The sequence below is a fragment of the Dendrobates tinctorius genome, unplaced genomic scaffold, assembly GCF_039654945.1.
Source record: "Dendrobates tinctorius isolate UK_male_01 unplaced genomic scaffold, ASM3965494v1 ptg000011l, whole genome shotgun sequence".
NCBI classification, from domain to species: Eukaryota; Metazoa; Chordata; class Amphibia; order Anura; family Dendrobatidae; genus Dendrobates; species Dendrobates tinctorius.
The window spans coordinates 129,386,394-129,530,572 of NW_027361679.1; the positions used below are offsets into that span (position 1 = coordinate 129,386,394).

Consider the following 144,179-nt stretch of genomic DNA (forward strand, 5'->3'; position numbering starts at 1 on the left):
AGTCAGATTCGGAGACCGGGCATACCCGCTACAGAACCGCAACCCATTCAGCAGAGAATAGATTTACAAATATTCAACCTTTCGGACAGACACATTAGCGACGTTGAGATGTCGGTACTTAGCAAGGGATTGTCATTTATACCCACAATAGATTACACAGTCTTTGACATGATTAATGACATCAATCTATTAGGAAGCTGAGATGGCACATTTTTTTTAAACAGAAGGATAGGAGGATTTGTGCAGACCTTAATATACCACCAGACATGATTCAAGACGTCCAGTTACTAGCTGACCTTGACCAACCTCCAGATACATCGAGAGGCCAGGGTGCCTTTACTAACTTAAAAAATCTGAGTTCAAAAATGCCACCTTCAGGGAGTGACCTCACAGCTATAGATGTTTTTCTTAATTTAACTATGGAGGAAATTAAGCAGCAATGTCAGATCCAACAGAGACACAATATCACTAGGGATCAGGTAACCACTCTCCGCAACCTAGAAATGTACATGTCTATAATTGTGAAACCCTCCAACAAAAGAGGCAATGTGGTAATAATGGGGGTTGAAAAATACAGAGGTATGTGCCTATCCTTGCTGGATGATCGTACCACCTATGCCTGTGTAACCAACAATCCAAATTCAAAATGTAGGTCTGATCTGAAAATAATTCTTTATAGGGTCCAATGTTTCTCCTCCCTCAGCACCCAGTCATGGCTACATTCTATGCACAGCCAAAAGTGCATAAGGGGCTTACCTCGCTAAGAGGGAGGCCAATTGTGTCTGGTATTGGGAGCATTGGTCAAAATATAGGTGTTTACCTTGACAACATTCTGAGACCCTTTGTGGGCTCACTTCCATCTTACATGAGGGACACTATGGACCTCCTTCGCAGATTGGAAGGTACCTCCATTGAACCAGGGTGATCTACTGTTAGTGGACAAGGCAGGGAGACCCCATTAACACCATGTGAAAACACCCTAACTGTGGATAAACAGGCAAGACTTATATGTGCATTTGACAATGGGGCCCCCTTTGTGAGACAAATTCTCAAGAAACACTGGAGTATTGGAGTATTCTCCACATGGATGAGGATATCAAAGATATTATGGGTGATATGCCACACATCACCTGTAGGAGATGTAAAACATTGGGGGATTGGCTAGTTTCACTTTAGCCCTACTCAAACAAAAGAATGTTGGATGCCTAGGAAACCCATGGGGTGCTTTAGATGTGGCACATGTGTCTCTGTCCAGATGGGAAAGCAATTTCACAATGAAACCCCTGGTGAAACACAGGGCTGTAGAGTCGGTAAGCCAAACCTCCTATTCCAACTCCTCAATTTCCATGACTCCAACGCCACCAAAATGGTTTCCGACTCCGACTCCACATCCCTGGTGAAACGTTTAAGATAAATGACTTTATCAATTATAAGACCAAGGGGGTTATGGTATATATAAAGTGACCAGTAACTGTGGTAAAGCATAGTCTTACCAACATATCAGGGAATTTAGGAGGAGAGTGGGGGAACATCTGGGTTATATCTGCAACAAAAGGGATACGCCACTGGCCAGACATGTCAATGGATCCCATGGGGGTGATGTCAGGGCGATACAATTCATGGGCATTGACAAACTCACACCAATTGGGGGAGGTGATTTTGATAAGATGATTCTACAGTGGGAGGCAACGTGGATATTCCGGTTGGGTACTGTCAGAGTGTCTTACCGAATTTTCACTTTGAGAGGGGCAAGCCCCTTACTTACGTAGCGCTCACTAATATACTAATTAGGCAAAAAGACTACTAGGTCTTTATTTCGGTAAAACAATTTATATTTTATTAGTAATGAGAAAACATTTAAGTAATTAATGAACACTTTGATATGTGTGTTATAGGCACATGAATTATAGCAGCACTAGTCTAACATTACATTGATCATTATCATCATCTATAAAATAGAGAAAAGTAAGCATCAATTCGTTTTTTTTACCGGATATTGTAGCATCACTCCTCCCTCGGGGGACTCGACGGGTTAAAGAGGAAACATCCAGTTAACACAACATCACAAAAGTTATGTGTCCATAAAGCCTCCTGGAAACGTCCCTCCCCACCAGTGAAAGTCCCCTTTGTTTTATATCGTTTATAATCAGATATCAGTTCAACCATGCGCAGTACTTTCTGCAAGTAATGCTTATATAACACGTTCATGCTTGGCGCCTGCGTGGTTAATCTTTGAGCTCGTGGCCAGCTCGTGTTACGCAGGCGCATTGTGGTTGTTTTTCACTGAAACCACCGTGTTCCTAACAGGTCATGTATCGGTCAAGTTCAGCTCTTCTCTACTTGTGCTCAATTAAATGCAAAAAGTGAACAATAAGACTTGTGATCATCTAATCTGGAATCTGGATATCTATCTTCTTCATGCACACACCATACATATCACATAGGTATCACAATCGGTCCTTGATCACGGGAATTATTCTCCACTTCTATAGGTCACCATCAGCACTTTTGGTTTCCTACAGAAGACTTTGTATGCCATGTAGCAATTCCATATGGATAGAATTATTACTACAAGGACAAGCACCAACACTGGGTGAATGATCTAATTTAACATCCTTTGAGCCGAAGGAGAATGACCCATGAAAATATCATACCAATGATGAGAAGTGGCATCAGCAATTGCCGATCCCATTTTTCCCCGCCACTATGGTGGTATTAACAACATGATATTGTATTGTTTTATTTAACATTTGAATTATTCTATTCCATTCTTCAGATGTCTCCATAATATTCCTGAGCCGGGTCATATTCAATTCCCAGTTGTTTACCTGCAACTTGGTCGGTTGCCACCGCATTGTTTTCTGCACCTCCCGGTCATGAGTGAGAAGGAAGGTTTGGCCCTCCCACTGTAAAGCGGAAACATTCTGTAAACACCCCACATAAGGAACTTTCATCCCAGGAATAATAGGGACATCAGTTATTACACAAATTTCTTGTGAACCTATCTCCACCAACATCTTGTAGGATACTGGTAGAATGGTGAACTCACAAATATTCACAGTCTCTTGTTGCAAACATGGTTCATATACAGTAGAATGCAACCTACAAATTTTACCGTCTAATGTGTCTTCACATAAGCTTAAATCATGCGTGCGATTATTGTCATCAATGTATAAACCATTCATTTTAGGCATCCACAACCATTGATCCCCTGGGGGTCCCAATAATAGTGGTAAAACTACATATCTACACATTACTTGCTGGTTGGTTACATTATATATATTCAATATCCCTTGACATACTGTGTCATTGCAAACCATTTTGGGAGCTTCAATTTTAAACCATGAAACTCCAGGGATTGTGTTATTAAACATAGTCCTCCATACCCATTCATTTCCTGTCATAAGACGAGTCTGCATTGTTGCCTTCTGCTGCATCTGATAAGTAGCCTGCATTGTACACATAGTCCAATTAAGAATCGCACTAATATTTGATCCTTCCTTGAATATAAAAGAATTTGATATATTCTGCATATCTAGTAAAAATTTATCTGCTTGCCAAGCTTGTGTCAGTGGGTGCCATATTGTAGGCATCCATTTACCTTGTAAAGTTAAAACATCTTGTATTCCTGCACCTGCTTTACTCATGCGATTTGCTAGAGTTTCAATATCTAAAGAATTCAAAGTCCCAGTAACAGTTCCCACTCCCCCCAGCAACGTATCATACCATGCCCTTTTTTGTCTTATAGGGCAGAGAACATTAGATGGAAATATCACTATAGCTGTTACTACAGTCTTTTGTGATTGAGTTCCAGTCTTTACACAGGACGAGGGGATCCTCTTCATATGTCCCGGATCCGTTTTTGACGAATTCATATTAACAAACGTTATACTTTGTGCCCAAGTACTTCTATTTGTTATACTAGTAGCATTATGACAAAGTAAAGTCTGTAGGACACTAATATTGAATACTAATTCTGTTCCACTTCCAATGGTGGGGGTGCAGTTCTTATAAATCCGTGTTTGTTGAGTTGAAGACAAAGACTCAAAACCCCCACCGGCGTTACAACATGTTAAGTTCACCTTAGCGGTAATATTCACAGTTCTGTGCATATTGTGTAACATATATGCTACTTGATATGAGGTGGTCCCACGGGGGCCTATCCATACATATCCTTCCACTGTTACATTAGCTATGTTACAGTTCTCTCCTTCTGGGCAAATAAAATCCTCTTGTTTTCGTTCTTTTGTGCTTTTCTTCCACAACCACCTTATCCGACTGGTGTTTTGACTTTGGATTTGAGTACCCGGTGTTCATCCTTCAACTTTCACCAAACACTCGCTTCCAAGGATTCCAATAATTTCACATATTCCCAGAAATATCTGTTAGGGAAAAAAAAAACAAAGCATGATTTTATTCACGCAAATAACATTTTTTTTTTTCCTGTAGAACATATTCCCATTTCTCCACTCCTGGTCTCATGATTAGCAAAGTACGATCCTTGCCCACAGCAATGACTTCAGCCGCCGATGGCGGTCCTTGAGGACTCTGTACCCAAATTCTAGCTCCTACATTGGTCACATCTGATGACCCAAATGCTTTATCCCCCCCGTAAGGAGAGTTCTAGTGGAGCTTGTCCTTCGATGGCTTGATCTAAACTAATAGGTATTACCAACATTTGAGCCATCTTCTGTCCTTTAGAGATAACTAGCGGCTCTTGTCCTAAATTGGACATAATAACTTTGATTTCTCCTTGATAATCAGCATCAATTACTCCTCCCACCACTATGGCCCCTCTTAAAGCAAAACTAGACCGAGTTGCCAACTGACCATAATGTCCTTTAGGCATTTGACATCCCAATCCTGTTAGTATAGGAACCGTCTTTGGTCACTTCTATTGCACTGAGATCCAATCCCGCAGATAGGGGAGTTGCTCTTTCAGGAATTTTAGCCTCTTGATTCATCTTCCACCAAGTAATTGTATGTACAATATGAGTTTCGTGTATGGTAAGGTTGGGTGTCAGCATTCTCATCAATGGTGTCATGGAATCAGTATTGTCCTATTGTTGATAATTTGTAAAGCCTCACTTAGATTATATCTCCACTGGCCATATCCTCCTTCCATATTGTGTATCTTTTTCAGAGTAGACTTCAAGAGTCCATTCATCCTTTCCACTAACCCTGCAACTTGGGGATAAGTAAGGCATATGATATACCCATTGGACATTATGCTCATTAGCATAATCCTTTATCTGTTGACCAGTGAAGTGTGACCCATTGTCAGTCTGTATCTGCAGTGGAACACCATAGTATTGTGTGATAATCTCCAGTGTACGTAATGTGCTCCATTGTGTGGCTGCTTTGCAAGGGAATCCTATCATAAGTCCTGAGTAGTTATCTACTGCTGTGCAGACATATTTACATCCCCTACTCTCAGTGAGTGGACCAATGAAATCCATCTGCCAAATTTGAGCTGGTAATTGTCCTCGAGCTATGTGTCCCATTACTGTGTGTGGAACTTCCCTTTTTTGTGAATGCCGGCATACTGGACACTGTGCAATGACTTGTTTTATAATGTCCATGGTTAGTGGAACACCTCTTTCTTGGGCCCACCTGTAAGTGGCTTTTTCTCCAAGGTGTCCACTCTTGTTGTGCGCCCAAACAGCTGTACCTTGCAGCCATTTTTCTTTTTCTTGATCAACCTCAGAAGTCTGTCTAATAGCGGCGGCTTTATCTGCTTCAGAATTAAACAAACGATCAAGTGAGTCAGCAGGCATATGTGCATCAACATGAAAAACAGTAGTAAGTGTGATTTGAACCATTTCTTCTATAAATTCCCACACCTCTTTTCCCCACACTTCCTTACCATGTATTAACCAACCATATTTCTTCCATCCCATCATCCAAGTTGCAAGACCATTAGCCACAGACCACGAGTCTGTGAAAAGGTGACACTCCTTCCCTTGTTCAAAACTCAATGCCAGAAAGATAGCATATAATTAGAGTTGAGCGATACCGTCCGATACTTCAAAGTATCGTATCGGATGGTATCGGCCGATCTTTAAAAAAAGTATCGGTATCGCCGATTCCAATACCGGAAGTCCCATTCAAGTCTATGGGACTTCCGGTATCGGAATAAGAAAAACCCTTTCCTGCCCTTGTACAGCCTCTCTGGGGTCTGTACGGGCCTTTCGGGGGGCTGTGCCGGCCTGCCAGGGGGTCTGTGCAGGCTCCGGTGGTCTGTGCCGGCCTGCCGGTGGTCTGTGCAGGCTCCGGGGGGCTGTGCCGGCCTGCCGGGGGGCTGTGCCGGCCTGCCGGGGGGCTGTGCAGGCTCCGGGGGGCTGTGCCGGCCTGCCGGTGGTCTGTGCCGGCCTGCCGGTGGTCTGTGCAGGCTCCGGGGGTCTGTGCAGGCATCGTCCGATGGGACTACAAGTCCCATCGGGCGATGCCTGCTACCATGACAGTGATTGACACATTAGCCAATGATGGGACAGTAGTAGTCCCATCATCCGGCTAATGTGTTAAATGTAAAAAAAAAAAAAAAAATTACATGCTACATACATACAACATGCATACTACATACATGCTACATTCATACTACATACTACATACATGCTACATTCATACTACATAAATACTACATGCAACATACATACTACATATATACTACATGCATGCTACATACATACTGCATGCTACATACATACCACATATATACTACATACATACTACATGCATGCTACATGCATGCTACATGCTACATACATAACATATATACTACATGCATGCTACATACATACTACATGCTACATACTACATATATACTACATGCATGCTACATACATACTACATGCTACATACTACATATATACTACATGCATGCTACATACATACTACATGCTACATACATACTACATATATACTACATGCATGCTACATTATTAACAGAAGCATACAGTCTAGATCACGTGAAGTAATTATTTCCCTCTACTCCTCTTTGGTCAGACCTCATCTGGAATATTGTGTCCAATTTTGGGCACCACATTTTAAAAAAGACATCAACAAACTGGAGCAAGTTCAGAAAAGAGCGACCAGAATGGTGACCGGTCTGCAAACCCTGTCTTATGAGGAAAGGTTGCAGGATTTGGGAATGTTTAGTTTGCAAAAGAGAAGACTGAGAGGAGACTTAATAGCTGTCTACAAATATCTAAAGGGCTGTCACATTGTAGAAGGATCAACTTTATTCTCATTTGCACAAGGAAAGACTAGAAGCAATGGGATGAAGCTGAATGGGAGGAGACACAGATTAGATATTAGAAAAAACTTTTTGACAGTTAGAGTGATCAATGAGTGGAACAGGCTGCCACGAGAAGTGGTGAGTTCTCCTTCAATGGAAGTCTTCAAACAGAGGCTGGACAGACATCTAACTGGGATGATTTAGCGAATCCTGCTTTGAGCAGGGGGTTGGACCAGATGGCCCAGGAGGTCCCTTCCAACTCTACGATTCTATGATTCTATGATTCTATGATTCTACATACATACTACATGCTACATACATACTACATATATACTACATACATACTACATACATGCTACATACATACCACATACATAACACATATATACTACATGCATGCTACATACATACTACATGCTACATACATACCATATACATACTACATGCATGCTACATACATACTACATGCATGCTACATACATACTACATGCTACATACATACTACATATATACTACATGCATGCTACATACATACTACATGCTACATACATACTACATATATACTACATGCATGCTACATACTACATGCTACATACATACTACATATATACTACATGCATGCTACATACATACTGCATGCTACATGCATGCTACATACATACTACATACATACTACATGCTACATACATACCACATATATACTACATACATACAATACATTCATACAATACATACATAGACATACAGTACATATAACATAGAGTAACATACTTACCAATACTTGTCACATTGTTCCCCGAAGCCATTGTCTTTTCCGGAATAAATATTAACATAACAAACCACAAAAATACTCACCCACGATCCGAAGCAGTCCACGAGTGTGTCCCACGACAATCTTGGGTAGAGAACTGCAGCATCAGCTGTTGCTGCCGTTCTCTACGGGCTGCAGGAATCCAATGACGGAAGGTAGGTATCCTTCCGCACTGTATTCCTCCGCCACTTAAAAAAAAAAAAAAGTCCCTAGTCTCACTTTATGCCATTGCTGTGTGGGAATTTCCCACGCAGCAATGGCATAAAGTGAGACTAGGGACTTTTTTTTTTTTTTAAGTAGCATGCATGTAGTATGTATGTAGTATGTATGTAGTATGTATGTAGCATGCAGTATGTATGTAGTATGTATGTAGTATGTATGTAGTATATATGTAGTATGTATGTAGTATATATGTAGTATGTATGTAGCATGCATGTAGTATGTAGCATGCATGTAGTATGTATGTAGCATGCATGTAGTATGTATGTAGCATGTATGTAGTATGTATGTAGCATGTAGTATGTATGTAGCATGCATGTAGTATGTATGTAGTATTTTTTTTTTTTTTAACATTTAACACATTAGCCGGATGATGGGACTACTACTGTCCCATCATTGGCTAATGTGTCAATCACTGTCATGGTAGCAGGCATCGGACGATGCTTGCACAGACCCCCGGACATCAGCACAGCCCCCCGGCAGGCCAGCACAGCCCCCCGGCAGGCCGGTACAGACCCCCACAGGGTGCACAGACCACCGGCAGGCCGGCACAGCCCCCCGGCAGGCCGGTACAGACCCCCACAGGGTGCACAGACCACCGGCAGGCCGGCACAGCCCCCCGGCAGGCCGGTACAGACCCCCACAGGGTGCACAGACCACCGGCAGGCCGGCACAGCCCCCCGGCAGGCCGGTACAGACCCCGGGCAGTCCACACAGCCCCCCGGCAGGCCGGCACAGCCCCCCGGCAGGCCGGCAGAGACCCCCGGAAGGCCCGAAATGACGGCGCATCATGATGCGCACACACCGCGCATCATGATGACGTCAGTCTGTCAATCAACTTTGAACTTCCGATTCCGATGCCGAATTCCGATATTGAAAAAATATCGGAAGTCGGTATCGGAATTCCGATACAGCAAGTATCGGCCGATACCCGATACTTGCGGTATCGGAATGCTCAACACTACATATAATTCTGCATATTGGCTACTTTTACCGTGACCTTCCATAACCAAATGTTTTTCTAGTTTCGGGTTATAAGCCACACTCTTCCAGTGTCGCTTTCCATTAACATATCGAGCTGACCCATCAGTGAACCAAGCATGTTGCTGTTGTTGTTCTGTTAAATCTTCATAAGATTTTCCCCATTTTACAGGGGACTCTTCCCGGACAGTTGGTTTCACAGGGGATTTGATTTCTTCCCCTATTTCAGCTATTTTCTCATGGAGGGAGGCGATCCCGCCTTCTCCTTTCTTTGCTCTTTCAGAAATGTACCATTTCCATTTTATGATACTTTGTTCCTATGCATATCCTACCCTATTGGTTTTAGGGTTAGACAAGACCCATTGCATTATAGGTATTGCTGGGCTTAATAAGACTTCATGTCCTAAAGTTAGCTGTTCTGTTTCTACCAATGCCCAATAACAAGCTAGCAATTGTTGTTCTAATGGAGTATACTTTTCTCCAGCATCAGGGAGTTTTCGATTCCAAAATCCTAAGGGGACTCTTTTTCCCCCTTGTTTTTGCCATAATGACCAATTTGCATACATATTTTGTACTGATACATGCAATTCTACACTCCCCGCTGTCATTGGCCATAAATCTACAGCTTGCTGTATGGCCTCTTTTACCATTTCAAAGGCGGTTTGTGGTTCTTCCCCCCAAAGAAATTCATATTTCTTCCTCGTAACTTTATACAAAGGGGACAGCATCTGTCCTAAATGAGGTATATGCTGTCTCCAAAATCCAAATAGCCCAATATAAGATTGAGTCTCTTGCTTAGACTTGGGAGTAGGGAAATTAATAATCTTCTGTTTTACTTTTGGTAAAATTTCCCTATGTCCTTTATTCCATTGTATTCCAAGAAATTTTACAACTTAAGCCGGTCCTTGGACCTTTTGCTTCATTTATTTCCCATCCTTTGCTCCTCATATGCACCAAAAGTTTTTCCAATTGTGATTTCACTGCCTGCTCCTCATTTCCTTGTATCATTATATCATCAATATAGTGTGAAATTTGCATATCTGAGGGCAAGGAGAACTAATCTAGATGTTCTGCCACCGTCCGGTGACAAATAGTAGGGCTATGAAGCCATCCTTGAGGCAATCTGGTCATGGTATACTGTCGACCTAACCAGGTAAAAGCAAATTGATCCTGCGCCTTTTCCTCTATTGGAATTGTAAAGAAGGCATTAGCCAAATCAATCACTGCATACCAAGTTCCATTATGACTCTGTATATTTTCTATTATAGTGATAGTATCTGGCACTGCAGCTGTTAATGGAGGGGTACATTTGTTCAATTCCCTGTAATCCACTGTCATACGCCAGGAGCCATCACTCTTTTTAACGGCCAGACTGGATTATTCCATGCAGTAGTAGTGGTACGCATGACTCCTGCGTCCACCAGATTTTTAATTGTTTCAGTAATCTCTTTGTGTCCCCCTGGTATTCGATACTGTTTCATTGCCATCATTTTAGTAGCAGGAGGGATATGTACAGGGGGCATTTTTACTTTTCCTACCGTTACAGGTCTCATTTGTATTTCTACCCTTTTTACTCCAAAGGAGAATTTGCCAGCCGATAAATTTAAAGTCATTCCTTTTAAAACATCAATTCCCAATATATATTCCGGAATGGGTACTACTAAAACACGGTAATTTCTTATCGGTAAGTTTCCTATTTTCAAAGCAACTTGTGTTTGTACTCCGGTGATTACCTGTCCTCCTAGTCGGGCAATTTTAATTTTTGGACCTTTGAATTTTGTGGGAATACTTTTTCTTTATCAATTTTTCCTCTTCTCTTGCGATATTTATTTTGAGCAACTATGATAGCAGCTTTCTTTGCTACACTCTGGTAATGTTCCAACTTATCTTTGAGCAGACGGGTATTGCAATCCAGCACCACTTTCTGCCCTCCTAGCTCTGCAACTTTTTGTTCCAATTGAGAGCACTTCCTCTGCATTTGTTGATTCCGCTCATGCATCGCGCGATATGCACTGAGCAGAATCCAAGTTCGTCGCCCAAGCGACACAACATCACCCGCCTTGGCGGGGACACCCCTGAGTACATTAACAACATCCCGGGTTGACTGCATCACCTGCTTTTGCAGGGAAAACCTCGAGTAACTAAACAACATCGAGGGGTTATCTGCATCACCTGCCTTTGCAGGGATCCCCATGAGTAAACCAACAACATCATGGGTTAACTGCATCACCTGCCTTCGCAGGGAAAACAAATCCACATACGCCGTCCTAAAGACTCTACATCACCCCTGAGTACTTTAACAACATCAGTGGGTTCACTACCTTTAAGCTTACTAGACCACTGTTCCGCCAGTCCAGAACTGCTCAACTCATGTGCCAATATATTATACGGTGCCTCAGTCCAACCGGGCACATCCACTACATCCTCCTGCTTTTCCTTTCGTTTCTTAAACATATTGAAAAAGATCCTGCCGACTACGCCAATTTATGTCTTACCGAATTTTCACTTTGCGAGGGGCAAGCCCCTTACTTACGTAGCGCTCACTAATATACTAATTAGGCAAAAAGACTACTAGGTCTTTATTTCGGTAAAACAATTTATATTTTATTAGTAATGAGAAAACATTTAAGTAATTAATGAACACTTTGATATGTGTGTTATAGGCACATGAATTATAGCAGCACTAGTCTAACATTACATTGATCATTATCATCATCTATAAAATAGAGAAAATTAAGCATCAATTCATTTTTTTTACCGGATATTGTAGCATCACTCCTCCCTCGGGGGACTCGACGGGTTAAAGAGGAAACATCCAGTTAACACAACATCACAGAAGTTATGCGTCCATAAAACCTCCTGGAAACGTCCCTCCCCACCAGTGAAAGTCCCCTTTGTTTTATATCGTTTATAATCAGATATCAGTTCAACCATGCGCAGTACTTTCTGCAAGTAATGCTTATATAACACGTTCATGCTTGGCGCTTGGCGCCTGCGTGGTTAATCTTTGAGCTCGTGGCCAGCTCGTGTTACACAGGCGCATTGTGGTTGTTTTTCACTGAAACCACCGTGTTCCTAACAGGTCATGTATCGGTCAAGTTCAGCTCTTCTCTACTTGTGCTGAATTAAATGCAAAAAGTGAACAATAAGACTCGTGATCATCTAATCTGGAATCTGGATACCTATCTTCTTCATGCACACACCATACATATCACATAGGTATCACACAGAGACACCGCACTACACTTGCGCGTGTCCTGAGTACAGAAGCAGTGCTAAGAGTTACCTGGGGAGCAAGGCAGCAGAGGTGACCATGCGTGCTACAAGCTAATAGTGTCAGGGTCCAGTCAGCGCTGGAAAGTAAGGAGGCACGGGACCTGCGGACACTGAGAATGAACAAGCTTGCACGGGACACTGACAATGAACAAGCTTGCACGGGACCTATGGTCATGTGACTGCAAGGGGGCGTGGCTTAGCGTCCTGCTTTCAGATATGACAGTACAACTCAGAGTCAGGCAAAACGGAGGTCACAACAGTACGGGCAAACGGAGTACAGGAGGGACAAACAGACGGGAGGTCAGACAAAGCCAAAGGTCATACACAGGATCACAGTACAGTATCAGGGCCAAGCAGAGATCAAAACCAAACAGACATAGAAGGTACCAGGCAGAATCCAAAGCGATATCCAGGGAACAGACCGAGTCATACACAGAGGATCAAGTAACCAGAACACAGCACAAACACACTCAGGGGTCACCACACAATGCCAAGGGCAAGAGTATAACTGACAGGGATGGGAGCGTCCTGAAGCTATAAGAAGCCTCCCCAGAACCAGGGAGAGGCCACAATCATAGCCCTAGGTGTGCAGGTAAGCCTGCATCAGGATCACAACCTTTAACCCCAGAAATGCCAGTCATCAGCACTGGTTCCAAACATTAACCCCACGTGTGCGAGTCAAACCCGCACTGAGATCATGACAGGTACCTACCATTTCCTGGGGCTGAACGAGCAATTAAATTATGGGTGCATTTTGTAATAGGGGAAACTTATATCCTTGTTATGCCCCTAGTCTGTTCCCATAAGGCCCCTTTCCCCCCTTCTTTCTGCCCAGCTTGGTACACCTCCTCCCTCTGACAATTTATTATGCTTTATTTGCTATGATTGTTATCTACTATACATATATATCATGAGTTCATCAGCTGTCATGTGCCCCTAACGTCCGCGGGTGTATCGCCATTCCACCTGTGGCCGTTATGGGCACATGAGAGCTGATGATAACATGTTAAAGTTAATCTGTCAGCAGGATTGTGCACAGTAATTTACAGCCATTGCCAGGTTGGCAAAGTTGGCAACTGCACAGTAGCAGCTATCGGTGATCACCAATAGCTGCTATTGCGTAGGCGGTGCCATCTTGGAGGACAATTTTTCTTTCTCTACAAAGATGGCGCCACTGGCGCCTTCAAAGTAGCAGCTATGGGATCACCGGTGTGACTGGCGCTATTTTCAAATGGATTTTTTTTTTTAATGAATTTTAGGATAACCTCAAACAAATGAATTATATACACATTACATATGCGATCAGGCTGCTGCGAAGGCACCACTGCTGGCACCTGCCTGCAGAAGATAATTTTCCCAAGATATATATATATAATATTCATTATGTAACCTAGGGGGCAGGTCACTGAAGGATCAGTGACCTGTCTGCATTACGAATACCTAATCAGAGCACCACATGAAGACCCCCCCTCCAGGCCCGCCCCGGAGCACGAGCAGACCATTAAGGCTAGGTTCACATTGCGTTAATGCAGTCCGCACAACGCATAGCATTGGCGGACTGCGTTAACGCTACACCTGATTTGTGATCGCGTTATGCAATCCCGCTAGTGCAGATGCTTTATCTGCGCTAGCAGTGACGGACACTCGGATGCTGCAGACCGCGTCCGAGGGTCCGTCACAGAATGACGGCACATCGCTAACGCATGCAATGCGCTCGTCTATAGAAGTCTATGGGTGCGTTAAACGTACACCCTTAACGCATTCTGTAATGCTGTAGATAAGCCCCCGATGTAACCTGAAAGATAAGAAAAATTAGTTATATTATACTCACCCAGGGGCGGTCCGGTTCTGGTCCCATGGGTGTCGTGGTCCGGCGCCTCCCATCTTCTAACGGTGACGTCCTTCTATGCTTCCCGTTGTAGCTCCTGCGCAGGCGCACTCTGCTCTGCAGTGCGCAGGCGCCGGACCAGGTTGGAGAGGTGTGGCGCCTGCTTACTGCAGTACTTTACTCTGCCCTCAACTGGGCAGATGTGAGCCTGTGCCGGGAAGCAAAGAAGGACGTCACCTCTACAAGATGGGAGGCGCCGAACCACGACACCCATCGGACCAAGACCGGACCGCCCCCCGGTGGGTATAATATAACTCGTTTTTCTTATCTTTCAGGTTACATCGGGGGCTTATCTACAGCATTACAGAATGCCGTAGATAAGCCCCTGATGGCGATGCCGGCAGCTGATAGTCCAAAAATGGGGTGACAGATTCCCTTTAAGTGCCGCTGTCAATGTCTGACAGCAGCATTTAACATGATTACGCCGAAAGTGTGTCACTAACTCCACCCATTGGCCCGTTACATGTTTGGGGGGGCGCCGATGAGTTGGCATGACAACCTGGGGTCTGCAGGAGATCTCTGTACTTGTCATTGCTGATCTGCTACGAGAGCCGCCCCGTGGCTGGCATTCATAGAAGATGCTGAATACCAGATTGGTAAATGAAAGAATGCGAAAAAAATTAGAAATGCCAGAACTACGGTTTTTTGGTCACCTCCAAATAGCAATAAAATCCAATAACGATCAAAACATTGTAACTGCACCAAAATTGTATCATTAAAGTCATCAGCTTGGCACAAAACAAGCCCTCACCCAACCCCAGATGACAAAAAAATGGAGACGTTACGGGTCATTTTTTTTTTTTTTTTAAGCAAACTTTGGAGATTTTTTTTCACCACTTAAATAAGAACCTAGACCCTAGACATGTTTGGTGTCTATGAACTCGTAATGACCTGGTAAAAAAAAAATAAAAACAATTGTAGACTTCCACTGCTTTTTGCAATTTCACTGCACTTTAGCCCAGGTGCTGAGCTTTTCACTGCCACCATCTGCACTACAGATGAGGATAGTGTGACATCAATGCAGCTACAGTCGCTCTCTCGGATAATGTCGCATAACACAAAGCCCACCCTCCCACATTGCAACCAGATGCCCTGCTTCACCCAGTAGTGCGTGACGTGGCGTGAGACGTCTGTAGGGACGCAAGCCACGCGCGAAGAGGATGAAATCACGTGAGCATCCCCGGCAGCTCTGAACGCCGCCTCCTCCAACATGGCCGCTTCCTCAAGCCATGACGTGCCTTGTACTTCCGGTACAGCTCATAGCCATGGCGAGACGTGCTTTGTACTTCCGGTACAGCTCAGAGCCATGGCGAAGTCCAGGCTGGAGCTGAATTTTGTGCGGCTTCTATCTCGCTGCGAGAGTATGGCGTCTGAGAGGAGGGAGCAGGGGGAGTGGAGGCTGGAGAAGGTGAGAGGGCAGTGCGGGGGTAGCAGTGTCGCCTCGTCCCTTTCCCCTCCGTCCTGCCAGATAAGGGCTTGTCCACACTGGTGCCAAGAAAGCTGCTTCATTTTACTAAGAAAACTACTTCCTAATACACTGCTGTAAATCGCCTTATTGTAAGATTTCTACGCGCTTTTAGTAAACAGGATTTCTTATGGAGGATGCACCACACGGTCAGGACAGCGTTGTCACCCGTGGGCGTAAATCTGACTGACAGCAAACATGAATTGGGATAGGAATGTCACTTGTCACAAAGCGGTTGCCAGCCGTCCCTTGTGGCCGGCTGTCCCTTGTGGCCGGCTGTCCCGTGACCCCATCATGCTAGATGTAAAGGATGAGCTAAAAGACTTGCAGGATCCAGCGGGCGACCATGCCGCCTGCTCTGATGAGTTGGCCCAGTGTGTCTCGCCATAAGGTAGTGTCACACTTAGCGGTGTACCAGCGATATGATGTGGTCAGGATCGCTGGTGCATCGCTAAGTGGTCGCTAGTGAGCTGCCACACAGGCAGATCTCGCCAGCGACATCGCAGGGGTCGGGGGTCCCTACTTACCTGTCAGACGAGGCGATCCTGACATCCACACATCGCTCGTCGTCACAGCAGGAAGCTGACGACGAGAAACGGTCCAGGACGTTCTCGCGCGATCAGCGATAACCAGCGGGGGAGCGGTCGGAGGTAAGTATCAGACATAGCGATATCGTTAGCAATATCGCTGCTACGTCACAAAAACCAGTGACGTTACAGCGATATTGCTAGCGATATCGCTTAGTGTGACAGGCCCTATAGCGTTAGTGTGCCAGGCCTCCTAATCGGAAGAGATGGTAGCAGGCAGTCGAAGGTTCAGGCCCAGCGGCCACGGACTACCGACATAGATGGACCTGCTTCTTGCAAGTGTGCCTGCTGGACATGTTAGGGGTACGTGCCCACAATCCGGAATTGCTGTGGGTTTGCCGCTGGCTATTTATGCAGCGTCCAGATGTGACAGCATTGTGGATGGGATTTCTAGAAATCCCATGTCCACTATGCATACACAGACGCCGTGGATCACCCGCGGACACTGATATGCGATGCGTCACTCCAGACCGCAGCATGTCACTTTCTCTCTGGGAGGCCCTAGTCTCCACAACAGAAATTACACCAATAGAATGTATTGGATGCGGTGAATCCGCACGGCTCGGTGATCACATGTGGATTTACGCTGCTAGTTCCGGATCACGGGCAATTATCCTTATACCACCACTTGGTTGGCTTGCTGTACACCTATATTTTTTGACAAAGTAATAGCGTACACCGTTAAAGGGCTGTTCCGCAGCCATAGGTGATTGTCATACTAAATATCTATTTAATGTAGTAATCTCACTTTTCCCATAAACTTCAATTAAAGATTCCCTACTGCTCCCTCTCTGCCCCAGTACATTCTGGGTTACTTTTGTCAGATTGTCATCGGGGGCTGGCGTTGTGGTTCCCTGCATCAGCTGCTGTCACCACCCTGAAGTGACACATCATCAGTGACATCCGTTTCATGGTCTGGGCTAGTCAGCGACGGCGATATCATTGGGGCAACCTGTGCGGCCACACAGGGGCCCAACGGGTAAGGGGTCCCAATTCTACCCGCAAAGCAGGTGCAATTTTTAATTTTTAGGATCTCTTGGGCTGTAAAGGGCCCATATATTGTTCTTGAACATGGGCCCTTTTTGATCTGTGTTCGCCAATGGGGCTAGTCCTTGCTCTACTGAACATGTGCTGGTTGTCAGTCCCTGCTCTACATGCCTTTGAATCCTCGCAGGCTCTAAAGTGAAGTGATGAGCCAGCAAGAGAGCTGCCCTTACTTTTCAGGGTAGTGACATCTGTTTTGGGGGGTGCGTGTCAGTTCTCTCTTCTTGCCGCATTCGCTCTTTTTTCAGGGCGTATTGTCAGTGTGCTTTCTTGATGGCTTGTCATTAGACACAGCGATGCAGCGCAGTGTCTGCGCATTGTGGAATATAGCGCAAGGAGAGCATGCTGAGCTAGTCCCTACACATGTTCAGTAGAGCAGGGACTAGCCCAGACCTTGAAATGGACGGCACTGATGACACTTCATTTTCAGGGTGGGAACAGCAACTGCGGCATTGACCGTAGCCCCTTTCGGCAGATGACGTCCCATTTGAGTAATGGAGCATGTACGGGGGATTCTCGCAGGAAACGTCATCAGAAGTAAAAAGAAAACGAAACAACTGGAAGTTAAGAGAGAGCGGGAACTGGAGGAGATTTTTAATGTATGTACTGTATATTAGAAAAGTGGTTAGAATATTACATTAAATAGGCATTTAGTGTTAACATCATCTGTGGTTTCGGACCACTCTTTTTAACCCCTTTCAGCTCCGTGACGTAATGCAATAAACCCATATACGGCCTAGATTAATGATAATTCCAAAATCATATAAACCCAAAATAAGAAGGAGAAGCATATACCATAAAATGGCAGAAATTTATTATAACAATTTAAAATAATAACCTTAAAATGAATTAGGGACATGAATGCAAAAAAAACCATATAAGACAATGCTCAGTAAATAATAGCATGTGCTTAAGGAAAGTCACCATTAAAAAAATTAAAGGTAGATTCCATCCAAACAGAATTGGAAATAAATCAGTAGACCGCACTAAATGTTAATCTACAGTATGTATCAAACAATACTATGCAGATGAAAAAACAATTGTACAAAAAGGTATAAAAATATATCAGGTACTCAGGTACCTTTTGCTACTACTAGTTATTTGCTGATTTGCACACATTGTTTGCATACTTGCTGTTAGAGATAGCTGTACTCTACATAAGGTAATTTACCTTCTATTGATTGATATATATTTACATAAATCTGATTTGTTTGATATTTCCTGGTATACAGTGATATACTGATATACAGTGGGGGAAATAAGTACGGTATTTGATCCCTTGCTGATTCTGTAAGTTGAAACACAGAAAAACACAGTATAACAAACGTATAAAACCACTCTGTTGTGAAAAAGTAACAGTAAACCGCAAGTGCTAGTAAAAAGAAAAAACAAAACAGGGTATTTGGTTGGTACGTTTTTTGCAAAAAATGTATATCAAACCTCTCTACCAAACGTCAAGGTAACCCATATCTGAGCAGTCCCTAACCGATGTATTTAAAACCTGACCATGTGTACAGTACCTATATGAGCAGAATTCAGACAGGTAATGTCCGATGTGGACACGCTGTGTAAGACTGCTTTATATGTGCATGGCCCACAAGAGAGGGGTGGAGACCTCCCAAAACTTGCAAAAACAAGAAACCAATTGAATATAAACACATGGGCCATGCACACTGTGTACATGGCCCATGTGTTTTGATTCTGTAAATTTGCCCACTGACAAAGACATGAACAATCTATAATTTTAAAGGTAGGTTAATTTTAACATTCAGAGATAGAATATCAAAAATACAATCCAAAAAATCACATTGTATAAATTTATTTGCATTTTGCAGTGAGAAATACAGTATTTTTCGGATTATAAGATGCACTTTTTTCCCCAAAAATTTTTTGGGAAAATGGGGGGTGCGTCTTATAACGCGGACATACCGTTGCCGCAGGCTGGAATAAGGGCGGTGTCTGGCAGTGCTGCGGGAGATCTTGGTGCCAAGATCTCAATCTGCACATGTGCCGCTCCCGGCGACCATTTTTCTGGAGTCCACCACATAGGAAACCATGGAACTGCGGGGGCCCTGGCCTTTAAAAAAAAAAAAAAGCCGGCAGAGCCCCCGCAGCACTGCCGGACACCCACGCAGCAGCGCTCCGCACATCAGAACACCCCCTCATCCCAGCCTGTGGCCTGCATCATCATCCCACTCCTGCAGCCACCACCCCCAGTAAGCAATAAGACTCATGGATTATAAGAAGCACCACCATTTTATTAAAAAAAAACTTCTTTTTTTTTTTTCCTATTTTTCGCCTCAAAATTTGGGATGCGTTTTATAATCCGAAAAATATGGTAAGTATTTGATCCCCTACCAACCATTAAGAGTTCTGTCTAATACAGACCAGTTAGACACTCCTAATCAACTCGTTACCTGCATTAAAGGCAGCTGTCTTACATCTTTATAAAAGTCTCCTGTCCACAGACTCAATTAATCAGTCAGACTTTAACCTCAACATGGGCAAGACCAAAGAGCTTTCTAAGGGTACCGTTATACTTAGCGATGCACCAGCGATCCCAACAACGATATGGATCGCTGGTGCATCGCTAAGAGGTCGCTAGTGAGCTGCCACACAGGCAGATCTCACCAGCGACATCGCAGGGGTCGTTACCTGTCAGACGCTGCGATCCTGACGTCCTCCTGCCCGCATCCACGCGTTGCTCGTCGGCGCCACAGGAAGCGCCCGACGAGAAATGATCCAGGACCTTCTCGCGCGATCAATTGGCTACAAAGCCATAAGTAAGACGCCGGGTGAGAAAGAGACAAGTGTTGGTGCCATTGTATGAAAATGGAAGAAATACAAAATGACTGTCAATCGACATCGATCTGGGGCACCATGCAAAATCTCACCTCATGCGGTATCCTTGATCATAAGGAAGGTGAGAGATCAGCCTAAAACTACAGTCATGGCCAAAAGTTTTGAGAATGACACAAATATATTTTCACATGATCTGCTGCCCTCTGGTTTTTATGTGTGTTTGTCAGATGTTTTTATCACATACAGAAATATAATTGCAATCATATTATGAGTAACAAAAGGTTATATTGACAGTTAGAATGAGTTAATGCAGCAAGTCAATATTTGCAGTGTTGACCCTTCTTCTTCAGGACCTCAGCAATTCTCCCTGGCATGCTCTCAATCAACTTCTGGATCAAATCCTGACTGATAGCAGTCCATTCTTACAAAATCAATGCTTTTATTTTGTCTGAATTTGAAGGTTTTTGTTTGTCCACCCGTCTCTTGATGATTGACCACAAGTTCTCAATGGGATTAAGATCTGGGGAGTTTCCAGGCCATGGTCCCAAAATCTCTATGTTTTGTTCCCTGAGCCATTTAGTTATCACCTTTGCTTTATGGCAAGGTGCTCCATCATGTTGAAAAAGGCATTGTTGATCGCCAAACTGCTCTTGGACGGTTGGGAGAAGTTGCTCTTGGAGGACATTCTGGTACCATTCTTTATTCATGGCTGTGTTTTTAGGCAAGACTGAGAGAGAGCCCATTCCCTTGGCTGAGAAGCCACCCCACACATGAATGGTTTCAGGATGCTTGACAGTTGGCATGACACAAGACTGGTGGTAGCACTCACCTGGTCTTCTCCAAATAAGCCGTTTTCCAGATGTCCCAAACAATCGAAAAGGGGATTCATCAGAGAAAATGACTTTACCCCAGTCCTCAGCAGTCCACTCCCTGTACCTCCTGCAGAATATCAGTCTGTCCATGATGTTTTTTCTGGAGAGAAGTGGCTTCTTTGCTGCCCTCCTTGAGACCAGGCCTTGCTCCAAGAGTCTCCGCCTCACAGTGCGTGCAGATGCTCTCACACCTGCCTGCTGCCATTCCTGAGCAAGCTCTGTACTGCTGGTAGCCCGATCCCGCAGCTGAAACACTTTTAAGAGACGTTTCTGGCGCTTGCTGGTCTTTCTTGGGCGCCCTGGAGCCTTTTTGGCAACAAGGGAACCTCTCTCCTTGAAGTTCTTGATGATGCGATAGAATGTTGACTGAGGTGCAATCTTTCTAGCTGCGATACTCTTCCCTGTTAGGCCATTTTTGTGCAGTGCAATGATGACTGCACGTGTTTCTTTAGAGATAACCATGGTTAACAGAAGAGAAACAATGATGCCAAGCACCAGCCTCCTTTTAAAGTGTCCAGTGGTGTCATTCTTACTTAATCATGACAGATTGATCTCCAGCCCTGTCCTCATCAACACCCACACCTGTGTTAATGGAGCAATCACTGAAACGATGTTAGCTGGTCCTTTTAAGGCAGGGCTGCAATGATGTTGAAATGTGTTTTGGGGGATAAAGTTAATTTTCTAGGCAAATATTGACTTTGCAAGTAATTTCTGTTAGCTGATCACTCTTTATAAAATTCTGGAGTATATGCAAATTGCCATTAGAAAAAATGAAGCAGTAGACTTTGTAAAAATTAATATTTGTGTCATTCTCAAAACTTTTGGCCATGACTGTACACTGGGGGGAATTGGTTAATGATCTCAAGGCAGCTGGGACCACAGTCACCAAGAAAACCATTGGTAACACATTACGCCGTAAAGGTTTAAAATCCTGCACTGCCCATAAGGTCTCCCTGCTCAAGAAGGCACATGTGCAGGCCCTTCTGAAGTTTGCCAATGAACACCTGGATGATTCTGTGAGTGTTTGGGAGAAGGTGCTGTGGTCAGATGAGAGGAAAAATTGAGCTCTCTAACATTAACTCAACTCGCTGTGTTCAGAGGAAGAGAAATACTGCCTATGACCCAAAGAACACCATTCCCACTGTCAATCATGGAGGTGGAAACATGTTTTGAGGGTGTTTCTCTGCTAAGGGCACAGGACTACTTCACCGCATCAATGGTAGAATGGATGGAGCCATGTACCGTAAAATCCGGAGTGACAACCTCCTTCCCTCCGTCAGTATATTAAAAATGGGTCGTGGCTGGATCTTCCAGCAAGACAATGACCCAAAACATACAGCCATGGCGTCAAAGGAGTGGCTCAAAAAGAAGCACATGAAGATCATGGAGTGGCCTAGTCAGTCTCCAGACCTTAATCCCATAGAAAACTTATGGAGGGAGTTGAAGCTCCGAGTTGCCAAGCGACAGCCTCAAAATCTTAGAGAGGATCTGCAAAGAGGATTGGACCAAAATTCCTCCTAACATGTGCGCAAACCTCATCATCAACTACAAAAAACGTCTGACTGCTGTGCTTGTCAACGAGGGTTTTGCCCCCAAGTATTAAGTCTTGTTTGCCAAAGGGATCAAATACTTATTTCTCACTGCAAAATGCAAATAATTTATATCATTTATACAATGTGATTTTCTGGATTTTATTTTTAATATTCTATCAATCAATGTTAAAATTAACCTACCCTTAAAATTATAGACTGTTCATGTCTTTGTCAGAGGGCAAACTTACAAAAACAGCAAGGGATCAAATAACTTTTTCCCCCACTGTACTTGGTTGCGGAAAATATGCGTTTCTGTTGCAATAAAAACGCATGTGTTTTTTGTTGTTTTTTTTACCTGCGGATTTCCTCATCTAATAAGTCTATGGAGAAATTCCGCACAGATAACTGGGCGTACCCACAAGAGAAATTGACATGCTACGGATTAGGATCACGCACCGCAGGTCAGATTACACAGAGTAAAAGAAAAGCACAGAGGACATGAGATCTCTGTAGATCCCATCCACTTTGCTGGAACTGTAAGACGCTGCGTTTTTGACACAGCAAAAATATGCCGCACTAAGGCTGTGTGCACACATTGCGATTTTGATGCTTTTTTTCTGAAGGCAGGTGTTTAGTTTTTGTTGGGGGTTACTTGGTGCGTTTTTGTTAGGGTACATTTGTCTCTTGTGCATGCTGATAGTTTAGTGCAAAAAAAAAAAATCTGATTGTACTGCATCAGGTTTTGGCGCAACAAATGATCCCTGCATTTTTTCAGCATTTTTTGCACTCACCCATTGCTTTCAATGGCTGAAAAACGCTGAAAGGTGCTGCATTCTGCAAAAACCAAGGTTTTGCCCAAAATACAAGGACAAAAAAAAAAACAAGCTGTGTGCATGAGATTTCTGAAATCTTATACAATTTGCTGGTACTGTAAAACGCAGTTGAAAAATTGCATTAAAAAAAGCAACGCGTGAACGTAGCCTAAGGGTCAGGTCCTGGCTGCAGCACACAGCCATTACCTGCCTGGTATGGGGCAAACTTACTGCTCCATACACCCACTTCCGACTGGCAATATATATATATATATATATATATATATATATATATATATATATATATATATATATATATATATATATATATATAATATATATTTTATTAGCAGATGTCGGTAAGGGGTTAAACCCTTTTTGACCTGGGAACTTTCTTATTTTGTGCCTTCGATTTGCTTCTGCAGAGAGCCATATTTTTTTTTCATTAACATAGTCATATGAGGGCTTGTTTTGTTGTGGGATTAGCTGCAGTTTTGAGTAACACCATTCAATTTACCATACAATCTATTGAAAAACAGAAAGTGCTAAAGGAGTGAAATGGTGGAAAGTTGCTAAAGGAGTGAAATGGTGGGAAAAAAACCCTCAATTCATACTCCCTAGGACTCTGAAGTCTGGAAAGCAAGCATACAGACATACAGTGCCTACAAGTAGTATTCAACCCCCTGCAGATTTAGCAGGTTTGATAAGATGCAAATAAGTTAGAGCCTTCAAACTTCACACAAGAGCAGGATTTATTAACAGATGCATAAATCTTACAAGCCAAAAAGTTATGTTGCTCAGTTAAATTTTAAAAAATTTTAAACATAAAAGTGTGGGTCAATTATTATTCAACCCCTAGGTTTAATATTTTGTGGAATAACCCTTGTTTGCAATTTTCTTTGTCTTTCATAAGACCTGATCAGGCCGGCACAGGTCTCTGGAGTTATCTTGGCCCACTCCTCCATGCAGATCTTCTCCAAGTTATCTAGGTTCTTTGGGTGTCTCATGTGGACTTTAATCTTGAGCTCCTTCCACAAGTTTTCAATTGGGTTAAGGTCAGGAGACTGACTAGGCCACTCCAACACCTTGATTTTTTGCCTCTTGAACCAGGCCTTGGTTTTCTTGGCTGTGTGCTTTGGGTCGTTGTCTTATTGGAAGATGAAATGACGACCCATCTTAAGATCCTTGATGGAGGAGCGGAGGTTCTTGGCCAAAATCTCCAGGTAGGCCGTGCTATCCATCTTCCCATGGATGCGGACCAGATGGCTAGGCCCCTTGGCTGAGAAACAGCCCCACAGCATGATGCTGCCACCACCATGCTTGACTGTAGGGATGGTATTCTTGGGGTCGTATGCAGTGCCATCCAGTCTCCAAACGTCACGTGTGTGGTTGGCACCAAAGATCTCGATCTTGGTCTCATCAGACCAGAGAACCTTGAACCAGTCTGTCTCAGAGTCCTCCAAGTGATCATGAGCAAACTGTAGACGAGCCTTGACATGACGCTTTGAAAGTAAAGCTACATTACGGGCTCGTCTGGAACGGAGACCATTGCGGTGGAGTACGTTACTTATGGTAACCAATGTCCCCACTGCCATGAGATCTTCCCGGAGCTCCTTCCTTGTTGTCCTTGGGTTAGCCTTGACTCTTCGGACAAGCCTGGCCTCGGCACGGGAGGAAACTTTCAAAGGCTGTCCAGGCCGTGGAAGGCTAACAGTAGTTCCATAAGCCTTCCACTTCCGGATGATGCTCCCAACAGTGGAGACAGGTAGGCCCAACTGCTTGGAAAGGGTTTTGTACCCCTTGCCAGCCTTGTGACCCTCCACGATCTTGTCTCTGATGGCCTTGGAATGCTCCTTTGTCTTTCCCATGTTGACCATGTATGAGTGCTGTTCACAAGTTTGGGGAGGGTCTTAAATAGTCAGAAAAGGCTGGAAATAGAGATAACTAATCCAAACATGTGAAGCTCATTGTTCTTTGTGCCTGAAATACTTCTTAATACTTTAGGGGAACCAAACAGAATTCTGGTGGTTTGAGGGGTTGAATAATAAATGACCCTCTGAATAAACTTTTCACAATTTAAAAAAAAAATTAAACAAAGAAATAACATTCTTTTTTGCTGCAGTGCATTTCACACTTCCAGGCTGATCTACAGTCCAAATGTTACAATGCCAAGTTAATTCCAAATGTGTAAACCTGCTAAATCTGCAGGGGGTTGAATACTACTTGTAGGCACTGTACATCTCTCAAGTTAGCCACTTCAGCTCTAAATCTCCTGCCTGTCATTACTGCAGCCACCACTAGGAGGGGCTCAGTGCATATTCATTTATTTAGTTACTCTTGAACACAGTGGAAACTTTAAAGCACCACTCCACTTTTTTTATTTTAGCACTGTAGTGCTGCTAGTAATAGAAGTTCCCTGCACATAGTCTTATACTCACCAGGCACCATCTTTAGATATTCCCAGTGTCACTCCAGTCCCGCACCACCAACTTGTAAGGCTATGTGCACACGTTCGGAAATACTGCGGAAATTTCCGTAACTCCCGCCGCGGGTAAAACCGCATGCGGAATTCCCATGCGTTTAACCGCTAAACACAAGCTGTTTGCAAGCGTATTTAGCTTGCAGAATGCTTGCGCTTTCCAAGCGATATGAAGCATCGCTTGGAATGTGATTGACAGGTTGGTCACACTTGTCAAGCATAGTGTTTGACGAGTGTGACCAACTTTTTACTATTGAGGCCGCCTATGCGGCATCAGTAGTAAAAAATAGGGTGTTAAGAATAATTTTAAAAAATGGTTATTCTCACCTTCCAACGGCCCCCGATCTCCTTAGCTGCGCTCCTGGCATCTTCCGGTCCCAGTGATGCTTTGCGTGAATGATCTTTGTGACGTCACGCTCGTGAGAGCACGACGTCATCTCAGGTGATTCGCGCAAAGCATCACTGGGACCAGAAGATGCTGGCAGCGTGGTGAGAGGCGGGAAGGACTCCGGGGGCCATCAGAGGGTGAGTATATCCTGATTTTTTTTTTGGTTTTATTTCTATTTTTTACAGGATTATGGTACCCAGGGTCTGGAGGACAGTTTCCTCCAGACCCTGGGTACCATCCGCACATGAAGCGCTCACTTTACGCATGGTGGGCATAGCCACATGCGTAAAGTGAGCGTTTCAATGCAATCCTATGACGGCGGAATCGCTGCGATTCCGCACAAAGAATGAACATGCTGCGTATATTTCTGCTATGCGATTCCGCAGCGGAAAAATCCGCAGCATTAGCACAACTATGCGGAATCCCATATGATTGCATGGGGATGCGTTTTCTTAGCATTTTCACAGCAGAAAAACGCCGCGAAAATGCTACAAAAACGCAACGTGTGCACACAGCCTTACAGCAATATCTGACCGACCAGAAGGCTGAGGTAACGGTCACAAGCTCTCAGTGTAAGTCTATGAGAACCTTGTTCTGGTTCTCATTACATTGGGTAGTGACTTCCGGGTCGCCCAGTAAGCACTGTCGTGATCAAGCAGGTCGCCGATAACAGGTGAAGACTGCGTCTGGCAAGTATAATACTGAGGGCAGAGAACTTAGATTAGTGACGCCACTCCAGCACTGCAATAAATAAAAGCAGGAGTGGGGCTTTAAAGCATTTTTATTGTCATTGTCAAGTTGAGCCTACCCCTATACTGCAATAAAACTTGGTTATTTGGGGGGTTGTATCTTATGACAAGAAAGTACTGTATATGCCACTAATATCTAACTAATAGGTGCTGGATGCTGTCTCGTATCAAGAGAATAGAGGTCAGCTTCTTCCCCATAAGCAGCCTAGAAAGAAAGAGACCATGCATTCAGTTCTCCATTGTAGTTTGTGTGAGACCATCCCAGAAACATCAATGACTATAGTAGCACTCATGCATGGCCTCTTCTTATCCTTATATACTCTTTTGTGTTATACAGGAATTAGGACTCCCCTATTCTGCCAAAATATGGGGCCCCAATTATGATCAGTGTTCAACGTCAATATGTAACACTCCTTACAGACTCTTTTTCCTGACAATGAAAGTACATGTGAGCAGCTACATGGCACGCTAAAGCACATCAGTGACCAGATGGTTGAGGACTGAACAAAAGGGGTTGGGCTTCCCAGCCCGCCGCAGCTTGGGCTTCCCAGCCCGCCGCAGCTTGGGCTTCCCAGCCCGCCGCAGCTTGGGCTTCCCAGCCCGCCGCAGCTTGGGCTTCCCAGCCCGCCGCAGCTTGGGCTTCCCAGCCCGCCGCAGCTTGGGCTTCCCAGCCCGCCGCAGCTTGGGCTTCCCAGCCCGCCGCAGCTTTAAATTAAGAAACTTGAGAATTTTAGAACCAGATCCACATGTTTATATGTGCCCCATACCAGTTGTGTGATCTGACTTTGTGTATCAATGCTACTTTTATCTGCATGGGTCTTAATATGAAGTTCATTGTGTTGTCAACAGAGAATCGTAGAAATGAGACCAACCAAATATAATAATGTATTTTATCTTATCTCACTGCTTCTTTCCTTCAGTTTGTTGGAGCGCTAGAAGAAATGCTTACTTCAATTAAAAAGGACTCCAGGTATGTGCCGTCTCTAATCTACGGACAATTCTATTCCATGTCCAAGGTTGTTCCCAAATGCTGTTGCTGATGTTACGATCTGTATTTATAAGCCATAGCAGCGCAAACCGCTGTTGAAGAGGAGGGCCTGTTGCTCTGTTAGAGAAAATGGCAAGGAATTGTGATGTTACACTTCTGTGGCAGCGCCACCAACTGTTTCTGCTGAAGATTTTATTGTTATGGACTGTTTTAGCAAAGTACAAAAACAAATCCTAATAACAAAGGAAGCTATGTGCCAAATAATAAAATTGCAATATTTTATTGAATACATATAAAAGGATAGCACTATAAAACATGTACAAAATAGTGATAACAATGTGCAAAAAAAAGCCACATCATTAAGGTGAGCAAAAAGCTATCAAAAAAATCCCATAACAGTATATGAAAAAGGAGTGAAAAAACTCTTGGCAGCAATCAAATCTCAGGACAATAGAAGAAATCACCCATGTGTAGTAGAATCAATATAAGTCCTAAATGGTACTAAGGGGCCAAGTATAAGAAGAGGCTCAAATAGTTGCCTAAGTGTCCAAGAAAAAAATATACAACTCCAGGTAGAGAAAATTTAATCCATGTGACAGAAATGACCAGAGTACATATTAGATATTTGAAAGCTAAGGTATAAGGAAGATATGTAAAAGAAAAAGTGTTACATTACCTTACGTAGTAGCGGTACCCCAACGCGCGCTTCGCGTCTGCTTTTTCAAACTTTTTGAATTTCAGATTATTTGAGCCTCTTCTTATACTTAGTACCATTTAGGACTTATATTGATTCTACTACACATTACCACGTTATTTTTTTGTAACCAGTGAAGGTAAAGCAGATATCTGTGAGCTGATCTTATCAGTCTGGGAAGGTCCCTGGTTAGTGGGCCCTTCCCAGCCTAAAAATACCAGCCCACAGCTGCCCCAGACGTGGCACATCACATTAAATTGCCTTTGGTAATTGAGGTTATGGGACTTGGGGTTGATGTCAGCTGTGTAGTGTCCAACACACAGCTGACATCAAGCCCTGGTGATAGTAAGGGAGAGCTGTCTATCAGACACCCCCATTACTAGTATTTTATATTAGTTCAACTGAAACGCTTCAAACTATATAGCAAATTTTATAATGTCCATAAAATTATTCAATGAACAGGAGATGTATGTCATAATAAAGCATTGAAAGGTTTATTAGAGAATTATATTAAATACAGAGGGATAAATGTCTAAAAGCAAATAATATCTTAAGGTACATAAGCATGCTGGTAAAAAATCCAAAATAGACATGGTATGGTGAAAAAAAAGGTTCCCAACTTCGCTGAATATTTTTCTGAACATTATGAAAACCACAATTACTAGCACTGTAACAAATAAGAAAAATGCACACCCAAAAATACTTTATTAAAATAAACAACCCCTAACACTATCCCTCATTAACCAATTTATTACAAAAAGAAAAGTTCCCACGTAGGTCCACCATAGTCTACTGAATGCTGCGTAGTCCAGAGCACAGCGTGACTAGGAACGTCTGAAGAGCAGCTACGTTTCTTACGTCACCGCCCCTCAGCGGAAGTCATGACCTGGCGCTTCAGAAGAGCCGTGAAATCAGTAATGTAGCTGCTCTTCAGACGTTCCTAGTCACTCTGTGCTCTGGACTACATCGCAACCAGTGGACTATGGCGGACATACGTGGGAACTTTTTATTTTAACAAGGGATAGTGTCGCGGTGTTTATTTCCATAAAGTATTTTGGTCCTGGCAGCACATTGTCCTGTTTGAGAAAGACTTGCATTGCTGAAAGTAATAGTAGCCTATGTGCAAAGAGCAATCTATTATATGTACTGTGCATCTGAAGCTTTTGAGGATTTCAGTTCACTAGAGGAAACCATCTAACATGAAGGAGCTGGAACAGTTTTGCGTTGAGGAATGGGCAAAAATCCCAGTGGCAAGATGTGGAAAGTAGGATTGAAAGAATAGCTTTGGATAAGTGCTTATTCAAATAGCTATAGCGCTTCCCTAATAGCTGCATCGGGAACTTGGATAGCTGGAGCGCTCCCAATAATCAGCTTTTCGGCGCCGTAGCTGCATGTGTCACGGCTGTGTGACAGTCACAACACACAGGATCTCCATTAGTGTGTTGTGACTGTCACACAGCCGCTACACATGCAGCTGTGGTGCCGGACAGCTGATTATCGGGAGCGCTCCAGCTATCCGGGTTGCCAGGCAGCTATTCGGTAAGCCCTATAGCTTTTCGGATAAGCACTTATCTGAAGCTATTTGCTCTTCCCTAGTGGAAAGCTCATAGAGACTTCTCCAAAAAAAACTTGCAGCTGTAATTGTCACAAAAGGAGGCAGGAGACAATCGGTGGTGGGTGTTAGTTTACACAGAGCAGGAGGACTACGTGGCACAAGGCAACTACTGTATATACTCAAGTATAAGCCGAGGCACCTAATTTTGCCACGAAAAACTGGGTAAGCTTATTGACTCGAGTATAAGCCGGGTATGCATTGTCCCCTCATCCCTGTCCTGGTATGCGTGGCTCCCCGTTCCTTGTCGTTATATGCGTGGCTTCCTGGTCCCTGTAATTATATGCATAGCTCCCCGGTCCCTGTCGTTATATGCGTGGCTTCCTGGTCCCTGTCATTATATGCATGGCTCCCCGTACCTGTCGTTATATGCATGGCTCCCCGGTACCTGTCGTTATATGCATGGCTCCCTGGTACCTGTCGTTATATGCATGACTCCCCGGTCCCTGTCGTTGAATGCATGTTTCATATTTAAAAAAACAAACATCCTGCTCACCTTCCTGCGCGCCCTCGATGCATTTCTTTCAGGCACCAGCAGCTCTTCCTGTGCCAAACGATCACATGGCCCCGCTCATTAAGGTAATGAGTATTCCCTCAACGCCTATGGGAGAGGCGTGCATAAACATTACCTTAATGAGCAGGGCCACGTGATCGCCTGGCACAGGAAGAGCTGTCGACGCCGGGGCCAACGAGATGCTGCGAGGGCGCACAGGAGGGTGAGTTGGACGTCTTCTGGAAGCCGGCGGCTGCAGGTGTCACTGTGCTCGCTATAAGAGAAATGAATATTCATTTCTCTTTAGCAGTGGGCACAGTTACAGCCGCAGCCTCAGGTTCCTACTTCTGTTACCTGCTGCTCTGCCGTTCCCCCTCCCCTGCCAGCCCTCTGGGACAATTGACTTGTGAATAAGCCGAGGGAGCGTGTTCAGTGCAAAATATGTGCTGAAAAATTTTGCTTATGCTTGAGTATATACGGTAGTTTATTTTTCTAGTGATAATCTCCTTCTGATAAGTGATTTTTTTTTTAAACTACAGCAAGTGACACATCGCTGGAATTGAGATCTCTGCCCCTACATCATGATGCTCTCATTAAATAGTAAAAAATGATACTAACAGGTTACCTTTAAGACAGTGTCATGTGTCTGATCTTTCTGTTTTTTTTTATATACGCAGCTAATAGCAACAGTGATCTAATGGTATTTTTTTCTTATATTTTAACATTTTTAGTCCAAAATACACAATTAAACATTGTGTGTAAAGGTGAGAATGTGCTGTTTTTTTAATGGACAACGCATTTAATAAAGTTGCTGCAGTTCATCAATTTTTTGCGAATAAAATGCCTGCCCTGATAAATCTGCCCCACTTTTGCAATATTCTGTTTTTACATATAATCTTGCAGGTTTCCAGAGATGTTTTTAAAATAATGATCATAACACATCTATGAAACCATTTTTAGTTCTTTCCATGCCTCAGGAAAATACTCAGACGTATTTTAACCCCTCTGTTCAGGACCTGCGCTTCTGTGGGTAAGGTAACAGCATCTGAGTCATGCAGTTTCACTGAATAAGAGGATTTCACCTACAAATAATACTTTATCTGTGTTTTCATCTGATTTCCGTGCTTTGTGCTGAAGAAAGAACGTGTTGTCGTAATTACAGGAACACATGTAGACTCCAATAACAATATGCCACACCACCTCATGAGCCACTTCCGAAATGTCATTGTACAATTCCCTTACTGTGTTTTCATTATATTACTCATAGAATTGCTCAATTTGGTCATCCAAACCGTGAATGGGACATTTCCCAACATTTGCCCTATAGCCTCCTCCTTAGAATAATTGATGTTCACGTTAAAGGGAATCTGTCACCTATTTTTTGGCATATAAGATGCGGCCACCACCATCAGGAGCTAATCTACAGCTTTCTGTAATGCTGTAGATAAGCCCCCGATGTAACCTGAAAGATAAGAAAAACGAGTTATATTCTACTTACCGGTGGGGGCGGTCCGGTTCAGGTCCGATGGGTGTCGCGGTCCGGTCCGGCGCCTCCCATCTTCTAGCGATGATGTCCTCTTCTTTGCTTCTGTTGAGGGCAGAGCAGAGTACTTCAGTGCGCAGGCGCCGGACCTCTCTGACCTGTCCCGACACATGCGCACTGCAGTACTCTGCTGTGCCGTCAACAGGGCAGAGCAGTGCGCCGCAGCCGCGACGGGAATCAAAGAAGAGGACGTCATCGCTAGAAGATGGGAGGTGCCGGACTGGACTGCGACACCCATCCGACCTGGACCGGATGGCCCCCCCCCTGGGTGAGTATAATATAACTTGTTTTTCTTATCTTTCAGGTTACATCGAATGCCAAAAAAATAGGTGACGGATTCCCTTTAGAGCAGAAAAATAAAGGACGGTAATTAAAATTAAGCAAGACCACTAGTGTTGTCAGTTTTGAATGAGCTTCTCAGTAGCTGTGATTTCTTGCCATAATACATTTCTGAGGAACGAATTCTAGTAAAACAACCAATATGACTGCACTTTCTTTTATCAAAATTGCCTAACTGAATAAAAAAAGTCAATACCTCTAAGTAAAATATAACATTACTCTGGGCTTGTTGCTCTGACTTCTGATTTACTAACGTGTGATCATTATTTAAACGGAATCTGTCAGCAGTTTTTTGCTATGTAATCTGAGTGCACTATGTTGTAGTAAAAGATACCCAGTTTCTAGCAATGTGTCACATACTAGACTCTTTTTTTTTTTTTTTTTTTTTCTTTTTCTGTACAATCCATGTTTTGTCAACAGGAGATTATCACTACAGGACAACTTGGCATGTGCCTCTAGTCCAACCACACCCCCAGCAATGATGCTGTCACTATACAATGTACACAGACCACTGTGTAGTGGGCTCAACATCTGCGCTCTGCTGAGTCTGCAGCATGGAAACTTGTGATTCTTTAGTAACAGCTACTACACCCAGTATACTAACAGATATATTCTAGCTATTCATATGTACAGATCGGGTGAAGTAAGCATTGAACACCTCACCAATTTTCTAAGTAAATATATTTCTAAAGGTGCTATTGACACAAAATCTTCACCTGATGTCTGTGACAACCCATCCAGTCCACACTGGCAGATAAATCAAGCCGTTGATGTTCAGAAATTGTGTAACATTGATAAATTACATAGGGAAGAAGTATTGAAGACATGAAGAAAGAGAGGTGCAAAAAATCTATAGAAGGTCATGACACCAGATGAAATCTTATCAGTAATTAGAAAGCAATCCTGCCATTCAGTGTAAATTATCAGCAAGTTCAACTGTGTCATTACCAAGGTGCCTCACAAGAAACATCTTGTGAGCTTATTCAAGGCCTTCACAACCTTATTGTTGCAAAACATACTGGTGGTATTGGCTACAGAAGAATTTTCCCTTCACCCATGATGGCACACCTAAAAGAAGGATCTGAGACCACAAGGAAAAGTGCTTGCTCCAGCTTAAGCTCTCCTCCCTGGGTACTCTTGACGATCGGATACAGCAGCAGCAACCAGCATCATCATGGACACAGTAAAGGGGGCAGCTGTTCAAGTGGCAAGAGAGGCAGCCATCCCAGCCAGAGGAGCAGAGGGTCTCAGGACTCCTCAGTGTCCAAACAGAATGCTTTATGTATAACAGACAGGACTATGAATCCGGTACCCTTAAAGTGACAGCGGGTGGTGAGTGATATTAGTGACTATCGCCCTTTAAATAGGCGCCGTGTTTTTTGTTTAACCCCTTAGGGACAGAGCCAATTTTGACCTTAATGACCAAGCCAAATTTTGCAATTCTGACCACTGACACTTTGAGGTTATAGCTCTGGAACGCTTCAACGGATCCCATTGATTCTGAGAATGTTTTTTCATGACATATTGTACTTCATGTTAGTGGTAAAATTTATGAAAAAAATGGAAATTTGGCAAAATTTTGAAAATTTAGCAATTTTCAAATTTTAATTTTTGTACACTTAAATCAGAGAGTGGTGTCAGACAAAATAGTTAATAAATAACATTTCTCACATGTCTAGTTTACATCAGCACAATATTGGAAACATATTTTTTTTTGGCTAGGACGTTATAATGGTTAAAATTGACCAGCGATTTCTCATTTTACCCAGGTATGTGGGGGCAGACTATGGTATCCCGTAAAGCAGGGTTACCCAACTCCAGTCCTCAAGACCCACCATTAGATCATGTTTTCAGGATTTCCTTTATATTGCACAGGTGAAGCATTTATGACCAAAGCAATACTAAGGAAATCCTGAAAACATGATCTGTTGGTGGGCCTTGAGGACTGGAGTTGGGGAACCCTGCCGTAAAGGATTCAGACAGGCTAGTTAAAGCCTTTAGGTCAACAATGGGCTTAAAAGAAGAGAAGATGGCTAAATCACTAGAAAACTTGATTGTCGGAGGGTTGAAGCAGAGAAAGTAGTTCACCTTTCCGGTTAATAAGATCCAGGCACTCATTGACAAAGAGTGGAGAAAATCGGTGCCTTGCCCTCATCTTCAAAAAAGAGATATCCATTTGAGGAAAAAGACTCAGAGATATGGGAGATAAGGTCCATAGGATTGATGGGGTGGTATCAAAATCCTCCTAGAGGTCAACCTTACCATTTGAAGATTCTGGAGTGCTTAGAGATCCATTATACACTGCTCAAAAAAATAAAGGGAACACTTAAACAACATAATATAACTCCAAGTAAATCAAACATCTGTGAAATCAAACTGTCCACTTAGGAAGCAACACTGATTGACAATCGATTTCACATGCTGTTATGCAAATGGTATAGACAACAGATGGAAATTATTGGCAATTACCAAGACACCCTCAATAAAGGAGTGGTTCTGCAGGGGGGGACCACAGACCACATCTCAGTACCAATGCTTTCTGACTGATGTCTTGGTAACTTTTGAATGTTGGTTGTGCTTTCACACTCGTGATAGCATGAGACGGACTCTACAACCCACACAAGTGGCTCAGGTAGTGCAGCTCATCCAGGATGGCACATCAATGCGAAATGTGGCAAGAAGGTTTGCTGCATCTTTAAGCGTAGTGTCCAGAGGCTGGAGGCGCTACCAGGAGACAGGCCAGTACACCAGGAGACATGGAGGGGGCCGTAGGAGGGCAACAACCCAGCAGCAGGACCACTACCTCAGCCTTTGTGCAAGGAGGAACAGGAGGAGCACTGCCAGAGCCCTGCAAAGTGACCTCCAGCAGGCCACAAATGTGCATGTGTCTGCATAAACGGTTAGAAACCGACTCCATGAGGATGGTCTGAGGGCCCGACTTCCACAGATGGGGGTTGTGCTCACAGCCCAACACCGTGCAAGATGCGTGGCATTTGCCACAGAACACCAGGATTGGCAAATTCGCCACTGCTGCCCTGTGCTCTTTACAGATGGAAAGCAGGTTCACACTGAGCACATGTTCACACGTGGAGAGCGATCTGCTGCCTGCAACATCCTTCAGCATGACCGGTTCGGCAGTGGGTCAGTAATGGTGTGGGGTGGCATTTTTTTGGAGGGCTGCACGGTGTTGGGCTGTAATAGTATTGACCCGAAGAATAAAACTGCCTTATCAATTTTGGCACATGACATAAACTGACCCTTCAACCACCACACCCCACCCCCAAAAAAAATAAATTCCTGAATTGCTGATTTTTGTTAATTCTGCTTCCCAAAAATCGGAATAGAAAGCAATCAAAAAATGTCAAGTCTGAATGGTACCAATAAAAATGTCAACTCATCCCGCAAAAAACAATCCCTCACATGACTCTGAGGGCCAAAATATGGGAAAATTATAGTTCTCAAAATATGGCGATGCAAGGCACTAGTTTTTGTAATAAAAAGCGTCTTTTAGTGTGTGACAGCAGCCAAACATAAAACACGTGGAGCAGCGTAAAAAATATAACCAATTCTTCACCTGCTGTTGTTTTTTTTCATTCTGCCTCGCAGTAAGGCTCGGCACACTCAAAATGGACCTCAGTTTGTTTTAAAAAAAAAAAAAAAATCCTATTAGCCCTTAGAAAAAAGTAATACTTGGAGCTAAAACAACATTTTTGTGTTAAAAATGTAATTTATTCTTTCTTCTTCGCTCAATAGTATAAAATTCTGTGAGGCACATGTGGTGTCAATATGATCACTGCACCACTGGATGAATTCATTGGGGAGTGTACTTTGTAAAATGAGTTCACATATAGGAGGTTTCTGTTGTTCTGGCACCTCAGGGGCTCTTTCAATGTGACATGGCACCCTCAAACCATTCCAGCAAAATCGGAACTCCAATATGGCGCCTCTTCCCTTCAGAGCTTTGCACTGTGCCTCAAAAGTAGTATTCCCCTACTTATGGGGTATCGGTGTAAGCAGGAGAAATTGCTTTACAAATTGTATGGTGCAGTTTCTCCTGTTACCCTTATGAAAATGCAAAATTTGGGCTCAAATAACTTTTTTGTGGGGAAAATGTGATTTTATTATTTTCACGGCTCAATGTTATAAACTTCTGTGAAGCACCTGAGGGTTCAAGGTGCTCACCACACAACTAAATACATTCCTTGAGGGGTCTAGTTTCTAAAATGGGGTCACTTGTGGAGGGTTTTCACTGTTTATGCACATCAGGGGCTCTTCAAATGGGACATGACGTCCCCTAATGATTCCAGGAAATTTAACATTCAAAAAGTCAAATGACGCTCCTTCCCTTCCAAGCTCTGCCTTGCACCCAAACAGTGTTTTTTTTTTACCACATATGGGGTATCTGCATGCTCAGGAGAAATTGCACAACAAATTTTGGGGCCCATTTTTTTCTATTGCCCTTGTCCAAATAAAAAAATTGGATCTGAAGTAAATTTTTTGTGAAAAGTTAAATGTTCATTTTTTTCCACCTTCTAAAAATTCCTGAGAAGCAACTTAAGGGTTAATAAAGTTCTTGAATGTGGTTTTGAGCAACTTGAGAGGTGCAGTTTTTATAATGCTGTCACTTCTGGGTATCCTCTATTATATAGACCCCCTCAAAGTGACTTGAAATGTGAGGTGGTCCCTAAAAAATGGTTTTCTGTTTTTTTTGGAAAAACGAAAAATCGCTGGTCAACTTTTAACTCTTATAACTTCCTAACAAAACCTTATAACTTCCCAACAAAAATAGTGCTGATGTAAAGTAGACATGTGGGAAATGTTGTTTAACTATTTTGTGTGACATATCTCTGTGACTTAAGGGTATGGAAATTCCAAGTTTGAAAATTACAAAATTTTTGCCAAATTTTCATTTTTTTCGCAACTAAACGCAAGTCATATCGAAGAAATGTTACCTCTATCATGAAGTACAATATGTCACGAGAAAACAGTCTCAGAATCAATGGGATCCATGGAAGCGTTTCAGAGTTATGACCACATAAAGGGACGGGGGTCAGAATTGTAAAAATTGGTCTGGTCATTAACTTGCAAGCCACCTTCGGGGTAAAGGAATTAAAGAGAACCTGTCGGCAGGATTGTGCTCAGTAACCTACAGACAGTGTCAGGTCGGTGCCGTTATACTGATCACAATGATACCTTGGTTGATGAAATCCGTCTTGTGGTTTCTGTTTAATCTTTATTATCAGTTTTGAGTTACTGATGTGCTCGTTTTCTGGGGGGGGGGTCTTCATGTGGTGCTCTGCCAATTTTAAATACTGAATATTTTATAATAAAATCACTTTTAGCAGGCAGGCTCCTGCACTGCAGCATGATCGCATGTATAATGTGCATTTAATTATTTTATTTGCTAGTATAAATAAACTCAGAAAAAAAATTCTGTCAAAACAGTGCCGGCCGCGCCTGCGCAGTATCATCTCTCGGATCGCTGATAGATGCTACTGTGCAGCACAGCCGACGCCATTTTGAGACTGAATGTTTTGTTTGCATTCTCTATTCTTGCAATAGGGAATGTCTTACTGAGTGTCTGGGGGGGGGCGACCATCCCTGTATGAATGGAGCAGAGATGCACTTACTCAACCTCCACTCCACTTATCTGTAGGACAGCAAGAGAAAGCAGAGTACATATCTTGGTAAATTTCCAGGTATGGAGCGAAGGCTGAGCAATACTCACTGGCACTCAATTCAGACGGATCACTGCAGATCCTCCTTCTTGAGATCACTGGATTACGTAATACGGGAAGTAGATCGCTTTCAATTTGTCAGAATACCCCTTTAATATCTGTTCTCCATCACTGATCTTGAGAGAGAAACTGCTGTGGTTACATTTTCTGAAACTCGTGTCACACCACACGGGAAACTGCTCCGATTTTGCATTGTCTTTTTTTGAGACACTAAATCCCAATCCACCGAAGGACCCATTGGCCAGGAAAGACCAAACAGGATATAGTTAATCAATCATTTTTATTATATTGGTAGCAAAAATTAAAACCAATTTAAAAACAATGTGCACGTATGGGGACAATTTTACCACAATTGTAAAGTAATAATACGAACCCAATTATAGTATATTCACATATGTATTCCTCACATATCAAAAATGATGAAAATGACTTTTTGTGCAAGCAATAAAATTATACAAAAAAAGTGATATTGAAAAAAATCAAATAATACCTCAATATTCAATTATTTACTGCAATATAAAGTGCAATGTGCAAAAAAACCTATGTTAATGTTGAAACCAATAACTGCTGCAATATAAGGTATAAGGGTAATGATTCCCTGATGAAGGTAATAATCCGAAACGTGCGTCTGGGTGCACGCTAAAGGGACGTGGTGACCCTTAAAGGTATATGAATTATTTCCCTGGATTCCTTTCTAGCACTGCACTTTATGCAAAAGTCACTATGACTCTTTTTGTATGGCAATGAGAGCCTAATGATTATGGTAGTTCTTTTGCACATGCACACTGCACCTTATATTGCAGCAGTTATTGGTTTCAACATTAACATAGGTTTTTTTTTGCACATTGCGCTTTATATTGCAGTAAATAATTGAATATTGAGGTATTAATTATTTGACTTTTTTCAATATCACATTTTTTGTATAATTTTATTGCTTGCAGAAAAAGTTATTTTCATCATTTTTGATATGTGAGTAATACATATGTGAATATACTATATACTAGATTAAGGCCCGATGCTATCGCATCGAGAGGATAGTGACACACCTCTTGCCATGTTAACCCTCAATACACACACACCTCCTTAACACACACTCCTCTCACCTTTCACCATCTCCACTCACGTCCATTCACTCTTTCACTCCACATACGACCCTTTCTCTCACTCCGTCTCTCATACTCACACCGTCATCATCGCTGCTCCACAATCCCCGACATCTTCTTCCGCCGGCGCCATCCTGGATCCCGACATTGTCTACGCCGGCGACATGTTCTTGCGGCCATGCCATCTTGAGTATTCTGAAATCCTGCGAGTGGACATTAGTGGCTCACCATTGTCATTTTGAAACACGACTGCTACTTCACTGACAGTGGGATTATTGTAGCGTCGAGGGTCTTGAGTACGATCTTGTTTAATAGCCATAGTGATGTTTGGCATGACAGTTCCGTTTTGTAGAGGTTTAATTTTTTCTTGTTCTTCCACATCACGTAACATTTGATAAGCTTCCACAAAAGGATTAATAGTTTGGATTTGAAGGGCAATAATGTTCATCAATGTAGGATGACATTTTTGATTTTCTTTACATCGTAAGCGTTGTTAGTTTGCGGTAGTGGTATCGAGAATGTAAAGTTGGGCAAATGCGCGTTGCTGGTCATCTGAGGGATGTAGTGTTTCAGTTCTATGATAGATCTGGCCATGTATGCGGAAACAGTATGGGCCATATCCAGGAGGTGGTGAAATATTTGCACCCATGGAGGCAAAAGCAAAGGAACTGTTAATACTTCGAATATTATCCATGAAATTTTTGCTAAATTCACTTTGCCCTTTCAGCAAACGTGTAAAGACATCAGGATATTGTAGTATGTGTACATGGACTTTACCCTTCTGACAGCAGAGCGTAAAGTTCTTATCAGAAGGTATCTCTGCTACAAAATGCAAAGCTTCGCAATGCTCACATACATGGGTCATGTCACCACAGCTGTGTTCGGTAATACTATTTTCATCATTAGTGAAAATGTGAGGTTGTAGTAGAAGTGCATGTCCAACCGATGGGGTGCGCCTAGTTTTGAGACCAACGTATATTTGTCTTGGTTGCACTTTCTGCGGGCTAACTGCAGCTTGTATGTGAAGAAACTGTGCGTTGGTATTGACTAATGGTGGTATTGATAGGGCAGAAACAGATTGCTGATTAGTTATGTCAGTGAACGGCATATGGGATGAAGTGTGGTAGTAACTTGTTCCACAGCATCCTGTTGTGAGTCTACTAATAATGATGAGGAAGAAGCCGTCTGTTGTTGGCGGTGATGGCGTGTAGAGGCTTCTTCAGCCAATGTAATAGATTTAGAGTTAGGGGATTCGTGTGTGAGACGACGGCGTTTATAAGCCTTAATCTTGTCAAGTCGATGCTGTTTTTCCTCAGGAGTCTCATTAGCACGGCGTTGTTTTTGTCGTAGTGCTAAAGCTGCTTTCCTTTCACTGGCATTGGCATACTGTGCATCGGTATTGAATGGTGGTATTGATAGGGCAGAAACAGATTGCTGATTAGTTATGTCAGTGAACGGCATATGGGATGAAGTGTAGCAGTAAATTGTTCCACATGCTGATGTGGAAGCATCCTGTTGTGAGTCTAATAATAATGATGAGCAAGAGGCCGTCTGTTGTCGGCGGTGACGGCGTGTAGAGGCTTCTTCAGCCAATCTTATGGATTTAGAGTTCGTGTGTGAGGCGACGGCGTTTATAAGCCTTAATCTTCTCAAGGCGATGGTGTTTTTCCTCAGGAGTCTCATTAGCACGGCGTTGTTTTTGTCGTAGTGCTAAAGCTGCTTTCCTTTCACTGGCATTGGCATACTTTTTGTTATGACTCATGTTGGCACAGGTAAAGGAGTCTATTTGGCAGTTATCTGGCAGTGAAGAAGGCGTCCTGGAGTATTGTAGAGTAAACAGATACTAATTGACCCTGTAATTGCCCAGCAGTAGTTATGAAGTGGTAGTGGCAAATTGGCCCTGTAGTTAGACACCGGCAGAGGAGCAAGGCAGCAGTAGTTATGGCGGTAGAGGCAAATTGGCCCTGTAATTAGACACCGGCAGAGGAGCAAGGCAGCAGTAGTTATGGCGGTATTGGCAAATTGGCCCTGTAATTAGACACCGGCAGAGGAGCAATGCAGCAGTAGTTATGGCGGTAGAGGCAAATTGATCCTGTAATTAGACACCGGCAGAGGAGCAAGGCAGCAGTAGTTATGGCGGTAGAGGCAAATTGGCCCTGTAATTAGACACCGGCAGAGGAGCAAGGCAGCGGTAGTTATGGCGGTAGAGGCAAATTGGCCCTGTAATTAGACACCGGCAGAGGAGCAAGGCAGCAGTAGTTATGGCGGTAGAGGCAAATTGGCCCTGTAATTAGACACCGGCAGAGGAGCAAGGCAGCAGTAGTTATGGCGGTAGAGGCAAATTGGCCCTGTAATTAGACACCGGCAGAGGAGCAAGGCAGCAGTAGTTATGGCGGTAGAGGCAAATTGGCCCTGTAATTAGACACCGGCAGAGGAGCAATGCAGCAGTAGTTATGGCGGTAGAGGCAAATTAGCCCTGTAATTAGACACCGGCAGAGGAGCAAGGCAGCAGTAGTTATGGCGGTAGAGGCAAATTGGCCCTGTAATTAGACACCGGCAGAGGAGCAAGGCAGCAGTAGTTATGGCGGTATAGGCAAATTGGCCCTGTAATTAGACACCGGCAGAGGAGCAAGGCAGCAGTAGCTATGGCGGTATAGCCAAATTGGCCCTGTAATTAGACACCGGCAGAGGAGCAAGGCAGCAGTAGTTATGGCGGTATAGGCAAATTGGCCCTGTAATTTGACACCGGCAGAGGAGCAAGGCAGCAGTAGTTATGGCGGTAGAGGCAAATTGGCCCTGTAATTAGACACCGGCAGAGGAGCAAGGCAGCAGTAGTTATGGCGGTAGAGGCAAATTAGCCCTGTAATTAGACACCGGCAGAGGAGCAAGGCAGCAGTAGTTATGGCGGTATAGGCAAATTGGCCCTGTAATTAGACACCGGCAGAGGAGCAAGGCAGCAGTAGTTATGGCGGTATAGGCAAATTAGCCCTGTAATTAGACACCGACAGAGGAGCAAGGCAGCAGTAGTTATGGCGGTAGAGGCAAATTGGCCTTGTAATTAGACACCGGCAGTAAACAGGCAGATGACCAAACAGCAGTAGTTATGGCGATAGAGGCAAATTGGTCCTGTAATTAGACACCGGCAGAGGACAAAGGCAGTAGTTATGGCGGTATAGGCAAATTGGCCCTGTAATTAGACACCGGCAGAGGAGCAAGGCAGCAGTAGTTATGGCGGTAGAGGCAAATTGGCCTTGTAATTAGACACCGGCAGTAAACAGGCAGATGACCAAACAGCAGTAGTTATGGCGGTAGAGGCAAATTGGCCCTGTAATTAGACACCAGCAGAGGAGCAAGGCAGCAGTAGTTATGGCGGTATAGGCAAATTGGCCCTGTAATTTGACACCGGCAGAGGAGCAAGGCAGCAGTAGTTATGGCGGTAGAGGCAAATTGGCCCTGTAATTAGACACCGGCAGAGGAGCAAGGCAGCAGTAGTTATGGCGGTAGAGGCAAATTAGCCCTGTAATTAGACACCGGCAGAGGAGCAAGGCAGCAGTAGTTATGGCGGTATAGGCAAATTGGCCCTGTAATTAGACACCGGCAGAGGAGCAAGGCAGCAGTAGTTATGGCGGTATAGGCAAATTAGCCCTGTAATTAGACACCGGCAGAGGAGCAAGGCAGCAGTAGTTATGGCGGTAGAGGCAAATTGGCCTTGTAATTAGACACCGGCAGTAAACAGGCAGATGACCAAACAGCAGTAGTTATGGCGATAGAGGCAAATTGGTCCTGTAATTAGACACCGGCAGAGGACAAAGGCAGTAGTTATGGCGGTATAGGCAAATTGGCCCTGTAATTAGACACCGGCAGAGGAGCAATGCAGCAGTAGTTATGGCGGTAGAGGCAAATTGGTCCTGTAATTAGACACCGGCAGAGAAGCAAGGCAGCAGTAGTTATGGCGGTAGAGGCAAATTGGTCCTGTAATTAGACACCGGCAGAGGAGCAAGGTAGCAGTAGTTATGGCGGTACAGGCAAATTGGTCCAGTAATTAGACACCGGCAGTAAACAGGCATAGGACCAAGGCAGCAGTAGTTATGGTGGTACAGGCAATGCCAAGCGTCCGCACAGCAAGTCGGCGTGAGGTAAATGACGCAATTTCACGAATGCAAGATGGCGTCGGCGAAATCTCGCGAGATTTCGCCGACGTCGTTAACACCTCTTGCCATGTTAACCCTCAACACACCACACCGCCTCAACACACACTCCTCTCACCTTTCACCTCCACTCATGTCCACTCACTCTTTCACTCCACATACGTTCCTTTCTCTCACTCCGTTTCTCATACTCACACCGTCATCGTCGCTGCCCCGACATCTTCCTCCGCCGCCACGATCCAGGATCCAGACGTTCTCCAGGCCGCCGACATGTTCTTGCGGGACGCCATCTTGGATTTCGTGAAATCCCGCGATATTCAAGATGGCGTCGCCGCAACAACATGTCGCTGGCATGGACGACATCGGGATCCAAAAAGATGGCGTCGGCGAAATCTCGCGAGATTACGCCGACGCCATTTTGGATCCCGATGTCGCCCACGCCAGCGACATGTTCTTGCGGGACGCCATCTTGGATATCGTGAAGTCCCGCGATATTAAAGATGGCGTCGCCGCAACAACATGTCGCTGGCATGGGCGACATCGGGATCCAAAATGGCGTCGGCGTAATCTCGCGAGATTTCGCCGACGCCATCTTTTTGGATCCCGATGTCGTCCACGCCAGCGACATGTTGTTGCGGCGACGCCATCTTTAATATCGCGGGACTTCACGATATCCAAGATGGCGTCCCGCAAGAACATGTCGGCGGCCTGGAGAACGTCTGGATCCTGGATCGCGGCGACGGAGGAAGATGTCGGGGCAGCGACGATGACGGTGTGAGTATGAGAAACGGAGTGAGAGAAAGGAACGTATGTGGAGTGAAAGTGAGTGGACATGAGTGGAGGTGAAAGGTGAGAGGAGTGTGTGTTGAGGGTTAACATGTGCGTGTGTGTGTGGTGACGTCACCGGTTACAACTGGACGGAAGTTGTTACAACCGGAAGCTGGTTAGGGCATTTATTATTATAGATAATTGGGTCCGTATTATTACTTTACAATTGTGGTAAAATTGTCCCCATACGTGCACATTGTTTTTAAATTGGTTTTAATTTTTGCTACCAATATAATAAAAATAATTGATTAACTATATCCTGTTTGGTCTTTCCTGGTCAATGGGTCCTTCAGTGGATTGGGATTTAGTCTCTTAAATCAGTGGCTAACCACTAACTTCACTGAACACTGGTGGTAGTACATATATAATAATTTATCACATATATATATACATTTTAATATATTACATATCATATATAATACTATATCTGGTGTTGGTGTATTTTTTACATAATTGTCTTTTTTTTCGTAGCACGGCTTGCAAATGTGCAGCGCAGCCAAGTGTCACGAGGTGACGGTTCAGGCTCTCCTATCCAAGTATGCCCTTTTATGAATACAGACCCCCATTGTGGACACGGCTTGGCAGCTGTGTGGTGGGGGAAGTATTTTACCGCTGGCTGCTAGAAGTGGAAGGTGGCATTACATGGCAGCCATGCTTGGCTAGTTGCTGCACTTCTGATGTTTGCTCTCTAGCTTGTTGTTTACGGCTTGTTATTGAGTTTGGGACAGAGGTACAGTTATTCTCTGCCCAGATTGTACTCCATGAAAGTGTCCTTGTAAATAGTAGTGTTTTGTATCCTTCCTAGATACAGCACACATAGGGCCACTATTGTCCAGCTTTATTTATGTGGAAATAAAACCCTTGTTTTGGTGTAATAATCCACGTTTCCAAGAGCCATAGGCCAAGTTTTTTTTATGGACAACAGGATGAACGGTAAAAATAGAACAAATAATGATTTCCTGAGCCACAGGGGGGAAATATACAGCACTGATATTGACGTATTCAGATGCATTTAACAGTTCCTGCTTCCTGCTCTTAACGCAAATCGTTGGGAGGGTGGAGTATGAAGATTGGGGTCACTGATTAGCTGCCCTTTAAGTTGGTGTACATGCAGCAAAAATTATAAAGAGCGAAGGTTTTACTTCAGGTTTTCCTCTTAAAATTAAGTGAACGGATGTACCAATTTATAGAGGACTGTGAAATCAGGAAACCTTCCTGGAAAGAAGTGATGGCTCAAAGGTTATCACAAGTGGAAACTGGATATGCGCAAGAACGTTCTAGTAAATCCGATTGCAGCAGTCTTCTCTGAAATGGTGTTTAAATAACTTGTGACCTCACAGATTGTCCTAGAACAGGATTTCCCTTCATCGGTAAATTCTCATGATAGAAGGGTGTAAAAGTTACTAGGATTCCACTAAGTCCAGCAGAGATCCTCAAGCTTTGTTACCTTGAGAACCACGTTCCATTACGAGAGAGGGTCGCAAGTCACATCCAGAGGTCCCAAAACCACTATGACAGCCACAGCTTCCCTACAGAAATCACATCCAGGGGTTCCCACCTTACCCATTATATAAGCACTCCCGCCACACGATCGTATCAAGCTGCAAGCACCATCTCAATCTGGCAATATCCTGTCATTGGCTACAGCAGAACAAAGTGAAGGTTCTGGAGTGGCCATCTCAGTCTCCTGACCTCAGTATCATTGAGCCACTCTGGGTAGATCACAGTTGCGCAGTTCATGGTAGACAGCTCAGGAATTTACAGGAACTGGAGGCTTTTTGCCAAGAAGAGTAGGCAGCTTTACAATCTGAGAAAATAAAGAACCTCATCCACAAAAGACATCAAGCTGTCATTGATGTTAGAGGGGGCAATACACGGTATTAAGAAATGTGGTATGTGAACTTTTGATCAGAGTCATTTGGATGTTTAAGGTTGTCATTATTATTTAAAAAGAGAAAACACAGTAGTTTGACATTAAATGGCTTCACCCAGCCACTAACCATGAGTGGAGAAAAAGTTTTGGTGTTATCATTCATATTCTCGGAAAAAAGGCCAAGAAAGCAAAAATTCTGCCAGAGTATGTAAACCTTTGAGCACAACTGTACATTTCAGTAGGCCAATATTTTGGATTTTAAAATCATTTTTCAAGCTGGTTTTGTATTCTAATTTACTGAGATAATGACTTTTGGATTTTCATTGGCTGTAAGCCATAATCATCAACATTAACAGAAATAAACACGTGAAATAGATCACTCTGTGTGTAATGACTCTATTTAATGTATGAATTTCACTTTTTGTATTGAATAACTGAAATAAATTAACTTTTTGATATTCTAATTTAGTGAGAAGCACTTGTAGGTTGTTTGTGTCAAATTAAGGCCATCTAAAAATTGTTGCAGAGCAAGTATACCCTTTAATGGCAGTGTTATTCCATAAAGGCAGTGGTATTTTTAAGTAGGATAACGTGCCTTGGCACTCTACAAAAGTTCTTCAGGAAGAAGAACATGACAAAGTGTTCAACGTGTCAACTTCTTCAGGTCTATTACTCAATTGATGTATGATCTGCTGAAAGTCCAATCCCTAGATACCCTAGTTCACAACTTTCAGACCTAATGGCTATGGACACTTGTGAGGATATTTTCGGGGGGGTTTTTTTTTTTTTAAATGCATGTATTTTTTTTTTTGCCAAACATAGTTTTGTAGATTTTAAAGTTGAACATAGACTGAAGTCCATCAAGTTCACCATATAGCCTAACATGTTAATTTAGAAGAAGACAAACACAGCATGAGGCAGATACTAATTGCCTCATGTTAGGGGAAGCATTCCTTATCAACTTGACATTCAGCAATTAGACTGGTTCCCCATCACAGACTTTAGTACCAAGACTGGCATCCTGGTCCTCCTTGTACTTTTGTAGTGAATCGACCATTGCTACATGATGTGGCAGAGAGTTCTATAATCTCACTGCTCTTACAGTAAAGAATCGCCTTCTGTGATTATTATTAAATCCTCTTTCCCCTAGATGTAGATGATGCTCCCTTATCCCTGTCGCAGATCTAGGTGTAAAAAGATCATTAGAAAGATCTCTGTTCTGTTCCCCTCATATATTTGTGCATTATTTTAAGATCGCTCCTCCTAGGTCTTCGTTTTTCCAGACTGAATTACTCCAAGTTTGATAACCTGTCTTTGTATTGTAGTTCACTCATTCCCTTAATAACTTTGTTCGCTCTTCTCTGCACTCACTCTAATTCAGCAATGTCCTTCTAAGGCCTCGTCCAGACGTTCAGTATTTGGTCAGTATTTTATATCAGTATTTGTGAGCCAAAACCAAGAGAGGAACAATCAGAGTTAAAGCATAATAGAAACACGTCACCACTTCTGTCTTTAACACCCACTCCTGGTTTTGGCTTACAAATACTGATGTAAGGCTGGTTTCACACTAGCGTTTAACGCAGCGCATCGTGCACGTACATGCGCATGCGTCCTGATCCCTTATCTTTAACATGGGAGCGCATGGTCTAGCGTTTGCACGCGTTCGTATGCATTTTCGTGCACATGCATTTTTTTGTGGTGTGCGCCCAGGCGCACCGGACGCAACCTGTTGCATTTTTGGTCCGTCCGACCTGTCTCAAAAAAGCGTGCGCACGGAATGCGACAAAATAACACATTACAGCCTATGGGAACGCAGACGTGCGCATGGACACGCGCACGTGAGCGTTTTAAATCGCATGCGTTTTAAGAGTCAATGTGGCTACAAACTGGTTAAAATGCATGCGCATAAAATAAGCAAACTCATGCAAAACGCTTGATGCGTTTTTTGTATGCGTTTGGACTCCGCACGCAGCGCAAAAAACCGCTAGTGTGAAAGTAGCCTAACCTCTCCAGATACTGGAAGTATCAATGTGGCCTTCCACACCGGAGATGGTTTTGCCTCTATGCAGAAGTCACTAGTGCGGCCCCACTTGGAATACTATGTTCCTGTCATAAGCAGAGTTTTGAAATTTGGTTTTATTAAAAATGTTCAACCGAAACACAATCCCCCAGCCAGATTCAAAGTATGAATCTACTGATTTTTAAAATGTTCCTTCAAGAGAATGCATGGAGAAAAACAATAACACCACTAATGTAGCACTGTAACAATAATGTGTTGTTTTGAAAGGGGAAGCGTTTGCATATAGTTTCATGAGCCTGCTTTACTTTTTTCATTCACAATTTTAAGTGTGAAATAATCTTTTCTCTTTTTCAACAGTAAGCCTTCTCCAGAGCTACTAATTGAATACTGCAGAAAAGTGGACTTTTTGAAGGGTCTGTTAGAAGCTGAAAAATTGGTAAGATCTGGGAATGGAGACTGTATGAAACTTCCAAACAGAAATCGCAGCGGCCATGTGACACGGAAAATTGCGTCACTCTCTAAGAACAGCAGCACCTACGTTACAGTGATCATTGTTTTTATCTGACTTGGGATTCTGAATTTCTGTTGTACTGGCACTCGCCATACACACACAAACGCCACACACTGACTAGCTGCTGGCTAGATAAAAGGTGAAGCACTGTGAGCGGACAACTGCAAATGTGTTTATAATGAGACAGAATTCAGCTCTGCTGTACTGTATTGGTACAGCTGACGGCACTTTGAAAAGACAATTGTATAGCAAATGTGTTTTTAATGAGACAAAGTTCACTTCTGCTGTACTGTGTACTGCTGTACTGTGATAGTTCTACTATTAATGAAATCAAACTCGTTCTGCTTCCCTTAAAGCTCGGAAGTAAAAAAATAACCTGAAGTAACTCCATTAAGTACATTTGTTTTTCTTTTTTATGATTAAGTGAAAGTTTTCACTGGGGGCATGAACCCCTATATGACACTGACCAATCATAAGCAGGAAGCAAGACTCAAAAGGAAAGAATAACACGTCCCCACAATAGCTTAGAGCAAGTTTCTCAGTGTTTGAGATGTAATGATGCAGCTCTTGTCTCCTGGTCTAACCTCCTGCTTGAGCTAGTTTGGGAGAAGAGGCAGTACAACAGTACTGACAGTGCTATAAAAGGAAGAGAGTTTGTAAGCAGGGTTTATAATGTGACACAGTTAAACTCAGCTGTGCTGCCCCTTCCCCCACAAGGACTTATGCATGAGGATAACCCAGGAGATCAGAGCTGTATCCTTATCCTTAATTATCTTTCACAATTGGTGCAGAATCCAACCAGAGGAGCAGCACTTTTAGACCTAATACTATCTAACAGACCTGACAGAATAACAAATCTGCAGGTTGTTGGGCATCTAGGAAATAGCGACCACAATATTGTACAGTTTCACTTGTCTTTCGCTAGGGGGACATGTCAGGGAGTCACAAAAACCCTGAACTTTAGGAAGGTAAAGTTTGACCAGCTTAGAGATGCCCTTAATCTGGTTGACTGGGACAATGTCCTCAGAAATAAGAATACAGAAAATAAATGGGAAATGTTTAAGAACATCCTTAATAGGCACTGTAAGCGGTTTATACCTTGTGGGAATAAGAAGGGCAATTAACAGTAAAAAGAAAGCATTTAAACTACTAAAGCAGGATGGCACCGTTGAAGCTCTAAAAAACTATAAGGAGAAAAATTCTTTATCTAAAAAAATAATTACAGCTGCCAAAAAGGAAACAGAGAAGCACATTGCTAAGGAGAGTAAAACTAATCCCAAGCTGTTCTTCAACTATATCAATAGTAAAAGAATCAAAAGTGAAAGTGTAGGCCCATTAAAAAATTGTGAGGAAAGTATGGTTGTAGATGATGAGGAAAAAGCGAATATATTAAACACCTTCTTCTCCATGGTATTCACGGTGGAAAATGAAATGCTAGGTGAAATGACGAGAGACAAAGAAAACCCTATATTAAGGGTCACCAATCTAACGCAAGAAGACGTGCAAAATCGGCTAAATAAGATTAAAGTAGATAAATCTCCGGGTCCGGATGGCATACACCCACGAGTACGAAGAGAACTCAGTAATGTAATGGACAAACCATTATTTCTTATATTTAGAGACTCTATAACGACGGGGTCTGTTCCACAGGACTGGCGCATAGCAAATGTGGTACCAATATTCAAAAAGGGCTCTAAAAGTAAACCTGGAAATTATAGGCCAGTAAGTAACCTCTATTGTTGGTAAAAATATTTGAAGGGTTTCTGAGGGATGTTATTCTGGATTATCTCAATGTGAATAACTGTTTAACGCCATATCAGCATGGGTTTATGAGGAATCGCTCCTGTCAAACCAATCTAATCAGTTTTTATGAAGAGGTAAGCTATAGACTGGACCAAGGTGAGTCATTGGATGTGGTATATCTTGATTTTTCCAAAGCGTTTGATACCGTGCCACACAAGAGGTTGGTACACAAAATGAGAATGCTGGGTCTGGGGGAAAATGTGCGTAAATGGGTAAGTAACTGGCTTAGTGATAGAAAGCAGAGGGTGGTTATAAATGGTATATTCTCTAACTGGGTCGCTGTGACCAGTGGGGTACCGCAGGGGTTGGTGTTGGGACCTATTCTCTTCAACATATTAACGATCTGGTAGAAGGTTTGCACAGTAAAATATCGATATTTGCAGATGATACAAAACTATGTAAAGCAGTCAATACAAGAGAAGATAGTATTCTGCTACAGATGGATTTGGATAAGTTGGGAACTTGGGCCGAAAGGTAGAAGATGCAGTTTAACAATGATAAATGTAAGGTTATACACATGGGAAGAAAGAATCAATATCACCATTACACACTGAACGGTAAACCACTGGGTAAATCTGACATGGAGAAGGACTTGGGGATCCAAGTTAATGATAAACTTACCTGGAGCAGCCAGTGCCAGGCAGCGGCTGCCAAGGCAAACAGGATCATGGGGTGCATTAAAAGAGGTCTGCATACACATGATGAGAGCATTATACTGCCTCTGTACAAATCTCTGGTTAGACCGCACATGGAGTACTGTGTACAGTTTTGGGCACCGGTGCTCAGGAAGGATATAATGGAACTAGAGCGGGTACAAAGGAGGGCAACAAAATTAATAAAGGGGATGGGGGAACTACAATACCCAGAGAGATTAGCAAAATTATGATTATTTAGTCTAGAAAAAAGACGACTGAGGGGCGATCTAATAACCATGTATAAGTATATAAGGGGACAATACAAATATCTCTCCGAGGATCTGCTTATACCAGGGACGGTGACGGTCACAAGGGGGCATTCTCTGCGTCTGGAGGAGAAAAGGTTTTTCCACCAACATAGAAGAGGATTCTTTACTGTTAGGGTAGTTAGAATCTGGAATTCCCTGCCTGCGGAGGTGGTGATGACGAACTCAGTTCAAGAGAGGCCTGGATGTCTTCCTGGAGCGTAACGATATTGCATCTTACAGTTATTGTTAGGTTCTTTAGAAGGACGTAGATCTGGGGATTTATTCTGACAGAATTTTATAGGCTGAACTGGATGGACTAATGTCTTTTTTCGGCCTTACTAACTATGTTACATCTCACACTCTAAAAATTTTGTTCTAAGCTATTGTGGGAGTGTTGTTGCTTTCTTAGGATTGGTCAGAATCATACAGGGAAAAGAAGTACACACCCCACTGAACTATCAGATAAAACTCACTTGGGACTTACAGAAAATTAACTCATTAGGGGCCCAATACTTTGATTGCTATTATCTCTACAACATAGAGGAGAAATAATAATAATAATAATAATAATAATAAAAAAAAGCCACCATTATATCATGTCCCCAGTTCAACATAAATTTTTTTTGAAATGTTTGATCTGTTGTTTCATTTTAGAGAATCTGTACTGTTATCCATATGTAAACTTTACTGCAAGTGAACTTAGTATTGCAAGTGCACTTGTGGTCCACAGCTCCCTTTCAGTGCTCCCCAGCATCCTGCTGTTCAATTGAAGTATGAAATGGAGAATGTTACAGTTTGTAGCTGATATCACAGATAACAGCCTGGTTATCTGTGATATCAGCTACCAATCTACGCTGCCAATCAATCACTTGAGTATTGTGAACTCTCTTGATCTGACTTCTGAGTCGGGGCTCCCTCTGGTGGTTGCCGCGGGTAGTGGAGCTGGTCGTATTGACAGAAGTCTATCACCTGAAGGTGATAATTGGAAGTCAGGGGTTATTGACTGGGAGGATTTAAGTGAGTAAGCTTCCTTCAGTTGCTGCTGGTGATTTGTTTGTATTCCTGTGCATTGTGAAGTCTGCTTTTTCCCCTCCTTGGTCTTGCATCATTCAGATAAGTTGTTTGCTGTAATCTTTTGCATTTGATATAGTTTTTGCCTTTCTCTGCTTTCTGCTTTGCTGTGTGGGTTCAGCATTATTCCCTGCTGGGATTTGTGCTGGACCCCGCTCATATGTCACAGCTTATGTCATTCTGTTCACTATTGCTAATCCCCTGTTATATTAGTATATTTTGCTTTGCTTCCAGTTCACACCAGAATGCTGATCTAGCGAGGAGAGGTTGTGTGGCCTCAGTGTTTTTGTATATCAGACGTGTTGGATTTTTTAGGGTTTTTGCGTGATTGCAGACAGTATCTTTTCTGTCCTGTGCTATCTAGACAGTTTGGGCCCCATGATTTGCTCACTCTATTTTCTGCCTGCGTTTGTGCCTCATCTTGTCTCACCGTCAATCGATGTTTGGGGGCTATTTCTTTGGGGCTCTACTCCGGGGCAGTTTAGCTTTCCCCTTTATTGCTTTAGGCTTAGTTAACTCTTTGGCTGTGCCGAGGCATCTAGGGCATCGTAGGCACGTCCCACGACTAAGGGCCCCGTCACACTAAGCGACTTACCAGCGATCCCGACACCGATATCAAGGTGTCAGCATCGCTGGTAAGTCGCTATGTGATCGCTGGTGAGCTGTCACACAGACAGCTTCACCAGCGATCAGCACAGCGACGCCGAGCGTGCGGCATCGCTGGCCATCCATGTAAAAAATAGAATCAAAATAAAAAATATAGTTATTCTCACCTTCCGACGTCCCGTTCAGCCATCCTGCCTCTCTCCACGCTCCGGTCCCAGTGATCCTTTGCACGAATGACCGCGAGATGTCACGGTCTCGAGGGATAACAAAGTCTCGTGGTCATTCGTGCAAAGGATCACTGGGACCGGAGCGTGGAGAGAGGCCGGAAGACTGCGCGGGACATCGGAAGGTGAGAATAACTATATTTTTTTAGTTTTTTTATTATTTTTTTTACACCTGATCGCTGGTCTCCCGCCTGTCACACACAGCGATGTGTGCTGGCCAGCGGGAGATTAGCGACCAAAGAAATGTCCAGAGGTTTCTTTCAGCGATCAGCGATACCGGAAGCGGGGCCGCTCGCTGATCGCTGTCACACACAGCGATCTTGCTGGTGAGATCGCTGTTACGTCACAAAAGTTGTGACTCAGCAGCGATCTCGCTACCGAGATCGCTTAGTGAGACGGGGCCTTAATGCTAGTTATGTTGTTAGGTTTAGGGGTCTGCAATCCGCTAAGTTGCCAACCTTTCTGGTTTCCTGGTTGCTTAGCTAATTTCCCGTAATCCTCTTCGGTGACCGAATCACAACACTTGAGCTTGTGTCCTGTGTGAATAACTGAAGATGAGCCATGGAATGCAAGTGCACTTACAGTCTTATTTACAGATGGATATAAGTATGGATTTCTCTGCAATTAAGCAAAGGATCGAAACAATATAAGTGTTGTTTAACACTGGCTTATACATTACAGCATGAGTCCGACCCTTAAAGTGCTGCAGAAAGGGTCCATTTATAGTTTTCCAAATTTGAGATCAGAACTACATTTCACACCAGATATTGATAAATTACTTAACATTTTACTAACAAGCCCCCCAGTACTGAAACTGCTCCTCTAGGTTAACAAATGAATATGAAAAAGCATACCCTTACACAAACCCTTACAAACACACTACACACAAAATTATTCATTCATTCTACTAACATGCATTGTATTTTTCCATAAAGATACATGATCTGTTAATAATTGCCGCTAACTTCTCATCTTCAAATGCTTTAACCAGACATTCTTCATGCCTGACTTAGTATGTCACAACTTTATCTTTAAAGTTATCTGATTCATTAACTTATCCTGAAATGAAAAGTTAAACAACAAGGTAAAAACAATGATACATGTGTAAACGTTTAGGAGCACACACATACACATTAAACAGGCCGCACATTTTGGCGAGACTAGTTAATAACTTAATGTGTATGGTGGCCTCTGACTTTTACGACAGATTATGCCAGGGGAGAGTTGGTAAAAGATGTCGGGAGAGATAAGGATCACGCAGTTTGAATTTAATTTCCTAGTACGGTACTTTTATTCTTCTGGGAGATAAATCACAGCCACAGACTCACTCTCCCCACTGAGCCAACCTGAACATTCATGTGTATATGGGAGCCAGAAAAGAGATCTGTTGGCGCAATGAGTGTTCCGCAAACAGCTGGCAAAAAGCCCCCCCACACACTGACTATCTTCTGAACATTAATTTCGATGGAGCCTTTCAAAATCGCGCCTAACCAATAATGTCAGGGAGAGAAATCGAGCCATTGGGAATTTCAATGGCAGATCCTTTTGCTTTTAGGGCATATTAGATGATACCACAGAGTCTCAAAGTATCCTACGCAATGTTTATGCAGTTACAATTTATCATAATTTCTGTGTATTTGTCCACCCACTTTTGAGGATTGACCACAAGTCAATGGGATAGAGATCTAGGGAATTTTCTGGCCTTGGACTAAAAATCACAGTGCTATTTGGTTATCACTTTTGCCTTGTGACATTGTGATCAATCATTCTGGAAAAAGCATTGTTCACCAAACTGCTCAAGGATGGTTGGTAGAAGTTGCTCTTGGAGTAGGTTTAGATGTCATTGTTTATTCATGGTAGTGTTCTTCGTTAAAATTGTGAGCGAGTCCCACCCATGGATGCAAAGCAGCCCCGTACATAAATGGTCTCAGGATGTTTTACGGTTGGCATAGCAGAGAGCTCAGATTTTTGGAGGTTTCAAGAAGAGTAGCAGAGAAACCACTTCCCTCCAAGAAAAAAGACAGACTGACATTATGGAAGCACATGGAAAGGACAGCAGAGAACTGGAGTAAAGTTATTTTCTCTGATGAAGCCCCATTCTGACTGTCTGGGTCATATGGAAAATTGATTGTCTGGAGAAAAGGTGAGCGCTACAAGTCTTACCATGAGTCCTGTGTCATGGAAAGCATAAAGCAACCTGAGATCATTAATACGTGAGGCTGCATTTCATCTAAGGGAGTGTACTCACAATTTTGACAAAAAACACCATCATGAATTAAGAGAGGTATTTAGACATCACCCAAGAGCGACTTACCCCGATCTAGGACCAATTTGGTGATGAACAATAGCTTTTCCAGCACGATGGAGCACCATTTCATAAGGCAAAAGTGATAACCAAGTGGCTTGGTGAGCAAAACAATTGATCCAGGAGTTGATATCCAGCATGCCAGAGCAGAACTATAGAAAAAACAAACAGGAGAACAAGCTAAATGTTGAGCCCTGGATGAATAAGTTTCTGCCTACGTCCGTGTATAGGCAGAGACCTGTCAATCACTGGCAGCAAGTTGGGAGAAGCTGCCAGGTACCCGCCTAGGGGAACAGTCTGCTGTGCTGCTCGGCCCCTGGCAGGTATTAAAACTATGTTTTTCTATGAAACACAGCGGTGTTTAAAAGTAAAACATATCTGGCCGAGATCACACAGCCAGTGCCTATGCATGCTGCCCACGGATTGGGCAGCATGTATCAGGTTCTTTAATAAAAGCTTACTCTGCACATCATAATGAAAAAAAAAAAGCGGATTTAAATTCAGGAATGAACTATAGAACAAAGGATCACATCTACTGTGAGAACAGGAAATCTTGAAATATACAGGAAGCAACTTCCCCAGACATTTATGCAAAAATCAAAGTTTCATTAAATACAGGAGTGAATAAGGTTCACACATTGCGAAATGGGAATATATTGTCAATGTGGAAGTATTTCATACTGAAAATAACTTCTACGTAAAAATTTGGGCTTTCAGAATTAGATATTTAAATATATCGCTCTCTAGATCTGTCACATGCTATTTAAAGGATTGATCCCACATTAAATCTATAAGGTACCATTCTGCATACACATCTGCAAAATTCAAACTGAACCGTAAACTGATGCTATTAAAGGGAATCTGACAGAAGGTTTTTGCTAAATAATCTGAGAGCATCATAATATGGAACAAGAGAGCCCGACTCCAACTATATATAGTGTTCTGCCTATTCATGTGCAGCAAGTAATTTCTTAAGTGCTGTTCCAGCTATGGCCATTAGATGTCATAGTTTCCCTTCTCTTTCCTGTTCATGGATTTAGAATCCTTTCCCTTTAATAGTTGTTCTGTTTAGAACCGCCCCTTCATCTTTCCCGGGCTAGAAAGTTGTAGCCATTTTCTCCCCAGATCCCTGACCCACACACACACACACACACACACACACACACACACACACACACACACACACACACACACACACATACATACGTGTCCTGTTCTCTGCAAAATCACTGCTTCCGTCAAGTGGATTCCGGTGAGGGTTTAATACAGTTATGTGTTGTGCTATGTATCTGTGTTAGCTAGCCATAATGCAGCCCCGTGATATGTGCAATGTATTTCCAGCTCGTTGTAATACTCTTGCACTTCATGTAGTTAGATGCATTTCTGTTCAGGTAGAGAAATGCTAGCAGCCTAAATTGCCTAGATATCTCTCTTTACTGCATTGCGTGTTGTATTACTCATCCTCTGTAATTATGCCTGCTACTGATGTAATAGCACCCTGTATTACTGCTGTTATTGTTATCTGCCAGTACTGATATACTGTACTGTCTGTTTCTTTGTAGTTTTTACCCGATCTCATCCACAATTGTGTTCACCAATCTCCTCCACTATATCATCCGTTATCATCTACCATTGTTGTTCACATCATCTCAAAAAATATAGACTTAAGCACCCATACAGTCTTTTTTACTGGGAGTGGATGAAGGGTTTAGCCGTATGCTGGAATCCACACAGCGTCATACGTGGAAGAAGGCAGAACATACAGGTTCTTCTCACAAAATTAGAATATCATCAAAATGTTTATTTCAGTTCTTCAATACATAAGGGAAACTCATTATATAGAGTCATTACAAACAGAGTGATCTCTTTCAAGTGTTTATTTCTGTTAATGTTGATGATTATGGCTTACAGCCAATGAAAACCCAAAAGTCATTATCTCAGTAAATTAGAATACTTTATAACACCAGCTTAAAAAAATATTTTAAAATCCGAAATGTTGGTTTACTGAAATGTATGTTCAGTAAATGCACTCAATGCGGCGTGGCATAGAGGTGATCAGCCTGTGGCACTGCTGAGGTGTTATGGAAGCCTAGGTTGCTTTGATAGCAGCCTTCAGCTCATCTGCGTTGCTGGGTCTGGTGTTTCATCTTCTGCTTGACAATACCCCTCAGATTCTCTATGGGGTTAAGGTCAGGTGAGTTTGCTGGCCAATCAATCACAGTGATACTGTTGTTTTTAAACCAGGTATTGGTACTTTTGGCAGTGTCGACAGGTGCCAAGCCCTGCTGGAGAATTAAATTTCCAAAAAGCTTGTTGGCAGAGGAAGCATGAAATGCTCTAAAATTTCCTGGTAGACGGCTGTGATGGCTTTGGTCTTGATAAAATATAGGTCCCCGAAACCACCACTGATTGTGGAAACTTCCCATTAGACCTCAAGCAGCTTGGATTATGTGCCTCTCCACTCTTCCTCCAGACTCTGGGACCATGATTTCCAAATGAATGCAACATTTACTTTCATCTGAAAACAACCCCTTCGACCACTGACCAACAGTCCAGTTCTTTTTCTCCTTGGCCTAGGTAAGACCCTTCTAGCATTGTCTTTTGGTCATGAGTGGCTTGACACAAGGAATACGACACTTGTAGCCCATGTCCTGGATACATCTGTGTATGGTGGCTCTTGAAGCAATGACTCCAGCAGCAGTCCACTCCTTGTGAATCTCCCTCAAATTTTTGAATGGCCTTTTCTTAATCCTTTCAAGGCTGTGGTTATCGCGGTTGCTTATGCACCTTTTTCTACCACACTTCTTCCTTCCACTCAACTGTCCATTAATATGCTTGGATACAGCGGTCTGTGAACAGCCAGGTTCTTTAGCAATGACCTTTTGTGGCTTACCCTCCTTGTGGAGTGTGTCAATGACTGCCTTCTGGATATCTGTCAAGTCAGCAGTCTTCCCCATGATAGTGGAGCCTACTGAAACAGACTAAAGCCCCCGTCTCACATAGCGAGATCGCTGTTGCGTCACCGATTTTGTGACGCAACAGCGATTTCGTCTACGATCTCGCTACGTGTAATAGCGGCGCTCGGGCCCCTGCTGCGATGTCGCTGACAGGGACAACAACCTCAATACTTCAGGTCTGAGAGACAGGGTCCCAACGACCGTCGTATCGTTCCGTATGCGGCGCTATAGAGATCTGACTGTTTGACATCTCACCAGCGATCTCGTAGCGACGCACCAGCGATCCCTACTAGATCGCATCATTGTCGGGATCGCTGGTACGTCGCCAAATGTGACGGTACCATAAGGGAACTTTTAAACTATTAGGAAGCCTTTGCAGGTATTTTTTGTTAATTATTCTAATTTACTGAGATAATAACTTTTGGGTTTTCATTGGCTGTAAGCCATAATCATCAACATTAACAGAAATAAACACATCAAATAGATCAGTCTCTCTGTAATGACTATATAATGTATAAGTTTCACTTTTTGTATTGAAGAACTGAAATTACATTTTTGATGATATTCTAATTTTGTGAGAAGCACATGTATCACTTACTGGACTGCTTGGTGCAGTTTTGATAGAATTCCTGTTTTACCTGTTGTAGATGTGGTCAATGCTAAGCGGTGTACAACCACACCCACATCCCTGATTGGCAGCTTCCTGTGAACAGTGTACATTTTTAGCAAGTTGCTAATCAGTGGTGTGAGATGGGTTACACAGATTAGCCTGACTGCCCTACAAGTGAGACTTAGTCAAGCAGTAATAATCTCCTGCTGATAAAATACTTACAGTATTAAAACTACAATACAGCCTAATAAGTGCCACATACTTGGAATCAGGCTCACTTGCCCTACATCAAGCTGCTCTCAGAATAAATAGCAAAAGCCTGCTAAAGACATTCTCTTTAAAGAGGTGTTCCCACAATTAACACTTGATGCCTATGCACAGGTAACAAACATGTCACCTGTGTGTCTTTTCAAAATAGTTGGCCCCAATTTACTAGTTTTTGCCAAGACTATGGGTTGAAATGTTGCATAAATATGTAACCATTTTAACGCCAGTCTTGTCCAGCACCACCACATTGGAAAGTAGGTAGAGTTTAGCTACAAGGGGGCATCATTATTTATGCTACAAAAGTAGTGTAAATTAAGACAGAAATGTACTCAAGTTGCTGACTGGAGTATACAGTTGTGGACAAAAGTATTGACACTCCTGCAATTTTGTCAGATAATACTCAGTTTCTTCCTGAAAATTATTGCGCAAACAAATTTTGTTATTATCTTCATTTAATTTGTCTTAAATGAAAAAACACAAAAAGAATTGTCCTAAAGCCAAATTGGATATATTTCCACACCAAACATAAAAAAGAGGGTTGACAAAAGTATTGGCACTGTTCGAAAAATCATGTGATGCTTCTCTAATTTGTGTAATTAACAGCACCTGTAACTTACCTGTGGCACCTAACAGGTGTTGGCAATAACTAAATCACACTTGCAGCCAGTTGACATGGATTAAAGTTGACTCAACCTATGTCCTGTGTCCTTGTGTGTACCACATTGAGCATGGAGAAAAGAAAGAAGACCAAAGAACTGTCTGAGGACGTGAGAAACCAAATTGTGAGGAAGCATGAGCAATCTCAAGGCTACAAGTCCATCTCCAAAGACCTGAATGTTCCTGTGTCTACCGTGCGCAGTGTCATCAAGAAGTTTAAAGCCCATGGCACTGTGGCTAACCTCCCTAGATGTGGACGGAAAAGAAAAATTGACAAGAGATTTCAACGTAAGATTGTGCGGATGTTGGATAAAGAACCTCGACTAACATCCAAACAAGTTCAAGCTGCCCTGCAGTCCAAGGGTACAACAGTGTCAACCCGTACTATCCTTCAGCGTCTGCATGAAAAGGGACTGTATGGTAGGAGACCCAGGAACACCCCACTTCTTACCCCGAGACACAAAAAAGCCAGGCTGGAGTTTGCCAAAACTTACCTGAAAAAGCCTAAAATGTTTTGGAAGAATGTTCTCTGGTCAGATGAGACAAAAGTAGAGCTTTTGGGGCAAAGGCATCAACATAGAGTTTACAGGAGAAAAAAAACACGGTCCCTACAGTCAAACATGGCAGAGGTTCCCTGATGTTTTGGGGTTGCTTTGCTGCCTCTGGCACTGGACTGTTTGACCGTGTGCATGGCATTATGAAGTCTGAAGACTACCAACAAATTTTGCAGCATAATGTAGGGCCCAGTGTGAGAAAGCTGGGTCTCCCTCAGAGGTCATGGGTCTTCCAGCAGGACAATGACCCAAAACACACTTCAAAAAGCACTAGAAAATGGTTTGAGAGAAAGCACTGGAGGCTTCTAAGGTGGCTAGCAATGAGTCCAGACCTGAATCCCATAGAACACGTGTGGAGAGATCTAAAAATGGCAGTTTGGAGAAGGCACCCTTCAAATATCAGGGACCTGGAGCAATTTGCCAAAGAAGAATGGTCTAAAATTGCAGCAGAGCATTGTAAGAAACTCATTGATGGTTACCGGAAGCGGTTGGTCGCAGTTATTTTGGCTAAAGGTTGTGCAACCAAGTATTAGGCTGAGGGTGCCAATACTTTTGTCTGACCCATTTTTGGAGTTTTGTGTGAAATGATCAATGTTTTGCTTTTTGCTTCATTCTCTTTTGTGTTTTTTCATTTAAGACAAATTAAATGAAGATAATAATACCAAAGAATATGTGATTGCAATCATTTTCAGGAAGAAACTGAGTATTATCTGACAGAATTGCAGTGGTGTCAATACTTTTGGCCACAACTGTATTTCTTATGGCAGTGCACAACTGCTTTTAGATGCGCCAAATTAAATAAGAGGCACATGCCTTTTAATTTATCTTTCACCATTTTGACTGGCCTACAAATCACCAGTCATAATGAATCGAGGCCTTGGGCTTTTCTGGTAGGCAATGCTGTGACTAAGAAAATTGCATAGTTCTTTATTTACCGTGATTAGTTTTCCGGTGTCGTCTTTGTTTCTACCTTTCTGTCTAGTGCCTGCTGGGATGATTTAGGGAATCCTGCTTTGAGCAGGGGGTTGGACCAGATGGCCCAGGAGGTCCCTTCCAACTCTACCATTCTATGATTCTAAGTGTAATCTGTCCCTAGCAGCAGAGACATGAAGATGTAGATGGGTCTTTGTATCTCTGTTGCTGCTCTTTTAAATCTGCATACAGGCATTACTTGGAGGAGGGTTTTCAGTGTCTAAGGCTATGTGCACACGTTGCGGATTATGCTGCGTTTCCGCAGCGGTTTTGGCCCTGCGGAAGCGCAGCAGTTCCGCAGACATGGTACATTACCATGTTATCCTATGGCATTTCAAATCTACTGTGCTCACGCTGCGGTTTTTTCCGCGTGGTTTTCTGCGTTTTACAAACCGCAGCATGTCAATTGTTTGTGCGGATTCCACAGCGGTTTCACACCTTTAGCATAGTAGAGGTGTGAATCCGCAGGAAAACCGCAGGTCACTTTACCTGTGGTTTTACCTGCGGATCCGCACGGAAAAACCTGCAGGTGAATCCGCAGCGTGTGCACATAGCCTAACAGCCAAGCCATTGGATGCAAGTGTTTAATCAGAATATGAAGATCATCGTTAGCTGGAGTTTTTCTGTTTACATGATTTGACAAAGTTGATACATACGCTATATACAATTGCTTTTTCCAGTCAAATCCAGAAATGATACAGAATTACTACTTGTGTCTACAGCATATTCTCTGCACTATTAGAAGTGTGACCATTTGGAGGAATACATTGTGTGCTGTTTTATTAGATTTAGGCCTCACTTAATAACCAGCTGGTGTCATTTGTCTGCAGTCCTCGCCTACTGAAAAAGCCCTGGCTAATCAGTTCCTGGCTCCGGGGCGCACACCTACAATCAGCAAGGAGCGTACACCAGTAACCAAGACTGTCCATCTTCAGACACAAGCACGTTACACTGGGGAGATGAGGAACGAGCTGTTGGAAAAGGTAAGTGCTAGGAGGCTAATAGCAATGGCTGATCACAGGAAGCGTCTTGTAAACACGCAGCAGCAATACAGAGTGTTTAGCCCTCAACAACTATAATTACCTGTGTGTGCTGCACCATCCCTCTGGATAATCTCGCTCTAATCTCATTTGTTGGTGTGATGTCTTTTTACTTCATCAGCTTAGCAATATGAATACAAACTCATATTAGATTAGCTTGTTCACCTGCAGTCACGTTTTGCAAGCTTGGCCTTAGTCTCCACAGAAACCACGTGCCAAGGAGTGTCATTCTCAGCACATTGGCATTGCTAATGGGTGTATGTTTACCTACATTATTATTTTGCATCTTATTGCATGCCATCAATCCTCCTACTCCCTCTTGTGTTGGGGTAAATCACAAAGCTGTGACAATATGCAACATGCACCACATTTTTAAAGTATTGAATCACAGCTTTATTTACCCCCTTAAGGGTGATCTATTTTTCTTTCCAACACTTCATTCCAAGAGTTATAACGTTCCCCCATCATTCATTCATCAACATATACAGTGCAGGAAATAATTATTTGATCCCTTGCTGATTTTGTAAGTTTGTCCACTAACAAAGACATGAACATTCTATAAGTATAAGGGTAGGTTAATTTTAACATTGAGAGATAGAATATGAAAAATAAAATCCAGTAAATCAAATTGTACAAATTTCCCTGCGGCCCACTGCTTCAGGAAGATGGCCGCAGGGAAACCAACGATGCACTCCGCACCGCCAACACCAAGCCTCAGCATCGCCACACCTCCCGTTAAGCCTGTGCTCGGATCATAAGACGCACCCCCTATTTCTCTAGTCACCTTCCACGACGGCTACATCGGAGGATGTCTACCCCGCCCTAATAGGGGACAGGAACAGGAAGAGGTTAAATATCCCTCCCCTTCCTGAAACCACCAGTGTTTTCCTGTCCCTTATGGGGCATGAAGAGGTCTACGATGGTGCTGCCGTGGCCGGCGATCGGGAGCACCCCACGCCCTGTATCAGCTGGGATACCTGTCAGATGCCGGGCAGCCGAGGTTGGGGGCCTTGCTCTCCTCCGATGGCTGCTCCCGTCTCCGCCTGCATGGTGGGACTCGGGACTCTCCCGCCTCTCCTGCGCCTCCTTTGGGGGTAAAGCGAGGCGGTGATGTGCACACCAGGGTCCTCCAAATAGCTCCCCGGCTTCCTCCTCCTCCGTGCTGCCGGTTCCCGGGGGTTCACGCTCGCCGGAGGTGGCGTTCCTCCACTTCGGGCGTTACTGGGCTTTCCACTGGGGCGCGCGTCACTTCCGGTATGTCCCTATGTGTTCCACAGTGGAGCGCACGCGTGTGCCAAGGGGCGCGTTACTCCTGGGACCGGCGGTCACATTCTGGGGCGTCCTCATGTGGTTCCCCCCATTGGGCCAAAGGGAGGAGGAGGTGCACAAAAAACGCTGGACCCTCGATCTTTCAAGGTCCGGGTGAGGAGATCACCAGGTAAGACCTGTCTGACACTGACTGTAGACGGCATGGACGATGACAAGCCCTCTCTCTCTGCGTCTGTAGAGCCCAGCATACCCCCTCCTACTGTAAGTAGCAGGCGTCGGCCCTGACTATCCAGCATTATTTACTAAAATGGCGTAGCATACCTCTCTCTTTCTAATATGGGGAGAAAAGGTCTCTGACCCTATGAGAACCAGCCACAAGTGTAAAATGTGTGCTGCCAGACTCCCTCGACATACGGGGAAAACTCTTCCCATCCTGTACAGAGAGGTCCTTCGCACTGAGGAGCCCTCTCTCCTGGATAGCATCAAATCCCTCATAATACAGGAGGTTCACTCCTCCATGGCTCCCTTCTCCCAGACCGCCTCCCTCTAGGAGGAGGAATCAAGCTCTGATTGAATCTGACCCAGACTCAGACGAAATTCAGTCCTCGGATTCAGAGGACGCTCGGGAGATTGAGGGTTCCTCTTCCACGTCCACCCCTAAAGCCAGGGAACAAGAAATATCACTTGGTTCCGGGAATGTGGGTGAGCTAATCAGTATGGTTAAGAGCACCATAGGGGTGGAGGAGGAAGAAGTTAAATACACGGTACAGGACGAGATGTTGTGCTGAAGCCCAAAGGAGGTGTCCTGTACACGAGAACGTACAGAATCTGATTCTCCATAAAAGGAGGCCTCCATATATAAAAATGAGGGCTCCTCCCAGCTCAAAGATCCAATGGATCGAGGAAAAATATATATATATTTGAGAGCTTATCAAGGAAGTCCTGGGACACCTCTACAAATCTGCTAGAAAGCTAATATGGCTTTCACATGCCCTGTCTCTGTAATTACGCACAGACTCAGGACACCTTAGGGGGAAAGATAAATGACGCCCTACCCGTACTGCAGAAAGCAACGAGGTTCCTAGCCGATGCTTCCGCTGGCGGTCGCTAACAACTTGGGACCAGGCCGGGACCAGGAAGACCAGCCTGTAATTCGCAGGTCTCGGGTAATTCTTTAATGCATCGGCTCTTCTAGGCTGAGCATGACTGCTCTCACCAGGTCCGGGTAGCCGCAAAAGCGGCCGTCCTTTCTAACTCCTTTAGAGGAGTGCCCTGGTTAAAATATTAAGGGAGGCGACTTATCTCCAAATGGTGTGCCATCCCCTTCCAGGGCCACTATGGGTTCAAGCCTGTCCTGGATAAGATCCTGGACACAGCTTCGGACAAAAGCATCTCTTCCAAAACATAGAAATCCTAGGAGATGGATTTTTCGTCCCTCCCGTGACCAAACCTCAGTCAACAGCTAATCTAAGCTGAATTTGCATGCCCTCATCAGATCACAGCCGCTAAGCAGCTTGAGGCTGGGCCAGTACCGGCATGAGAGACTGGCTGAGATTCCCTGGTCATGTTGACATACGAAGAGTATAGGGAGACAAGGGCAGGAACATCCTTGTCCCTAACCATCAACAGACCACAGATAAGCAATGACGCCCGGTTGGGGGTCGTCTCTCGCTCTTTTTACCCGCTGGCAGTCCATCTCCACAAATCAGTGGGTCCATCGTACCATATAAGATGGACTAAAAAAAAAAAAAAAATTGGGTTCGAGAGTCCTTCCCGTAATGCTTAGGGGTAGCCTCCCTACAGCCTCCACTCCTTCAGGGCTCCTTACCAAAGATCTGCTCCGGTAGAACGCGAGGGTGCCAAAGCGGGAGAAGGACACGGCCATTATGCACTTCCCTTCCTGGTGAGGAAGCCATCACAGAAGAACCAAATCATCATAAACCTGAAGCCATTAAACGAATCGGTCCGGTACAGGCAAGTCAAAATGGAGTCATTCAGGGGCAGTCCCGCTCATCGGACTGAGCTCGGTAATGGCAACGGTAGAGCTGAAGGGTGCATATTACCATGTGCCAATCCATCCGACCACGTATCTCTCTAAGATCATGGCGGAAGCAGTGATTTTCATCCGGCGCCAGGGGATAGGCATCCCATATCTGGACGACTTCCTCTTCTCTATACCATCTATCTCATGTCAGAAGATGGATGTAGGAAAGACCCGGGGATATTAAGATCCCTGGGTTGGATACCGAACCTGGTCTATCCCTCCACGAGAGGGAAGCTTCTGGGAGTTCTCTCTGACTCAAGGGGAAAGACATCCTTCCTACCTATGGTTTGTCAGGTCGACCTTGTCCACCAAGGACCTGGTTCAGAACTAGCGGGCACGTCTGACCCTCAGAGTCAATGTATGCTCTAGGATCTCAGACCACATGCACCCAGGCGGTTTCTTGGGCTCAGGCCCACAAAGCCACGTGCTTTTACATTCCAGGATCCGCCTGGCCTACGCGGCTACAAATTCTATTGTCCTGAAGGATTCCCCTCCCTGGTCAGGTTAAACCGGCCCTGAGGTGGTGGTTGAACTACCGAAATCTTCAGAAGGGAGTCAGCCGGATTCAGCTTCCCCTGAAAACACTCCGCTCAGATGCCAGCCAACGAGGCGGGGGCGCAGTAGTAGAGAGATCCTATTTTCAGGGGCGATGGCTGCCAAGCATCAGCACCAGTTCCTCAAATCTGAGAGAACTGAAGGCGGTAGGAAAAGCGCTAAAAGACGTCATCATCGCTAATCCAAAATCGCCACGTCTGCACCTACTCGGACAACATGACCACAGTGGCCTATCTCCAGCCAAGGGGGTACGAAGTACGCCGGCCTGAAAGCAATAGCAACAAGCATCTTCTCCTGGTCAGTGCGTCTGAAAGGATCAGACAACACCCAGGCAGATTTGCTCAGTCGAGAAGACGTTCATCCGGAGGAGTGGCGCCTGGACCATGCGGTATTCGTGTCCCTAGCCTCAAGATGGGGTGGAGGTGGACCTAGCCGCCAACAGGCAAAATGCGAAGATGGTTATTCGTCTCCCTCAACCACATGGACGGAGTGCAAGGAATAGGTGCCCTTCACCCAATGGTGGGATTCCAACCTCTCATATACCTGCCCACCCACACCGATGCTTGCAAAAAACATCTCAGGAAATCCAGACGGACCGAGTTCCCACAATACTAATCTCCCCGCGGTGGCCCGGAAGAAGTGGTACAGTGCCCTACCTGCCATGGCCCAGGAAGGTCCTGGCTTCTGCCCCAAAAAGGGTGACCTCCTTCACCAAGGTCCTCTGCTACACCCAGACGTAGGCAAAGAACCTGGCAGCATGGTTATTGAGGCCGAATTCCTAAGAGCCAAATAGCTCTCGGATAGGGTAATCCAAACCCTTCAGGAAAGCCAAAAAACCAATAACCAAGGCCATCTATGCCAAGGTCTGGGAAAGGTTTACGCCCTGGAGCTCTCCAGGCACCCCTGATCCCTTCCATCTCAGTGCAGCACAGACCCTAGATGTTTACAAAAGGTCTGGAACAGAGCCTTATCCCCAGCACTAAAGGTATAAATATCAGGTCTTAGCACCTTTTTTGATCTTGACCTGGCCAGCCACCGCTGGATCCTACGGTTTATGCCTTCGGCAGCCGGGATTCGTCCTATACTCCGCAGTCAGGGGCCTCCTTGGGATCTCAACACCGTGCTCAAACCTAAGATCCATTTGAGCCTCTAGATTCCTTGACCATGGAAACCTAACCCTTTAACCGTCCTCTTAGTCGCAATTACTGAGGCTAGACGTATAACCGTCCTCTTAGTCGCAATTACTGAGGCTAGACGTATGGGAGAATTGCAGGCCCTGACAATTCAAGAAGCTTACCTTGCAATCATTACAGATATTATCTTGAGATTAGATCATGCCTGTCTTCTCAAAATTTCATAGGAATCATGACATTGTACTGTCCTCATTCGGCCCAAGCTCTTCCAACCCTAAGGAAGAGACCTTCCACACTCTCGACATTTGCAGAGTGGTCCTGTCTACCGACAATAGAGTGAAGCCTAGCGGATTCACCAGAATCTATTCATCCAGTTCTCAGGACGAAATAAGGCAAGAAGGAGTCAAAGAACACGATCGCGAATTGGATCACACAATCTATCTGCCTGACTTACGCATCACAGAAGCTGGCTCCACCTGCCTCACTGAGGCACATTCTACCCATGCGATAGCAACGTCATGAGCAAAAAAAAAAAAATGGGGAATGCTTCGTCAGAGCGGATATGCAGAACCACCCCTGGTCGTCCATCCACACATTCACCAGGCATTACAGGCTAAATTTCAATGGGGATTTAACATTTGGCAGACGAGTGCTGCAGGCCGTGATTCCCCCCCTAAAGATATTGGCTGTTGGTATTACTCCGATGTAGCTGTCGTGGAAAGTGACTAGAGAAAATAGAATTAGACTTACCGGTAATTCGGTTTCTAGGAACCTTCCACGACAGCACTAATTTCCCTCCCTATCTGATATTCTTATTGGATGATTCCTGCACTTTGGTGGTAACTATTCATACTGGTGTCCAGGAAAACACTGGTGGTTGCAGGAAGGGGAGGGATATTTAACCTCTTCCTGTTCCTGTCCCCTATTAGGGCGGGGTAGACATCCTCCGATGTAGCTGTCGTGGAAGGTTCCTAGAAACCGAATTACGGGTAAGTCTAATTCTATTTTTCCTCCCAAATTTTTTTGGGGAAAAGTGCATCTTATAGTCCGAAAAATACGGCACTTCCATGGTGTCAGATGTTATTTGAATGTGCGCATTGTAGATTCAGACCGGAGGAAACAACACATATGGAAACAAAGTGTAAAGAAACAGATGAGAATAAAGGAAATATTTTGATTAATTTGTTTAATTCGTGTTGCCCAAACCATGGGCAGCATGTGTCAGACCCTGGCTGCAGGATTGCAGCCAGGAATGTTGTTATGTGACTTGAAGAGCCAAGAATTACTTTTTTCAAGGAAATTCAGGCCGCAGACACGCCAGGTCAGAAAAAAAAGGCTTCCTTCAAGCCCACTCCTTCCTGGCGTCCTCAAAGCTCCCACGGTAGGTCCACCAGGCCGAGACATGGCAGGTCTTCCTCGGCATGACACGTGTCTAGATCCCAGCGTATCTCCCTGGCTATAGGCGGTCATCTCCTTTTTTTCAGGGATGTTTGGCTCGCCTCGGTGGAGGACGCCTGGGTCAGGTAGGTAGTTTCCTCAGGATACAAAATAGAGTTTGCTTCGCATTCCCGAGATCGGTTCTTAGAATCCCATCCTCCAAAGGTTCCTGCACTGGTTCCGGGTTTCTTTGCATCCATCGCCTCCCTTCTCAGTTCAGGGGTTATCATTCCCGTCCCAGAACAAGAACGCTTCACAGGTTTCTATTCAAACCTGTTTGTAGTGCCAAAGAAGGGCGGCGCGTTTCGGCCCATTATGGATCTGAAGTTACTGACCAGAAGAGTCCGCTTGTGACATTTCCGGATGGAGTCCCTCCGCTCAGCAATTGCTTCCGTGGAGGCGCAGGAATTCTTGTGCTCCATAGACATCCAAGATGCCTACCTCCATGTTATGATTTTTCCAGCTCATCAGAGGCTCGTGCATTTCACGGTACAGCCGAACCATTTCCAGTGTGTCGCACTGCCGTTCGGACTCGCGACCGCTCCCAGGGTCTTCACAAAGATCATGGCGGCTTTGATGGCCATTTTGAGGATCAGGAGCCTAGTGCTTATTCCGTACCTCAACAAAATCCTCATCAAGACTTCGCGTCTCTCTCAGGCCCAGTAAAGTCTGTCCATCGTCCTCGACTCCATGGGCCGGTTCCGGTGGCTAGTCAACAGGAAAAAGTCCTGCCTTGTTCCGACTCAGCGCCTTGTCTCCGTAGGCATGCTGTTCGACACTTGACAGGCGAGGGTTTTTCTGCCCAAAGAGAAGAGAGCAATCCTCCAGCAGGGAGTTCGCTCTCTGCAAGGCCTTTGGCTTCCTTCCTTCTGTTCAGCAATGAAGGTCCTGGACAGAATGGTGGGAGCCTCGGAAGCAATCCCCTTTGCACTGTCGCTGGATCGTTCGCTTCGTCTCTCTTCCCGAGTCAAGCGGTCTCTTGACTGGTGGCTGTCATCCCCTCTCATCCTCCAGGGCTGGTCCTTCCTTCCTGTCCATTGGCAGGTGGTGACGTACGCCAGCGTTCTCAGCTGGGAGGCATTTTTTCACCATCTAACGGTTCAAGGGCGTTGGTCGGCGCAGGAGTCCTCTCTACCGATCAACATCCTCAAGATAAGGGCCAACCTTCTGTCCCTCGGTCACTGGGAAAGGCTTCTCAGGGGTATGCCAGTCAGAATTCGGATGGACGGGGGCGTGGCCTAGCAGCATGTGAGGAGGACGTGGGTCTGCTGAGCTCCCACACACAGCTACTGATTACTGCCATTATATCCCCACAGCACGGTCAGTAACTAATCTGTGTGCATTCCTGAGACCTGCGGGTGCCGCTGGACAGAGACATTCAGCCTCTAGCCCTAAATCATGCCAAAAAAAGGTCAGAGAAGAGTGACTAGTGAGCTGGGGCCTGGGTCCCAAGATGGTGCTGCTAACACAGTGCGTGCTCTGGAGGAAGCAGCTGCAGACAGTGAGGCCAGGAACAGGGAGGTGGCAGCCCGGCTGAGACGCTTTGCCAGAGTGGAGGAGGCAGAGCGCGAGTCCCTCCAGGAGACAGATGAAGAGCTGGAGTCTGCAGGCGGAGGTATGGATCCGGAGGTGGGAGAGAGGGGAGAGGAGGAGGCCACAGGCTCTGGAGGTCGGGAGAAGCAGGCAGCTGGGGAGAACTAGTGAAGCAAAATAAAAGCCAGCTCCAAGCACTGCAGCTGCAAATGCCAACTGAACCTACTATCAAAGATTTGCTGATGGCAGTTATGCAGTGTGGGTCTGCTATTTCTTCTGTGCTCACTTAGCTGGGTTATTTATAAGAATCCATGCAAAATGTGAGGCATGAACTGCACACCGTTAAAGACAGAACCGGGCAACTTGAGAAACGAGTCGGAGTTGTGGAGGGTACTGTGTCTAAGTCAGCGCAGCATCATAAAGAACTTAAAAGAGATATGGTTGCTGTGTGGGCCAAAACTGATGAGCTAGAGAACAGGTCTAGACGGAACAACGTCCGCATTGTTGGTATCCCTGTACGTTATGAACGCAAAAATCCTACTGTTTTTATCGAAGCCTGGATTAAGGAGAAAATAGGAACTGATAATCTAACTCATTTATATGCTGTGGAACGTGCTCACAGGGTTCCTACCCGCCCTCCTCCTCCTGGTTACCAACCGAGGCCTATCTTGGCTAAAATTCTCCACTATAGGGACACGGATAATATCCTTAGATACTGAAGGGAACATCCTGACCTTTCTATTGATGGCTCCAGAGTTTCTTTTTACCCTGACTTCTCGCCAGAAGTCCAAAGAATGAGAGCTAAATTTATGGACATCAAAAAACGTCTAAGGGCCGTAGGTATCCGATATTCTATGATATTCCCGGCCAAGCTGCGGGTCGAGGCCCGGAACGAAATTCACTTTTTTCTGGATGCTAAAGATGCTATGGACTGGCTGGATCTGAATGAACAGCAGCTGAGGAAGGATGAGGAAGACCGGGAATGCGGCTGATGATGTATTTGCTACTTTGGACACTTCTGCGCTGTCTGGTGTCTTGACTTTCGGTTCTGTTGCAGGAAACTGCTCGACATGTTGTCGTTTTGCTATAGATGGTTGCCATGTGCTGTGGGGACTCATCCTGTTATGTGTGGGCAGCAGTTAGGAAGTGAAACGCCCGTTGACTGATGTGGAAGGGAATAACATCGCCCTTGGTTGAAATACCCTTGGCACTGCCGGGGGACATGTTGGGGAGAGTTCTGGGGGGGGAGGGGGGGTTCTAGGGGTTTGTCGGGTCCTATGTAACTTTTGTGCACAACAATGTAAGCTCTACTATGACACGGTGGATATTGGCACCGACTGTATATCGACTTGAGAATGGGTGACGTTAAAATACTTAGCTGGAATATTAGAGGGCTAATGTCCCCAGTAAAAAGACAGGCCATATTTTCCTTTATAATGGATCAGAAGCCAACTGTTGTATGCTTACAAGAGACGCATCTTACTCCTGAGACACTTGGTATATTAAATAAGAGGTGGATACAACATGGGTATCATTCCACGTACTCTCAATACTCCCGGGGAGTTAGCATACTGGTCTGTTCAGGTGCCCAGTTTACATGCAATCAGGTGGTGGTGGACACGGAGGGGCAATTCGACTTTCTATTCTGCAAACTCTTTGCTGAGATAATGATACTCATTTCTATATACATCCCCCCCGCCTTATAGTAGCAAAGTTATATATAAAATTCATACCATGTTGAGGGACTTTCGGGGGTCCCTTATATGTTGGTGGGGGACTTTAATAATGTTTTGGACTCCCACTGGGATAGAGGTAATCATGCACCCCTGAAACCGGGAGGTAATCGTACGCCTTTCGGAGTTTTGTTACATCAGCTAGCCCTGACTGACTTATGGAGAAGTCGTAATCCTGATGTCTACCAATATTCATGCTTCTCCTCTACCTTTGTCTCAGTGTCACGCATTGATTTGGCTATGGGTGATGATTTGATGCTGAGAAAAATTTTAGACGTTAATTATTTGCCGAGAACAGTGTCGGATCACTCGCCCATGTCCATTACAATCAAGGGGGGGGGGATAATAGATTGAAAACTAAACCGTTATGGCGACTTAATCCATTTTGGCTGCAGCTAGAGGATAAGAATGATAGCTTTAGCTTTGAGATACAGGAACATCTCAGGTTTAATTTGGGTTCAGCATCTAGTTTGACTGTTTGGGAGACTCTGAAGGCATACCTGCGGGGCATGTATATACGTGAGATTTCAAAGCTTAAATCTAATTCCAAAGCAGAATCTCAGATTATACTTCATGAGCTGGAGGATGCGGAAAAGGCTCTCTCCATGCGATTCACTCTCGCCAGTCAGAAAAGGCTAAAAGAGGCACAGTTGAAGGTGACTAAAATGACGCTAGAAACTGCGAAACGAAAACGTTTGTTTCAGTCAGTTCAATATTTTGAAAATGCAGAGAGTGTTGGTCATTTGCTCTCGGTTATAACTTCAGCACAGGGGGGGTCCTCGTTTATAGCCGGCCTTCGGGATGTGAGTGGGCAACTTTTCAATGACACACCGGGTATTTTGAGAATTTTGGAGACTTTTTATACCGAGTTATACTCCTCACACACCAGGGCCTCGACTGAAGACCTTGACAACTTTTTGGGGCCCGCTAAACTCCAACGTCTAACTGATGAGGCGAGACGTATGCTTGATGAGCCGCTGGACTTGGGGGAGCTTGAAGAGGCTTTGGGATCTATGTCCAATGGTAAGGCGCCGGGGGTGGATGGCTTACCGGTTGAGGTGTACAAAAAGTATAAATCTGTACTACTCCCTACCTTGCTGGCTGTATTCAATGATAGTCTCAGTTCTGGAGCTCTCCCATCTTCTATGCGGGAAGCTATTATTACTGTGCTGCCAAAACGGGACAAAGACCCGACACTCCCGGCGTCATATAGACCCATTTCCCTCCTGACGGTGGACAATAAGCTCCTGGCGAATGTTTTGGCCACTCGACTTTCGAAGGTGGTGGAATCGTTAGTACATTCGGATCAGACGGGTTTCATGCCTCGTAAGTCTACCGCCATAAATATTAGGCGACTATATTTGAACATGCAGGTGAGGGCGGATAATGCGGGGGGGAGGGTGGTCCTGTCTCTGGATGCCGCCAAGGCATTTGACAGTGTAGAGTGGACCTACCTCTGGGCTACACTTCGCTGTATGGGGTTTGGTCCGGGTTTTATTAGCTGGATCAGGCTCCTATATTCCGAACCAAAAGCACGAATACGAGCAAATGGATCACTGTCTGACCCTTTTCCTCTTTATAGAGGTACGAGGCAGGGCTGCCCTCTGTCCCCGCTACTCTTTGCTTTAGCGATAGAGCCTCTGGCCTCCAGAATAAGATATGATAAGGGCATCGAGGGGTTCAGATACGGAGGACAGGAGGAGAAGGTAGCACTCTATGCTGATGACTTGCTTATGTTCTTGGCTGACCCTGATAGATCATTACATAATGTGATGCTGCTCCTTAATTCTTTTGGCGCTGTCTCGGGACTAGTTATTAACTGGGAAAAATCTGCGATTCTCCCTTTAGATCCGATCCCAATCAGCGTCACACAGGTGCCGGTTGTAATGACTTTAAAATATCTGGGTATTATGATATCTAATAAACTAATGGATTTTGAATATTTGAATCTCTCGCCACTGATGGCCAGGATTAAGGGGAAGGTTAAGGCCTGGGCTAAGTTGCATCTTTCTGTGGTGGGGAGAGTGAACTTACTGAAAATGGTGATCATGCCGCAGCTTCTGTATGTTGTTCACAACTCCCCAGTCTGGCTCCCTCAAAATAGGTTTTACAAAATTAATGCGATATTTAGAGAACTTATTTGGTTAAAAAAGGGTGCAAGGATCAAATTGGAACATTTACAAAAATCTAAAGAGGAGGGGGGGCTGGCGCTGCCCAATCCATGGCTCTACTTTCTCTCCTCTCAATGTCATCACATGGCGGGGGGAATGGAGGGCTTCCCAGCGGAGACAGCGGGGGGCCAGTTGATTTTCCGGTCTCTTGTGGGTCAGGGGTCGCTGTTATCCAACTTGGAGGCGGGCAGATTTAGACCTTGGGTGTCTAGATATCCTACGGTCCTTTTTCATGATTAAAGTGTGGGAAAAAATTAAACAGTTAAGAGGAATCACAGGTTTCACAAAATACTCCCCTATTTGGGATAACCTGTATTTGCCGCAAATGAGGTCGCTTAAAGGTTTTGCGCAGTGGAGGCGAATAGGTATCTGGTGGCTGTCGCAATTAGTGGAGGATGGGGTTTTTAAGTCCTTTGACACACTGAGACGGGATTTTCCGCTCCAACACTCTATGTTCTTCCAGTATCTGCAGTTGCGGCATGCCTACACAGTGCAGGACCAAATGAATAGCATATCTATACACCAGGATGCTATTGTCAGCAGGCTCGGGCTGCAGGCATCCACTAGGGGTTTAATCTCGTTTGTGTACGGTGGACTTCTTTCAATGGTTTTGGTGAAGCATCCGATAGGAGCGCTGGCGAAATGGGAGCAACAGTTGAGCGCCATTTCAGGGGATACAGTTGTTTTTCACTTGTTAGTTTTTATTCACATTTTCATTATAACAATCTGATTAAAAAAAAAAGAATTCGGATGGACAATGCCACAGCAGTGGCATATGTCAATCACCAGGGAGGGACCCGGAGTCCCCTGGCGATGGCCGATGGATCCCAGATCATCCTCTGGGTGGTGACGATGGTTCAGGCAATATCCGCAGTGTGGTTTTCTCAGCCGTGAGGGTCTCGCGGCTGAAGAGTGGTCCCTGCATCAGGAGGTCTTCCGTCAGATTTGCCTTCGATGGGGAACTCCGGATGTGGACCTCATGGTGTCCCGGCTGAATAGAAAGGTTCCACAGTTCGTCTCCAGGTCCCGCAACCCTCTCGCGATGGGCGCCGATGCTCTGGCCATGCCCTGGTCACAATTCGCGCTTCCCTACCTGTTTCCTCCCCTTCCCCTTCTTCCCAGGCTGTTGAAGAAGATCAAAGCGGAGGGGGTGCCAGTCCTTCTGATCGCACCGCATTGGCCCAGAAGGTCTTGGTTCGCAGAGATCGTTAATCTTCTGGCGGTCGCCCCTTGGAGGCTCCCAGACAGGCCAGATCTTCTGTCACAAGGACCGATCTGCCACCAGAGTTCTCGGTCGCTCAATTTGACAGCGTGGCTGTTGACACCACGGTTCTGAGAGTGTCCGTTTTTTCCGATTGGGTGATGCACACCATGAATCAGGCTAGGAAGCCGTTGTCTTCCATGGTCTATTATCGGACCTGGAAAGCCTATTTGCGCTGCGCTGCGGTGAGTCCAATGACATTCTGCCGATGACATTGTTGCTTCCTTCCATTTTGGCCTTTCTCCAAGTGGGACGTGATGCTGGCCTTGCAACCAAAAATCCTATTTTAATCAATATCTCACTGAAAATGAGAACAATTTCCAAAATTTTTTTCAAGATTCTTTCATAAAACTTTTTTTTTCTTTTTATCAATAACTGTTGAACAACTCTTAATGAATGGCCCCGGTGTGCTGCCTTAAATAAAAAAATATATACAGTAGACTTGCCTTCTAAACCGGAACCTCTCTTCCGTTCTGAACCCTGTGTGCACAAGCAATATTTTGTGACTGCTGCAGCTAATCAGTGGTTGTTAATCAGCTATATAAGAAAAAATTGGGCTAACCGCCCTAGCCAGCTCACAGACTGCCACAGGTGATCGGAACTCTGTCAGGACTAGACGTGGATCAGCGGACAAAAAGATAGGCTTCCAGCTCCTTAAAACACTTTCTTTATTTCTCCATAGATTAGAGCATCTTACATTGAAAAATCCTCATAAAATGTGGATGTGCACACAAAGCACTGGTGGTTTAGCGACGCGTTTCGATCCTAAAGCGGATCTTTGTCACAGCTAACCTTCAGTTCACAGCATGGATTTTTTTATGTGATGTAAAGACCAATCAAGTAGAGATCCCAAATCACATGATAGGACTCATCAAGGTCCTGACAGATCAAATAGATTGATTTTGAATACATTATACCAGTATGCGATGTCAAAAACAAAATATTAAAAATGTACAAAAATTATTAAAAAAACCATCATCAGTAATGAAACGTAATCTCATTTCTTTTGTTGAGACCTGTGGGGGTATCTTGCTTCTAAATTATAAATCCAAAACAACTCTCACGTTAATATAGCTGTGATAAAGATCCACTTTAAGATCGAATCGCATCGTTTTAATCTATGGAAGAATAAAAGTGTTTTAAGGAGCTGGAACACCTATCATTTTGTCTGTTGTTAATCAGCATTGGCCTACACAATTCTGTCAGTGCTAAAGTACATCTTTTTGTGTTTAATAATATGGGTGCAAATAAATATAGTTATAGTTCACATACTGTAAGTCTTCTCCAGGTCATCATGACTTTTGACTGTCACCAATGAAAAAGAGGAAGGGAGTTTTCCCACCACAGGAAAGTGAAACATAATGGATGTTGCAAAACCTATAGAAATTGGCTTAAAATACAAAAGTAAACTACATAGTTGGATGCAATAATTTCATTTTTAAGATTTGAAAACTCTATAATAGATATTTAGTGCTACATAAGGTTTTAGGTAATGATTATTGTATATTTAATATTATAGAAGCTAAAATTTTAGCATAATGCACCTAACTTTTGATCTCGGAAATGAAATTATCCCCTTCTGCTAAGCTCTATTTTAAATGGATGGCGAATAACTAACTTTTGGTTCTGGGAATAAACCATTTAAGTTTTTGTAAACTTTGTTTTTTCACTGGATACCTGAAAAAGTACACCCACACACACATCTGACTCCATTTGTCTCTCTACTTATCAGAGGTAGTAAACCTCTCCAGACTATTGCCGTCCCACAAGGCTGATGTTAAGCGAGTCCTGTAAAAGAAGCCCAAGCAAAATGACTGCCTTCATAATCATGGACTGGAAAAAATATTCTAGCAGAATTGCAAAAAACAATGTTTATCTGCTTTTAATGATTAAAAATGTGATAGCTAATACGTTTCCTTTAGGCCATTTTTAAATGTGCCAGCGACGTGGCTATAGACTTTTCAGTTTATTCAGGTGTGTGTTAGAGCAGACTTGACTTAAAAATGATTGAGGACTGGTCTGATTTCAAATTAATGGTCAATAAATTGACAGGACAATAGGGTAAATTTACAGGCTAGCATCAAACCATTCAATAACTTAGTTGATCCTCCTAAAACATGAATTTGGTTGCAAAAAAATGAAAAAAAAAACACCCTTGACAATTATCAGCTTGCAAACAATAAAGCTAATGTTCTACAGTCCTCTAATGATTTACTTGAGAATATTTTTATTGAAACAATGATCACAAGTTAAAATCTGTCAATGTGAAAGAATTCAAAATGTTCTAAAGCAGTGTTTCCCAGTCTTCATGGCCCCCAACACATCATGTATGGCAATTTCTGATGCCTTAATAATTCCATCACCTGTGCAATACAAAGGAAATCCTGAAAACATGATCTGTTGGAGGCCGTGAGGGCCGCAGTTAGGGTACCTTTACACATAGCGACGCTCCAGCGATCCCGACGATACAACCTGGTAAAGATCGCTGGTACGTCGCTACATGGTCGCTAGTAAGCTGTCTTAAGCAGAACTACTCAACAACGCAGCAACGATATGGCGATCCGTATAACGACTTCGGCGGTTGTTGGGACATTGTCACACAGCAGCTTTTCTGACGACTCACGCCTGCGTCCCTGAGTTCTGAGTCGCCAACGAGGTTGCTCGTCGGCGTCAAACATAAAAATGCATGCTGGACAGCGGGACACCAGTGATCAAAAAATGGACCAGGACATTCGAGCACGATCAGCGAGATTGCAGCGGGGGCTCGGTCGCCGCTATGTGTCGACGAGATCGCTGGCGAGGTCGCTATTGCGTCACAAAATCTGTGACGTTTCAGCGATCTCGCTAACGATCTCGCTATGTGAGATGGGGCCTTTAGGCTTATCTATCACATGTTAAAACATGATTAGATTTAGGGATTACTTATCACACAAAGTTTAGTTTCATAGAAAATCACAGTCCAATTCCTTAACCAAAACAGAATATCCCTAAATTATGATTTCATGGCTTGCATTACGTAACATGATGTGGCCACTTAGCCATGATTACTTATGCAGCTTCTTGTCTATGTATGACAGCATCAATAAGCATTTAAATTCATGAAATAGAAAATATAAAGTGTTAAAAGAAACTGTCAATGCTATTCCCAAAACTGTCCCTGACACGCTTTTCTCATGAACATTCTAGAAGTATACATATTCTGTGCTGCCCAGATTATCTAGTGTTATGTCGGGGGTTTCATCATGGACATGTGCTTACCACATAAGAAGCCTTCAGAGAAGCAAAGGGCATCTGGATCGCAGCACGCATGTGCGTGCTAACAGAATGTTTTTGAAGTCCCTGGGAAGGGGCTATATTGAATTTATTAATCCTAAATGTTTACCACCTTATGGCTATGATTATAGAAGAGTGGAGCCGAACACTGAAAATAATGATATAAAGTACCAAGGAGAAAATTTTAATTGAAAAAAGTGAGTGTGAAATATATATTAAATCATTTATTATCAATCTAAAGTGCCAAAAATATAAGGTGCTGATAGTAATCAAAAGACAAAAATATCAATTGGAACTCAATGTAATAAGTGGTACGAGGCGCCGCTGTTAAGTCTTTGGCTTTACCCAGAAAGAAACAAGATTGGAAGATGAAACTTTACATTTATTCCACATACTCTCCACTGATGTCAACAGACTTCTTACATCGGTATTCCAAGTTTTGTAAGCCTTGCAAAAAGAAGGATTTCAGTTGTGCCTCAAACCAGGCATCTGTAACAGCCATGACATCAGAAATGGTGTGAAATTTGGTACCCTTGAGGTGTTTCTTCAGGTTTGGAAACAGATGATAGTCGCAGCTAGATCTGGTCAGTTAGGTGGGTGGTCATCCAGCTGGAAGCCGAGCTCCGCCAGTTTTTCCTTGGTCGCTTGTGCTGTGTGAGCGGAGGCATTGTCTTGCAGGAACAAGATTCCTTTGGACAACTTGCCGTGCCTTTTGGTCTTCAGAGCTGCCTTCAGTTGGTCCAAAAGTTCAATGTAATACCTTGCATTGATGGTGGAACCCTTTTGAAGGTAGTCCACTAGCAGCATGCCGTCCTTATCCCAGAACACAGACGCCATTATCTTAGTGACTGATTTTTGCACCCTGAACTTCTTTGGACGAGGAGAACCACTGTGCCTCCACTCTTTTGACTGCTCCTTGGTTTCAAGGTCATACAAATAAATCCAGGTCTCGTCCATAGTGACCAGTCGACCCAGGAAGTTCTTATCAGTCTGAAAATGCTGACAAATGGACCGGGAAGTTTTCACTCGCATGCTTTTCTGATCTGTTGTCAAACATTTGGGGGACCCATTCTGCCGATAACTTCTTCATGTCCAAATGTTCAATGGATAATTACACAAACACATTCACGCGTAATCCCCATGATGTCTGCTATTGATTTAGCTGAAATTTGCCGATTCTCCAGTATGAGGTTGTGCACAGCATCGACAATCTCCAGAACAACAACCACTCTTGGTCATCCAGGACGTTCCTCATTGTTGGTGCTGAAGTGGCACATTTTAATTTTGGCAACCCAGTTCTTAACTGTAGAATATGAAGGGCATTGATACCTCAATGTCTGCGACATATCACCATGAATATCCTTTGCGTACTTTCCTTGCAAAAACAAGAATTTTGCCACTCCTGCGCTCTCATTTGCTGTGAATATTGCATTAGACTCTGCCATTTTGTTTTCCCACGTGCGTAGAACACTGTTGCCATAAGCTAAAAAAACACAATATTTTGAAAATATATATTAGACACATAAGGATTTCATGTGATGTAAGATTTGATACCATAGAAATAAAAAAAAGACCACAAACACTTACCAGCAGCCCCTTGTATAAATTAGTTGATGAATAACAATGAAATATATTATTTTTTTCATCATATTTCTGTGGAATTAAAATGTATTCCACTCTTCAAGATATTTTCCTTCACAGCGGACTTCCACTTCAGCAGGTATGGATTTTGACAGACCATTAGTCCTCTGATGCCAGACTAAAATTTAAACAAGCAAAACACAAGCTGCGGAGACACCATCACATGTTTCTCAACGCAAGCAATGACTAGCCAGGTCTTTCCCCGGAAAGGAACAACCACGGGAAGGGCAGTCTCCAATGAAGGAAACCACCTATGCCAAAACATGGTATCCATCCACAGACAGCTGTTTCGGGGTATTGCCACTCATCAGTGTGGAGTAGGAAACTGGCCAGTAGGAGCAATGCCTAGTAGAAGACTGTGAAAAATGTGGATGAATGAACTCATGGAGATCAACATCCAACACTGCGGAGACACCATCACATGTTTCTCAATGCAGTGATTCTAGAGCAATGCCCCCCATCCCTTATGGGAAATATGTAAAAACATGCAAAACACAAGCCGCGGAGACACCATCACATGTTTCTCAGCGCAAGCAATGACTAGCCAGGTCTTTCCCTGGGAAGGAACAACCACGGGAAGGGCAGTCTCCAATGAAGGAAACTACCTATGCCAAAACATGGTATCCATCCACAGACACTATTAGGCATTGCTCCTACTGGCCAGTTTCCTACTCCACACTGATGAGGGGCAATACTCTGAAACAGCTGTCTGTGGATGGATACCATGTTTTGGCATAGGTGGTTTCCTTCATTGGAGACTGCCCTTCCCGTGGTTGTTCCTTCCTGGGGAAAGACCTGGCTAGTCATTGCTTGCGTTGAGAAACATGTGATGGTGTCTCCGCGTCTTGTATTTTGCTTGTTTTTACATATTTCCCATAAGGGATGGGGGCATTGCTCTAGAATCACTGCGTTGAGAAACATGTGAAGGTGTCTCCGCAGTGTTGGATGTTGATCTCCATGAGTTCATACTTCTACATTTTTCACAGTCTTCTACTAGGCATTGCTCCTACTGGCCAGCTTCCTACTCGACACTGATGAGGGGCAATACCCCGAAACAGCTGTCTGTGGATGGATACCATGTTTTGGCATAGGTGGTTTCCTTCATTGGAGACTGCCCTTCCCGTGGTTGTTCCTTCCCAGGGAAAGACCTGGCTAGTCATTGCTTGCGTTGAGAAACGTGATGGTGTCTCCGCGGCTTGTGTTTTGCATGTTTTTACGTATTTCCCATAAGGGATGGGGGCATTGCTCTAGAATCACTGCGTTGAGAAACATGTGACGGTGTCTCCGCAGTGTTGGATGTTGATCTCCATGAGTTCATTCATCCTCATTTTTCATAAAATTTAAACAAGATCTGAAATTAAAATTCAAAAACAAAGATCATATCAAATAAGATAATCTTCCAGGATCACGGTAAAACTCAGTTTTTCATTATGCCTGTTTTGTACCATGGTACCAAGAGTCACCTTGCACCAGCTCTCTAATTGTGCCAGATTTTGTCTCGTATACACCCCACCTCCCTTGCCTCAATAGATTCGATAAGTACCTCAAATCTTGAAACATTTAAGACCACAGCCATGAAAATCAGGAACTGTTTGGGCAAGAGGTGTTGATACCTCTTCTACATCCTTTGTATTCATAGTTCCTTGTGCGTACTCTCTAGTGCGAACACGTAATTGTAAAGAAATCTGTCCTATATAAAGCTTAGAGCATGAGCATAATAGATTACAAAAGTGCTGCTGTATGAGCTATAACTTGTAATTTTATATGGTTTATTATCTGCTGATTTAAACTATGTGCTTCGAATGATGTTATTAGAAGCTAAGCAACAATGGTAACCACCCCATTGTGGTCCCTCGTTGTCACTGAGTTAAGTGGTTCAGTACTTTTGTGGGTTTTCCTCAAAATACTCTATACATATTTACTTTTCTTTGCAACCATTGGGGATATGTTAGAAAGACGTACCTAATACTATTGTAGGGTGGGTCTTTAGAATGGACCGATGTTTTTCATATTTTGCGAATCCTTGCCCATTGATTATTGTAGGTAGATATAAATCTGATTTTATAATCATTAGTTTTCTTTTTTTGTGTTTTATAACTAGCATTTCTCCTCAAGGGGTAGTTTTGCCTTTCGTATCCATTCTTAATACTCTGATGACTGGAACCCCTAGTTCTAATATGATTGCAATATATTAAGAGGATAAACATTTTGATGGGAGTGCTTGCTTAAAAGGATTTTGATTCAAGTTCTTGAATGAGCATAAATCTACACGTGTTTGACATTATTAAAAGATTGTCAATATACCTAAAGAGTACACATGAGGTCTAGCAAATGAAGATGTGGGGTTTTCATCGCTATGTTCTGAGAGACATAAAATTTTAACTTTTTAATTGGCATTGCCATATGTAAAGAAATATTTATTAAATTTCATTTTTTAGATTGAATGAAAAGCAAGAAACACATTTTTGGTGGGGGGTGTGGAGACACAGCATTGTATCTTAATTAACCAGACCATTATTTTTAGCAAACCAAGAAGAATAGACTGTTATCTGTATGTTGACTTTTGAATTTGTATTGGTCAAGAAAACACGATTTTTGCTTGTGTAAGCCTGTAATATTGACATTTCCTATAGCATTTTGTGCTCTTATACTTGATGAATAGTGATGTATACTGGTATGCTAATTATGCATTTTGTAGGCCAGATAGTTTAGTGACTTCGAAAACATAGGAGGAAAAACTATGCAAATAGAATAAATAATCAAGTAATGCTACTTGATCTCATCTCCATTCTTACCCTTTATGTCAATACTGAATGATGTACCTCCAGGGAACCCTACAGTACTGCTGCCAATACATCATGGCTCCATCACGAGGGACACGGATCTATCATTCTATCATTTAAACAACCTTGGGGACCTCGGCCCCGGTTGGAAGAATACAGATGTGCTCCATTGACCATCGCTGAACCATGAATACGTTTGGAGGAAGCCAGGATTGAGACCTGCTGGTCATCTGACTCCATGGAGATGTTTGGAGAAGCCAGGTTGTAACCCTTGGGTCAACTGGCCTTGTACCTGAATGGACTGTCCTCTACCTACACTTTTCGTTGCATCCTCTCTGTGTGCGTGCCACAGGTGGGGGTAGTCGAACCTGGGAGCTCTGAAGTAACAGCTGCCATTATCCCGGCGAGTCAGCGGAAGGGTGAGACTCTGTAATGTGCACCATCTTGGGATATTTTGCTGGAACTGTTCTACATGTTAGCTGCCTGTTTTGTGGCTCAATAAAGCATTGCCTCACTGTTTTACCCTCACCGTGTGTTGGCTGAGTAGCATTATGCCCATGTTAAAAAGAGCGGGCGTTGGGCGGGACGATGCCTGGTCCATGCGGTTTCAGTTAGTCAGGGTTTTTTATCCATTTTTAACCCCTTCCCGACCTGTGACAGCGTATGCGTCATGAAAGTCGGTGCCAATCCGACCTATGACGCTTACCCTGTGTCATGAATTCAAAGGCCCCTGTGGGTCGCGTGACCGGGGTCAATGAAAGGTCACCTGACCCGCAGATACAGGGGGCTTTGTAATTCACCACAGGGGGCGTGGCTTCGTCCCCACATGGCTACGATCGCTCTGATTGGCTGTTAAAAGTGAAACAGCCAATCAGAGCGATAGTAATATTTCATCAATGAAAATTGATGAAATATTACAATCCAGCCATGGCCGATGCTGCAATAGCATCGGACATGGCTAGAGACACCGATTCGACCCCCCCCCACCGGCGATCGCCCCCCGCCACTGAATGACAGCGGCGATCTGCCGCCGCTGTCATCATCTGCCCCCCCTCCCATTCCCTCCGCTCCCCGCCAGCTTCCGATCCCCCCCCTCACCCACTCTCACCGCCCCCGGCACCTTCTAAGTCCCCCTGTCGCTCCCGGTGTCCGGCGGGTCTGGTTCATGGGCGCCGCCATCTTTGAAAATGGCGGGCGCATGCGCAGTGCGCCCGCCCGAATCTGCCGGCTGCAGATTCCATTATTTCATTTTGATCACTCTCACAGTGATCAAAATTAAATAAAAAGTAAATGAACCCCCCCGATTATCACCCCCATAGGTAGGCATAACTAATAAAATAAAGAAAATATTTTTATTTTTATTTTTCCGTTAGGGTTGGAAAGAGGGTTAGGGTTGGAAAGAGGGTTAGGGTTGGAAAGAGGGTTAGGGTTGGAAAGAGGGTTAGGGTTGGAAAGAGGGTTAGGGTTGGAAAGAGGGTTAGGGTTGGAATGAGGGTTAGGGTTGAAAAGAGGGTTAGGGTTGGAATTAGGGTTAGGGTTGGAATTAGGGTTAGGGTTAGAATTAGGGTTAGGGTTAGAATTAGGGTTAGGCTTGTGGTTAGTGTTATGGTTAGTGTTGGGGTTAGGGGTGTGTTGGGGTTAGGGTTGGGATTAGGGTTAGGGATGTGTTGGGGTTAGGGTTGTGGTTAGGGGTGTGTTAGGGTTACGGTTGGAGTTAGAATTGAGGGGTTTCCACTGTTTAGGCACATAAGGGGGTCTCCAAACGCGATATGGTGCAACCTTTGATTCCAGCCAATTTTGCGTTCAAAAAGTCAAACGGTGCTCACTCCCTTCCAAGCCCCGACGTGTGCCCAAACAGTGGTTTACCCCCACATATGGGGTATCAGCGTACTCAGGAAAAATTGCACAACAACTTTTGGGGTCTAATTTCTCCTGTTATCCTTGGGAAAATAAAAAATTGGGGGCTAAAAAATTTTTTTTGTGGAAAAAAAATGTTTTTTTCATTTTCATGTCTCTGCATTATAAACTTCTGTGAAGCACTTGGGGGTTGAAAGTGCTCACCATACATCTACATAAGTTCCTTGGAAGGTCTAGTTTCCAAAATGGGGTCACTTGTGGGGGGTTTCCACTGTTTAGGCACATCAGGGGCTCTGCAAACGTAATGACGACTGCAGACTATTCCATCAAAGTCTGCATTTCAAAACGTCACTACTTCCATTCCGAGCCCTGACGTGTCCCCAAACAATGGTCCCCCCCCCACATATGGGGTATCAGCGTACTCAGGACAAACTGGACAACAACTTTTGGGGTCCTGCTACCCTTGTGAAAAAAAAAATTGCGGGCTAAAAATCATTTTTTTTGAGGGAAAAAAATGATTTTTTATTTTCACGGCTCTGCGTTATAAACTTCTGTCAAGCACTTAGGGGTTCAAGGTGCTCACCACACATCTAGATAAGTTCCTTGGGGGGGTCTAGTTTCCAAAATGGGGTCACTTGTGGGGGGTTTCTACTGTTTAGGCACACAGGGGCTCAGCAAATGTAACATGACGCCCGCAGACCATTCCATCAAAGTCAGCATTTCAAAATGTCACTACTTCCCTGCTGAGACCCAACGTGTGCCCAAACAGTGGTTCCCCCCCACATATGGGGTACCAGCGTACTCAGGACAAACTGGACAACAACTTTTGGGGTCCAATTTCTCCTGTTACCCTTGTGAAAATAAAAAATTGCGAGCTAAAAATTCATTTTTGAGGGAAGAAAAAAGATTTTTTATTTTCATGGCTCTGCGTTACAATCTTCTGTGAAGCACTTCGGGGTTCAAGGTGCTCACCACACATTTAGGCAAGTTCCTTATGGGGTCTAGTTTCCAAAATGGGGTCACTTGTGGGGGTTTCCACAGTTTAGGTACATCAAGGGCTCTGCAAATGTAACATGATGCCCGCAGACCATTCCATCAAAGTCTGCATACCAAAATGTCACTACTTCCCTTCCGAGCCCTGACGTGTGCCCATACAGTGGTCATCCCCCACATATGGGGTATCAGCGTACTCAGGACAAACTAGACAACAACTTTTGGGGTCCAATTTATCCTGTTACCCTTGTGAAAAAAAAATTGCGGGCTAAAAATCATTTTTTTTGAGGGAAAAAAATGATTTTTTATTTTCACGGCTCTGCGTTATAAACTTCTGTGAAGCACTTGGGGGTTCAAGGTGCTCACCACACATCTAGATAAGTTCCTTGGGGGGTCTAGTTTCCAAAATGGGGTCACTTGTGGGGGTTTCTACTGTTTAGGCACACAGGGGCTCAGCAAATGTAACATGACGCCCGCAGACCATTCCATGAAGGTCAGCATTTCAAAATGTCACTACTTCTCTTGTGCCCAAACAGTGGTCCCCCCCCCACATATGGGGTACCAGCGTACTCAGGACAAACTGGAAAACAACTTTTGGGGTCCAATTTATCCTGGTACCCTTGTGAAAATAAAAAATTGGCGACTAAAAAATTTTTTTTTAGGATAAAAAAAAGATTTTTTATTTTCACTGCTCTGCATTATAAACTTCTGTGAATCACCTGGGGGTTCAAAGTGCTCACTATGCATCTAGATAAGTTCCTTAGGGGGTCTAGTTTCCAAAATGGGGTCATTTGTGGGGGAGCTCCAAAGTTTAGGCACACAGGGGATCTCCAAACACGACATGGTTTCCGCTAACGATTGGAGCTAATTTTCATTTCAAAAAGTCAAATGGCGCTCATTCCCTTCTGCGCCCTGCCGTGCACCCAAACAGTGCCTCCCCCCCACATATGGGGTACCAGCGTACTCAGGACAATCTGACAACTTTTGTGGTCCAATTTCTCCTGTTACCCTTGTGAAAATAAAAAATAGCGTGCTAAAAAATCATTTTTGAGGAAAAAAAAATGATTTTTTATTTTCACAGCTCTATGTTATAAACTTTTGTGAGGCACTTGGGGGGTTCAAAGTGCTCACTACACATCTAGATAAGTTCCTTAAGGGGTCTAGTTTCCAAAATGGTGTCATTTGTGGGGGAGCTCCAATGTTTAGGCAAACAGGGGCTCTCCAAAGGCGACATGGTGTCCGATAACAATTGGAGCTAATTTTCCATTCAAAAAGTCAAATGGCGCTCCTTCCCTTCCGGGCCCTGCCGTGCACCCAAACAGTGGTTTATGACCACATATGAGGTATTGGTGTGCTCAGGAGAAATTGCCCAACAAATTTTAGGATCCATTTTATCCTGTTGCCCATGTGAAAATGAAAAAAACTGAGGCTAAAAGATAATTTTTGTGAAAAAAAAGTCCTTTTTTTTTTTTTTTACGGATCAATTTGAGAAGCACCTGGGGGTTCAAAGTCATCACTATGCATCTAGATAAGTTCCTTGGGGGGTCTAGTTTCCAAAATGGGGTCACTTGTGGGGGAGCTCCAGTGTTTAGGCACACATCGACTCTCCAAACGCGACATGGCAAGCGCTAAATATTCCAGCATATTTTCCATTCAAAAAGTCAAATGGCGCTCCTTCCCTTCTGAGCCCTGCCGTGCACCCAAACAGTGGTTTATGACCACATATTAGGTATCGGTGTACTCAGGGGAAATTGCCCAACAAATTTTAGGATCCATTTTATCCTGTTGCCCATGTGAAAATGAAAAAATTGATGCTGAAAGGAAATTTGTGTTGGAAAAATTAAAATTTTTTCCTTCCACATTGCCTTAGCTGCTGTGAAACACCTGAAGGGTTAATAATCCTCTTGAATGTGGTTTTGAGTAGCTTGAGGGGTGCAGTTTTTAGAATCGTGTCACTTTTCGGTATTTTCTGCCATATAGACCCCTCAAAGTGACTTCAAAGGTGAGGTGGTCCCTAAAAAAAAATGGTTTTGTAAATTTTGTTGTAAAAATGAGAAATCACTGGTCAACTTTTAACCCTTATAAGTTCCTAGCAAAAAAATATTTTGCTTCCAAAATTGTGCTGATGTAAAGTAGACATGTGGGAAATGTTATTTAGTAACTATTTTGTGTCACATAACTCTCTAGTTTAACAGAATAAAAATTCAAAATTTTGAAAAATGCGAAATTTTCAAAATTTTCGCCAAATTTCTGATGTTTTTCACAAATAAACGCAAAAACTATCGACCTAAATTTACCACTAACACGAAGCCCAGTATGTCAGGAAAAAACAATCTCAGAATCGCTAGGATGCGTTGAAGCGTTCCTGAGTTATTACCTCATAAAGGGACACTGGTCGGAATTACAAAAAATGGCCAGGTCATTAAGGTCAAAATAGGCTGGGTCATGAAGGGGTTAAAAAATGAATCGCTCATTTCAGCTTCAGAGGCGCACTGTGCATGTCAAGAAGACTGCAATGATCCTCTAAAGTTGGGAAATGTACATCCGGCTTCAGAGGTACAATGACGGGGGGGGGGGGCAAAGAAAAGCCGAGCACAGACACAAGATTTGCAAAGAGCTGGCGATACCGCCGACTATTGCAAATCATGTTTACACACCCACTGGGGCGTGATAACTAGTGTGAGGAAATAAACTGGCCATGGACTAGTCAAAAGGCTAATTTGCATATGAAATCTGGAGTTTATAAAGATTTTCTTTTACTGTTTTTAGGTGTCAAAACACAATAAAGGGCTGCCTTGTCAAGAAATCTACAAATGCTGGTGGATTGGAGGGCATGGGGGACCTGTCAAGTTCTCTTTATATAGTTGCAGCTATTATAGTTACAGAATTGCTTACTAGGTCTGTAAGGTGACTGTATATCCAGAGGGGTGTAATATAAAAATAGTAGACTTATTTTAAGAGGTGTAATAAGTGTAATGATGAGTATGTGCTTTCTGAATTATTAATAGAAAAAGGAGATTTGGCGCTGCTGTATTCCGCTCTTGAGCCGCTTCCGTCATATAGCAGCGCAGTCTACTTCGAAGCGTCAGTCTCCTTTTTCTATTAATCGATGTGCAAACAAGGGTTAGCCTTCATTTGCTGACGGGACTGCAGCAACTGTGGCATTCGTGGCCAATTATTGGCCAATCCCACCCTATCAGCTGAGAACTCCATAGCTCCCTTCTCATCTGTACCTCTCGCTGTCGCCCTACGTGCGCTCGTCTCACACCCCTTTTTTCTCGCTCTGTATTATTTTATCGGTTCCTATTTACAGCGACTACTTTGATAAATGCCATCTCATATTTGCACAGCATTGCATCATTTTATTTAGTCTCAGTAAGCCAATAATAAAATGGTTGTTTTGAAAGTGATTCCACGTCGTTCTCAGAGTAATCAAGGTCAAGATAGCTGTTGTTTGCTAACAGAAACGGATTGAAAAGTCTCTTCTCCCATGACTAAATACATTTTTGTAACACTACTGTTACAGCCTTGAACAGCAGACAAGGTCTTGTTTGTACTTGCCTTGGGGATGTTTGTAAACTTACTGCAATATGTGCAGCATCAGAAAAAGTTCTTAATTCTAGAAAAAGAACATTGGGCCGTGTGGAAAAAAAAGAAAAATCTTGTTGCCCATACCAACCAATCGGATCACAAATATAGACTTTTCTGACAGTTTCTCTTTTTTCAAATGAAATCAATCCGCATTTTGAGAACAGCATGCTAGAGGCTGAGATCCTGATTCCAGTGATGTTTCACTTAGAATCATAGAATCGTAGAGTTGGAAGGGACCTCCTGGGCCATCTGGTCCAACCCCCTGCTCAAAGCAGGATTCGCTAAATCATCCCAGTCAGATGTCTGTCCAGCCTCTGTTTGAAGACTTCCATTGAAGGAGAACTCACCACTTCTCGTGGCAGCCTGTTCCACTCATTGATCACTCTAACTGTCAAAAAGTTTTTTCTAATATCTAATCTGTGTCTCCTCCCATTCAGTTTCATCCCATTGCTTCTAGTCTTTCCTTGTGCAAATGAGAATAAAGTTGATCCTTCTACAATGTGACAGCCCTTTAGATATTTGTAGACAGCTATTAAGTCTCCTCTCAGTCTTCTCTTTTGCAAACTAAACATTCCCAAATCCTGCAACCTTTCCTCATAAGACAGGGTTTGCAGACCGGTCACCATTCTGGTCGCTCTTTTCTGAACTTGCTCCAGTTTGTTTGTTGATGTCTTTTTTAAAATGTGGCGCCCAAAACTGGACACAATATTCCAGATGAGGTCTGACCAAAGAGGAGTAGAGGGAAGTAATGACTTCACGTGATCTAGACTGTATGCTTCTGTTAATACATCCTAGAATTGCATTTGCGTTTTTTGCTTTTGCATCACACTGTTGACTCATATTCAGTCTGTGATCTATTAGTATACCCAAGTCTTTTTCACATGTGCTGTCACTTAGCCCTATTCCTCCCATTCTATATATGCTTTTTTCATTTTTATTGCCCAGATGTAGTACTTTGCATTTCTCCCTGTTAAAAACCATTCTGTTAGTTGCTGCCCACTTCTCCAGTTTATTTAAATCTTTTTGAATCCTCTCTCTCTCTTCTCTAGTATTAGCTATCCCTCCTAGCTTTGTGTCATCAGCAAATTTAATCAGTTTACCCTCAATTCCTTCATCTAAATCGTTGATAAAGATGTTGAACAATATAGGGCCCAGGACAGAGCCCTGTGGTACCCCACTTGAGACATTCTTCCAACTGGATGTGCAGCCATTTACGACCACTCTTTGGGTCCGAGCACTAAGCCAGTTATGAATCCACCTAACAGTTGCCTTGTCCATTCCATACTTAGTCATTTTTTCAATAAGGATTGTATGAGAGACTTTGTCAAATGCTTTGCTGAAGTCAAGATATACTATATCTACAGCATTTCCTTGATCCACCCAATCAGTGATACCGTCATAGAAGGAAATTAAGTTAGTCTGACATGACTTATTAGCTACAAACCCATGCTGACTCTGTTTAATCACTTCATTCTTATCCAGGTATTGACATACATGTTGTTTAATAATTTGTTCAAAGATCTTTCCTGGTATAGAAGTCAGACTCACCGGCCTATAGTTGCCTGGGTCCACCTTCTTCCTCTTTTTGAAGATAGGAACAACATTTGCTCTTCTCCAGTCTTCTGGCACTTCTCCTGTTCTCCAAGAATTTTCAAAGATTATGGAGAGGGGTTCAAAAATTTCTTCTGCTATCTCTTTCAGTACTCTGGGGTGTAATTCATCTGGACCTGGAGACTTGAATTCATTTAGGTTAGCTAAGTGTTTCCTCACTGTCTTTCTGTTTATAGATATCCTGGATTCTTCTATTCCCTTAATAGGACAGTGAATAACAGTTGATGTTACATTTCCTTTCTGAGAGAAAACAGATGCAAAATAGGAATTTAAAAGTTCAGCCTTCTCAACATCCTGTCTTACCATTTCATCATTTTCATCCTGTAAAAATCCTATAGCATCTTTGACTTTTCTTTTACTTTTGACATATCCCCAAAATCCTTTATTATTGCTTTTGACATCTCTTGCAAGCCTCAATTCATTTTCAGCTTTAGATAATCTTATTTGTGCCCTGCAGGTTCTGCAGACAGCATTATATTCTTCTTTAGATATGCCTCCCTCTTTCCATTTTATAAACATATTTTTCTTCCTTTTTAGCATGTGCTTAAGTTCTGTGTTCATCCATCCTGGTTGCCTTAAATGCTTCCTATTCTTCCCTCTTTTTGGAATTGTTAACAACTGTGCTTTGAGAATTTCATTTTTCAAGATTTCCCATCCTTCCTGGACATTTTTGTCTTTAAGGATATCCAGCCATTGGATCCCTCCAATTCTCTTTCTGAATCCCTTAAAATCTGCCTTTCTGAAATCTAATCTTGACGTCTGAGTCTTCACAGGTCTTCCGCCTCTAGTTATCCAAAATTCTAAAATAGCATGGTCGCTACCTCCTAGGGTCCCAGCCACTTTTACCTCCTCAACCATTTCCTCCCTGTTTATAAGGATTAGATCCAAGGTAGCAGTTCCCCTTGTTTTCTCCCTTACCTTTTGGAAGATAAAGTTGTCAGCAAGAGAGGATAAGAATTTCCTTGACCTGTTAGTTTTGCCTGAGAGAGATTCCCAACAAATGTCTGGATAGTTGAAATCTCCCATGACAACTATGTCATATTTTTTGGAGAACTTGGCCATTTGATGCATAAAGAGTTCATCCATATCTTCAGCTTGCACAGGCGGCCTGTAGTAAATGCCTACAATGGTGTCCTTTCCATTGTTCTTTCCTTGTATTCTTACCCAAACAGTTTCCACAGAACTCCCAGTCTCTGAAGCTTCAATCTCTGTGCAGATATACGCGTTTCTAACATACAATGCGACACCTCCTCCTCGTTTATCAAGTCTGTTTCTTGCAAATAAGTTGTAGCCTTCTAGTCTTGTATTCCAATCATGTGTATTGTCCCACCAAGTTTCAGTGATTCCAATGACATCATATTTCTTTTCCTGTGTTAGTAGTTCCAATTCTCCTTGTTTGTTGCCCATGCTTTGTGCATTAGTATAGAAACATTTTAGTTTGTGATTGGTTTCTCTTTCTCCAATATTTTTATTAATTAGATTCTTTCGTCTTTGTTCTTCCTTTCCACTTCTAATAGCAGAGTTCTCAATAGCATTTGTCAGGTGTATGGCTTTTTCTGGTCTTTTGCTTCCCTTCCCATGTTGTTCTAGTTTAAAGCTCTCCTTACAAGTGTAGCAAGGCGACTTCCAAATACATGCTTTCCAGTCTTCGTAAGGTGCACCCCATCTCTAGCAAGTAGTCCATCGTATAACGCTTTGTGCTGTTGTTTCAATCCTATCAGTTTTTTATCAGCAGGATATCATCACTAACAGGACTAGTTGTCTTTTGCTGTGTATAGCAGCTTTCTGTCAATGTACAGTATGCACAAAAACTTGTCAATCATCAGAGCACTGCTTCATCTGCAGCAGAGAAAACTGTGATTTAATCACAGTTGCTGCACCCAGTAAACTAAGTGACACATCGCTGTAATCAGGGTTTCTGCCTCTACATCATACTGCTCTCATATAATGTAGAAAAATCTGTATATTACCCAATCTCCGTTACACTCTCACAGAGCCTATAAATCTACCCCCACAGGTGCTTCTTTTATTATTCGCTTCGTCATTCATGAAAGTTTCAGAAACCTACTGTAAGAGAACTATAACCTGACCCCTCAGTACGATAGATCAGTCGCTAATACTCATTCACATAGATGTGCCTTTTGAAATACAAGGCCAAGAGTACGACCATATGTGGCGGAAAAGATCCTCTGAAGATTCTGTCACTGATTTGCAGCAAAATCCCTATGTATTACATGCAGATTTCATACTATATGCACTGCAAGTGGTTCCATCTATGCTGTAAATCCACAGAATTGACATGATGAAGATTTTGAGATCAATCCTGCATATTGGTTTGCTCAAGGACCTTTTTTAATTGCACATGGTGGTAGAATGTCTGTGTGAACAGGTTACCGGTTAGTAGAAGAATATGACAGACGTACTGCTGTAAGTTTACCCTTCCATACACATTAATATAGTCTGGTTCAGCCGACACTATTGTGTATGGTGTATCAGTCAACTGACTGACGGAGGAGATGTCAATCAGACATGTCCAATCTTGGACTGCCAATTTTTTCATGCTCCCGGAGATAATCCGCCACCAAGCATCTCTCTCGGTGGCTTTCTCAAAGGGGAATATACATGAGAGTTTGGCCTATTGCACACTCCTGTGTATCAGGGAGATGGCCAAAGTGACTGTTAACCAAACGATCGACCAACAGGTGTCTAATGTGTATAAATATCTGAAAAGAATAGCTATATTATCTCTTTTATATAAATATATTCATGTTTGTTCCACTATTTTTCTTCTGTCCTTTTTGTAGTATTGATATCTTTTAGGCAATATAGGCCTTCTAATTTAGGCATAAACTGTTGTACATTTTCTGATCCTTTTCTTTTTTTCTCCCTTGCAGACTACATCACCGTCAAACAGTAAGTGGTCTGTTATTTTTTTAATCGCTGCAATTTGCTTGTGGGGTTTTCGGACTATGAGACGCACCTAAGTTTTAGAGGATCCTGATACACATGGTCCCCTCATCCCCATCTTGATACACATGGCTCCCTCATCCCTATCCTGGTATGCATCAATCCTTCATCCTTATCCTGGCAGTTTTGATCGCCCTCATCCCTATACTAGTGTGCACGGCCCCATCCCTATTCTGGTATGCAGGGCCCCCATCTTGTCCTAGTATGTATGGCCCCATCCCTATCGTGGTATGCAGGGCCGCCATCTTGTCCTTGTATGTATGGCCCCATCCCTATCCTGGTATGCATGGCCCCCATCTCGTCCTAGTATGAATGGCCTCATCCCTATCCTGGTATGCATGCCCCCCCACTTCTCGTCCTAGTATGCATGGCCTCATCCCTATCCTGGTATGCATGGCCCCCCCATCTCGTCCTAGTATGCATGGCCCCATCCCTATCCTGGTATGCATGGCCCCCCCATCTCGTCCTAGTATGCATGGCCCCATCCCTATCCTGGTATGCAAGGCCCCCCCATCTCATCCTAGTATAATAATAAATTTTATTTCTATAGCGCCGACATATTCCGCAGAACTTTACATTTCAGAGGGGACTTGCACAGACAATAGACATTACAGCATAACAATAATCACATAGATCATAACAGATACCAAGAGGAATGAGGGCCCTGCTCGCAAGCTTACAATCTAGGAGGAAAAAAGGGAGACACGAAAGGTGGGTGGTAATAGTTGCCCTGATTGTATGGACCAGCCATAATGTTAAGTGGTGTAACAGTACAGACACAGAGGGCTAATGGATGCTTAAAGCATGTGGGAACATGATGCGGGGAACCTGATTATGGTAAAACTTTTGGCTGTGCCACACAGGGATAGATTAGGCTAATGTGTTGAGGCGGTAGGCCAGTCTGAATAAATGAGTTTTCAGGGCGAGCTTAAAATTGTGGGGATTGGGGACTAATCGTATTGACCTGGGAAGTGCATTACAAAGAATTGGCACAGCACGTGTATAGTCTTGGAGACGGGAGTGGGAGGTTCTGATTATTGTGGATGCTAACCTCAGGTCATCAGCAGAACGGAGGGCACGGGTAGGATGGTATACTGAAATAAAGGAGGAGATGTAGGGTGGTGCTGAGCCATGAAGAGCTTTGTGGGCGAGGGTAATAAGTTTGTACTGGATTCTGGAGTGGATGGGTAGCCAGTGTAATGACTGGCACATGGTAGAGGCATCGCTGTAACGATTGGCGAGGAATATGATCCTGGCAGCAGCATTCAAGACAGATTGGAGGGGGGAGAGTTTGTTAAGAGGGAGACCGATTAGAAGAGAGTTACAATAGTCGAGACGAGAATGAAAAAGAGAAACAGTAAGAGTTTTTGCGGAGTCAAAAGTAAGAAAAGGTCAAATTCTAGAAATGTATTTGAGGTGCAGATAACAAGAGTGAGCCAGTGATCGGATGTGGGGGACCCCAAGACAGCGGGCATGTTGCTGGGGAGTAATAGTGGAACCACACTAGTATGCATGGCCTCATCCCTATTCTGGTATGCACGGCCCCATCCTTAAAATTGTCCCCCACCCCCATCCTGGTATGCATGGCTGCATCAGAAAACATTTAAAAAAACAAACCATTACACTTACCTTCCCTGCGCTCCTTCACAGCATCCTGCTCCGGTGCCAGCAACTGCTTAATGCTTGTAACCAGTGCATGGCAGGGACGACATGCGCTGCTCACAAGCAGAGCACAGCTGCTGGAATACTCACCGGGACTTTGCATCGCAGTGAGTATTCATTACTCTTCAGTAGAGCGCAGTGTCAGCCACCGGCCTACTGCTGCTGCCGGCGGTCACGTGTGTTGCTATTTAAGAGAAATAAATATTCATTGAAGAGAGACACCAGACCCAACAATGCAGACGAGCTGAAGGCTGCTATCAAAGCAGCCTGGGCTACCATAACACCTCAGAAGTACCACAGGCTGATCGCCTCCATGCCCCGCCGCATTGATGCAGTAATTGATGCCAAAGGAGCCCTGAGCAAGTATTGAGAGCATTTACTGAACATACATTTCAGTAGGCCAACATTTTGAATGGTAAAATCATTTTTCAAGCTGGTGTTACAGTTGTGGCCAAAAGTATTGACACCCCTGCAATTTTGTCAGATAATACTCAGTTTCTTCCTGAAAATGATTGCAAACACAAATTCTTTGGTATTATCTTCACCTTAATTTGTCTTAAATGAAAAAACACAAAAAGAATTGTCCTAAAGCCAAATTTGATATAATTCCACACCAAACATAAAAAAGAGGGTGGACAAAAGTATTGGCACTGTTCGAAAAATCATGTGATGCTTCTCTAATTTGTGTAATTAACAGCACCTGTAACTTACCTGTGGCACCTAACAGGTGTTGGCAATAAGCAAATCACACTTGCAGCCAGTTGACATGGATTAAAGTTGACTCATCCTCTGTCCTGTGTCCTTGTGTGTACCACATTAAGCATGGAGAAAAGAAAGAAGTCCAAAGAACTGTCTGAGGACTTGAGAAACCAAATTGTGAGGAAGCATGAGCAATCTCAAGGCTACAAGTCCATCTCCAAAGACCTGAATGTTCCTGTGTCTACCGTGCGCAGTGTCATCAAGAAGTTTAAAGCCCATGGCACTGTGGCTAACCTCCGTAGATGTGGACGGAAAAGAAAAATTGACAAGAGATTTCAACGCAATATTGTGCGGATGTTGGATAAAGAACCTCGACTAACATCCAAACAAGTTCAAGCTGCCCTGCAGTCCGAGGGTACAACAGTGTCAACCCGTACTATCCGTCAACGTCTGAATGAAAAGGGACTGTATGGTAGGAGACCCAGGAAGACCCCACTTCTTACCCCGAGACATAAACAAAAACAGGCTGGAGTTTGCCAAACTTACCTGAAAAAGCCTAAAACGTTTTGGAAGAATGTTCTCTGGTCAGATGAGACAAAAGTAGAGCTTTTTGGGCAAAGGCATCAACATAGAGTTTACAGGAGAAAAAAAGAGGTATTCAAAGAAAAAAACACGGTCCCTACAGTCAAACATGGCGGAGGTTCCCTGATGTTTTGGGGTTGCTTTGCTGCCTCTGGCACTGGACTGCTTGACCGTGTGCATGGCATATGAAGTCTGAAGACTACCAACAAATTTTGCAGCATAATGTAGGGCCCAGTGTGGGAAAGTTGGGTCTCCCTCAGAGGTCATGGGTCTTCCAGCAGGACAATGACCCAAAACACACTTCAAAAATCACTAGAAAATGGTTTGAGAGAAAGCACTGAAGACTTCTAAGGTGGCCAGCAATGAGTCCAGACCTGAATCCCATAGAACACCTGTGGAGAGATCTAAAAAATGGCAGTTTGGAGAAGGCACCCTTCTAATATCAGGGACCTGGAGCAGTTTGCCAAAGAAGAATGGTCTAAAATTCCAGCAGAGCATACAGTAGTAAGAAACTCATTGATGGTTACCGGAAGCGGTTGGTCGCAGTTATTTTGGCTAAAGGTTGCGCAACCAAGTATTAGGCTGAAGGTGCCAATACTTTTGTCTGGCCCATTTTTGGAGTTTTGTGTGAAATGATCAACGTTTTGCTTTTTGCTTCATTCTCTTTTGTGTTTTTTCATTTAAGACAAATTAAATGATAATACCAAAGAATTTGTGTTTGCAATCATTTTCAGGAAGAAACGGAGTATTATCTGACAAAATTGCAGGGGTCTCAATACTTTTGCCACAACTGTACAAAGTATTCTAATTTACTTAGATAATGACTTTCGGTTTTTCATTGGCTGTAAGCCATAATCATCAACATTAACAGAAATAAACTCTTGAAATAGATCACTCTGCTTGTAATGACTGTATATAATATGAGTTTCACTTTTTGTATTGAAGAACTGAAATAAATTCACTTTTTGACATTATAAGCTTGTGAGAAGCACCTGTGTGTGTGTGTGTGTGTGTGTATGTATGTGTGTATGTATGTGTGTATATATATATATATATATATATATATGTATGTGTGTGTGTGTATGTATGTGTGTATATATATATATATATATATATATATATATATATAGTGGTGTAGTGACCGCTGTGTGGGTGTCTCAGGACGAACGGATAGCTTTGTCCAGAGTGGTAACAGGAGCAGGGTGCTAAAGGATCGTTATGTATCTCAAGGTGGGTGGCCTTGGGATGGAGGCTTGCTTATGTGCTGATCAGCAGAGCTGATCTTTCGTTCCAATGTGTTTGGGAAGTCTCCAGGTAACTGGTGAGACGGGCGGAACCAGTTACCTACCTACCCACCCAGGGGGTGTGTTTAAGAACGCTATTGTAAAGTGTGTATGAGTGGTTGAAGGACCTGTGATGAGGTCATAGAAATGTGACCCGGTGGGCGTGGCTACAGACCATATTAGGTGGCCAGGGTAGGTCACATGGAGTGAATGCTGGGACCTGGTTGGTCCGTTTTGGAAGGTCCCGTCTGAGAGAGATGGGGCTGTCTTCCTGACAGCAAGTGAACGCTGTGTTAATGACTGCACGTGCCTGATAGTTCCCTGGAGGGAATGGATGTCTGCAGTGTGGTGAAGCAGCCATGAGGTAAACCCAGAGAGGGGATATAACTGTGAGGCTAAGGCTACTTTCACACTAGCGTCGGCCGACGGATGTCGCACTGCGTCGTGCCGACGTACCGTCGCACGCTGTGAAAGTTTTACACAACGGGGCAGCGGATGCAGTTTTTCAACGCATCCACTGCCCCATTGTAATGTTCAGGGAGGAGGGGGCGGAGTTTCGGACGCGCATGCGCGGTCGAAAATGGCGGACACGACGCACAAAAAAACGTTACATGTAACGTTTTTGTGTGCGTCACGCCCGCAAAAACACGACGCATCCGTCGCACGAAGGATGTGACGTGTGGCCATACGTCGCAATGCGACGCTAATGCAAGTCTATGGAGAAAAAACGCATCCTGCGGGCAACTTTGCAGGATGCGTTTTTTCGCCAAAACGACGCATTGCGACGTCCGTCGGCCAACGCTAGTGTGAAAGTAGACTAAGAGAGCCTGTGTGCTGGACATGGCACAACCTGTGTGACCACAGGGATAACGGAGTGAAGCTCTGTCATGGACGCCATGCTGTTAATATGAACTTTATGTTGCTGGTCATGGTTTATGATGCCTAAATAAACCGCATGGACTGGGATTGTTTTATGACAAACCCATGCCGGATGTGATGATTTGGCTGCCAAGCGAGTATCCCCTACCCGAATGACAGCGCTACCTTACAATATATATATATATATTCATATATTCTGCATTGGAAGAGACAATTAAAAAAAAAATTTCTAGATCTTAACTGTGAAGTTTTTTTGGTTCTTGATTATTTTTCTTGTTGATTGTAACTAAATCACATTGCCATGTATTAAATAAGTGCGCTAAACATCTTCCGGATCAGCACTGTATGGGAGATCTGTTTACAACTGATATTATGCATAGATATATTAGATTTTTATGTACACTAATATATAATTGAACATAACTTCTCTTCAGAACCCTCCTATACAGATTTGGTACTGGTCCTCCTGATCTAAGTTAAGGTGCCAAGATGAGGGTATTGAATTTCAAGATTATAGCCCATATGGTTAAAAAGTAAACCTCTGAGGCTGCAATTGATTGTAAGTGTAATATTTCATTTTACAAAAAATGATCATCTATGATTAGTTAATTCATTCTGCAACTTATTTCAACTAATTTCAAGCATCTTTTATATTTGCTAGGTTCGGTGGAAGTATATCCAAGAAAAAGGAAGTAAGTAACGGCAATAGCATTAAGTAATCTCTAATTACTTAAAAAATAATTGGAAAACCTTGAGGATTATCCGCACAAACCATTGACTCATTGATAAAGTGAAGCAAGACTCAGTGATGTTGAGAATTGGTTGTACTTATTAGTGTATGTTCTTACACAACAGTAGTGGCCATTTTTATGAGGACGTGCTGCTATATTTTAACCTACAACTGCAGTCTTACCATTCTATCACCAACAACACCCAATGGGTAAAACATTTCTTTACAGGTTTGTAATTTTCCTTTTTTTCACATCAGGACAATGTTTCTTCTGTAGGGCTACATTCCCACGATTAGCTTTTGGGGCGTTTTTGATGCTGCATATTTTTTCTGCATCAAAAACGCAGCGCCTTTCAGTTTCAGGAAAGTGGATGGGATTTATAGAAATCACTGCCATCTGTGCTTTTTAACACAACGTAAAGTCACCTACAGTGTGTGTTTTAATCCGCAGCATGTCCCTTTCTTTTGCGGGTACGCAGAGTTTTCTGTGCTCCCCATAGACCCTCAATTAAGTAATAAATTTATTCTATAGAAAGGATGGTCAACACTCCACATAATATACAAACATATTGATCATATAGCCCATCAACTATATTTAGACCAGGAAGTGTTTCTCATAGAAGATAGTAAAAAAAATATCAATTTTATAAGAACAATTAAAATACAACATAATATAGACAAATAATAAAATAGGTGCCTCAAACCATAAATATAAAGAGGTCAGCTGAAATAGGTCACATAAATACCCAGGGAAAAAAAAAACAGGTCGCAAAAAATTACTGCAATTATTCACTCAATCCCGCATAAATCTAATCAGTATACCAACTTAACTATTGTGAATATTCTTTGATGCCTACACTAAGCACAAGCACATATGGTTCAATGAACAGCTCTATTCCATTGCTCTAATAAAAATACACCTAAATTGAAAGCAATAGTTTGACATGCATATATCAAAGTACGCATGCGTAGAAAAGTGCAGCATTCGTGCTAGGCATCACAGAGGCACAGATTTACTGAAAAACACAGTTTTGCCATCAATAGAAATCACAATTTCTTTTGCCATCTCTGCGTCCCTGACATTAAATCAATATTCAGACAATGAACATCCCCTGTCCTATACTTATTACCTGGGCTTGTGTCCACAGTGTAGATCCAATGTCCAGTGACACGCTGAACCTCCGAACCCCGACGCACGTTTCGCAAGTGCTTCTTCCTGGCGGCGCTTACACGAAAGATGCTAATGCGCAGGAGCACCCGATGGCACCATATTGATAGTGATTTTTTTTCTCTGAAACACAGGAAGGTAATGAGCACTAACCGATAAGAGAGAGTGCGCAGGCGCCACCATTTTGATTAAGTGACATGCTTTTTTTCAAATACATACATTAGTATATTCATTGTGTAATCTAGGGGGCAGGTCAGTGAGGGATCAGTGACCTGTCAGCAGTCTGCATTATGAATAGATAATCAGAGCACCACATACATGAACCCCGTTTTAGGGTACGAGAATCTCATTAACACAAAACTGAAAATAAAGATTAAGAAACAACAAGAAGTCGGATTTCATCAACCATAGTATCATTTTATTCAGTATAACGGAACTGACCTGACACTGTGTGTAGGTTACTATGCACAATCCTGCTGACAGATTCCCGTTAAGGCCATTGGGTAAGTGCAAAATACTTTTATATGTTCGCTAAGAAAAATACAGGATCAAAACCCAGACATCATCTAGTCTGGTTATCTTAAATAGTGCTCACAATACTAACTGGTTAATAAGGCATATGTGATATACTTACTAATTGTTTGGCTAATAAGACAATACATACTTATAATCTTTCATAGGATTATCTCCCCGAATGTATTGTCATAAATTTGAATTTTATTTAGGTTGACGTTTATGTAACAACAATTACCTTTTTATTTGATTGTTCACGGTGGTGCTACTTTTCTGTAGGGTATAACAGGGTCACTGAGGGCAAGCCGATGTTGAGTGGGGGGCGCCATATCGCTTTCAAGGGTGCCAACCTCAGAGGCAAGGCAGGCTAAGCTAAGACCAGAATCCCTATCCCTCATGTATGTGACCTACCCCTGATTGATAAAGCCCCATCCACTTTTAGACATTTATTAATTAAAGCGGTTGTAATTAGTTGAAGGGTCTGTTGTAAGTCTTTTTGATATATTTTGGACCTGTTTAGTTATTTCATTCATGTTTTTCAGACAAGACACAATTGAGTTTGTAGTCCTCACCTGGTAGCCGCCACACACGCCACACACGCTTGACACCATTTGAACTAAATAAGTTTATCTTGGTCTTATCAGACATGATTCCAATAAGGACATGATTACAGTGATCCTTGTCCTTAGTCTGCTTGTCTTCTGCAAACTGTTTGTGGGCTTTCTTGTGCATAATCTTTAGAAGTGGCTTACTTCTGGGATGACAGCCATGCATACCAATTGATGTAGAGTGTGGCATATGGTCTGAGCACTGACAAGCTGACCCCCACCCCTTTAACCTCTGGAGCAATGCTGGCAGCACTCATACATCTATTTTGAAAAGATAACCTCTGGCTATGACACTGAGCACATGCAGTCAACTTCTTTGGTCAACCATGGCGAGGGTTGTTCTGAGTGGATCCGGTCTTGATAAACCGCTTTATGGTCTTGGCCACCGTGATGCAGCTCAGTTTAAGGTTGTTGGCAATCTTCTCATAACCTAGGCCATTTTATGTAGAGCATCAATTCTTTTTTCAGATCCTCAGAGAGTTCTTTGTCATGAGGCACCATGTTTAGCTTCCAGTGACTAGTATGAGAAAAGTGTGAGAGCGATAACACCAAATGTTACACCCCTACTGGGTCACACATGATACTTTGTAACACTGAGTCACATGACAGGGGTAATGGCTAATTGGGCACATTTTGACCATTTTCACTTAGATGTGTACTCACTTTTTGTTGTTAGCGGTTTAGACTTACATTAATGGCTATGTGGTGAGTTATTTAGAGGGTACGCCAAATTTACACTGTTAAACAAGCTGTAAACTGACTACTTTACATTGTATCAGTGTCATATTTTCAGCGTTATCCCATGCAAATATATTAAAATATTTACAAAAATGTGAGGGGTGTACTCACTTTTATAAAATACTGTAGATGGATATCCAGCAGTTATATAATTTCACAACCCTACAACACATTAGTGGTTAGTGTGAGGAGCTTATTGTACGTCTATTAACCTAATACATAAATGAAGAAAATTACATTTGGTAACCAGCAAAGGTGAATTAGACAGCTGAGAGTTGCTATCAGGCTGGGAAGTTGCCTGGCTATTGGGCTCTTCCCAGTCTAAAAACACCAGCCCTCAACCTCCCCAGATGTAGAACATCACATGAGAGGCTTCAATTCTGGTGCTTTGCCTTGGCACTCATCCTGATGCCCTGGTGCTTTGGCCATCAGAGTAATGGTTTTTGGGTTGATGTCAGCTGTGAATTGTCCAAAAACACAGCTGACATCAAGCCCAGGAGTTAGTAATGGAGAGATGTCCATCAGACACCTCCATTACTAACCCAGTAATAAAAAACATACACAAAAAAATTACTTTAATCAAACACTCCCTAACACTTTCCCTGGTTCACTACTGTATTTAAATATTAAAAATCCCACGCAGGTCCGACATAGTCTAGAAAACATGTACACAAAACACAGAGAAATAAAACAAGACACTTTCAATCGTTGACCACGTTATTAAAAATTAAGTTCGTCCAACTTAGTCCAAGAGAATCCGACATACAAAGCCTATGGAGCCTTGTTCTGAAGCTCCATAGGCTTTGCAAACAGACACTTCCCAGACACAACTACTCTGAGGAAAGCGAAAATATCAAGAGAGGCTGGATCTCTAAGAGCTCTGTCATGTCCAAAACACTTAATGCCTCATTTGTATATGAATGAAAATGCTAATTACTCTGGAATGCAGCCACAGATGGAAGTTATAAAGGGGTTAATGGATTTATACTGCAAAGACCTGTATGCTCATATATCTAGTTTGGGTGGTGTTATTATCCCACTGACGGATTCTCTTTTTAAAGGGAATCTGTCACGCCATTTTTTGGCCTATAAGATGCGGCCACCGCCATCAGGGGCTTATCTACAGCATTCTATAATGTTGTAGATAAGCCCCCAATGTAACCTGAAAAATTAGAAAAACGAGTTAGATTATACTCACCGGGGGGCGGTCTGATGGGTGTCGCGGTCCGGTCTGGCGCCTCCCATCTCCATACGAGTCCTTCTTCTGTCGCGGCTCCTGCACAGGCGTACTTTCTCTGCCTTGTTGAGGAACCGGACCCCGACACCTACAGCCCCCCAGTGAGTATAATCTAACTCATTTTTCTTCTCTTGATGGAGGTGGCCGCAGCTTATAGGCCTAAAATGTGACAGATTCCCTTTAAGTATTCTTGTCATGTCCAGAAATGCTATTTTTCTGCAGTTATATGCATAATCCCACTTTGCCTATATATTTTTCAAAATGTTTATTTAATACAGATGATAATATACTAATTGCATTGAGATAATCTGTAAAAAATGACCTATGAAAAAGTTGCTTTAGTACAAACTAAACTGAATGTGTCACAGCTAAAAACATTTATTTGCAGATATAGGGGTAATCTGCAGGTAAATGGCCTTTAAATTCTGTTTATCGGATTACTGGTGCAGCAACTACAAGGAGAAAATGAAGTCTAATTCTCCCTGCAGCTGTGAGTTTCCAGTCTTAGTGTTTAAGGTGGTACATTGAGAGGTTATTATATCACCAGTCACTTTCCCTGCACAATGATCGACAACCTGCACCCACAGCTTATATCTGGACAACATGCGGTCAATTAAAGTGCCAGGGAATGATTACCGCCTTGCTACTGTATACTGAGCAGTGACTCTTAACCACTCACAGTGCCATTCAGATACTGGAAGTAAACGGCTGCAGGGAAAATAAAGAGGGCGCAGCCTGACTCCATACACTTGGATTGGCACCCGTACGAAGAGCGAGGCTGTACTTACTAGCCGGGAGTATGTATAACACACACATACCCTCCGATCCTGGGTGTGAAACCGGTAAATCTCTGCATTGCACAGTGAGTGCGCTGGGAGGGATTCATAAGTTTGCAGTCACACAGAGTGACTGCAGACTTATTAGTTTGGACCGGGCAATCCCTTTAACAGTTTACAGGGTAGGTAGGATCCAGTTTTAATTAAAAACAGTCTTTGACTGATGGGAGGAGTAAAAATGGAGTAAAAAGCAAATGACAAAGTCACATCTACTCTAAAACTGTACCAATAAAAACTTGAAAAAACACTGAAGGAATTAATTTCCCCAAATAGATAAAAGTATTAACATTTATTGAAGCATCCAAATATGAAAAAAGGAATCATAAAAAAAAAGATATCCTGGAAACTATAACAATGTCTAATTATCGGGAAATGATTGTGCAGTGTAATGCCTCCATAAGAGCATGTGAACGATGATTAGTGCATGGCATCATGGGTCTGTGCCCATAACCGGTGGGAGGTAGTGGGAATGCTGATTGGGCATATGATTGATGATGACTTCAGATTATTTTTGCTCTGTTAATAAATTTAGGTGGGATTGTGGGTAAGTACTGCAGTAATTACAGGGATTATAATCTGGGGGGGTGTATGATTACCACAATATTTACTGTGATTAATGTGGTTAATCACTATTGCTTGCTGATATATATTGGTATAGTCAGTGCATTTTTGGTCAGGAGGTGCGGGGGCCACACCATTTCAGTTTTAGCCTTTTGCAGCAGAAAAGCTATAATCTGTTCTGAAAGTGATAAATGCCAGATTTGAATATAAATATAATCTGCCACTTTGGGGTTTTTTTTGCATTTTAAATTTGACATTATTCACTGTGCTCCATAAAGGATTCCGTGGTCAGTATAAATATGGCAGTAGAGATTGATATAGTTGTATTACTTTTGTACTCTTAATATGCTCTTTGAAAAAACAAATCACTTGTCTTTGGGTTGCCAAATTCTGATGGACGTAGATTTCACAATATTCCATCGACGGAGCTGTATACGGGCTTATTTTTTTTAGTGACAAGCTGTAGTTTTCATCGATGCCATTTTGTGGTACATCTGACTCTTTGATCACTTTTTATTAACTCTGTGGCAGTCAAACAAGAACAAAAAAAGGCAATACTTTTTTTTGTTTTTTTTTTTTAACAATGTTCACTGTCTAGGATGAATAATAATATAGTTTATAGTATGGGTCGTTACGAACACTGATACCAAATATGTGCCGTTTTTGCAAGGGGATTGTTTTTATCAAATCATTTTTTTTATTATTAAAATGATTTTGTTTATTTTTTTATAACACTTAATAATAATATTTTCTTTTTACCATACTTGAGTCCTATAAGAGGTTTTGAACAAGCAACCCTCTGATTGCATTGATAATACATACAGTGTGTGTTGTACAGGGCACTATCTAACCGGTCTGTGTTTCACTGAGAGCTTATTAGACCCCACTTCTGATGGGATCTAATAAACTGAGGGATACGACAGACATGGAGGCCATTATCAGTCCTTGGGGTACCATAGCAGCCCGCGATCGTGTTGTAGGGGAGCCAATGGGCTGACAGAGAGCGATCGCTCTTTGACAAAGTAAACTGTTGCCACTGTTACTATTGACAGTGGCATTTGAGGGGTTGAAGTAATGGGATCACCAATATGTCCAGTTTGAGCACAGACGGCAAGATTTTGTGTAGAGCAGCTGGCTCGTGCTGCACATGGCACAACTCCTGTGCTTTTGCCATCCATCAGACGTAGCTGTACAGCCATTTGCAGAAACCATGGCTGCTTAAAGTAATAATAAAAATATCCACTGGAATGCGAAAGTAAAGCAGTGAGTACAAGAAAAGCTCATCACAAATCTGGCAGCAAGGGGTTACCGTATTAATGAACCGTTTACTTCTTGCAGGGGTTCAATTTCAGATGACAAGCAGTCCTCCGCAGAGCTTGATGCCATGCTACAGCATCACCACAACATGCAGGAAAAGTTGGCCGAGGAGATGTTACGTCTTACTCAGAATCTTAAGAATAACACCTTAGCAGCACAGAATGTCATCAAACAGGACAACCAGGTAAATTGCTTGCTGAAGGCAATAAATATTGCATTTGCGTAAACCTGGACACGTACTTGGAGATGGGAATGTAAAAGCACTGCGTTGATGTACCGTATCTCTCTATTCATCTAGACCCTTACACAATCTTTGAAACTAGCAGACCAGAACTTTGAGAAGCTGAAGACTGAATCAGACCGTCTGGAACAGCATGCAAAGAAATCGGTCAACTGGCTCTTATGGATCATGCTCATCTTTGTCTGCTGCACCTTTATCAGCATGATACTCTTTATCAGACTATTTCCCCGGCTGCGGTGACAACCCTAGCTGGGCAGTTATGTTCTCCCTACGTGATCTGTAATATCCTGAAACTTGTATATATAGGATATGTCTACCGTTTGCACTCTTATGCCCTGGCTTGTCACTCCAGTTTTGGGCTGTTAGCTCCTGTACCTTGATGGGTTTTTTCAGCACATAAAAATTTGTGTTCTTTATACAATTACCAGACATACAGTTCACAAAGGAATTGACCATAGAGTCTGCATTTTGTGGTGGACTTTTATGGATGACCCAGAACAAGCATTATTTAGCTGAAGTAAGTGACCGTTCCTTCCCAACCCATAGATTTGGCTACAATGAGAGTACATCTTGAAGAGCTTCAGGACAAAATAGGGCAATATCTTTTGAAATCTACAATGCAGATTATTCCACTTTGCAGAAATTTCGCCTTTCCATCAACGCACTACAAACTGCCATTTTCCTATTAAAATTACATTTAAAATTACATGATGATAAAGATTGTTTCTTTGCTAACGTCTTTACACCCCAATATTTGTTACACTATTGGTTTAAAATATTTTACCTTGTGGAAATATTTTTCTTTTTTGTGTTCCTTTTGCTATTTTCCAGTAACTTTCATTTGGAATTGAATCAGTGTAAACACTGAAGCTGCAAGGGGTGCACTAACCAATCAAATTCTGTGTAGTTTAGCGTATGAACGGCCTCTTGTTTGTTCAGTCAGATACTAATTCTCACTTTAAGAACACTTGACTAGAGTAGGACCCTAAAGAATATTCTTCAGCAGAAGCCCAGTAAGATGACTAAACAATAATCAGGAGACTTTCAGTGTAAGGTCGGGCTCACACTTGCGAATGCAATGCGAGAAACTCACTCGAGTCTCTCGCATCAATACCTGGCACTGCCGCCGGTACTCGGGACCAGAGTGTTCAACTGCATGAATTTCTATGTGCAGTGCCGGGTATTGATGCGAGAGACTCGCGCAAGTGTCTCGTATTGCACTCGCAAGTGTGACCCCGGCCTAACTCTGCTTTCACACTGCATTTGCAATATGGGACAAGGAAATTCCCAGCATATGCCAAATGTTTCCTTTTAATAATAATTTGTATTTCTGTAATGCCAGTATGTTCTTATAGCACTTTACAAATCAGAGGGACATGTACAAACATAGTTTTTAAGGTTGAAGGTTGACTTAAGTCCTTGGAGTTCAACCTATAGCCTAATATGGGAAGGCAAAAACCCCATAAAGCAGATGGGAATTACCCCATATTATGGGAAAAGTTCCTTCCCGACTCCACATGCATCAATCAGACTAGTTCCTTGGATCAAAGTCTCACAGCTGACACCCGGCACTATGTGTCAGGGGCGGTCACTTGTGGGGTGTTTCCACTGTTTAGGTACATCAGGGGCTCTCCAAAGGCAACATGACACCCGCAGACCATTCCATCAAAGTCTGCATTCCAAAACGTCACTACTTCCCTTCCGATCCCCGACGTGTGTCCATAAAGTAGTTTTCTCCCACATATGGGGTATCAGCGTACTCAGGACAAATTGCACAATAACTTTTAGGGTCCTGTTACCCTTGGGAAAATAAAAATTGGGGGTGAAAAGATCATTTTTGTGGAAAAAATGTGATTTTTAATTTTACGAGTGTACGCTATAAACTTCTGTGAAGCCCTTGGGGGTTCAAAGTGCTCACCACACATCTAGATAAGTTCCTTGGGGGGTCTAGTTTCCAAAATGGTGTCATTTGTGGGGGGTTTCCACTGTTTAGGCACATCAGGGACTTTCCAAATGCGGCATAGCGTCCAATCCCAATTCCAGCCAAAAAAGTCAAATGGCGCTGCTTCCCTTCAGAGCTCTGCCATTTGCCCAAATAGTGGTTTATCCCCACATATGAGGTATCGGCGTGCTCAGGACAAATTGCAGAATAACTTTTAAGGTCCTGCTACCCTTGGGAAGATAAAAATTGGGGATGAAAAGATCATTTTTGTGGAAAAAATATGATTTGTTAATTGTACGGCTGTACGTTATAAACTTCTGTGAAGCCCTTGTGGGTTCAAAGTTCTCAACACATATCTAGATAAGTTCCTTGGGGGTCTAGTTTCCAAAATGGGGTCACTTGTGGGGGGTTTCCACTGTTTAGGCACATCAGGGGCTCTCCAAACGTGACATGGCGTCCGATCTGAATTCCATCCAATTTTGCATTGAAAGTCAAACGGCACTCCTTCCCTTCTGAGCTCTGCCATGCGCTGAAACAGTGGTTTCCCCCCGCCCCCCCACATATCAGGTATCAGCGTACTCAGGAGAAATTGCACAATAACTTTTGCAGTCCAATTTCTCCTGTTACCCTTGGTAAAAAAAAAAAAATTTGACCTTGTGAAAAAAAGTTAATGTTCATTTTTTTTTAAAACATTAAAAATATTCCTGTGAAGCACCTGAAGGGTTAATAAACTTCTTGAATATGGTTTAGAGCACCTTGAGGGGTGCAGTTTTTAGAATGGTGTCACTTTTGGGTATTTTCCATCATATAGACCCCTCAAAGTGACTAAAATGTGATGTGGTCTGTAAAAAATAAAATGGTGTTGTAACAATGAGAAATCGCTGGTCAACTTTTAACCCTAATAACTTCCTAACAAAAAAAAAATTTGGTTCCAAATTTGTGCCGATGTAAACATATGGGAAATGTTACTTATTAAAGTTTTTTGTGTGCCATATATCTGTGATTTAAGGGCATAAAAATTCAAAGTTGGAAAATTGTGAAATTTTTCAAAATTTTCACCAAATTTCTGTTTTTTTCACAAATAAACGCAAGTTATTTGAGTGAAATTTTACCACAAACATAAAGTACAATGTCATGAGAAAACAATGTCAATCATCGGGATCCATGGAAGTATTCCAGAGTTATTACCTCATAACGGGACAGTGGTCAGAATTGTAAAAATTGGCCTGGTGATGAACATGCAAACCACCCTTGGGGGTAAAGGGGTTAAACATTTAAAAAAGACCAGCAGGAATATCAAGATATAAAGCCAATGGGTAAGTACTATTTAATGTGCAATAACCTACACAGAAGTGTATAATAGGAAAGGTTCCAGGGGCTCCTGACGTGCTGTCAGAAGAAGCGAGCAGCGAAACGGCGCCTGTCGGGTGTGAGGGGAACACAGCTTGTCTCACAGTCTCCTGACTCACTCTAACTTCAGGTAATACACCCTTGTTAAGTTTAGCAAGTTTGCTATGTGTGCATTATACCATTGAATTTTTATGGGATTGTGATGCCAAGGGAAGTCCTCATATGTTTGACCACTAAGTGGGCAGAACGTGCAGTGGCGCCTCTATTATGTCATGCTCTTCACTCTGCTTCTCTCCTTGGTAGCCTATGAGGATAGATATAGGTTATTGCTCTTTTCGCTGGTTATTGCACATTGTATAGTATTTTTCCATTGGCTTTATATCTTTTTCTCCACCTTTTTTGGAGGTCATTGCCCTGTCTTGTAAATTTATAATCATAAAAATAACAAATCTAATAAAATTTGTACAGTTGAAACCAGAAGTTTACATACACTATATAAAAAGACACATCTGCATGTTTTTCTCAATATCTGATATGAAATCAGAATAAACCTTTCCCGTTTTAGGTCAATTTAGGATTACTATAATTAATTTGCCAAATGTCAGAATGAGAGAGAGAATGTTTGAAGGCATATTTATTACTGCAAAGCCAAATGTTTACATACATTTCATTAGTACTTGGTACCATTGCCCTTAAACTGAATGACTTGGGTGAAACGTTTGGGATATCCTTCCACAAGCTTCTCACAATAGTTGGTCGGAATTTGGGCCCATTCCTCCTGACAAAACTGGTGTAACTGATCCAGGTTTGTAGGTCGCTTTGCTCGCACCTGCCTTTTCAGCTTTGCCCATAGATTTTCAATAGGATTGAGATTAGGGCTTTGTAATGGCCACTCCAAAACATTTTGGCAGTATGCTTCACGTCATTGTCCATTTGGAAGATCCATTTCCGCCCCAGCTTTAACTTCCTGGCTGATACCTTGAGATATTGCTTCAGTATTGCCACATAATCTTTTCTCATGATGCAATCTATTTTGTGAGGTGCACCAGTCCCTCCTGCAGCAAAACAACCCCCCATCATGATACTGACACCCCCCGTGTTTCACAGTTGGTGGTGTTCTTAGGCTTCCAAGCTGAGTGTAGAGCGCCGAATAACTGTGATCCAAAACGTTATGTAAAATGTTCCCCAAAAAAGCAAGTCCCCACTCAGGTCTGTTATCTGTTAACGGAAATCTAGGGGGCTTTCAAGTAACTCGTAGAAAGGCTCTGGACAAGCGAAATGGCTCCTCACCCACCAAAAGAAACTCAGCAAATTCTGCACTCTCGAATCCAAATGCCCCCCTCCCTTATGAGCCCCACAATGCACCTAAACCTCATATTACGTCCACGTTTGGCAGCGAGTGCATGACTTAAGAAGCACGGGCTGGGCATAACGTACTGGTCACTACAACGTACGGGTCACTACAATGGCAGTTCACAATTTTCACTCGGCAACATTCATTGCTGCTTGTTTCTGGAAAATACCCACGGAGTCAAAATCATCACAAGGGTATAGTTTCCAAAATGGGGTCACTTGAGACGGATTCTGCTCTATTAGCAATTAGGGGCTATGTATATAGAGTTTGCAAACTGTTCTAGGAAATTCTGCACTCCAGCAGGCAAGTAGCGCTCTATTCCTCCCAAGTCTCTCTATATGGCTAAGTAGTACTGTACGGCCACATATGGTGTATTTTCAGTAGAAATTGAGGAGCAAATTTTGATACCATTTTTACCCACTTGTGTGAAAATGTAAGCTCTGGGGCTAAAACAATATTTTGGTGGTAAAAATGAAGTTACTTTGTCTTCACTGCCCAATGGTATAAAATTCTGTGACACACCGGTGGTGTCAATATGATCACTGCACCCCTAGATGAATTCATTGAGAGGTGTAGTTTGTAAAATGGGGTCACTTATGGGGAGATCTGATCACTGCACCACTAGATGAATTCATTGGGGAGTGTAGCTTGTAAAATGAGTTCAAACATAGGGGGTTTCTATTCTGGCACCTCAGGGGCTCTTGCAATGTGACATGGCACCCTGAAACCATTCCAGCAAAATCTGAACTCCCAATATGGCGCCTCTTTCTGAGCATTGCACTGTGCCTCAAAAGTAGTATTCCCCCACATATGGGGTATCAGCGTACGTACTCAGGAGAAATTGAACAAACTGGTGCAATTTCTCCTGTTAACCCTTATTGCAAAATTTGGGCTAAAATAACATTTTTGTGGGGAAAATGTGATTTTATTTTCACGGCTTAATGTTATAAACTTCTGTAAAGCATCTGGGGTTTTAAGGTGCTCACCATGCAACTAAGTATATTCCTTGAGGGGTCTAGTTTCCAAAATGGGGTCACTTGTGGGGGGTTTCCACTGTTTAGGCACATCAGAGGCTCTCCAAATGGGATATGACATCCGCTAATGATTCCAGGAAATTTTACATTCAAAAAGTCAAATGACGCTCCTTCCCTTCTGCGCCCAAATAGTAGTTTTCTCCCTCTTATTGGATATCGGCGTACTCAGGAGAAATTGCTCAACAAATTTTATGATGCAATTTTTCCTGTTACCCTTATGAAAATGCAATAGTTTGTGCTAAAAACCTATTTGTGGGGAAAATTAGATTTTTATTTTTTTGTGGCTCAGCGATATCCGTTATAAACTTCTGTGAAGCACCTAAGGGTTCAGTGTGCTCGCCACACATCTAAATCAGTTCCCTGAGGGGTCTAGTTTCCAAAATGGTGTCATTTGTGGGGGGTTTCCACTGTTTAGGCACACCAGGGACTTTCCAAACGGCATAGCGTCCAATCCCAATTCCAGCCAAAAAAAAACGCAACATGGCATCCGCCAATTGTTCCAGCAAATTTTGCATTTAAAAAGTCAAATGGTGCTCCTTCCAAACCCTGCTGTGCTACCAAACAGTGGTTTTCTCCCTCATGAGGGGTTTCAGCATGCTCAGGAGAAATTTCTAGTGATGAGAGGATATACTTGTTGCTCCGGTGTCCTCGGATGAGTATTTTGGCGTGCTCAGAGATTGTTTTCGCCGCCTCAGCTGCATGATTTGAAGCTGCTGGACAGCCTGAATACATGTGGAGATTCCCTAACAAATAGGCATTCCACACATGTATTCAGGCTGTCCAGCAGCTGCAAATCATGCAGCTGCGTTGACAGACACTAAATCTCCGAGCACGCAAAAATACTCGATCACCCAAGCATGCTCAGAAAAACCAGAGCAACGAGTATACCCGCTCATCACTAGAAATTACACAACAAATTTTGGGGTCCAATTTTCCTGTTACCCTTCTCAAAATAAAAAAAAAATTGGATCTGAAGTCAATTTTTGTGAAAAAAAAAAGTTAAATGTTTGTTGTGTTTTGTTTTTTTTTTATTCCTGTGAGGCACCTATAGGATTAATAAACTTCTCGAATGTGATTTTGAGCATCTTGAGGGGTGCAGTTTTTAGAATGGTGTCACTTTTGTGTATCTTCTATCATATAGACCCCTTAAAGTGGCTTCAAATGTGATGTGGTCCCTAAAAAAGAGAAAAAAAATTGTAAATTTTGCTGGAAAAATGAAAAATTGCTGGTCAACTTTTGATCCTTATAACTTACAAAAAAAAATATTGTTTCCAGAATTGTGTTGCTGTAAATTAGACATGTGTGAAAGGTTTTATATTATCTACTTTGTGTGATATATCTCTGTGATTTAAGGGCATGAAAATTAAAAGTTGGTAAGTTGCAAAATTTTCACTAAATTTCCTTTTTTTTCCACAAATAAACGCAAGCTATATCAATTAAATTTTACCACTATCATGAAGTACAATATGTCACGAAAAAACAAACTCAACTCGTTCCAGAGTCATTGCCTCATAAAGTGACTGATCAAAATTGTAAAAATTCTCCCGGTAATGTGCAAACCACCTTAAAAATACCTATATGTCTAAAGAAAATTAAGATATGTATATTATCTACCTTATGATGCCACAGCGCAGGCTGATTAATGTAATTTTTTTTTTTACTATATTATATTCAGTGTGTAAAATGGGGGGCAGGTCACTGAGGGTTCAGTGACCTGCCATAAGGATAAATATCTAAGCAGAGCACCACAAAAAGACCCCCCACAGCCCCGCCCCGAAGCACGAGAATCTCATTAACTGAAAACTGTCAAATACAGATTAAACAACAACCACAAGACGGATTTCATCAACCATGGTATCATTTTAATCAGTATAACAGCGCCAATCTGACAGTGTCTGTAGATTACTGAGCACAATCCTGCTAACAGGATCCCTTTAAGTGGATAGTGTGTGGTTATGTTTTTGACTGTCCAGTAAAAAAATGCAATGTATTTTTTGTAGATGTGTTACAGTTAAAAGTTATAAATGAAATATTTTTCACTTGTGAAGATTTTACAGATGAAAACTATCTCAAATGCATTGCAATTTGCGGTAAAACTGTGTGTTTTCTTACTGCTGGTCAGTCATGTAGACCTACTCTACCAAGTAAATATACTTTTTTCCTGCCTGGAAATCCAGAAATTAGAAAGTAAAACGTTTGCACTTATGGGGTGTGATACACAGAGGTAATTAACTTATAAAGCCTAAAATCTATGACCAGCTCATATAGAGATATACTGTATATATTTTTGCTCTTTCAGATTTCTAGATTTTAGTGACTATACATACATGCCATTATTGCCCTGTTACAGTAAACTTCCTGTAATGGGAGTGAGTTCTACGAATTTTGACTCTTTCTGTGCAGATCATAAACTGAGCTAGTTTCTGCAGTAGCTAGATAGGGGACACAGGATGGGACAACGCCTGCATTCCTAGAATTTACCTTCACAAACACTATAGTTCATTACATGAATGTAAATGGCTCTTTTTATGAATGCACTTTGAAATGACTATTTGATTTGAATTTAAAGGACAAAAAAGGTACTATAATAAGTAAAATCACCAGAAAACACTGCTAAGATGCTATGAGTAATATTATTTGTACACTATACTATATACTAAAGTGGCAAAAAAAAAAATTTTTGAAAGCAAGCCATAAGTGGAACTTTCCGGGCTAAATGCAAAATGCTATCTGTGGAGGACAACTAATACTGAACATCACCCTGAATATACCATCCCCACCATCAAATATGGTGGTGGCAGCCTCATGCTGTAAGCTTGTCTTTCTTCAGCAGGGACAAGGAAGCTATTTAAAGTTGATGAAAAGATGGATTGCGCTAAATGCAGGGCAATCCTGGAAGAAAACCTGCAAAAGGCTTAAGATTGAGGCGTAGGTTCACCTTACAGCAGACAACAGCAAGCATATTGCCAGAGCTGCAATGGAGTGGTTTAGATCAAAGCATATTCATGTTTGAATGGACCAGCCAAATCCCATGTAGAATCTGTGGCAAGACATGAAAATCCAATGTCATTGAGCTCGAGCTAATTTGCAAAGAAGAATGGGCAAAACTTTCAACCTCTAAATGAAATAACCCAAAAGACTTACAGCAGTAATTGCAGCAAAATGTGGTCCTCCAAAGTATCAATACAAATACACGTCACAATTTTCAGATTTATATTTTTACAATATTTAGAAAACCATGCATCGATTCCTTTACGCTTCACAAATACTTGCTAGTTGATAGAAAAACCCTATAAAATAAATTTAAGTTTGTGAATGTAACGTGAAAAAATTTGGAAAAGTTAACAAGGTATGAATGCTTTTTCAGGGCACTGTGTATAAGGTCATGCCACTTAATTGCTGATGTTAGTGTTTGACAGTGACAGCCATAACCAGTTTAGTATCGCCAATGGTGGCAGGCTATGTGGCTGCTATGAGGCCCAGTGCCAATAACGGCATCGGAACCAACCACCCATCATTGCAAGTTCAACTGTATCCACATCCTGGTGTGCGTTATACAGTGTGGAGGACAATGGGGTGTGCATTATGCTATATGGAGGACTATGGGGGTGCAATATACTTTATGGAGGATTATGGGGAGTGCATTACACTATTTGGTGGACTATGAGGTATACATTATACTATATAGAAGATTATGCAGTATTTTATATGGAGGATTGTAGAGTGCGGTATATAATATGGAGGACTATAGGCCCCATTATACTATATGGGGGCTGTTATAATATTTGGAGGGTCATTATAATATTTATAGGGTTATGTTTGAGCTTTTAGGCTATGTGCACACGTATGCAGAAAATTTCTACATGAAAACCGGACTCCTTCCCAAAAAATGCGCGTTTTTTATGCGTTTCTTTCCGGAGTGGTCCCAGTCTCATAGAAAATAGCTAGAAATGCGGAATTTTTTTCTGCGAAATTAATGAGCATGCTGCGTTTTTTCCCAGCGATGCGGTTTTTTCGCGGAAAAAAACCGCATCAATGTGCACAAAAAGGACGGAATTCATTAAAATGAACGGGATGCTTTTAAGCGTTCTATTTGGTAAAACCGCGAAAAAAACGCTTACGTGTGCACATACCCTAATACTTTATGGAGGGCTATGTGAGGGACATTATACTGAATGCAAACAATTATACAATGTGAAGGTTTGTGTGGGGTCCATCATACTGTGTGGGGCCATTACTCTTTTTGGAAGGCTAGTGGGGGGCCATTATACAGTGTGGTGAGATGTGGGGCTATTATATTGTATGTAGGCCCATTACTCAATGGAGGCCTGTGTGTGGGGGTCACAGTTGGGTGATCATACTATGTTCAGTCACCATATTTTACCATACTGTAGGGTCATCATACTGTGTTTGTGCAGGAATTCACTGTGGGGGTGTCATACTGTGTTCGTGGGGCACTTTTGTTGGCATCATACTTTATGGGTGCAATGAAGAAGGAATCTAGGACCAGTAGGAGCAGAATTACTTTATAGAGGCTTCAAAGTTGTGAGACCTGCTCTTCTATAATCCCGCCGAATATATATATACAACCCCTGGCAAAAATTATGGAATCACCGGCCTTGAAGAGGACGTTCATTCAGTTTAATTTTGTACAAAAATAGCAAATCACAGACATGGCATAAAACTAAAGTCATTTCAAATGGCAACTTTCTGGCTTTAAGACTCACTAAAAGAAATCAAGAGCAAAAAATGTGGTAGTCAGTAATGGTTACTTTTTTAAACCAAGCATAGGGAAAGATTATGGAATCATGAAAAACAAACCAACAAAAAAACACTCCAACACATCACTAGTATTTTGTTGCACCACCTCTGGCTTTTACAACAGCTAGCAGTCTCTGAGGCATGGACTTAATGAGTGTCAAACAGTACTCTTCATCAATCTGGCTCCAACTTTCTCTGATTGCTGTTGCCAGATCATCATTGCAGGTTGGAGCCTTGTCATGGACCATTTTCTTCAACTTCCACCAAAGATTTTCAATTGGATTGAGATCTGAACAATTTGCAGGCCATGTCATTGACCTTGTGTCTTTTTTCAAGGAATGTTTTCACAGTTTTTGCTCTATGGCAGGATGCATTATCATCTTGAAAAATGATTTCACCATCCCCAAACATCCTTTCAGTTGATGGGATAAGAAGAGTGTCCAAAATATCAACATAAACTTGTGCATTTTTTGAAGATCTAATTACAGCCATCTCCCCAGTTGCCTTTACCTGACATGGAGCCCCATATCAATGACTGTGGAAATTTGCATGTTCTCTTCAGGCAGTCATCTTTATAAATCTCATTGGAACAGCACCAAACAAAAGTTCCAGCATCACCACCTTGCCCAATGCAGATTCTTGATTCATCACTGAATGACTTTCATCCAGTCATCGATTGCTTTTCCTTAGCCCATTGTAACCTTGTTTTTTTCTGTTTAGGTGTTAATGATGGCTTTCATTTAGCTTTTCTGTATTTAAATCCTATTTCCTTTAGGCGGTTTCTTACAGTTCGGTGACAGACGTTGACTCCAGTTTCCTCCCATTCATTCCTCGTTTATTTTGTTGTGCATTTCCTGTTTTGGAAGCATATTGCGTTACGTTTCCAGTCTTGATGCTTTGATGTCTTCCTTGGTCTACCAGTATGTTTGCCTTTAACAACCTTCCTATGTTGTTTGTATTTGGTCCAGATTTTAGACACAGCTGACTGTGAACAACCAACATCTTTTGCAACATTGCGTGATGATTTAACCTCTTTTAAGAGTTTGATAATCCTCTCCTTTGTTTCAATTGACATCTCTCGTGTTGGAACCATGATTCATGTCAGTCCACTTGGTGCAACAGCTCCCCAAGGTGTGCTCACTCCTTTTTAGATGCAGACTAACGAGCAGATCTAATTTGATGCACGTGTTAGTTTTGAGAATTAAAATTTACATGGTGATTCCATAATTTTTTCCCTCAGAATTGAGTGATTCCATAATTTTTCCCCTATGCTTGGTTTAAAAAAGTAACCATTACTGACTACCATGTCTGTGATCTGCTTTTTTTCTACAAAATTAAACAACTGACTGAACATCCTCCAAGGCCGGTGATTCCATAATTTTTACCAGGGGCTGTGTCTGTGTGTGTGTGTATGTATGTGTATATATATGTGTGTGTGTGTGTGTATATATATATATATATATATATATATATATATATATTATACATGCATACATATACACACATAAATACTGTATTTTTCACTTTGGGGGGGGAAATGGGGGTGCATCTTACAATGCGAATATACTGGTAGCCACTTACCCATACCGTAGATGCAGGCAGAGACGAAGGGGTGTCCGCTGCAGCCGTGCTGCTGCTGCCCACCACCGCTTCCTAGAATGTCCTCTGCTGCTGCCCAGGGTGTCCGCTGCTGCCGCTGCCCGGGGTGTCTGCAGCTGCGGGAGAGGCTCTGCTGACATTTTGTGAAAGGCCAGAGCCCCCCGTTAGTTCTGTGGTTTCCTCCTGTGTGGTGGACTCCAGTAAAATGGCCGCCGGGGGGCGGCACATGCGCAGATGAAGATCTCGGGCGATGACATTTCAGTGCTGAGATTTCCATGCCGAGATCTCCATCTGCGCATGCGTCGGCGGCCATTTTACAGGAGTCCACATGCACATACTGAAACTATGGAATATTCAGGGGGCTCTGGTCTTTCAAGAAATGTCAGCAGAGCCCCCTGCAGCGGCGGACATCCCGGGCAGCGGCGGCGGGCAGCAGCAGCCGAAATCCCGGGCAGTGGCGGCCTCGGATACCCTGGGCAGTGGCGGCGGGCAGCAGACACACCTGGCAGCAGTGGCGCACTACACATTGGACACCCCCTCATCTCACCCTGCAGCAGCACTCCATGCCTGCCTCCTCCAGCAGCGACCATGGGACCACACTTCACCCCAGCCACCACCCCCAGTAAGCAATAAGAAGACTCATGGATTATAAGATCCACCACCATTTTGTTAAAAAAAAAAATTCATTTTTTTCTCCTCAAAATTTGGGGTGCGTCTTATAATCCGAAAAATACAGTATTTTTTTTTTTTTTGGGGAGGGGGAATCAAATTTCGCTATGGGGCCCCATGGTTTGTGTATGCCCCTGAACTTTGATAAGTATGGGACAGGCTTAGCTCCTGAGCCCGTTCAATATGTCCACAAGTGTGCCATTCACATGCAAAAAAAGTAGGGCACCACCCAACGACGGGATCTCCTACAGTATCTTGTTATATGACATAAAGAAACAAGAGAAAAGACACATGCTGAAAAATAGGGATCATCAAGAATAAAAGTAAAAAAAACTATTTTTATTATATAACCAACAATGCAAACAAAAAAACATTAAAAACCAAAACTGGTAAGTACACTAGTCACTCCTCCAAAATAATTGTTCACAGATATAAGTAGGTTACTTTCCCTTACTGAAAACAGGGATAAAAGCATGCATTTAGAAAACCCGCAATAATATCCAATAATTAATGAGTATAAATTCACAGCGCAATGTCAGAAAGAAAAAAAACATGAAAAATTATAAGAAATAAACAGCACCTGCAATAAAGCAACTGAATCAGATTAAACAGGAAAGTTGAATAGATATTGTAGGGTCAAGCCATATAAATATAGCAGATGCATGTAAAGAGTGACACAAAGCGGAGTTAGATGATTTTAACCCCTTTACCCCCAAGGATGGTTTGCATGTTAATGACCAGGCCAATTTTTACAATTCTGACCACTGTCCCTTTATGAGGTAATAACTCTGAAGGTTTCCATAGATCCTGGTGATTCTGACAATGTTTTCTCATGACATATTGTACTTCAAGATAGTGGTAAAATTTCATTGATATGACTTGCGTTTATTTATGGAAAAAAACTGAAATTTGGCGAAAATTTTGAAAACTTAGCAATTTTCCAACTTTGAATTTTCAGGCTCTTAAAACAGAGAAATATGTCACACAAAATACTTAAGTAACATTTCCCATATGTCTACTTTAAATCAGCACAATTTTGTAACCAAATGTTTTTTTTGTTAGGAAGTTATATGGGTTAAAAGTTGACCAGCGATTTCTCATTTTTACAACACCGTTGTCATGACTCTGGACAGGATGGTTCTGCCTTACAATTTTTCGGGGGGTTTTGCATGTTTGTTATGGACCCACTGTGAGCTCTGTCAGATCAGGTATCTAACCTGAGCAAAATGATGCAGAACCAGTATCAGTAGAGTAAAGAGTGTTGGTTGTTTCTCACCACAGGTACAGAGGGAGTTGGCAGGTACAGCTTCTTACTCTGGCAATGTGGAGGGTACTGTGTCTGATGTTTCCATATCCTCTCCTGAACCCTCTGTCAAATTTCCAGATACCTTTTCTGGGGTTAAGAGAAAATTCCGGGTGTTTAAGGAGAGCTGTAAATTACTTTTTTCCCTCGGGTGATGAGTCAAAGGGTAGGGATAGTTATTTCCCTGTTATGTGAGGGTCCACAATCCTGGGCTTTCTCCCTATCCCCTACCTCCTCTGAGAGAATGTCTGTTGATCGGTTCTTTGAGGCCTTGGGTCTAATTTACGCTGAACCTGATAGAGTGAGCTTTGCAGAGGACATGATTATGAGTCTTACCCAGGGAGAGCTCTCTGCTGAGTGGTACTGTTCTGAGTACAGGCGCTGGGCACCAGAAGTTTCCTGGAACGACTCGGCACTCGGGGCTATTCCTAAGCGGTCTCTCTGAGTATTTAAAGGATGTCTTGGCCCTGCACCCACTGCCCAATTTCCTGGAGAGGCCATGACCCAGGCCGTCCGTATGGACTGCAGGCTGAGAGATAGAGGTGTCCAACAACGAGAAGCTCCTCTGTTGCCAGTGAAACCGGAGCCTTTGACATCGATTGAGACCATGGAGGTGGGGGCTGTCTCCCTGAAGGAAAAGGAGAGGAGACATCGCAGAGAGAAAAAAAAACTCTGCTTCTATTGTGGCGAGCTGGGTAATTGGATAAAGGACTGCGCCTCAGATTCCAAGGTCTCGGGAAACGACTAGGTCTGGATAACTGCCGAGGAAGTTATCCAGACCCACAGATTCTTTTGTACTTTTTTCCTCAGTCTTCAAATTATTGTTAAAAGTGATAGTTGGTGTGAACAAATGCTTTTTTCCCTCTTCTGCTATTGTGGATTGCGGGTCTTCAGTAAACTTGCTTGACTCAAGGATGGTGGCCCATTGTGAGATAGGGACAGTCAGGATGGACAAACACATGAGATTGTTTGCTATTGACTCAACCCCGTTCACCAAGGTCTGTCCCGTTACTAAAGAATTCGTCCTTAAGGTGGGGTCTGTTCATCTGGTGCATATAGCCTGTTTTGTACTGGACAACCTTCCTGCAGGGTTGGTTTTGGGGTTTCCTTGGCTACAATGTCATAATCCAGTCATTGACTGGGAGGTCTGGGAGATTGTTAAATGGGGATCCGACTGTCTGAATTCTGTGTCGTCCGTCGGACTGGAGGGTATTCCGAAGTACCTGAAGGACTTCCAGGACGTGTTCTCCGAAAGTCAGGCTGAGGGATTACCACTGCACTGCCCTTTTGATTGTACCATTGAACTGATTCCCGGGGCAAAATTGCCTACGGCCCGATTGTTTAACCTTTCTGGTTCCGAGCGGGTCGCCATGAAGGAGTACATATCTGAGATTCTCCGCAAGGGGCATATCCACCCTTCTGTGTCTCCTGTTGCTGCAGGTTTTTTTTTTTTTTTTTGTTTTTTTTTTTACAAAAGACTGTGGTCTCCGCCCGTGCCTTGACTTTCAGGAACTGAACAAGATTACTGTAAGAAACACATTCCCTCCCACTCATTCCTGATTTGTGTAATCAATTATCCGGGCCAAATGGTTTTCAAAACTAGACTTGCGGGGGGCATATAACCTAATCCGGGTGCGGGAGGGGGATGAGTGGAAAATCTACGTTTCTCACCTCAGAAGGGCTGTTCGAAAACTTAGTTATGCCGTTTGATTTGACCAATGCCCCTGCAGTTTTCCAAAACTTCATCAATCATGTGTTCTCTGGCCTTACTTAATAAAGAAAAAGACACTGAATGCTTTTTTTTTTCACATGGTCCTCTTTTATCAATACTCAGACATCTTCCACATGCCAGGCGATACATAGTTGTTTCCAGCTCACCAACTGGTATATGAGAGCAGCTTGCCGGTAATATCCTTGTTAGACTGGATTGAAATTGTGTTACGAAGCTATGGAGTCTGCCCAGGGGAGTGGGGGGAGGAGGGGGAGGGGCGGGGGGTTATAGTTGAAAAATGCTGTCTAATGTTAATAATATTGCATAAATGTTCTTCTGTTATATTATTGGACATTATATGTATACTTTGTATTACACTCAATAAAGACGGTTTTAAAAAAAAAAGTGTTCTCTGATTTTATTGGGCAGTTTGTAGTTATATACCTAGATGACATTCTGGTTTATTGATTTCATAAGCAGACACATATTGGTGACCTCCAGGTGGTTCTTCAAAGACTCAGGGAGAACCAACTTTTCGCTAAGCTAGATATATGCTAATTTTTTGTCCAGAAACTGCCTTTCTTGGGGTTCATTGTCTCTAGTGAGGGGTTTTGTATGAATACCAAAAAGGTGCAGGCCATTGTGGATTGGGTGCAGCCCCGGGACCTGAAGGGCCTTCAGCGCTTCTTAGTATTCGCCAATTAAGGTTTATTAAAGGGTTCTCTCAGGTGGTCAAGCCCCTCACTGACTTGACGCAGAAGGGGGCTGATGTTAAGAACTGGTCTGCCTCAGCGGTAGCGCTGTTTTTCACTCTGAAAAAATGCTTTATGACTGTTCTGGTTCAACCAGATCCATCTGAACCCTTTGTGGTGGAAGTTGACGCCTCGGAGGTGGAGGTGGGGTGGTGTCCCTGGGCCCCACCAATTTGACCAATCTGAGACCATGCACCTTCTCCAAGAAGTTCTTCCCGGCAGAAAGAAATTATGACGTGGGTAATCGGAACATTTTGTGGTTAAGTTGGCATTTGAAGAATGGAGGCATTTTTTAGAGGGGGTGGTTCATCCCATTACTGTAGTTACTGATCACAAGACCTGGCGTATATGGAGTCTGCTGAAAGGTTGACCCCTAGGCAAGCCAGATGGTCACTTTTTTTCCCGGTTCCAGTTCTTGATCAACTTTTGTCCAGGATCCAAGCATGTGAAGGTCGATGCCTTGTCTCGGAGGCTGGATCCAGTTTCTCCCCCGAGCCTCTTTCCTGCATTCTTCAACCCGGGGTGGTGGTGGTGGCTGATGTGTCAGCAGGCTTGGAACGGGAGATTCGGGAAACCCAGTCTCAGGCTCCCCCGTCCAAACCGGTGGAAAAGTTGTTTGTTCTTTTTCAATTTCGACTCCTCAACCTCCAGGAGTTCCATGATTCGGCGCTGAGTGGATATCCTGGGATTTCGGCTACTTGTGGGGCCATTTTGAGGGTTTTTTGGTGGGCCTCGCTCATGTCTGATGTGAAGAAATTTGTGTCTGCCTGTGAAGTTTGTGCCTGTGCTAAGAGCTCTCATAACCGGCCGTCCGGGGAATTGGTACCTTTGCCAGTTCCTAATAGACCATGGACACATTTGGCCATGGATTTTATCACCAATCTTCCTCCTTCCAAGTGTAATACTGTCATCTGGGTGGTGGTGGACAGGTTTACGAAGCAAGCACACTTTCTACCTTAATGGCACTGCCATCTGCTGAAACGTTGTCTAGGTTGTTCCTTCAACATGTGGTTCGTTTGCATGGGGTACCCTTCAATGTGGTGTCTGACTGTGGTGTGCAGTTTGTGTCCAGGTTTTGGGGGGCATTTTGTAAAAGGTTGGGTATTGAGCTGTCCTTTTCATTTCCATACCATCCGGAGTCCAATGGTCAGACCGAACAGACTAATCAGTCGTTGGAACAAATTTTGCACTGTCTTTCCACCTCCAGTCAAGATGACTGATCCGATGCCTTGCCTTTAGCAGAGTTTGCGTTCAATAACCGTGTTAAACATTCTACAGGGACCTCCCCTTTCTTCTGTAATTATGGGTTTAATCCACACTTTGGGGAGTTTTCTCACCTGGACTCTGGATGCTCGGGGGGCTGATTTTGCTGTACAGCAGTTGGGGAATTTGTGGCAGGAGGTCCAAAAGAAAATTGGGGACGCTCAGAGGAAGTTTAAGATTTTTGCAGATGAGACGGACAGTGGGACCTACCCTTCAGGTTGGGGATGAAGTGTGGCTGTCTACTAGGAACATTAAGTTTAAGAATTTTAAGGTTCCTTCTGCGAAATTGGGGCTTAAGTTTATTGGCCCTTATGAGATCACGGAGGTGGTTAACCCAGTGGTGTTTCGTTTACGCCTCCCAGTGCCTTTTAAGATTCCCAATGTATTCCATAGGGCCCTGCTGAAACCATTGAGGGCTGTGGAAGAAGCATCGTTTGGTCCCTCGATGCTTGTATCAGTGGATAGTCAGGAGGAATTTGAGGTGGAGCGCATTGTGGATTCCTGGTTGGTATGGGGTATGGGCCGGAGGAACGATCCTGGGTTCCTGCCCGATCAGTTCATGCTGATCGTCTGGTGCGCTTCTTTCATGCCCGGTTCCCTGGAAAACCTGCTTGTCCGGTGACCCCTCCAAAGGTAACTTTGCTCCTGAGGAAGTGTACAGTGTGTACACGAAACGCGTAGAGTTTATGGAATAAAAAGAAAGTTATAATCACTGCTTGGTCCTTGGATTAACTCCTTGTGAACTTTGGACTGGAACAGCGCGATCCTGAAAGCCAGACTTCTCTCCTTCCTATATATGCTAGTCTCAGGTCCTTGCGCACTGTGTGCCTTGTTCCTCCACTCCCTGCGCTTGTTCACGTGCCCCCTGATAGCGCCCACTAGGCTGCCCCAGTGACACCATCGGTGTCATAACCATTTTTTTTTAGGGACCACATCACATTTGAAGTCACTTTGAGGGGTCTATATGATAGAAAATATCCAAAAGTGACACCATTCTAAAAACTGCACCCCTCAAGGTGCTCAAAACCACATTGATACACATTCATACAGCATCTGCACAGTGGCATTTGAATATATACATACACGATGCGTCAGCACAGTATGACTAATGAACTCCAATATTGCTGTATTGTTTTTTTTTCCCAGGCGCGGTTCCTTTAACGGCGGATCCCAGCGCACCAACGGACCAGTGGCTCCCGTTGGTGTTTCGTCGCCTGCGGATCCTTTTTCCGCCATTTTGGCGGATTTTAACTGACCTCAAAAACTGATGAGTGAAACAGGCCTTAGCGGTCCATTCTCCTATCAATAAGTTTTAGTTTTTTAAGATTAAGATTGACGCCGGACCAAAATTCCCTGAGTTTTGAGCAATCCCAAAAAATATGAGTATGATGTCCAGTGTGACTATGACATCTCCAACACGTGTTGGTGTCTGATAAGCCCATATGATGAAGTTTGGCCGGAGTCATATGCCATCTAGTTAGAATTTTATAGGAATTTTCCTGAAGTAGAATACATCTAGAGAAACCACGTGCATTGAGAAAGATTTTGGCAATTTGTTCTTCTGAGAAACTAACCTTAAGTTCTGATTACCAGGAATATATGAAAGAAGGCTTCAACTTAGAGGGAGGGATACTAAGGCGAGCATATAAATGGGAAATAAGTTTTAATCTCGGGGATGGTAATTTAGTCATGATATCTAGCCCAGGACCAGTGAGATTTAGATGGATATTTTTGTCTAAATTGGCACAGGGTCCGCCTAACATGTTGCTGTTGAAGAAAATTTTTGGAATGAGCCAAGGCATTGTCAGGCCACTCATTATTCCCCAAAATCTTGGTGTCATAGAAACTGGTCAATGTATCCCTAGGCAATGCAGACCAAAGGTTATATGGATCATTAAAATCAAGATCTAATAGATATGGTATAGAGCCAATAGGTGTCAATGTAGATGGGAAAGAAGCAGTCGGAAGCTCACTAGACACTAATCGTTTAACCTGAAGAGTTGCTGAGAGAATTCCATCCAACCTAAAGGTGTCAGGGGGATTCGCTCGAGACCATAGATATGGTATCCCTTTAGCCCCTAACAAGATTAAATCAATATCCTCCTGGTCTCCTCTTTCATAATCAAAAACAATTCTTAGCCATCTGCCTAAATGTATAGCTTTATAATAAATATAAGGATCAGGGACTCCCAAACCTTCTGAGGAAATCAGGTATGAAAGGAATTTGAAAGGCAATCTCGCTCTTTTCTGTTTCCATATGAATCTAGACATTAAATTTTTAAGGTTTTGAAAAAAGTTTGGGGTGCATTTATGGGAATCATATTTATAGTATATAAAATTACCGCCATTATATACGCTTTGAATATGTTAATACGTACCAACCAAGAGAGTGTAGGTAGGTCATAAGATTTCATCAATACTTCCACTTTCTTCAGTAGGGTAGAATAATTAGTTTGGAATAAATCTACGGGATTTTTGGTGATGTATACCCCCAAATATTTTAAGGCTTTTGTGAACCAAGTAAAGGGGGATTGTTTGCGAAGAGTGTTTAATTGCGAATTTGGCAAATTTATGTTAAGTGCTTCCGATTTCGTGGTATTGATTTTTAAGTTAGATATATGGCCGAATTGGTTCAATATATAAAGGATAATTGGAAAAGCTGAAAGAGAGTTGTTCGTAATAAAAAGTAAGTCATCCACAAAGGCTAACGTTTTAAATTCCACCATCTCAATCCTCAGTCCTCTAATAGATTCCTCTTGTCTTACTTTCTGAATTAGTGTCTCTATGGTCAGAATGAATAAAGAAGGAGACAACGGGCACTCCTGTCTAGTACCGTTGTTAATATTAAAACTCTGAGACATGGTGCCATTGACCCTCACCTTAGCACTGGGCTGCGAGAACAGTGAAAAAACTGCGGAGACAAACTGCGGAGGGAAGCCAAACTCAACTAATACCTTCTCCATATATCTCCAACTGACTCTATCAAATGCCTTTTCGGCGTCAGTAGATAGAAGGACCAGTTAGCATTTTTTTTTAATCAAAGCAAGCAAAAGTCATCCAGGCATGTCAAGATGTACTGTACTGTTGTGAAATCATTTTCTGGTCTGCCTCTGGTTTCTGGTGAGGGAGCTGTTTGTGCTGACAGATAAGTCATGAGTTCTCTTTCCGGGCTCCCTCTGGTGGCAGGAGGTAATGAAGGTGATCTAATTAAGAGACCTGCCACCTGATAATGAGGACGACGATTGGACATCTGGAGTCTCAGACTGGATTTAAGACAGCCGACTCCCTACTCCCATGCTGGTGATTTTTTCCTGCCTTCTGAGGTCTTGGTTTCCAGCTCAGTTCCTGTCTTCTCAAGCTAAGTTTTCTCTGCTAATGTTCACATTTGATTTGGATTTGTCTATTCAGTTTTTGTGTGGTCAGCCAGCCCCGGCTGGGGCTGTGCTGAATTTCCACTCTTATGTTACTGTATGTGCCAGTTTGCTTTTTGTTCCCTATTAGATTGGCCTCTTTTGCTCTGTTCTCAGAATATGCCAGAGTGCTGATATAGTGGGTGAAGTCTAGTGACTTCAGGGTTTTGTTTGCTATCAGAAGTGTTGGACATTTTTGCAGGGTTTTTTGGCGTGATTGCAGACAGTATCTTTCCTTTCTAGCTAGTGTGGGCCCCATCGTTTGCTCAGCCTATTTTCCTACCCGTGTTTGTGCTTTCATCTTGTTTCACCGTCAATACATGTGTGGGGGCTGTCTATTCCTTTGGGGTCTGCTCTGGGGCAGTTGAGATTTTCCCTTTTCTTGCTTTAGGCTTATTTAGTCCTCCGGCTGTGACGAGGCGTCTAGAATCATCGTAGGTACACTCCACGGCTGCTGTTAGTTGTGTGGTTAGGATCAGGGGTCTGCAATCCGCGTAGTTACCAACCTCTCTGGCTTTCTGTGACTTAGCTTGGTTTTGTTTTCCTCCTCGGTGACCCAATAATAACACTGTACCTTTCAATATGGATGGTCACTAACCACTATATGTCCTATCTCTCCATGTACCTAACCAGTCACCTGTACCTTAATTTAATGCTAAAGGTGTACAGGCCCTATTTTTTTTTTCTTTTTTGTGTACTACATATCGGGGGGTGGCCCCCTCCACTTCTCAGCATCCTTATCCATCCATCTGTCTCATGCAAGGTTTTAATTGCGAGTTATACCTTTTTTTCTTTTCACTCCCCATTCAGATGAGGCCTGGTCTGGAACATGGAAAGGTAGGACATATAGTGGTTAGGGACCATCCATGTGAAAAGGTAAACCTTGACGTGGTTGGAAGGTTTTTGTGCTTTTTGATAAAAAAAATCCTAATTAACCTAAAATGTTAACGTTTACAGCAATATTGAAGTTCATGTATTCATTAGTCACAGTGTGCTGACGCATTGTGTATGTTTGTATACTGGCCACAGCATATTTGTGCACCTGCGCATTAATTTAATATTGAAGGTGTACGGGCCCTATTTTTTATATCTTGTGTAGTAGTCATAGTGATAGTTAACAAGGACGTAAAAAGACACTTGTCCATCCAGTTCAGCCTATATTTTTTTTTGCTAGGAAGTTATAAGGGTTAAAAGTTGACCAGCGATTTCTCATTTTTACAACACCATTTTTTTTTAATTTTTTTTTTAAAGGACCACATCACATTTGAAGTCACTTTGAGGGGGTCTATATGATAGAAAATACCCAAAAGTGACACCATTCTAAAAACTGCACCCCTGAAGGTGCTCAAAACCACATTCAAGAAGCTTATTTAACCCTTCAGGTGCTTCACAGGAATTTTTGGAATGTTAAAAAAAAATGAACATTTAACTTTTTTTCACAAAAAATTTACTTCAGATCCAAATTGTTTTATTTTCCCAAGCGTAAAAGGAGAAATTGGACCCCAAAAGTTGTTGTCCAATTTGTCCTGAGTACGCCGATACCCTATATTTGGAGGTAAATCGCTATTTGGGCGCACAGCAGAGCTCGGAAGGGAAGGAGCACCGTTTGACTTTTTCAATGCAGAATTGGATGGAATTGAGATCGGACGCCATGTCGCGTTTTAGAGAGCGTTTTAGAGAGCCCCTGATGAGCCTAAACAGTGGAAACCCCCCAATTCTAACTCCAACTGTGACCGTGACTGCTCCTGGCACTTAGTGCCGGGTGTCAGCTGTGAGAATCAGCTGACACCCGGCCGCGATCGGCCGCACACCACTCGTGTGCAGGGCTGATCGCCGATGACGTACTATTCCATCCATGGGCATTAAGTCCCAGGGCACACGGACGGAATAGTATGTCCAAGGTCAGAAAGGGGATAAACTTACATTTATCATTGTTAAACTGCATCTGCCACCTTTCGGCCCAAGTTTCCAACTTATTCAGATCCATCTGTAGCAGAATACTGTCTTCTTTGGTATTGACTGCTTTGCATAGTTTTGTATCAAATGTAAATATCGATGTTTTACTGTGTAAACCTTCTACCAGATCGTTAATAAATATGTTGAAGAGAATAGGTCCCAACACCGACCCCTGCGGTACCCCACTAGTCACAGCGACCCAGTTAGATAATAAACCATTTATAACCACCCTCTGCTTTCTATCACTAAGCCAGTTACTTACCCATTTACACACATTTTTCCCCAGACCCAGCATTCTCATTTTGTGTACCAACCTCTTGTGTGGCACGATATCAAATGCTTTGGAAAAATCAAGATATACCATGACCGATGACTCATCTTGGTCCAGTCTATAGCTTACCTCTTCATAAAAACTGATCAAATTGGTTTGACAGGAGCGATTCCTCATAAACCCAGGCTGATATGGAGTTAAACAGTTATTCTCATTGAGATAATCCAGAATAACATCCTTCAGAAACCCTTAAATATTTTACCAACAATAGAGGATAGACTTACTGGCCTATAATTTCCAGACTCACTTTTAGAGACCTTTTAGAATATTGGTACCACATTTGCTATGCGCCAGTCCTGTGGAATGGACCCCGTTGCTATAGAGTCCCTAAATATAAGAAATAATGGTTTGTTTATTACATTACTTAGTTCTCTTAGTACTCGTGGGTGTATGCCATCCGGACCCAGAGATTTATTTATTTTAATCCTATTTAGCCAGTTTTGCACCTCTTCTTGGGTTAGATTGGTGACCCATAAGATAGGGTTTTCTTTGTTTCCCTGCATTTCACCTAGCATTTTATTTTCCACCGTGAGTACCGTGGAGAAGAAAGTTTTAAATATATTTGCTTTTTCCTCGTCATCCACAACTATTCTTTCCTCACAATTTTTTAAGGGGCCTACACTTTCACTTTTGATTCTTTTACTATTGATATAGTTGAAGAACAGCTTGGGATTAGTTTTACTCTCCTTAGCAATGTGCTTCTCTGTTTCCTTTTTGGCTGCTTAAAATTAGTTTTTTAGATAAAGTATTTTTCTCCCTATAGCTTTTTAGAGCTTCAATGGTGCCATCCTGCTTTGGTAGTTTAACCCCTTCACCCCCAAGGGTGGTTTGCACGTTCATGACCGGGCCAATTTTTACAATTCTGACCACTGTACCTTTATGAGGTCATAACTCTGGAACGCTTCCATGGATCCCGGTGATTCTGACATTGTTTTCTCGTGACATATTGTACTTCATGTTAGTGGTAAAATTTCATTCAAATAACTTGCGTTTATTTGTGAGAAAAACGGAAATTTGGCGAAAATTTTGAAAATTTCGCAATTTTCCAACTTTGAATTTTTTTGCCCTTAAATCACAGAGATACGGCACACAAAAAACTTGATCACTAACATTTCCCACATGTTTACTTTACATCAGCACAATTTTGGAACCAAAATTTTTTTTTGTTAGGAAGTTATAAGGGTTAAAAGTTGACCAGCGATTTCTCATTTTTACAACACCATTTTATTTTTAGGACCACATCACATTTGAAGCCACTTTGAGGGGTCTATATGATAGAAAATACCCAAAAGTGACACCATTCTAAAAACTGCACCCCTTAAGGTGCTCAAAACCACATTCAAGAAGTTTATTAACCCTTTAGGTGCGTCACAGGAATTTTTTTGAATATTTAAAAAAAAATGAACATCTAACTTTTTTTCATAAAAAAAATACTTCAGGTTCAATTTTTTTTTATTTTACCAAGGGTAACAGGAGAAATTGAACTGCAAAAGTTATTGTGCAATTTGTCCTGAGTACGCAGATACCTGATATGTGGGGGGGAACGACTGTTTCGGCTGATGGCAGAGCTCAGAATGGAAGGAGCGCCGTTTGACTTTTTCAATGCAAAATTGGCTGGAATTCAGATTGGACGCCATGTCACGTTTGGAGAGTCCCTGATGTACCTAAACAGTGGAAACCCCCTACAAGTGACCCCATTTTGGAAACTAGACCCCCCAAGGAACTTATCTAGATATGTGGTGAGAACTTTGAACCCACAAGGGCTTTACAGAAGTTTATAACGTACAGCGGTACAATTAAAAAATCATATTTTTTCCACAAAAATGATCTTTTCACCCCAATTTTTATTTTCCCAAGGGTAACAGGACCCTAAAAGTTATTGTGCAATTTGTCCTGAGTTCGCTGATACCCCACATGTGGGGGTAAACCACTATTTGGGCGCATGGCAGAGCTCGGAAGGGAAGCAGCACCATTTGACGTTTTTGGCTGGAATTGAGATCGGACACCATGTCGCGTTTGGAAACCCCCCACAAATGACACCATTTTAGAAACTAGACCCCCTAAGGAACTTATGTAGATGTGTGGTGAGAACTTTGAACCCCCATGGGCTTCACAGAAGTTTATAACATAAAGCCATACAATTAAAAAATCATATTTTTTCCACAAAAATGATCTTTTCACCCTCAATTCTTATTTTTCCAAGGGTAACAGGACCCTAAAAGTTATTGTGCAATTTGTCCTGAGTACGCTGATACCCCACATGTGGGGGTAAACCACTATTTGGGCGCATGGCAGAGCTCGGAAGGGAAGCAGCGCCATTTGACGTTTTTGGCTGGAATTGAGATCGGACACCATGTCGCGTTTGGAAAACTCCTGATGTACCAAAGCAGTGGAACCCCCCCACAAATGACACCATTTTGGAAACTAGACCCCCTAAGGAACTTATCTAGATGTGTGGTGAGCACTTTGACCCCCCCAGTGCTTCACAGAAGTTTACAACGCCCGGGCGTGAAAATAAAAAATTCGTATTTTTTCCACAAACATGATCAATTAGTCCCCAATTTTTTTATTTTCCCAAGGGTAACAGGAGAAATTGAACCCCAAAAGTTGTTGTCCAATTTGTCCTGAGTACGCTGACACCCCATATGTGGGATAAAACTACTGTATGGACACACGTCAGGGATCGGAAGGGAAGTAGTGACGTTTTGGAATGCAGACTTTGATGGAATGGTCTGCGGGTGTCATGTTGCCTTTGGAGAGCCCCTAATGTACCTAAACAGTGGAAACCCCCACAAGTTACCCCATTTTGGAAACGAGACCCCCTAAGGAACTTATCTAGATGTGTGGTGAGCGCTTTGAACCCCCAAGGGCTTCACAGAAGTTTATAATGCCCGGGCATGAAAATAAAAAAATCATTTTTTTCCACAAAAATGATATTTTTGCCCCCAATTTTTTATTTTCCTAAGGGTAACAGGAGAAATTGGACCCGAAAAAATTGTTTTGCAATTTGTCCTGAGTAGGCTGATACCCTACATGTGGGGGTAAAACACTGTTTGGGCGCATAGCAGAGCTTGGAAGGGAAGGAGCACCATTTGACTTTTTCAACTCAGAATTGGCTGGAATTGAGATCAGACGCCATGTTGCATTTGGAGAGCCCCTGATGTGCCCAAACAGTGGAAACCACACTCCAACCCGAACCCCAACACGCCCCTAACCCTAGCCCTAACCCTAGCCCTAACCCTAGCCCAACACACCCCTAGCCCTAACCCTAATGGAAAAATGGAAATAAATACATTTTTTTATTTTATTGTTTTTCCCTAACTAAGGGGGTGATAACGGGGGGTTTGATTTACTATTTATGGCGGTTTTTATGTTTGGCAGCTGTCGCACGCTAAAAGATGCTTTTTATTGTAAAAATAGTTTTTGCATCACCACATATTGAGAGCTATAATTTTTCCGTATTTTGACCCACCGAGTCATGTGAGGTCTTATTTTTTGCGGGACGAGTTGACGTTTTTATTGGTACCATTTTCGGGCACGTGGAATTTTTTGATCGCTTTTTATTCCGATTTTTGGGACGCAGAATGAACAAAAACCAGCGTTTCATGAATTTCTTTTGGGGGGGTGCGTTTACACCGTTCCGCGTGCGGTAAAATTGATAAAGAGGTTTTATTCTTCACGTCAGTACGGTTACAGCGATACCTCATTTAGGTCGTTTTTTTCGGTTTTATGCAATGAAAACTATTTTATATAAAAAATAATTATTTTTGCATCGCTTTATTCAGCGAGCTATAACTTTTTTATTTTTTCGCTGATGATGCTGTGTGGCGGCTTGTTTTTTGCGGGACAAGATGATGTTTTCAGCGGTACCATGGATATTTATATGCGTCTTTTTGATCGCGCGTTATTACACTTTTTGTTTGGCGGTATGATAATAAATCATTATTTTTTGCTTCGTTTTTTATTTTTATTTTTTAAGGGGTTCGCTAAAGGGGTTAACTAATGGGACAGTTTTATAGGGCGGGTCGTTACGGACGCGGCGATACCTAATATGTGTACTTTTATTGTTTTGTTTTTTTTATTATTTCCAAAAAATGGATTTATTGGGGGAATTTTTTTTTTTTTTTTCTAATATATTTGGCGATTTTTTTTTTTTAATTATTTTTACACTTTTTTTTTTATTTTTTTTTTTTACTTTATTAAATAGTCCCAGGTGGGACATCACTGTCCTGTGACAGATCGCTGATCTGTCACATCACAGATCACTGTGACAGATCAGCGATCTGACACAGGCACTGCAGAAGGCTTCCTCATGCCTGCGCTTTGCAGGCACTGAGGAAGCCAGCTTCCTCAGGCCCCCGTTGCCATCTTGGATTCGGGGGCCTGGAGGAAAGGAGCCCCCCGCAGCAGCGCTGCACATTGCGCTGCCGTGGGGGGCTCAGGGAAGCACGGAGGGAGCCCCCTCCCTGCCGATGCTTCCCTTTAACCCCCGGTACACCGCGATCGCGTTTGATCGCGGTGTGCAAGGGGTTAACGTGTCGGGGGCGGTCCGTGACTGCCCCTGACACATTGTGCCGGGTGTCAGCTGTGATAATCAGCTGACACCCGGCCGCGATCAGCGGCGCTCACCACGTGGGCGCCGCTGATCGCGGTAGACGTACTATCCCGTCCACGGTCATACGGGCCCGGGTACCGTGGACGGGATAGTACGTCGGATGTCAGGAAGGGGTTAAATGCTTTCTTTTGACTGTTAATTGCCCCTCTTAACTTCTTTGTTTAGCCACATTGGGTTTCTACCATTTCTTGTCCTTTTATTCTCACAAGGTATAAACCGCTTAGGGTGTGTGCACACGCTGCGGATTCCGCTGCGTTTCCACAGTGTTTTTGGCCGCTTCGGACCCGCAGCAGTTTTAGCTGCGGTGTACAGTACCATTCAAATGAATGGTAAAAAAAAAACGCTGTGTAAACGTTGCGGAAAAATCCGCGCGGATTTGCTGCGGTTTTGAAACCGCAGAAAGAAGTGACATGTCAATTCTTTCTGCGGAATCCGCAGCGGGTTCCTATCTCCACCATTGTGGAGATGGTGAATCCGCAGGACCAAACTGCAGGCAAAACCGCAGATAATCCGCAGGTCTTTTGACCTGCGGTTTGTCTGCAGTTTTTGAGAAATCCGTGCGGATTAATCCACAGCGGATTCCGCAGCGTCTGCACACACCCTTACAGTGCTTATTTAGGATGTCTTTAAACATTTCCCATTTATTATCTGTATTCTTATTTCTGAGGACATTGTCGGAGTCAACCAGATTAAGGGCATCTCTAAGCTGGTCAAACTTTGCCTTCCTAAAGTTCAGTGTTTTTGTGACTCCCTGACATGTCCCCCTAGCGAAAGACAAGTGAAACTGTACAATATTGTGGTCGCTATTTCCTAGATGCCCGATGACCTGCAGATTTGTTATTCTGTCAGGTCTATTAGATAGTATTAGTGCTGCTCCTCTGGTTGGATTCTGCACCAATTGTGAAAGATAATTATTCTTGGCTATTAGCAGAAACTTGTTGCCTTTATGGGTTTCGCAGGTCTCTGTTTCCCAGTTAATATCTGGGTAGTTAAAGTCCTCCGTAACAAGAACCTCATTATGGGTTGCAGCTTCATCTACCTGCTGTAGTAGTAGAATTTCCATGATTTCTGTTATATTTGCGGGTTTGTAACAGACCCCAATGAAATTTTATTACTATTTTTCCCTCCATATATTTTGACGCATATGGACTCGACATCCTCATTCCCTTCGCTAATATCCTCCCTTAAAGTGGACTTTAGACAAGACATTACATAAAGACAAACCCCTACTCCTTTCCGATTTTTACGATCCTTTCTAAACAGACTGTGTCCCTGTAAGTTAACCAAACAAAGCTGAATCCCTACAATCTTGACATGGTTTGATGAATTTTGTGCTCTTTGATCAAAAACGCTAACTAAACGAAGTACCTTCCGTTTTTAACGTTTACAGCAATTTTGGAATTTATGCATTAATTATTCGCAGTGCACTGAAGCAACGTGTATGTATATGTTTGTATATTGGCCACATAGCGTATTTGTGCACCAAATACTAAAGTTGTGTGGACCCTATTTTGTTTCCTTTTTTTTTTTTCTTTTTCTTTTTTCTTGTTTTTTTTTTTTTTTCTTTTCTTTCCTGAGTGGAATTTAAATGTCTTCAATGCCAGTGCGAGTGCATTAGCTGACATCAGTCCCCCCACGACGCAGTGTTGGTGATCCAGTAAGTTACCATGGCATCCCAGCACCTGACCTGCTGAAGGTCCTCGTAACTGGCAAGTTAATCCTCTTGTAAAGTTTAACCACAGGCTTCATAGGAAATTATGTTATATAATGCAATACTATGAGATTGCAGTATATAGCATAAGACCTCAAACTATAGCAAGTTGAATTTCCCCAGAGGCACCACATGAGAGACTGTTGTGGAGGGCCAACCTAACTTATTGTGGTCATTATTGTTAATTTATATTCAATTTATCACTTGCCATTGAGCAAAATGAAGTCTGTTGACCAAGTAATACTGTTAATACATGTTTTGATAGAGCTTATTGTAACATGTATCTTACCTGTCGCAGATCATCAAACCATATTATATATTGCTTTGTAAAGTTTATATATCATACTGTTCATGTTATTCAGCAACAAAAGGAAAAAAATCCATTTTCTAAAATAAATCTTTGTTGAGCTTTGAGAAATAACGTCAGAAAGCGTTTGAAATGCGTTGCTCTCAGATCTCACCCTGTAATTTTGCCATTGAGCTTTTTAATATTTTTACTCAATAAACTTTGGAAATTTTAGAAGCTGGATTATTCTCTTTTCTCCTGGATTTTTCACGTGTGGCCACACTTTTCCCTGCTTCTACACACGACAAGTCGTCCAGGTGAGCTGTGTTTTTCTCTCTACTAGCTTGTTATACAGCCTTTGTACCTTGTCCAACAGCTCCCAACAATGTGATGCTCCCACATATCCACCTTACATTTTATATACCCACACAGCCCGCTACTCAGAATGATGTCCATACTATTATGATAGTGTAGCAACTAACTCGGAAAAATAGTTAACATGCTAAAAACTGAACTTGGTTCCTGTATAGACTAGAGATCCAGACTTGACTGATCTAGTCAGACTTGAGATCCTGACCCCGCAGTCCCTAGTGTTTCCTGCGTGAGATATCCCTAACCACAGACTAGATGATGGTAACTCAGACCTATGCTGGCTGAAATGTCGTTGAGGACTTCACCCTCCCCTGAAACCAGAGTGCAAATTACCTACAAAAGAGAAAGAGTGCTGAATTGGAAAGAGCTCCCAGAGTGAGAAAAAACATAAATTACAAAGTAAAGGATTAAATACGTACTGATAGAGGATATGCTGCCTACTTCCTAAAAGAAACAGAAGATAGGTGCAGGGTAAGGGACATAAACTGCAGAGAGATAAACCCATGGTCTTTCACAGACTGGCTTAAGCTACAGAAGTATTCTTGGATATCCAAATGAGACTTTCACCAGCAGGAAATATTAGCGGGGGAAAGTATATAAAGCCGCACCCGAAAGGCGATAGAGTAGAGTAAATGAAAACACCTGTTACCCTGAAAAGACTCAAGCAAGGAAAACAGAAACTAAACACCTGGAGAAAAGGTGTATCTGCTGTGGATTGGCAGACAGGGAAGATGACCACATAGCATAGGCTCAAGGGTTAGCATCTAAATGCATGACAGTACCCTTCTACGAGGGTTCACTGGACCCACTGAGATCCTCAACCATTGACGCTTTGACAAAACTCCGTCACTAGCTGATCCACATGCAAATCTTCCACATCAACACAGGAATTATCCTCCAGACCAAAACCCTTTTATTTCACGAGATATTGCAGTCGACGTCTGACACCCCTGCAACCCTCAAGCTTTTTAAGAAGTGAGGAACCTGTCAGCAGGATTGTGCACAATAACCTACAGATAGTGTTAGGTCGACGCCGTTATGTTCATTAAAATTATACCTTGGTTGATGCAAATCCATCTGGTTGTTTAATCTTTATTTTCAGTTTTGAGTTAATGATATGCTTGTGCTTCGGAGTGGCCTGTGGGTGGGACTTCATGTGGTGCTCTGCTTATGTATTCATCTATAGCATTATCGCATGTATAATGTGTATGTAAGGCTAGTTTCACACTTGCGCTATTTTGTGCAGCGTTTCGCGCGCACATGAAAAGCATGCAAAAAACGCTTGCAAAGGTTTGTAAACGCTGCGATTTTTCGTTGCATCATCGTGCGCATTCCGACAAAAAAACTGAGCGTTTGTATGCGTTTTCAAGTGTTTTTCCATGCGGTTGCGGTTTTTATGCGCATGGGTTGTCTAGGTGTCACATTTCACAGAAGGAAAATCCTTGAAAAATTCTTGCAACAGACTCCACCAATGGGACATCAGTGGGCGTGTGTTATGGGAATTCTTTATATAGACCCTGTTTACAGCTGAATTCTTCACATTTGCTTGCATTTTCCTTTGTAAAACATGGATCTGTGCTGGAAGAGTTTTCACTTCAACTTGGATCTGGACATCAGGATGGCTCAGGCTTATGCAGTTGCTTGCCATCAACAAAGGGAGAGAGAGAGACAGCGAAGACGGCAGCGGCGGCGTTTGTGGATGCATTCAATTATTGAACTCCAGGAGAGCCGTGGAGCGTACCACACCCTCTACAGCGAGCTCCAGGCAAACCCGAAGAAATTTACTGATTATACCCGGATGTACCAAGAAAGCTTCAGGGATTTGCTTGGTCGTGTCCAAGAAGGCATCCGGAGACAGGATACACAGCTCTGTCGTGCGATTATTCCGGAGGAACGGCTCCTGGTCACATTACGGTACGTAGTATTGCAAAACCAATGCCTGCATAGTTTTCTTTGTTGTGTCATGTACTATTCCAAATCTGGCAGAATTATTGTTCTGCCATGTAGTAAACAAAAGGCTGCAGTATTATTTTTATGCCATGTACTAAACAAAAGGCTGAAAATTTATTTTTATGCCATGTATTTTTTTTAATTTTTTTTTTTTGTGTGTTTTAAAAATCCATATACATAAATATTAATTTTTGTATTTTCTTGGTTTCCCAGATTCCTGGCTACTGGAGAGAGCCTCTCTTCACTCCACTTCCAGTACCGGATTGGAATATCCACCTTGTCTGGAATTGTTGCGGACACCTGCCGGGCTTTGTGGAACGTTCTCTGTCCTGAATTTATGCCCCTGCCCACTGCCGAAAAGTGGATGGAAATAGCAGAAAAATTCTGGACAGTCTGCAATTTCCCCAACTGTTTGGGAGTGGTGGATGGGAAACACATCCGGATTATCAAACCAAAAAGAACTGGATCTGAGTACTAGAACTACAAAAAGTACTTTTCTACAGTACTCATGGCCATTTCGGATGCAGACTGTATGTTTGTTGCAGTGGACATTGGGGCATTTGGCCGTGGGAATTACTCCCAGGCTTTTAAGAACTCAGACATGGGCCGGAGGTTGTATGGCAACCAGTTCAACTTCCCCATGCCACGGCCTCTTCCCAACACCGAAGGTCCGCCACAGCCATTTGTAATGGTTGGGAATGAGGCATTCCAGATGTGCCAATACCTGCTCAAACCCTACTCCAGCCAGGACTTGTACCACACCAAAAAAAATTTTAATTACAGGCTGACCAGGGCCAGAAGAACTGTAGAGTGTGCCTTTGGTATACTTGTCTCCAGATGGTGCATTCTCGGCACAGCCATTAATCTGAAACTGGAAACAGTGGATGAGGTGGTGAAGGCCTGTGTGGTTCTACATAATTTTGTGATGGCTCGAGAGCACCCGAACTTTGAACTCGATGATGCAGCTCCTAACCCATTGCCTGAATTTACTCAGCACCCTCTCAGGTCGTCCATTGAAGTTGGCCAAATGAGGGACCAATTTGCGGCCTACTTCAACTCAGATGTAGGACGGGTGGAATGGCAAGATCAAATGGTGTAAAAATGTTTTCTTGTGTGTATGTTAATAAAAAACCTGTTTTGATACCTGTACCGAGTGCACTCTGTCTTTTTACACTCCAGTACAATAATCAACTGGCCAGGTGTATACCAGTGAATTCATGATGCTGTGTTTTGTGCATCATGAATTTACTAGTACTCCTGACCAGGTGACTATACATACACACACACACACACACACACACACACACACACACACACACACACACACACACACACACACACACGTTGTATGACCTTTATCATCTCTACAGTTTGTGTTCAATTTGCAGTGACGGTGGAGATAATACAATTAATATGTGTCACATGGCCTGATGTTACAAATAGTGATTTGGGGATGCACTAGCAACCGTCACTCTTTATGACACATGACCCTGTGACTATAAATATTATTTGTAGTATCCTCACTGTGGCTTGAGTTTGAACGCAGACTGGAGACATAATAAAGTTTATACAACTTCTACAATACCAGGCCTGGTGTCATGCTGAAGTGAGGACGCCCAAACTAACGCATTCTGACTTCAGAAAGTTATCACACATGGGCAGGAGAATACACATATGAGTTAAACTGCAGCATCGCTACAGTCTGCTTGAAATATATGCAGACTGAAGCGACGCTGCAGGTTAAAACTCATGTGTAGAGATGAGCGACTTTACCTTTTTTCGGGTCGAGTCGGGTTTCAAGAAACCCGACTTTTGAGAAAGTCGGGTCAAACGAAATCGTCCGATTATCGTGAAAAGTCGAAGGCCGACTGAAACACGAAACCCAATGCAAATAAATGGGATACCAAGGTCGGCAGGGAGTGGAGGACAGGAAACACACCTACAGTGCCCATTTTAATGCCAAAAACAACAATTCTTATTATTTAAGCTTGTCAACCTTAATTTACTTTATAATAATAGTTAGGCATTGAAAACTGGGGGTTATTTGGCTAAAGATGTGGGGGGGGGGTAGGGCTGGCTCCAGATATTTGTGGGCCCTGGGCCAAAGAGTGTCACTAGGCTCCTTTAACACATGCCACAATTCATGATCCTCTGATACGGCAGAGAAACAGCGGTATAGTACAATGAAAAATACTTCATTTCTTACATCTCATGACTGATATCCATTTTCAATTCTCCAATAGCTTCAAAAACAGACAGTATATTACTTCATACAGTATTATGGCCACCGCATAGTGCGCTATACAGAGTAATGAGGCCCATATATTTCTCCATACAGAATCATTGGTACCATATAATGTTTGAAACAGTAAATGATGAGCTCCACATAATGCTACAATATATGTTGGTCCCAATGGATGAAGCTCCACTGTGTTATGGGCCCAAATAATGCTCCATATATAATGGGCCCCATTTCTAATGCTCCAGTGCATAATGGGCCCTGTAAATGCTGCTCCAATGTCAGATGTCCACCTTTGGAATGCTCCAGTGTATGGTGGGCCTCATATATCATTCTCCAGAGTATCGTGCTCCCCAAAAATAGCTGTCCCAACATTGAAAACAATTAAATAAGTCTCCTCGCTAGGGAATCCCTGTACTAGTCTGGACTCCTCGTCGTCCCCATCTTCCATCTCACTGCACTTGGACTGTTTAGGCAGAGGGCATACAGACGTGATGTCATCACGCTCTCTGACCAGAATGTCACTGTCAGGAAACGCGGAAGACGTCACGGCGGTGGAGCAGGGAGAGGTAAGTATTTCAACTTTGCAAGTCCTGTGATCCTGAGCAAGCAGGAGGACCCACTCGTTGGCGACGGCCCCTCATAGTATGGCGGTATGTCTGACGGCGGGTGGGCCCTCCCAACGGCAGAGATACTTTTGCGTACTATGAGGGGCCCTGTGCTAGTGCCGTCGCCCATGAGTATGCCCCCCCACCTGCTCAAGGAACATGCACTTTCATCTGCACCTTTCTCTTTGTCACCGTGTAAGGTGGTATAGTATGCGGGAAGGGGAACCTGAGTTTCATCAGGGTCACATTCTGGCTGTGTAGAGTGCGAGGGGAATGTAGTGGTCTGGGTCAATGTACCAGCAGAATCATCTAGCAGTGGCTGGGCATCAGTGCACTTGTGGCGTCCCCAGGAGTACAGTCACCACAGTGGCATTACCTTCCTCCTAGGGAGTGTGATGTCATGCTTGGGAGCAACGAAGGATCTCTCTAGCAGATAAACCAACACACAACACAGTTCCCACTCCAGGCCAGCAGGGAGACCTCTGAACCTGACTGCTGAGGAGCTGCTCTCTGTGGTCGGGAGGAGGTAAGTTAGGGCAGTCTGTGAAGGGAAGGGGAAGTGTGTGGACGTGAGAAGGGGAGCTGGAGGATGAGCAGAGTTAAGGCTCACTCCTAGCTGGAGCGCATGGTCGGGATTCCGGTCTCCGAATTTGTAGGGACACTGATGGTCCTGCAGCAGAAACCGGAGGAAGTAGCAGCTGTAAATGCTCTGTTCCCAACTAAGGCTCGGCAGCCCCAGCAGCGACGTGTGTGAGCCAGAAGGAAAAGGCTATGGCTGCCTGCCATACGAGAAAGTTCCCAAAGAGAGTCAACAGGGGGAACTTCAGTGAATTCAGTACTGCGAGTACCTCAGATAAGCGCTAGAACGGAGGCCACACTGCCTATCTGCAGAGAGAGAATTCCAAATTTGCTTCCAGGCTGACCAACTTCTTCTCCATCTGTACTCTGGGTCCTGGACGGCACTTATCAAGTACAGGTAAAGGAACTGCACGACGGTGTCTGTCATCTTTCTCCTG

At 43.1% G+C, this 144,179-nt stretch overlaps 2 protein-coding genes across 3 annotated transcripts; one reads left to right on the forward strand and one right to left on the reverse strand.

Moving 5' to 3' along the window:
• Positions 1 to 1,854: 1,854 nt before the first annotated feature.
• LOC141051009 (uncharacterized) lies at positions 1,855 to 12,116 on the reverse strand. 2 transcript variants are annotated; one of them, XM_073547789.1, is made up of 3 exons: positions 12,007 to 12,116; positions 5,614 to 5,737; positions 1,855 to 4,382 (listed from the first exon to the last, which is right to left on the reverse strand). In XM_073547789.1, the coding sequence occupies exon 3, from the start codon at positions 4,122 to 4,124 to the stop codon at positions 2,673 to 2,675; it is 1,452 nt and encodes a 483-aa protein (XP_073403890.1). In that variant the 5' UTR covers positions 4,125 to 4,382; positions 5,614 to 5,737; positions 12,007 to 12,116; the 3' UTR covers positions 1,855 to 2,672. The 2 variants fall into 2 exon arrangements, with proteins under 2 accessions (XP_073403890.1, XP_073403901.1); XM_073547800.1 differs by lacking the exon at positions 5,614 to 5,737 and having other exon boundaries at positions 12,007 to 12,109.
• Positions 12,117 to 15,623: 3,507 nt separating this feature from the next.
• Positions 15,624 to 108,653, forward strand: USE1 (unconventional SNARE in the ER 1). The gene is made up of 8 exons (XM_073547813.1): positions 15,624 to 15,820; positions 28,063 to 28,112; positions 48,879 to 48,957; positions 62,832 to 62,984; positions 94,821 to 94,839; positions 100,660 to 100,690; positions 107,728 to 107,890; positions 108,005 to 108,653. Exons 1-8 carry the CDS (start codon positions 15,719 to 15,721, stop codon positions 108,185 to 108,187), a joined length of 780 nt encoding a protein of 259 aa, XP_073403914.1. The 5' UTR covers positions 15,624 to 15,718; the 3' UTR covers positions 108,188 to 108,653.
• The last annotated feature ends 35,526 nt before the right edge of the window (positions 108,654 to 144,179 follow it).

What these genes read in the sequence shown, in the direction of transcription:
- LOC141051009 (XM_073547789.1), bottom strand. Translation starts at nt 4,124, where the DNA reads ATGTTACACAATATGCACAGAACTGTGAATATTACCGCTAAGGTGAAC.
- USE1 (XM_073547813.1), top strand. Translation starts at nt 15,719, where the DNA reads ATGGCGAAGTCCAGGCTGGAGCTGAATTTTGTGCGGCTTCTATCTCGC. An exon ending in GGGAGTGGAGGCTGGAGAAG is followed by an intron (nt 15,821 to 28,062) that starts GTGAGAGGGCAG and finishes TCTTTCCTTCAG; the next exon opens with TTTGTTGGAGCGCTAGAAGA. An exon ending in TCAATTAAAAAGGACTCCAG is followed by an intron (nt 28,113 to 48,878) that starts GTATGTGCCGTC and finishes CTTTTTCAACAG; the next exon opens with TAAGCCTTCTCCAGAGCTAC.